Here is a 144,179-nt window from a genome sequence, read left to right as displayed (position 1 = left end):
TACTAAGTGATTTTAATAAACATTTCTTTTAAAATAATATGCCAGTATTTTACATCTCCACCAATTACTGTTGTCAATTGATCGAAATAATAAAAACCTGTGAACTTACATTCAAACTTATATAGCTAGCACATCAATATAAGGACATCAAATAAACCTTCATGGTCTAATCTGTGGCTATACAGTCTTCACTACGTTAACTCATATATGTAACTTGTGTTTCTAACTGTGTGACTAATGTAAAAAAGACAATTTAACCATTTAATACAATCAAACTTGGTCGATATTATACTGGCATATCATAGCTATAAATGACCACACGGTGGCAGTGTGGTACCATGCAAATGAGAAAGAGTGTGCTCCCTGGGAATCACTGTGATATAATTGCAATTATTTCCTCAAATAAGGTAGACAACATTGTGTATACATACAACTTACTACTAATTAAACAACTTCAACATATATATAGTTAACATATTTAGCATATACTTCAACCTACATAATAAACTCATTAAAGACATTTTGGGAAGTATAGGGTTGAAAGTAGTTTTAAAGAAAAATGTGGAGAGTGGGAAGATTTATGATTGTCCTGTTTCAGAGAGGGGGGTAGTGATGAAACTCTGGCAAGTGTCAACAGCAGTCTTTTGTTCTTTCGTATTGACACATTGGTGTGTATTCCCATTCTCACCCAATGGGGACTGTCCCTTTTCATTAATCAGAACAGTCTGGTACTCCAAATGAAGAAAGGAGGATGATTCCCTATATTCAGATGTGTGAAAAGTATGGGTGTGTGATTGTATAGTTCATTAGTATTCCTGAGTTCCTGAGTCCTTCTCCTCCTGATTCCTGAAAGATAAAGGTCATTAACTGTGGAATGTGTGAGAGAGTTTCAAACCTCGTTGCCAGGGTAGTATCCTGTCGTTAATCCCCAAGAGCTTTTGGGGAGACATCTCCTGCTAGCAGACTCCACTCTTTTGGAGCTGTGGATTGTATCAAATAGACACTTTTATGGCCGCTTGTTATAATAGGCCATTTGGTGTTGATTCAAGAAAGCAACAGAAAGGTTGTGGGCTTTCTCCAAATGTCTCCCTGGTATTGCTACAGATACATCTGCAAGACCATATACACATTTCTTTAGTTCCACAGAATACCTTCACTACCTGCCTCAGGATGGGGGGTGAAAGTAAATATCTCTAGACAGCTCCATGCCCTACAGAAATGCAGACTTTGGGCCCTATCTTAGGCCCCCTTTACACCTTGCATTAAAATGTGTCTTGTATCCAGATTGTATCTAGATATGATTTAACCTGATTACATTTACACCTGGTATTAATATGTGTCTCCAGTGTCCACATTGAGATCCAATTGAGATCCGATTGCTCTGTCCAGCTCAAACAACCGACTGTCACATCCTCCTCTCGTTTGCGCGGGTCCAAAAAAAAAAAAAAAAAGATGATACCCATCCGTGAAGCCGCGCTATTGTATGGACTTATGCTTGCTTTTGGAAGCGGGGGAAGAAGCAGTCTTCAACAACTGGAATGCCGAAGACGAAAGTTGCGCGCGATTATGTATTTCCGCCCACATAGTTGTTGTATGTGGATTGAAAACGCAATTGCATTTACACTTGTGTTCAATGTGGTCACAATGCGTCCCTGACCACCTCCTGAGGTGGTTTGGCCGATCGGATCACAATCCGTCCTCAATGCGTCTTGGGTGCATTTACACCTGTACTTTCATGTGGTCAAGCACTATCCGATTGCAATCCGATCACCCAAAACGAATTTTAATGCAAGGTGTAAAGGGGGCCTTACACCTGGCGCAAAGTGCAACGCAAGTGTCATTGCTAGTTTCCAACCGACGCAGTTGTCATTTTCATGCCCATTGCACGTGTTGTTTAAATAGCAAATGTATGTGTGCCCATCTTTGCGCCCATGGGCGTGTTGGTCTTAAAATGAGGTGTGGTCAGGTGCATTGTTGGCGCATTGCTATCTTGAGGCAGCGGAAAGCGATTGCGCCGTTGACCAACAAAAACCTGGTCTAAAGTCTGGCGCAGTATTTTCCTGCTATTTAAAGGGCGCATTATTCAGATAGTAAGATGCGTCTCTCTCTCTCTCTCTCTCTCTCTCTCGCTCTCTTTCTCTCACAACGTTACCATGCAAAATAGAAAAATAGGATCATCTAGCCTACTATGAAAATTTGCACTTTACTTCGTTCCTGACATGTATTTTGTTGCCAAAATTGCCATATGCTTTCACCATTACGCAATGCCAAATGCCAAAAACTACGTGTCCCTCTCACCATTACGCAGTGCCAAATGTGCAACGTGCATGTCCCGTTAACCATCATCACACATTGCCAATTGATAAATACGCAACCTACAACCAAGAAAAACAACACAGTAAATATGTAAAAAGCACAGCCCAACAAAAAGTCATGAAAATAAACTGCAAAGGCATCTTACCTTCACCCAATGCACACACACATCGCCATTGCGCACGAGCAGATCCGTTCCCTCAGCAGAAAACCGTTCGTTTCTCCAACTTGCCGAATCCGCCATTTAAATAGCAATGTGCCAAGGTGCAAGTGCACCTGGCTCTTAAAGGGAATGGGAGATGACATTCTGATTGGTTGAGTTCATGTTATGCCCAAAACACACCTATGATTAATTAAGGGACTTAGTACAACTCTTTTGCGCCTTGCGCCTTACTTTGTGCCCACATTGTGCGTTGTTTAACTAGCAATTTGGATTTGGACTCGCCCTTAATGCACTTGCGCCATGCGCTTTAGACCATGCGCCATGGATTGTTTAAATAGGGCCCTTTATGTAAAATGGAGATCCCACTGATTCTGACATCACTGGCTTAAAGCCACATGGTTACAAAGTATGTGCAGCCTACAGGGACAGCCAGGCTGTATTGCCTTCCTGCATTACTTGGTCATAACAGGCATTGTGCCATCATTGTACCAACATTCTAATTAGATTGTAATGTGCTGTAGCTGCAACAGGCTCTGGTTGGTGGAGCTGACACAGAGCCCTGGTCCATTATGAAGTCATAATCAGAAGAAACAGAGTGTCAAGCCAGAGTGTCGAACAGAGCGTCAGGAGCAGCCAGAGAGTGATTTCTCTGACTCTCCTCCCCTTTTGACTCTCCTCCCTCCCTTTCTGTGAGGGACAGCCGTCCATGTAGAAACCTCGAGTGACCTAATGAGTTTGTGTTGGCTTGGGGCGGCGGCAGCGGCGTGAATGAACAGCAGTGTGAGCTGGCAGACCATTTTATTGACGTGTTTTTTTTTTTTTTTTAATGATTTATTTATGGGTTTTTTCAGGTTTACAAATCAAACAGCATATCACAAACATTGACGTGTTTGAATGTGATTGGTGAGTCAGCTGGGACTGGACAGCTGATAGCCAATCAGCTGACATCTTATGCCAGTGCGATCACTAACGCTAGCGAACGCAAACATTAGCTAACAATTGTTAAAAGTTTTGCCTCTTCATTTGTCATCATTTTGCCATTTTCTTGCATATCTGCCTCTGACTCTGGGCTAACATGGGATAATATCTAACATTAACACTGTTTCACTTTATTAAGGTTATGTTTATGTACATTTATTTCTTAGACATGTGGGGCTCTTTGGCTAGCTGGCCAGTAACACTAAGGTTAGCTAATCTAGTCACCAAAGTCACCAAAGGGTGCCTGGCCCCCCAAAGAGACACGCACGCGTGTGAAAATGAGACCCTTCTTCACGCTGAATGGAATGGAGTGGAATGGAATACAACTTGTGCTACTTTCCAACAAAAGTTGAGGAAAAGGCATTGCACCACGTGTTGCTATTAACAGCATTGCAACACGTGTTGCTAATAACAGCATTGCAACACGTGTTGCTATTAACAGCATTGCACCATGTGTTGCTAATAACAGCATTGCAACACGTGTTGCTATTAACAGCACTGCACCACGTGTTGCTATTAACAGCATTGCAACACATGTGTTGCTATTAACACAACTCGTGTGTAAAAGTCACCAAAGGGTGCCTGGCCCCCCAAAAAGACACACACGTGTGAAAATGACACCCATCTTCACGCTGAATGGAATGGAGTAGAATGGAATACAACTCACCGTTAACTCTCTTGTCCTCCATCTCATTGTGTACAATTGTAAAAACATGTTGTTAGTGTTACTGGCCAGCTAGCCAAAGAGCGTTAATGTTAGATGTTAGCTACCTTTGTCCCATGTTAGGCCAGAGTTAGAGGCGGATATGCAAGAAGATGGCGAAATTATGACAGATGAAGAGGCAAAAACTTTTAACAATTGTTAGCTAATGTTAGCGTTCGCTAGTGTTAGCAATTGCACTAGCGTAAGACTTTTCTTCATGTCCGTGCTTCATTTAAGGGTCACATAAAAAACAATCGTTTTGGAGCAAGCAGGGGGATGTGTTACAGCTAACAAAAGCGGTCTAACGCTGCTTTATCACAATTTATACCATGGTCTGTGTCATGGTTCGGCCATGACCTGCCTGTGTATTTCTTTCTGTGTTCCCTGCCTCCCTTGTGTCTCCACCTCCTGGTTTGTCTGTCAGTGTGTAGTGTGGGTGTGGCTCCCTCTCTCCCCCAGCTCCTGCTCCCACACACCTGTACCTCATTTGTAATCACCCCATGTGTATATTAGTCTTGTTTCCCCAGTCAGTCTTGGTCGGTTCATTGTTCTGTATTGTGTTATGTTTGTGTCAGTTCGTGTAGAGCTCGTGTTTGCCTGTGTCACCTGCTATCTGTTCAATTAAACACCCAGTCCTGGGGTTTGATCACAACCTGCCTCGCTGTCCTGCGTTTGGGTCCTCACCACACCTACCCATGACAGAATGAACCGACCAAGACTGGACCCAGCGGACAGCACCCAGCTACCACACAGCCTGCCTTCACCTGGTGAGCCCTGCTTGTCTGTTTGACCTGCGCTCTCAACCCTACCCTCTCGTCCCGGCAGTGGAAGAAAGCTCCGGGGGGTTTCAGCCCCTTTCCCTGCCAGTTTGTCTGGATCCCCAGCACTCTCAAGCCTACCCTCTCGTGTCCCGGCAGTGGAAGAAAGCTCCGGGGGGTTTCAGCCCCTTTCCCTGCCAGTTTGTCTGTATCCCCAGCGCTCTCAAGCCTACCCTCTCGTCCCGGCAGTGGAAGAAAGCTCCGGGGGGTTTCAGCCCCTTTCCCTGCCTGCTTCTGTCTTCCCAGCGTTCTCAAACCTACCCCATAACAGTACGAACTAGCCAACATGGACCCAGCAGACAGGTCTCCTCCCTCTGCAACTGGCGTTGAGATGATCTCCCTGTTCACATATTTTGCCCGGCAAGCAGCCTTGTCAGCTAGCCAGCAGCCTAGCTACCAGCCCAAGCCTAGGCCGCAGCAGCAGCCTAGCTACCAGCCCAAGCCCCAGCAGCAGCCGAGCTACCAGCCCAAGCCTAGGCCGCAGCAGCAGCCTAGCTACCAGTCCAAGCTCCAGCAGCAGCCGAGCTACCAGCCCAAGTCCCAGTTTGCTAGCCTCCAGTCTGCTAGCTTTGGGCCTGCTAGCTACCAGCCAGCACTCCAGTCGGTTAGGCTCGGGGTTTTGAGCCTAAAACCTGCCTGTCCTGACCCGGGTTTCCCGGAACCCCTGGTTTCTACCAAGAATCATCTGGGGAGCCGCCCTGATGCCCAGCGGTCATCCTTTGAGGGGACTCGTCTTGCCTTTTTCACGGGGACCCGTGGAGGCACCAAGAGGCGGCGAGGTCCCCGTGGCTCCCAACACCACTGGCTCACTCAGCAGTCCTGCGCTACAGAGTCTCCGCTACCCAGCGCCACTACTGGGGTCCAGTCAGTCCCTGTTCCCGAGCCGCGGCAATCTCCTGTTCCTGTCCGGCCGCGGCAATCCCCTGTTCCTGTCGGGCCGCGGCAATCTCCAGTCCCTGTTCCTGTCGGGCCGCAGCAATCTCCAGTCCCTGTTCCTGTCGGGCCGCTGCAATCTCCAGTCCCTGTTCCTGTCGGGCCGCTGCAATCTCCAGTCCCTGTTCCTGTCGGGCCGCGGCAATCTCCAGTCCCTGTTCCTGTCGGGCCGCGGCAATCTCCAGTCCCTGTTCCTGTCGGGCCGCGGCAATCTCCAGTCCCTGTTCCTGTCGGGCCGCGGCAATCTCCAGTCCCTGTTCCTGTCGGGCCGTGGCAATCTCCAGTTCCTGTTCCTGTCGGGCCATGGCGGTCTCCTGTTCGTGCTGGGTCACAGCACTCTCAGCTTCCTGCGCCGCGGAAGCTCCCTGTCGCCGAGCTGCGGCAGTCACCTGTTCATGCGCCGCGGAAGCTCCCTGCCGTCGAGCTGCGGCAGTCACCCGTTCCTGCGCGGCGGAAGCTCCCCGTAGCCGAGCCGCGGTGGTCTCCTGTTCCTGCACTGCGGCAATCTCCCGTTCCTGTCGGGCCGCGGCAATCCCAGCTTCCTGCGCCATGGAAGCTTCCTGTCGCCGAGCTGCGACAGTCACCTGTTCCTGCACCTCGGCTGGTCCCTGTTCCTGCGCCACAAAAGCGCCCTGTCGCCGAGCTGCGGCAGTTACCTGTTCCTGCGCCGCGGAAGCTCCCTGTTCCCGCTGAGCCGCGGCAATCTCTTTTTCCTGTTGGGCCGCAGCAATCTCTTGTTCCTGTTGGGCCGCAGCAATCTCTTGTTCCTGTTGGGCCGCAGCAATCTCTTGTTCCTGTGCTGCAAAGGCCTCCTGTTCCTGTGCTATTAAAGCCTCCTGTTCCTGTGCTGCAAGAGCCTCCTGTTCCTGTGCTGCAAAGGCCTTCTGTTCCTGTGCTGCAAAGGCCTTCTGTTCCTGTGCTGCAAGAGCCTTCTGTTCCTGTGCTATTAAAGCCTTCTGTTCCTGGGCTGCAGCTGTCTCCTGTTCCCGTCTTGCAGCAATCCAGGGGCTCCCAGCTGACACAGCCTGCTCTGCAGCCAGATCCCCAGTCGTCGGCCGCACCTGTCGACGCCCTGCCATTCCCCATCGGCCGTCTCCGACAGCAGCCACCGGACTCCGGTCCTGCGCTCCAGCCTCCAGTGTCCGGTCCTGCGCTCCAGCCTCCAGTGTCCGGTCCTGCGCTCCAGCCTCCAGTGTCCAGTCCTGCGCTCCAGCCTCCAGTGTCCGGTCCTGCACTCCAGCCGTTGCCGGACTCCGGTCCTGCACTCCAGCCGTCTCCGGCCTCCGGTCCTGTACTCCAGTCTCCGGCTTCCGGGCCTGCTTTCCTGTCTCCGGCCTCCGGTCCCGCACTCCCGCTGCCGGACTCCAGTCCTGTACTCCTGACGCCAGAAGCTGATCTCACAGCCTGCCCCAACCCGCAGCCGAATCTTCTGGTGTCGGCTGCATTCCCTGACCTCCAGCTGCGTCGCCGACCTCCTGAGCGGTCCCGCCTTCGTCGCCGACCTCCTGAGCGGTCCCGCCTTCGTCGCCGGCCTCCTGAGCGGTCTTTTCCACATCGCCGTCCTCCAGAGCTGTTCCGCCACTCTGGTTGTCCTCCTGCCCGTCCTCCAGAGCTGTTCCGCCACTCTGGTCGTCCTCCAGAGCTGTTCCGCCACTCTGGTCGTCCTCCTGCCCGTCCTCCAGAGCTGCTGTGCCTACGTGTCCAGCCTCCAGGCCGTCCGCCTGAGGTTTCCTGCTCGGCCTCCATCCAGCCTCCAGGCCGTCCGCCTGAGGTTTCCTGCTTGGCCTCCGTCCAGCCTCCAGGCCGTCAGCCTGAGGTTTCCTGCTCGGCCTCCGTCCAGCCTCCAGGCCGTCCGCCTGACGTTTCCTGCTCCATCCTTCTGTTCCCAGGCCACTTGTCCCTGAATCCCTCCTCCGGACCCCCTCCACCCACCCTGCTCGGTGTTCCTGGCCAGCCTGGTGGGACGTCTGGTAGCCGTCCCTTAAGGGGGGGGTACTGTCATGGTTCGGCCATGACCTGCCTGTGTATTTCTTTCTGTGTTCCCTGCCTCCCTTGTGTCTCCACCTCCTGGTTTGTCTGTCAGTGTGTAGTGAGGGTGTGGCTCCCTCTCTCCCCCAGCTCCTGCTCCCACACACCTGTACCTCATTTGTAATCACCCCATGTGTATATTAGTCTTGTTTCCCCAGTCAGTCTTGGTCGGTTCATTGTTCTGTATTGTGTTATGTTTGTGTCAGTTCGTGTAGAGCTCGTGTTTGCCTGTGTCACCTGCTATCTGTTCAATTAAACACCCAGTCCTGGGGTTTGATCACAACCTGCCTCGCTGTCCTGCGTTTGGGTCCTCACCACACCTACCCGTGACAGTCTGGGTGAATACTCGTTTCTGATTGGCTGCAGGGTGTCCATTAATTCCTGATAATGTACACCTACTAAGTAGTTTCAGTGAAACTGTCTGTTCGCCGTTCTAAATTAATGCGCTGGCTACGTAGCATCAGCCTGTATCTAAAATAAGTAACCATAGCATAGTGCCTCATCCTCTGAACACCACAGGATGGCGACTCTAACACACAAGCTGCAAGAAGTACACTGCCCCTCTGAACTTACTGATACTTTGTATCACATACGGTAAGTGATCATCTCACATCCCATTCACTATTCAACTCGCTAACGTTACTTCAGGCTGCGGCCGACAGTACACATGGCCTATCTCATTTGTTCGTGAAAATCTTGATATTGATTTGGGGACAATGACATGGCTGGCTAGCTAGCTAGTCTTGTTGTTAAACATACTGTCAAATTATATTTACTGTTTGTCAACCGTACGCAATGTTATTGACTTTGAATGTTGCTAGCATAACGTTAGCTTTCTGGCTCATAGCTGAGCCAAAGGGTTCTATGAGCTGAGCGGACTAGAAATATCTCCCGTTGCCAAGTCGTAGCTAAGGTTCGTCCTATTTACTGGAGTAGTGAACAACGTTTCCATTGCATAAGAACCTTATGGGACGGTAATGATTGTTCCAGGTATTAGTCAAACCCTCAGGTGTTACCAGGGAAACTGAGTTATGGCTTGTGGAAAAACTTTAGATTTTGATTACAAAACGCATGAAAATATAAATTAATGGTCTTAATTTTTTTCTTTGGCAAGTGACCATGGTATAAGCGGGATAATGCCCTTCGAGGTGTCCATAATCAGGAATTAATGGACTCCGCGGAGTCCATTAATTCCTGATTAATTCCTCCCCGTCGTCCATTAATTCCTGATAACGGACACCTCGCCGGGCATTATCCCTTAGATATCATGCTGGTATAGATGAAAGTCAAGCGAATAGATGAACCACTGCATGTACGCTAACCGGCACAATAGCAACAACCTGACCTGTTTCTAATAACATGTTATTTCTTTTTTGGCAGATCTTGGAGAAATTACATATCAACTCAATTATGTTGAGGTATGTTTTTTGTTGAATACCTAGCTGAATAGCAGTACTGCTTCACACTCCATCACGTTTGGAATGAAACGCAGTGCAGCCGCCATATTGAGCTGGCACTCTGCAGAGCAAAGAACAGTGACCTGTACAGTCATTTCAAGGTGCAGGGGCTGATATTGGGGAAGGGGAGCACTTGCATTTTGAGTGTTATTTGAAACTGAGAACTCCATGGTTTTTAACTTTACTTTTATCTTCCTCCTTTCTTTTTCTTTCTCTACCTTTCTCTCCATCATAGGTTGGAACAAACATGATGGAGTACCTCCAACAGGCTGAGGTCTCAAGACCGTTATGTTATGGACTTTTTATGGGCTTGCTATAATGTTACTGTTGATATTTTGATTGATTGATTCCAGTTTAATAGTGGAATTATTGGCTCTGCTCTGGAATTGATAACTTGTAAAAATGTATATTTAAAAGTTTAAAATGTAGTGTTTAAATATAAATTAGCTATTGATTATTGCTATTGATTATTTTTCTAAACTTTTTCCAACATTGTGTTTAAAAATGTGGTTATTATTGCATTGTATGATTTGCATTACCAAATCTTGAATGTATTGTGAAGTAGGCCTGCACATCCAAGTAATTTAACTGTTTAACTAGACATGTGTAGTCTATTGAAATACAGATTTTACTGTAAGGAAACATTAAAATAATAAGCTATTTATGAGATAGAATGAACTCAGCATTCTAGTTAATATGAACCAACATTTGGATTGAATACTCAACCCATCTTGCTGTGTTAGATTAACCTAACATGTGTTCCAATCGTTACCCAGCCGTGTGATTGGAAACTAACCAAACTGGGTTGTTTTCAATTAAGCAGTTTGTGCACATATCAGCAATACTAAATAAACACCGGGAATCGAACCCCGGCCGCCGGTGTCGAAGGCGGAGGCTTACGCCCTTCCGGCACCCCCAACCGCAACACCCTCAGCGGCTGCCGTGCCACTTCAATGTGACACCGCTTCCTGTTTATAATGGCGTGTCCTTCACGGAAAAACCTGCTGGGAAAACCTCAATTTGACACTTTGTGTTCCACCAATACGTCATTTGCTGCTAACAAGTCGTCCTCCCTCCCTTTCCCTGACACTCCTCCCTTTCTCTGACTCCTCCCTCCCTTTCCCCGACTCCTCCCTCACTTTGTCTGACTCTCCTCCACTCTTCCTTTTGCCCGAAGCACTCGTTCAGTTGTGAGAAGCACTCGTTCAATCCACTCACTCACTTACTCAGTAACTCACTCACTCAGTCGCTCACTCACTTACTCGCTCAGTCACTCGCTCACTCACCCACCCCCCCACTCACTCACTCAGTCACTTGCTCACTCACCCACTCACTCACTCACTCACTCACTCACCCAGCCACTCAATCACTCAATCAGCCACTCACTCAATGGCTTTCCCTGTCGGCTCCAGCTACAGGGAGAGCCACTGAGTGCCCTATAAGGCCCGTATTGCCTTGCGTGGTTACAAAGTAATCTCTTCCTTCCCTTTCTCGAGAGAGGTGGACCGGCATCGTGATTCAAGCTCTATGTGCGGCTTTCTTCATGTGACTCCTGGCGAGACATCTGGAGCCCCAGCGAGAGGTGAGGCTCCACCGAGAGAGCGTTCCTCATCGCCGACAAACAGCCATCCGTGTAGAAACCCGGAGCGAGCTAACGAGTTTGCGTCGGCTCGGGTCGACAGCAGCGGCGCCGTGAATGAACAGCGGTGTGAGCTGGCAGAGCGCTTCATTGACTTGTTTGAATGTGATTGGTGATGAGAGTCAGCTGGGATTGCACAGCTGACTCTCCAATCAGCTGACAGCGTGCACAACATGAGCGTTCTGCCTGAACGCACGCCGCGCTCCATTTACGTTCCTCCGCCGCCGACTGAATGACTTCCCAAAGGCCGGTCAGTGGTTAAGTTTAGGCAAGTGAAACAAGTCAGTTAAGGTCAGGGGAAATGGTTTGGTCATGGTTAAATAAGAAAAACCTTCTTTAAAAAAATGACAACGCTACTGCTGTTATGGTTGAAATGTCCTTCGTAAACGCTGGGAATCGAACCCCGGCCGCCGCAGCTCTCTCTCTCTCTCTCTCTCTCTCTCTCTCTCTCTCTCTCTGAGTTACCAATAATTAGCATTTACTCATTACAAATGTGGCAAATGTATTTTACACACCAGGCTTCAGAAGTCCTACAACTATATCATGTCAGCAATCTTCTCACTGCAGCTTCTCAATCAAATACAACGGTAACTGTATAACCTAGAGCTAAATGCAGTCTAAATGAATGGAACATGGTACAGTTCTTTCATTATCTAAATCATCTTTTCAATCACCTCTTCAAATGCTTTTTGTAATTGTTTTCAATCTTGTCCCCATTAACGTCACTGTGTCCTGAGTCGGACACCCTCCACTGCTATTGTCCTAAGTCGGACACATCCGGATTGACGCACTCTGACGCATTTTCCGGTCTTTTCGCTGGGATTTGAAGACACCGATCGCCACCTAGTGTAAGTGGAGTGAATTTACACATATCTAAGAATCTATATGTCAAATTTCATATGAATACATGGACATTTAAATGTCCAATTACTTTAGGAAAGTGATTTTGATGAGAGAAAGCCGTAAGAATGCGCTTGGGCGACGATTTTTACTCCTACAAGTAGTGTCTGTTTTTTCACTGTAATGGCTAAACCCTGCACTCATATGAGTGAATTTGGTAGCTAGCTTTACACTGCTTTGTCTAACCAATGAAAATGTAGGACACTGAGTGACATAATCTGTAGTCGAGTTGGAGGGGGGCAGAAAAGCGGGCTGTCTAGAAAAAAAAGTTGTCGCCGCGGGAAAGATTTCAACAAAGAACAAAGAATCACGTCTCAAATGCAGTTATTTGTCTGATATCAACAACATGACAGTAGACATGAGAGATATTTTTAACATAGGATTTTAAAAAGTTGTTTTAGTTGTTCTAAAGTTTGTCTAGATCACGTATATTTTATGCACCATGATTTAAAATGAAAATAACTTGTGTGTGTGTGTGTGTGTGTGCGGGAGAGTGTGTGTCTGTGTGTATGTGTTGAAGCCAGCCAGCTCTTGTGATCAGAAAGGTTGATTATATAGATAAACCTTCAATGTAATGTTAATTAATAATAATAATACAAATAATTTATATATATATATATATATATATGTGAGTTGACCACATGTAAAACCAAAATTGAATAGATTTGACAGAGACTTTGTGCTTTTGTGTGGGTTAGGGTTAGGCAAAAGAAGACAGAGCAGAAAGAAAGAAAGGCAAGAGGACAGAGAAGAAAGAGAGAAAGAAAGAAAGGCAAGAGGACAGAGAAGAAAGAGAGAAAGAAAGAAAGGCAAGAGGACAGAGAAGAAAGAAAGAAAGAAAGAAAGGCAAGAGGACAGAAAAGAAAGAAAGAAAGAGAACAGGAGACAGAAAGAAACAAAGAAAGAAAGGCAAGAGGACAGAGAAGAAAGAAAGAAAGAAAGGCAAGAGGACAGAAAAGAAATAAATAAAGGCAAGACTTTGACTTTTGATGCTCTTTAATAAAAACATCTCACTTAAAACAACCCCTGACAACCAGCCACAGTATCATAAAACCCTGCGCATTCAACCAACACTCTCACTCCCCAAAAACCGACCCAACCACTCACTCACACACACACACACACACACACACACCTGCACACCCCCCCCACCCTACCCACAAGAAAAACCCCAGACTTACACTGACATCCTGCCATACCCTAATACACATGACACAGTGTGCCTCCCCACACCTTACAGCACAACAAACATGATGGAAAAAAACAAAAAAAAAATGCCTAGGCAACACACACTACATGAACAGCACACCATCCCAAACAGACCAAGCAGCCCCTGTAGGAACCTGTTACAGTCAGAACGATACAGACAGCCCCCCCTCCCCAACAGTACACACCGCCCCCTCCAGACACTCTGAAAACCAGGAGTGTCATTAACCAGAGAGTAATAAGCGTATTCTACCCTAAGGCGCGCAGAGACCATCCCCCTGAACACTAAGAGTGGGTCTATGGGCCCGCTCCCCTGCACCTTGTTTCTCCTGGTCAACCACATGGCCAGCTTGGCCTGGCCATGCCATAAACAGCCCCACAGAGAAAACCTCCCCCAACCTCCTACAGAGAACATCCAACACATTCAGAACAGGTACTACACGGTGACATTGTACAAACACATGCTGAACAGTCTCAGATGAACCACAAAAAGGACAGCCCCCCCCCACACTTGAGTCCACCTTCGCCAGAAAACTGTTTGTCGCGAGGGCCCCATGCAGGATCCTCCACTGTAGGTCCCCTGACCTCTTAGGAAGGGGGAGCTTATAAAGCACCCTCCACCTGAAGCCTGCCATACCCTGCTCACCTATCACCTCCTGCCACTGATGCTCCTTGACCTCCTGCAGAGCCCTGATGTTCCTGACCTTCACTATAGCGGCATAAAGGACCTTCCCCTTTAACTCCCCAAAGCTCCCCAGGCTCGGAGCAGCAAACGAGAGGAACTTCCCCTTCTCCTCCTCCCTGCCCCCCGTCTCAGCTGACACTGTTAGCGAGGGAAAACTGGAAGGCTCCTCTCCCCGAGGTTGGCTGAGCACCTCCAGTACCGGCTCAGGTAGAGACCCCAGGACCTCCGCTCCCAGTCTCTCCAGGAGTCTTACTGATGAAAGCCCAGTCTGTTGGGCCAGCTCCTCAGGGGTTTTCCAGCCCCCTCCTCCTGGCTGTCTCAGGTGGCCCAGAGTGGCGATGCCTCCCTTCATGATGCGGCCTCTTACCGTGTCGGAAAACACAGACTCCACTGGGATGAGAGGGTTGTGGAAGATCGGCTCCTCCCACACCCATGGCCCTGGTTCCACACCCCCCACACACGTAGACCGAAGCAGACGCCATGTTTTCAGCATAGCCGCATAAAAAGGAGGAATCCCTGCAATCCTCAGGCCCTTCAAATTCATCAGGAACAGCTGGCGGTCCAGCCCTAAACCACCAGCCCTCCTCAGCAGAGCCCGTGCCAGATCCCCCCAACTGCTATCCGCACCGTAGAGAAATCTCTGGGCAGCCTGGAGTCTGAATGCAGCCACCCTGCTCTCTAGGTCCATAAGCCCCTGTCCTCCTTCATGCACCGGCAGGTAGAGCACTTCAGCCTTCAGCCAGTGGTGCCCCGACCAAAGGAAGTCCACCAGCTTCCTTTGAATGTCCCTCAGGAGCCCACTGGGCGGGTTACAGACAGCCAGCCGGTGCCATAAAGAAGATGCAGCCAGATTATTAATTATAAGTGTCCTCCCCCTGTATGACACCTGAGACAGGAGCCACTTCCATTTAGCCAGCCTGGAGATGACCGACTGAGTCATTCCCTCCCAGTTCTTCTTTTTCCAGCCCTCCGAGCCCAGGTACACCCCAAGGACCTTAAGGCCTCCTCTACCCCACTGTAGCCCTCCTGGCAGCTGAGGAACTAACTCCTCTCTCCACGCTCCACATAAAACTGCCTCACTTTTCCCCCAGTTGACCCTAGCTGAGGCTGCTCCCTCAAAAGTGTGTAGGCTATCCTCCAAGGCCCGTACATCCTGCCTGTCATTCACCAGCACTGTGATGTCATCTGCATAGGCAGAAACACACACCGCTGAGCTGAGTCCCAGCTCCCCAAACCTCACTCCCTGCAATCTCCTGCGTACTAGGGCTAGGAGAGGCTCAATGGCCAACGTGTATAACTGGCCTGACAGTGGACAGCCCTGCCTAATGCCCCACCCATCTTGCACAGGTCTACTCAGCCCCCCACCTACCTTCACTAAGCATGAGGCCCCAGCATACAACAGCTTAATTCCAGCAATAAAAGACTCCCCACAACCAAAAGCAGCCAGTGTACTGAACAGGTACCGATGGTCCACCCTGTCAAAAGCTTTCTCTTGATCAAGGGCTAGTAGTCCAAAGTTTGTGTCTGAAAGCTCGGCCCAGTCCATTACATCACAGAGTAAAAACAAGTTGTCCCTTATTGAGCGCCCTGGAATGCAATACGTCTGATCCCTGTGCACAACTGCCTCAAGGTACGTCCTGAGTGTGTTGGCCAATGTCTTGGAATAGATTTTGAAATCCACACATAGCAGTGCAACAGGTCTCCAGTTCTTTAAATTACTCAGGTCACCTTTTTTCGGCAACAGAGTCAGAACAGCCCGGCGACAGCTGAGCGGCAGCTCACCTACCGCCAAGCATTCACAGAGCACATCATACCAGTCCTGCCCAAATAACCCCCAAAACTTTTTGTAGAAGTCCACTGGTAGGCCGTCAACCCCTGGGGCACGACCAGGGGCCATCTGGGAGACGGCCTTGCTCAGCTCATCAAAGGTAATGGGTAAATCCAGCTCAGTCCTTTGAGTGTGAGACAGTTTGGGGAGGTCCCCCAGTAAAACCTGAGTGCATACGGGGTCACATGCTTCTGCCGCATACAAGTTCTCATACAAATTTACAGCCCCCTCCCGCATTTCACCCACCACAGAAGTCACCCGCCCGTCAGCCAACCGCATAGAAAACATCCGTTTGTCCTCTCCCAGTCTCCTCTCCAGCCCAAAGAAGAAGGAACTGGGAGCATGGAGAACCTAGCCCTCACGAGTGCCCCTTTTGCTCGCTCTTGCAGAAACCCACCCAGATCCTTACGCAGCTCAGACAGATTTTGCTGCAGCCCTGGTCTGTTCTGACCTACCAGCTGCTCTTCTACTTCTCTGATGCTACGCTCCAACCCACCTAACACCCTTCTAGTCTCTGCTGTAGCGAAGGCGGTGTACTGCTGGCAAAAATGCCTAATATGCCCCTTGCCAGCATCCCACCACAAACTAAGGGAGTCAAACTCACCCTTCTTCTCTTTCCATCTAGCCCAAAAAAACTCAAAACTCGAGCAAAAGGAAGCATCGTGCAAAAGCTTCACATTAAACTTCCAGTATGGTGATTGTTGGGGGCCTGATGCAATGGAGAGGTGAGCCTGGACAAAATGATGATCTGAAAAACTCACTGCTGCTATGCTAGCTTTAACTAATCTATTGCCATGGTGACTGAGAATGTAAATGTGATCCAAACATGCTGCACTTACTCTCTCTCCCACCACCTTTATCCATGTGAACTGCCTGACATCTGGATGTTTCACTCTCCAGGCATCAACTAAATCGCAGCTGCCGACAATGTCTCTCAAGACTGCTGCAGCTCCTGGATGGGGCTCCTCTCCTCTCCTATCCATAGCGGGATCTATTGTGCAGTTCCAGTCACCCCCCATGACCAAAATCTCCTCCTGTCCTAATAGAGAGAGCTCCTGCCTTAGGGCGCCAAACAGCGTCCCTCTCTCCCTTCCTGTGTTATGAGCATAGATGTTCACAAAAACAAAAACCCTGTTGTTAATGGGGGCTCTCACAACCAGCAGCCTACCCTTGCAAACCTCCTTCTGTGAAATAATGCTAACCCCAAGGCCTGGTGAGAATAGAAATGCCACCCCTGCACTAACGTTTGTGCCATGGCTCAAAACCTGAGCTCCCTTCCACCAGACCCCCCAGTCAACCTCATTCATCACATCACTATGTGTCTCCTGAAGAAAGAGTATATTGACATTCTTTTGTTTTACATACTCAGCTAACAACCCCCTTTTCCCCTGGTCTCTGGCGCCATTTATATTAAGTGTGCCAATTCGTAAAACCTCCATGAGAAAAGGGAAGGAGAGAAACAGGAAAAGCAAAGACCCTGTAGACCCACAAAGCCCTCGTGACGTGCCCAGACAACTCAACATAAATCTATTTCACTGATGTTCTTTCTAACAACTGTAGCCCATTTACTGAGTCTGTATCTCCTCTTTGGTGTCACCCCTGTGATAGCAGGCTTCTGCACCCCCAACACCTTCCTCACAGATCTCAAAAACTTTTGTGAATCCGGGAAAAATTAATTAAGTAATTTCAACATTCTTCTTATTTTTGGTCTTAGACATAAAACTATCTAACTCCTCCATCGAATAGACCTCACTGTCACCCACCTGGCTAGCCGGGAGCTCCAGCTCTCCAGAACTATCAGACATGCCCATTTCCTCCCACTCGCCCTCAGACTCCTCCATTAGTGTGGCTCCCCCCCGCTGCACCGACCCAGCTCCAACCCCAGCCTGACTCCCCACCAAACCACCTGCGGAGCCCTCGGCCTGGCCCTGAGCCCTTACTGCCTCCCCCGCTCCCTGCTTCCTTTTCTTCCTTCTCCTCCTATCCCTCCCGCCTCAACCCAATCACAGCCCTTCTCTTCCTCCGTCCTCCCCTGACCTACCTGTGCACTGCCCTGGCTGTGCCCCTCCTCCGCTGACAGACCCCCGTCATCTCCAGCCCGGCCCGCGCCGCTAGGCCCCGAACCTCGGCTGCCTGTCGCCTCCACCGGCTCCCTCAGTTCACCTGATCGCGCCCTATCCTCCTCTGCCTCACCTGAGCCCGCCGCTACTCTCACTGCCTCCTCCTCACCTGCTCCAGTCTCCTCTCCCCGGTCTCCCACACTAGCTGCGGGCCCGGTTCCCTTCTCTCTGCGCGGGCAGGCAAACCGCTTATGCCCGATCTCCCCGCACTCAAAACACCGCAAACTGTCTGACGATGCATAAACAGCATAAGAGCTTTCCCCGTGTTTCACATGAAAATTCACGCTCAGCATCTGATCGGGGCTCTTGAGATACATAAACACTTGTCTTCTTAGCGACAATACATGTTTAACTTCCTGTCTTTTGCATCCCAAAGCAATAGGCCTAAAACCGCTAGCAAACTTCCCAAAACGGCACAATTCTCTCATCAGCACCTCGTTTTTGATAAACGGGGGAACATTCGAAACAACCACTAATAAAGGCAAGAGGACAGGAGAAAGAAAGAAAGAGGACAGGAGACAGAAAGAAACAAAGAAAGAAAGGCAAGAGGACAGAGAAGAAAGAAAGAAAGGCAAGAGGACAGAGAAGAAAGAGAGAAAGAAAGAAAGGCAAGAGGACAGAGAAGAAAGAAAGCCAAGAGGACAGGAGAAAGAAAGAAACAAAGAAAGAAAGGCAAGAGGACAGAGAAGAAAGAAAGAGAGAAAGAAAGAAAGGCAAGAGGACAGAGAAGAAAGAAAGAAAGGCAAGAGGACAGAAAAGAAAGAAAGCCAAGAGGACAGGAGAAAGAAAGAAACAAAGAAAGAAAGGCAAGAGGACAGAGAAGAAAGCCAAGAGGACAGGAGAAAGAAAGAAACAAAGAAAGAAAGACAAGAGGACAGAGAAGAAAGAAAGAGAGAAAGAAAGAAAGGCAAGAGGACAGAGAAGAAAGAAAGAAAGGCAAGAGGACAGAAAAGAAAGAAAGCCAAGAGGACAGGAGAAAGAAAGAAACAAAGAAAGAAAGGCAAGAGGACAGAGAAGAAAGAAAGGCAAGAGGACAGAAAAGAAAGAAAGAAAGGCAAGAGGACAGGAGAAAGAAAGAAAGAGGACAGAGAAGAAAGAAAGGCAAGAGGACAGAAAAGAAAGAAAGAAAGGCAAGAGGACAGGAGAAAGAAAGAAAGAAAGGCAAGAGGACAGGAGAAAGAAAGACAAGGAGCAAAAGGAAGGAGAAAAGAGTGAGGACCACAGAAAGAGAAAGTAAGTTAGATAAGGTGTGCGTGTGTGTGTGTGAGTGAGAGAGAGAGAGGGATTTTTTTTTACAGGAGCATCAAGATGTTAAAAGTAAAGGTGGATATAGAAATTTAAATGCTGCTTCAGTTTAAGGTAAATATACATGTCTATGAATGGTGATTTGGCAATTTATAGAATTTATAAAATTTTTCAACCTTATTCAAGGCATGCAATGTGCCTGTAGACGTTATTTTGAGTTTATTTCTGACATGGCATCTGAAAAATGTATATCAATTTACAGATGCCAAACATCCGGCAAATTAAGAAGAGGGAGAGGAAGACGAGGAAGTGGACCCCGGAGGCCATGGAACAGGCCAAGCAGGAGGTGGAAGCAGGCAGGCTCACTTGCAGGCAGGCAGCCAAGCGGTTTGGGGTCCCGAAGTCCAGCCTGAGCGACCGAGTCAGTGGAAGGGTGGCCTCTGGCTGTGTCCATGGTCAGAGGCCACTTCTCGCCCCTGAAGATGAGAATTCCCTGGTGGAGTACTGTTTGTATTCTGCCAGTCATGGGTTTCCACTGACGAAGCCTCAGATCCTGGCCCACGCTCTGGCCATTCATAACTACCGCCACCCAAACAACAGGAAGACTGCGGTTGGCCAGACGTGGTGGATCAACTTCCGTGAACGGCACCACCATCGCCTCACTGCCCGGACCCCAGACATAATTGACCGTGGGAGGGCATCCTGTGCCAAGAGGGGGCCCATAAATGAATATTTCAGGCTCCTCACTGCCACCCTGGAGGAGCACGGGTTGAGGGAGAAACCCCGTCAGATCTACAACTGCGACGAGACAGGGTTTCGGCTGGACTCAATGAGGAGAAAGGTCATCGTGCCCCGAGGGACCAAACACGCTTACAGACAGGCCCAGGGAACCAGGGACCACATCACCGTCCTGGCCTGTTTCAATGCGGCTGGGGAGGATGTCCCCCCTTTTGTCATCTACAAGGGGGGATATCCAGGGGGCCCCTATAACAAGGAAGGGGTCCCTGATGCCCTCTACGGGAAGTCGCAGGCAGGGTACATGGACAGTGAGCTGTTTAGGAAGTGGTTTGTCGGGCACTTCCTGAAGTTCGCCGCCCAGGAGCGCCCGCTGCTGCTGATCATGGACAGACACCAGTCCCACCTGGATCCAGAGCTGGTCCGGGCGGCACAGAGGGAGGGGGTCATTCTCCTGTGCCTGCCGCCACACATATCTCACATCCTGCAGCCGCTGGATGTGAGTTTCTTTGGACCCTTGAAGGCAGATTTCTCTGGTCTTACAGGAGATCTGTCGGCTGTGAGCCACTCTTTCTTGGTTTCCAAGAAAGAGTTTTCAAGGGTCCTTAGGGACTCATACCAGAGGCTGAAGGATTGGAGAGTGGTGGTGGCTGGGTTCAGGAGGTGTGGCCTCTACCCTCTGGACCCGACGGCCATTGACTGGTCTCGGGTCATGCCGTCCGGGCCGCGGCGTGGGACCTCCTCACCACCTCCGCCAACCCCATCGGCATCTTCCTGGGCCACGCCTGATGCTACCCACCCCATCCAACCTCCCCTATCCCCAGTTGCCCCACCCCCAAGCCCACCTGCCACAACAACCCCGGCCCAGACTCATCCTACCCCTGCCCCCCATCCCCTGAGCCCACCCCCTGTCCCCACTACCCAGAATCCACCTCCCCCTCCACCTGCCAATCCTTACCTCACCCATTCCCTGGTAGCATCAGGCCAGATAACAGCAGACCTGGCCCACCTCCTGGCCGAAATCAACTACGCCCACAACACCGGCAAGGTCAGGAGGAACACGACCAAGGCCAGGATCCTAACGGCTCAGGAGATGTCCGACACCATCGAGGAGGCGGAGGACCGCGCTGCAAGGCGGGAGGCCCAAGCTCTGGCCAGACGAGACCGAGAGCAGCAGCGGGCCGAAGACACCAGCCCGGCAGCCACTTCCTCTACCCTGCCTGGCGGCTCCCGCCCCAGCCGCAGAATGTCCCTCGGGGCTGCTCCAGCCACCAGCTCCGGCCTTCCCATCGCCGGTCCCTCAACCCCCTTGGCCCCCTCTTGTGCCTCCCACGGTCCCCGGCTGCCTGCACCCAGCGGCACACCATCCCAAACGAGCCTGCCTGTTCAGGAACAACACCATCCCCCATCTCCTGCTGGACAAGCGGACGGTAAATCATATCTATTTTACATTTGACTGTGCATTTAATTGAATTTAAATATCGAAATGTAAGAACTACTGTGATGCACAGACATTATTGGGAGTATGTATTTTCATGTTTTAATATAAAATATTATTATTCTTTTAGAGCCTTCAGCATCAGGATGTGGCCTCCGGGGGTCCCAAATGTCTTCCTCTCCCTCCCAAAGTAAATCCTTTATATAATCTGTAAAAACAAACAACATTTTAACATGTTGGTGACAGTAGCTTGTCTCTTATTTTTACAGCCTCCAACCAGGCTTTGGTGTCCTTGTCGTCCAGCTCCTCCTCGTCTGCTGGACCCACGACATCCACCGGTAGTGTACTTCATGTTGACTGTCTTTGCATGCCAACACATGATAATCAGGCAATTTTCTTACAATTTTTTTGTGTGTGAATAGGTCACACCGCTGGGAAAACAAGGCAGGAGCCGACTGTTTGGCGGTGTGGCCGGTGCAGGAAACCTGACCCTCCGCAGAATTCGGAGGGATTGGTGTCGTGGGTCCAGTGTGACAACTGTCACAAATGGTTCCATGCCATTTGTGTAGGCTGGGAGGAGGAGCTGGACGACGACGACGAGGACTTTTGGTGTTTTTGGTGTCTTGACGTTTGATTTTGTTTGTCTTATTTTTTTATTTATTTTTATTTGAATTTTTTGTCCTGTCTATTTTATGTTTATCAATAAATGTTTTATGTTTATCAATAAATTGCTTTAATCTTTTCCATCATTTGTTATAGTCATTTGTCTTTGATTCAGACATTACCATTTTAGTCATTAACACTTATGTTTATAGTCCTGCCATAAATACTCTTGTGTGTGTTACTGGCAATTGTTATACTGTATGTACATATGTATGAGTGTATAATTGCTCAATTTAATGCATCAGCTGGTATTTTGTAAGTGATCAAACTTAGAAGAGAGTTTAACAAAACATCCAGCTGGTGGCGGTAACGCAGCAAAATGGAAATTAAGGAGCCTTAACTGTATTATTTGGAGTTGTTGAAGCATGTTATCTTATTGTGAAGGACGGAAGTACGGTGCCGGATGTTTTTTCATGATTGATGTAGACTTGGTTGACTCAGGAACAACCTAAAGGCCCTGCAAAATCAGCAGCGCGTAGTGTTTACAGCGTGAAGAGAGGGGTGTCCGACTCAGGACAAGCCTAGCGCGCAGCTAAATGGCCGGCGATAGCGTCCTTTTTCCGACTCTGGTAAAGACAAATCTAAAGTAAATGATTAAAACGATATATGGTTAGAAAGGTAATAGGTTATACTTGACTTTTACACCATTAAACTAGTTGGAAACATTACATGATCGTTTATAACAGTAGTTAAAGCAAAATTTTAATAGAATGTTAGCAAAAAAGTCTCAGGACACACTTCCGTTATGTCTCATTTCATTCCACATTGTTGAGTATGGCGAAGTGGGTCTGGTACACTAACTACTTATACAGACTTTTAGATCAGCATCTTTGTGCCAACTTTCTTGAGAACTTTTTTGGTACACTTTAGGAAATTAAGATAATTAACTTTTATTGCTATTTTATTCTCATAGAAATGAATAGCAGAATGTTCAGTGAATTGTGACATCTTCAGTTGTTTCTAGCTGAATCTTTGAAATCCAAAGACTACACAGACTTCCACTGTGGGTTTTTTTCAACTTGTTAGCAACATTTCTTTGAAAGTTTATATTTATACGGGTGTATTTCACAAAAAAATAAGACTGCTGGAATCAATGCCTATTTGTGCACTCATTACTACATACAGTATTTCAACTGACCATGCCTTGCTAATACTATTTAGCTTGCAAGCATATTACTTTAAACAATTCTTTGAACAATTCCAGTGTAAAATGGTTTATATTCAGGCCCAGGGCAGCTTGGGAATCTTAGCTTTTTACGTTAACAGAGACCCCTCTCTTGGTGATATCTGATGGCAATGAGAACATAGTTGCCTACTACGCCCATGTGGCAGAAATATGCCTCCACAGTTTCTAGAGGGGATTTTCAAAATCAGAGGGTGTCACAGTGTCTTAGTGTTTAGCACTGGGTCCTCACAGCCGGAAGGTTGCGGGTTTGATTCCCGGTCCTTTCTGTGCGCAGTTTGCGTGTTCTCCTCCCACAGTAAGGTGGATTGGAGACTCTAAATTGCCCATAGGTATGAGTGGAAGTGTCTGTCTATCTGTGTTGGCCCTGTGATGGACTGGAGACCGTTAAAGGGATTAAGCGGGTAGAGAAAATGAATTAATGAATTTTCAGATACTGAAGACTGAACACTAGTAGGCTAGCTCATAACAGTGTCATATCAAGGAACTAATTTAAAATGCTCAAAATATGATACATTACCTTGTTCTTTAGACAGCCGTCTACTGACTGATGATATATAGCACTGTTTTAGGATTCAAGGCCACACAGAGAGAACTTGGTGTAGCCTCCGTACTCCTTACTAACCTAAAGGAAAGTCAGAGCCAAAATATTACAAAAGTCACACCTTCTCAAATGTATTGCATAACTCTAACATGTGGTGAATGGTTATACCAACAAATGAAATATCCAATATTAAAAGGTTGCCTTATTAGCAACCTTTAGACAAAACACAATGATGTAGTACACTAACATGACAGTAGAGTTTGCTGTTCCTCCACTTCTGTCTGGATTCAAGTCCACAAGACGTTGGTTAGTACATCTCGTTTGATATCAACCAGATTGTTCTCTAGTGCTGTAATAGAGTTCGCCATTTTGCCCAGACGATCATCTATTCCTTCCAGCTTCGATCCGAATTCAGAGCACTTTCAGCTCAGTTAGCACCTCTGCTATATTCTCCATGTTGTTAGCCTCGGTGTTCTCGACCGATAAGGTTGTCTTCGCACTTCTTGAGCTTGTCTTGCGTGCTTTGGTAACTGTTTGACTGACAAAGGTTTTGACATAGTCAGGTCCGAGTTGTGGGTCAGGTTTGTAGAAGTTTGGGGTAGTTTTATGTGCAAAGTTGTGAGGAGCCTTCACTCTATGCAGCCATCCTCGTTCGGGTCACGTGAGCCCCCCCCTTATTTGTGCTTTCTGATTTACTCTTGATGTTTCTATTCTATTGCATGTGAAAGTAGAAATTTGCTGAAATGCATTTCCTCTGTCAGAGAGACAAACTCCACAAACACACTGTATATGTTTATATACTATGTTTATTCTTGCTGGTTTCACTGTACAGAAGGTTCTCACATGTGTCTAATGGACAATCCAGCCACACATTAAGGAAAAACAGTCTTCATTTTCACTGTTATTATTACTCTTATTACTTACTTATATATATATAAACACTGTCTACTTTCTCTCTTTCTCTCTCACAGCGAGAAGGATGGCCGCATCATCCACTGCCTGCTGTGCGAGAAACCCCAGGACACGCTGTCTACAATGTACAATGAAGTTCAAAACTACACTTTCTTTCTTTTCCCTGCCCCTTCGCCATGTGTTAGTTTTTTTCATCCTTTTTCTTGTCTTCGGTGGGATATGAGTGCCGAGTGAGTCTCTCTTCATAGAAAGAGATGACCGCCTGCGGACATTTCACATTGGCCTCTTTCGCCGGCACCAGGTCAGCTTCATCAGACTTCTTCATCAAAAGCGCCGCCACTGTTTTCTTCTGTGCTGACTTCATTCTACATCCTGGAGACACTGTCCACCTGTGATGAAAGATAAAGTAGTATGAATTTATTGATGCAGTGAAAGAAAAGGAGAGGCCTGCAGGGTGTCTCTTAATGGGCCTGCATTCCGTCTATAGAGATGCTAATAAGCCACAACACCTTAGTCAAACTGATAAAAGGACTTTGTAACTTTACCTGCTGCTATGTTGGTCAGTCATCCAGCCACTCGAGGTCCAGTCCTTCTCCCCGGAAAGACTTCCGGTTCACTCCGGAGTCGAACCGGACCTCTTCGCTGATCGAAATGTCTTTGGAGGCCTGGGACAGGATGACATCCCTCGCTCCTTCCGGGAAGTTCATCTTGCAGTGGAGCGGCCTCACATTGCCGTTCTTCCGCGAATGGTTCATCCTTCTGCCGATCGTGTCTTCAGACGGGTGATGCTCGCATGGGAATGTCTGGGCGTTGATGCAGAGGTCGCGACCACCAGCCTTGAAAAACAAAAAGGGAGCCCATGTCATCCTGCATGGACTCCATCATCCTCCTGCTCTCTGCTGCTGTGAGCACCTTGCCATGATAATCACAAACGATGGAACCCTTGGCAAAGGCTTTGGTGGCAACAACTCCTGTGGTCAAAAGAAGGTGACATTAGTGTGCTTGTCCATTATAGGATTCTAATTATCTCAGTGTTTGACTGCTGGATTAATGCTCTCCTGCTCACAAGAGATTTTTACATACCTTGCCCTATGTGTGGATCACTCTCATCCTGCACCCTCTTGGCTGGTTTCCACTTTGCAACGATGTCCTCAGGACGGGGATGGTTGGCAGTCCACCCCTCATCCCTGATGACCTTTGCCACCTTCTGGACAGTTGGGGGGTGTCTTGAACATTGGGCTGTCAAAGAGAGAAAATTTTAATTAAAATTCTTGTCCAATTCTATGTTACTTTTGTTTATAGAAATCATTTAATTGAATCATTGCATAATAAAGTATTTGCACTTACACAAGAGGTATTCCTCCCGCTTGCCATACTGCACAGCCCTCCACCTGTCATAAAAGACTCTGTCAGGCGGAAACCCAGCGTCGGTCCGTTGCTTCTTAGTGGGTGGCTGGCCAGTCGCTGTCACCGGGAAGTGCTGGAGAAACACTGCAAAGTCCCTGCCGTCCTGTTCCGCGGTGTCTCTGCCTCTCTTCTGTGCCCGACCACTCCTATCATCCCCTGACTCGTCAGAAGAAGAGCTGCAAGATGGAGAAGATTTCATGGTTCAACACTGACAAACAGCTGGACTGACCTTGGAAGCAGCCGTGAGAGAGAGAGAATAGTTGAATGTTGTGTGTTTTTGGATGATGACACATACCGTCCCAAACTGTTGAACAGGTTGGCGGTGGCCACGATACCCTCCAGGGTCCTCATCCTGTAGTGGGCGTTGGCCACCGCTGTACAGTGGGCCATGTAGTGTGCCGCTGCAGTTTTCTGCTCCTCTGAAAAGTGTGCATTCGCCTCTGTCTCTGCAACTTTTCTGATCTCATGGCTGGTGATGTTTGGTAATTTGTAGCTGCAATGAAGAAGAAATCTCAGATTACAATCCCACTCGCAACCCTGAATTCTTTCTTATTATTTGAATAATATTATAGAAAGAGTACAAAACCAGTCTATCAATTTAATATATGCATGTTAGTACATGGGATTCTGCTAATACTTACAGTTCATGCAGACGCCTGAGGTCGTTGGTGGAGCTCGAAATTGGTCCGCCGGATTTGGACAAGAAAAATTTGCCCTCATCATCTACACTGTCCTGCATACATCCTTGGCGGATCCCATGGTAGTATGCATCCAGCATCTGTGGAGATAAGATGAGTTGAAGTTAATACTTGAGAAATTACTGATGGAGCCGTTGGTCAAAACAGTGAAGAAATGGACCAGCGAGGCAAAGCAGGAACTGATTCTGATGTTACAGTTATTCACGGTGAGTTTTTTCAGCCTGTAGGAGAACTTACTGCAGCCTCCTCCTCGGCGAGGGCAAATGTCGCAGTCTGCATGGTGGCCGTTTTATCATGGCTGACCCCCACACAGACTCGTCCGTCGACGGGCTTCTGGTTAACCCACTCTGACTCCTGGAAAACAATGAAGGACACAGTGGGAATTAATGGCATGAACAAATTAACCCGGTTCTATTTGAATCTGGGCATGCAATATTTTCTACTGACTACATGCAATACTTTGTACCAGCTGAGGAAACACTGTGGGGGAAAAGTACTTACTGTCAATCCCTCCACTGCTCTGGGTCTCTGGAAGTGTTTCAGGAGCAGGATGGCTTCACAGTAGTAGCGGAACAGCGTCTTTTCCTCTTCTTCTACATGCTGGCGCTGCAGGAGCTTCCCGTAGATGCCCAGCATGTCCCTCTTTGACTCACGGAGGACCCTCTGGCAGTCATGGAGAGTCTGCTGGCCATTAAGGAAGCGGTCGTACCTAGAATGATAAAAACAAAACACCAATGAGGAGGAGAGTTAGAGATTCTTCTGCATCACATAATCCTGGCAGCCTTCCAAGTACTATCCACATGAGAGAAGTCATTAAAGGAAAGAAAGAGTAGGGAGATTAACAACTCACCTTTTTTTGCATGTGGCTTTGCTGAGGGCCTTTGCCACTGGCTTCCTCAAGGTGTTGAGCAGCTCAATGTACGCCTGACACTTCCTGTGGAAGTCCGGGTCCGCTGCGGCCAAATTCAGATGCGTCTTGAGATACTGGACAAACCGGATCATGTTCTTCACATAGTTCACGATGGTGGATGGACCCATCTGCGCTCCCTTCAGTCTTTTCAGGAAGTCTTGGGTTTCTGTGCTCTTCAGGAGAAAGTCCATCTTCACCTCGTTCCCGCTCGGCTGGATGTACCTCAGCATCCTGGAGACGTTTTCTACCTGTGATGAAAGAGGAAGAGAAGAAGTGTGAATCGATGCAGAGGCCCACGGGGCTAAATCAGTTATGAACCACAATAATCAGGTAAAAAGACATGGGGGGTGTGTGCGTGTGTCAATGAACCTGTTGTCACACTATAGAGATGCTAATAAGTCTACAGGCTGCAAAGAGCAACACAGAGAGCAGAATACACTCTGCCCTGCTATAGTGTAAGCAGTGGTTAGATCTTACCTCCTGTTGGCAGTTTAGGACTTGCAGAGAGGTAGTCAGGTACTGCTTAAAACCCGTCAAAATTGCAGCTTCATGTGGGAACTTTTCATAAAGTCCCATCTGCTGCATTTTGACCCTCACTGATGTGTGGCCCTGGGCTGTGTCCCTGAGAAAATACAGAGAAAATTAGCTCAAAGGAACTTACAGATGTTCATAGCCAAAGATCATTGATTGAACTTGTGTGTGTTGAGAGAGGTGATGAACTTACTTTTGCCACATTGGGTCACTTGGACCAGCATCGTCACTGGAACCAGAGCCGGGGGTCTCTTCAGCGCTACTATCGTCCTCTTCTGTGCTGCCACTGGCTGGGACGGGGGCTTGCTCGGCGGCAGCTGAAGCGGTCGGTGGCTCGTCGCTGGGTTCAGTGTCTGCGTCCATGGGGGCATTGACGATGAAAAAGTTTCTTCTGCGAAGATCTTCCAGAAGAGCCAGTCTGGAAGGCTTGTGGGGGTACCTCCTACACATCTCGGTGTAGTCCCAGGTTCTGCCTTGGCGGGTCCAAGCCTTCACAGACTCTTTGGCTCTCTGTACCTCTGCCTGCCTCTCCACAGCTGTGTTGTTCTTCATGCAGACCCTGGCCAGGTGGGTAGACAGCGTGTCCTGGGGTTTCTTGCACAGCAGGCAGTGGATGATGCGGCGATTCTCGCTGTGAGAGAGAAAGAAGACAGTGTTTATATATATATATATATATATAAGTAAGTAATACGAGTAATAATAACAGTGAAAATGAAGACTGTTTCCTTAATGTGTGGCTGGATTGTCCATTAGACACATGTGAATCACCTTCTGTACAGTGAAACCAGCAAGAATAAACATAGTTCTATATACAGTGTGTTTGTGGAGTTTGTCTCTCTGACAGAGGAAATGCATTTCAGCAAATTTCTACTTTCACATGCAATAGAATAGAAACATCAAGAGTAAATCAGAAAGCACAAATAAGAAAAGATAGACTAGAAAAAACACATGTGTACTACTTCCTCCCTGCAGCCTGTCCTGCCATATTCCTCACTAAAATCTTCTTCACAAAATGAAGAAAGAAAAAAACAAAAACAGTCTTGGAAAAGATAGCAAAGAAAAAATAATTTCCCCAAAAACTTTAGATTTTGAAAGACAAAAACTTCAGAATCTTCTCCAGAATAAAGTTTCCTCCTGCAGAAGAAAAGTCTTCAGTTGTTTGATTAAAACCCTTTCAGAAAGGAAAAGAATCCTTTTCAAGTTTAAAACTTGTAAAGTCAATGAAACCACGCCTGACTTATTTTAAGAAATCTTATCAAGTGAATATCACTTACTGCACTGGCAGCCACATTTGCCTGTTTCAAGCAAAATACAATTCAACTAGTGAAAACAACTTGGTACTTACTTTGCAGCCTGTCCTGCCATTTTCCTCAGGAAAATCTTCTTCACAAAAAGAAGAGAACCAAAGGTTTTGAGAGCAAGAAAAGAAATAAAAAAAGAATAGAAATAGAAGAAAATCCTTTCGAAAAGCAAGAAACTTCAAAAAAGTTTTCCTCAGAAAAGTCTTCAGGTTTGATTAAATTCTCTTCCAAAATGGCAAAGAGGTGGTTTGTGTAATCAGATTTGAAAACACAATGAAAGAGTGGTATTTACCTGCACTATTTATCCTCCATGGAGCACTACACACCTTCATGATGTCATAGTCACACCGACCAATCAGCTTGATTGTGGTCTTTCAACGGCGGGAGGAGGGTGTGACTTAATTTGCTTCAGACACTCCCACTGTCATTTGTTGAGCTCACTCACTGAGACATAGAGACATAGACATAGAGCTGGATTCATTCCTTTAGACTGGTATGGTGACATTGTTGAAAAATGGGGTCATTTCTCCTCCATGGAACATATATGTGGTTCTTCCCCCATTCTCAACATGGACATGTTTCATGTATCCTCCTGGTTTTTATCCCTAAACTGGCTTCATGCCTACTATTTTAACTGAATTATCAATAAAAGGCAGAAACATGATAAATTAAACAACATTTTTAAGTGTGTGTTGTATTTGACTTGTGCATTTACAAGTGTAAAAATACAGAGACACTTAAGTTAAGACTGTGTTGCTATGTCACTAGACCACTGTACAAAGGTAAGAGGAGTGTAAACTATGTTTTATAATGTGTACATTTCAATCTTTGTATAATATAATATACTATAATATACAAGGATCTAGTAAATCTGTGTTTTATCTGAATTCAATTCTTTTTTTCTATATGCACCTCAATAAGCAGGTAAAAAGACACACAGAGCTGCAGTCTGTTTAGACTGATAAGCTCACATTGTTGAGAATTGGGGTCATTTCTCCTCCATGCAACATATATGTGCTTTCCTCCCAGATTCTTAACATTTGCTCTAAAAAAGAACTTCATCACATTTGAACTTTTCAAGTTTAAAACTTGTAAAGTCAGAGTGAAACCACTCCTCTGATTTTGTTTTTCACATGGAGGGTGTTCTAACATCTTTTCTGAAAACAAGGCAGGGTCAAGTGTGAATGGGGCTTCCCCCCACAATGTGGCCAACCTGTGAATGAGTGATAATGAATCTATTCAGAGGTGAATAACTCATAATTATGTTAAGCAGTAGATGGGGAGTGCTAAGTCTCCACTTGACTTCCAATATTGCTATCTTAATGAGGCTATCTAAAAACAACAATCTATTGTTGTCATTCCTGCTGAGCAAGTCATAGAGCTGGATTTATTTTTTTATCACTTATCCCTAAACTGGCTTCACGCCTACTATTTTAACTGAATTACCAGTAAAAGGCAGAAAAATGATACATTAAAGAACATTTTTATGTGTGACTTGTGCATTTACAAGTGTAAAAATACAGAGACACTTAAGTTAAGACTGTGTTGCTGTGTCACTAGACCACTGTACAAAGGTAAGAGGGGTGTAAACTATGTTTTATAATGTGTAGATTTCAGTCTTTGTGTGAAACTGAGTCAAAGTTTGTGCTGATTATGATCAGCTGTTCTGATTTTGGGTTGAGACTGATATGCTCACATTGTTGACAGTTGGGATAATTTCTCCTCCATGGAACATACGTATATGTGGTTCTTCCCCCATTCTCAACATGGACATGTTTCATGTATCCTCCTGCTTTTATCCCTAAACTGGCTTCATGCCTACTATTTTAACTGACTAATTAGCACAACCTGGCTGGTTAAAATTAACAATTTAGTGTGGTCAGTACTGGAGACGTATTTCAGATGGGTCAGAGGTCAAATCTGTGTTGTACTCTCAGCCTTGTAAAAACTTTAAATAGATTTTGAAGGAAAAAACAACTTCAGAATCTTCTCCAGAAGAAAGTTTCCTCCTACATAAGAAAAGTCTTCAGTTGTTTGGTTAAAATACTTTCAGAAAGGAAAAGAATCCAGAAAAGTATTCAGGGTAGATGAAAAAAAAAAAAATTGCTCTGTCCACCAAGTCTGGACTTGCCCTGAAAGGCACAATGTAGCTGGTAAAAAGAACCCAACTCAATCCCATATCTCACACTCTCCTCCCACATTCTCAACATGGACATGTTAACGTCATTCATTCATTTAAAGTACAACATAATTGCTTTATTTTAGTAAAGTTTTCTCGAAAAATGAATTTAATCCCATTTAAACATTTTAAATTGGAAACTTTTTCAAATGGAGGGGGTTGTGACATCTGGTGATGTAAAAACAGGGTGAAGTGTGAATGGGCATTCCTCTGCAATATTGCCAACCTGTGAATGAGTGCTAATGAATCTATTTAGGGGTTAATCACTCTGGCACACTTTAGGTTTCTGTTTAAGAATGTTGACAAACTGCTTCTGGTTGAATTTTGCACTGGGGAGGCTGACTGAGTGACACTGTGGGATTATGGTATATGATATAAAGCAATGAATAAAAAACAATGAACACATGGAATGGTAGATTTAATACATAATTCAACAAAAATCTAAAGCTGTTCAGCATGCTTTGGGAAAAATGGTTGACAAAAAGCATTCATGATTCCTTAATTTTTCCGGCAGAAAACTTTTATTTTTCACGAATCCGGCGACCGATTTGTGTGTTCCGCCATCTAGCGGCGGCGCCATTACTGCGGTGGCGAGTCGTAGTGACTCCGTGCCTGCTGCTGCCTGCAGACAGCGACAGCAGCATGGGTAGTTGGATTGACGACGTTAGGCAGTGGCCCCCAGTTACTGATGAAGGTATCTTATATGGATGGCGATCTTAACGTTATTCAAATTGTACATATTAGTTAGACATTGGTTACGACAATAGCCAGAAATAGAGAATGGAGAAATAGAGAAAAAATGGACCACTTAACCAGCCGCCACATTTCAAGTGATGAAGTACAGTGTAATATACTAACGTTACTGCTGCTGTACTAATGTTAACTGGCTAGCATAATCAGTCGAGTTGCATTTAATCATTACAGACCAGTTAAATTAGTAAAAAAAAATTAAAAATACAAATTTATGTTTTTTTATAGGTATTCAAGATTATTTCATTAATCGCCTGGCATGTGATGAGCAACAAAATGCCAACTACAGGTCACTCATAGAGGGTCAAAATTACCTGAGCTCTGGATGGGTTGGCCAAATATTGCACACTCTACCAGATGATGAACACATCATTCTAAAAGGACCTGTCCGATACTCACAGTCCATTAACAACTATCATAATGTTGAATTAACTCTGCAGCGGAAGGATGGCAAAGTTGTAGGTGTGAACTGTGACTGTATGGCCAACAGAGGGAAGTGCTGCAGTCATACAGCAGGACTACTTTACAAGGTGAAAGATGCTGTGACCCAAGGCTTCACAGGCATGGCTTGCACTGACAAAGTGTGTGCCTGGAACCAATCCACCTGGAAAAATGTGGTGCCAGACACAGTTGAGAACATTCAAGGGCCAGACCATGGACCTAGGAAAAGTATGAAAGTTACAGCTACAGCATTTGAGACAGATGCAGATGTCATTCAACACTTTTCATCCCCTGAGATGGCTGGCTTAGCTATGATACCTGGAACCATTTTACATCATGTGTTGACTGCACAGCCACAGAAGAATGCAAATATTAATGAACTACCCAAAGATCATGCACAATGTGCTGAACACAAATGTAAACTCTGCAATGTAGTTTTTGAAAGATATGTCAAATGTGGGAAAGATGAAAGAGAGAAAATAGAAACAAAAACAAAGGGCCAGAATTGTACATTTTGGCTAGACCAGAGAAAAATTAGAATAACCAGTAGCGAGGCATCTGAAGTGCCAAAAAAAGCAGACCCAAGAAACTGGGTGGAAAGAAAACTGAACTGCATGTTTGTTGGAAACACAGCTACTAGGTACGGTCAAACATCTGAGCCTTTGGCTAGAAAATGTTTTGAGGAGACCACAGGGCAAACAGTGGAGACTACAGGTCTCTTTGTGCACGAGAAAGAAAACTGGCTCGGTGCCAGCCTTGATGGAATCATTGACACAGATACCATCCTTGAGATTAAGTGTCCTACACTGAAGAAGTTTGAGGCACACGATGGCAGTCTGCTAAAAATGATTGAATCAAACAAATATGATGTAAAACATATAAATGGAAGACATGTTCTTAGGGAAACTGCATCAGGATTAGGCTACTATTACCAGGTCCAAGTAGCAATGCATTGTGCAAACAAAACAAATTGTAAATTCCTGGTATGGACCCCAAATGAACACATTATCGTGGATGTGCCATACAACCAAGAGTGGACAATGGAGAAAATCTGCCACCTGAAGAAGGTTTACTTTGAGCATCTGCTACCAGCAATAGCTACCAGAATAGCACATGGAGTAATGAAAGTTCATGGACTCAAGTAGTTCTCTTTTGACTTTAATGAGGGTCAACTTAAACATCTAAATTCACTCATAGAAGTGAAATGGTGAGCTCCCAAATTAGTTTCTGAAATGACAAATTAACTGTAAGCACAATAGCTAGTCATTTAACATTAATATGTAGCAGAATTATTGGTTTGACAACCTTAGTTCAACTGTACCTAGTTTTCTGAAACTCCTGAGTATTATTTTTAATACCCCAAGCCTATATGCATTTTATACAAACATTAACATCACTGCTTTTTCATTCTCAGAATAACCTTTCACTTTTTATGCCTCATGTTGAACAAAGCTGTAACAAAGTTGCTTAGTTGAACATCATTTGTTGGTGCTTCATTTTGCTTTTCCAAGAATGATCAAAGCTACAATGGAAAATGAATTATAACTATAAATGATTTTTGGAGTAATGTGCACATCTTTTCTTCTAAGGACTTACGGGGTACACAATCATAGTCACCACCAAAACATTAATAGTTTTCCTCAATGTCCTCTACAATGTCCCATAAATATTCATCTCCTTCTTGCTCATCTATGTCTTCATCTTCATCCATTTCAGATGCTTCTTCTTCCTCTGTTTCCTTCCGAATTAACTGAGGTTGCAAGTTACATAGCCCTGCACAAATACTTACAATGTCATCAACATTTTTGACCCTACCAGGGATTACATTACTCAAAATTTTAAAACCTTTCAACCTTCTAATTGCACGCTCAACATGGATTCTGACATTTGCCAAGCGATGCGTTTCTGTAACTTCATGCTCAGAGAGTTCTTTACAGCCACGTGTAAATGCTGGAAGAGCCAGAGTCACTCCTGGAGGCAATACATCTGTGATGGTGAATCCACGATCCGCTAAAATTTGATCACCAGGAATCAGGTGGTCAACAAGACCACTGTTCTTTGTGATAAAAGTATCACTGGCCCTTCCACCGAACAATTTTGATACAAACATCACATAACCATTGGGGGCTATACAATATAGGACTTTGTAGGTGTTATGATGTTTGTAGTTGCTGTATGTTTGTGATCGTTTCCTTAAGTTCTTTGGCCTTTGTACAAATATTTCAGTACAGTCTATGATGCATGTTGCTCGGGGATAATTTTCACTGAAACTCTGAGGCCTTATTCTTTTCAGGGTATCTCTAGGCAACCAAGCAATCACCTTTTCCCTCATAAACTTTGCAAGTATTGGTCTCCAGAGTGCGAAGATCTCACAGGCTGTGCTCCTGCTTATTCCAAACCGTTTACCTAAGTCTGTGAACATCAAACCAAGACGGAGCCTCATTAGAACAAGTAACAGTTGTTCGTGGACTGCCAACTTGATGATCCTTGGCTGTGGGAGAAAAGCCATGAGGGCGCACAAAAGTTGCCAGAAACTGTCAATACCTATGCCTGTGAAAAACTTTGAATCTTTGTCATCCAAGTCATAGGCTGACACTGATGGTGCAGGATCAGTTTGTGTTGCACTGTCTTTCGTTGACTTGTTAGAACAGTAGTTGTGGTCTGTAGTATCTGGCCACTGGATGCCAACATCACACTTCTCCAGAGGCATGATATTTTCCAAATTATCGACATTCACTTCTACGTCGGATTCCATAACTCCAGGTTCAGCACCTGTGTTGACTATTAAGGGCTCAAGACATCTTCTCTTGGGGGGGGCTCTACCAGATGACATTATCCCCTGAGGAAAGACAGAAAAACAGAGAGAAAAAAAAATGCACTTACATTTTTCAAACAGGATAATACAACATATTTAAACCAAAAACAATCATAAAACTGACAATTTGGAAAGCATTTTAATTAGAATCTCTTGCTAAATTTTAAATGTCATGGAGGCAATGAATAAAACCTATGGTAACTCCAGGAAAAATGGAATCAAACTTACATGATATTCATATCCCATATGCAATACTGGGTATGGGTGTTCTTTCGTTGGTTTACCATCCAGGAAGTGCATTCCACACACCTTGAGAGTGGTAAAGAATAATGAGTATGAGATAACTCAACAATCCTACCTAAAATATTGTCCATTACATTACTGCAGAGGTGGAAGAAGTACTCAGATCTTGTACTTAAGTAAAAGTAACAATACCACAGTGTAGAAATACATTCAAATTTTTATTCTGAAATGGCCCATTTCAGAATAATGTATATTATATTATTGGATTATAATTATTGATGCATTAATGTGTACATCACTTTAATGTTGCAGCTGGTAAAGGTGAAGCTGATTTTAATGACTTTATTTACTGCTGGGTAGTTTGTAAATTTCCCCCTGGGGATCAATAAAGTTTTATCTTAATCTATAATAATACATCATAATTTATTTGTTGATTACATTTTGTATTATTAATCTGAATATGCAAAGTAACTAGTAATTTAAGTTATCAAATAAAGGTAGTGGAGTAAAAAGTACAATATTTCCCTCTGAAATGTAGTGGAGTAGAAGTATAAAGTAGCATAAAATGGTAATACTCAAGTAAAGTACAAGTACCTCAAAATTGTACTGAAGTACAGTACTTGAGTAAATGTACTTAGTTACTTTCCACCACTGCATTACTGTAAATTGTGTTTCATGTCATAGAAATCAACCTAAAACCCACACTTGTCACCCAAATCTTCTTGATATCATCAGCTAATTGATGACAAACTTTGGCATAAAATGTAGATATTATTGACTGTCTGCCAAATAACAGTTCAGTTTTCCATGGTTAAAAAAAAATCACTCCTACTAAACATAGGGCTGCCGGTGTGACAGTTTAACTGGTGTTTGAATTATCTGGTGAGATCCGCCTGCGTGAGACAGATGTGTCGTGGGCGTGGCTTGTTAGGACCCATTGTCGACCAACCAGGAAATAAACAATCACATTACTACGTCTTTTAAACAGAATAGTCTGCGTTAACATTCACTTTGGTCATCATTACGAAAATCATGGTCTGGTCTCATGGATCACAAAAAGAAAACTCGTGCAGGATTCGACCGCTGGAGCTTTGATCGTTACAACCTGTCATGCATGTCACCAAGGCAAGAGGAGATGACGAGACGTGTGTCCATCTTGTTGCGACATCACTAAGAAACGCTGTACAACAATAAAACCTTAACGCTTCTAACAATGCTTGTGGTGTTCGTACTATCATTCCAGGTATTGGCAAACTAGCGTGTATTGTGGCTTACCGATTGACATACAGTGTAACCTAATGCAAGATAGCTTCAGAGCATAATTGTAGCTGTACTTGCATCATCCAAACCCACCAAAATCAAATAGTTCAACACAACAGGATAGGCAAAACGGCAGCTCTGGTTTAAAGAAAAATAAGTCAAAATGCAAGCTTTGTGTCTTGCTATAATAGCAACTGGGCGCACCCAACAATGTGGCAAGTTATAAGGAAGGACAACAATAATGATCAGTAAAATACATATTTTATTTAACATCCAGCGCATACATAGTCTCCCTCTGTGGAGGGACGTCCAACACAGGACATGTGATACCAGAGTTCGCATGAGGTGCACTTAATCTGAAAAGGAAAAGAAAAAAAGTAAACATTGGAGAATACCATAATATTCCTTAAACCTGTATGCCAATGTGTGTCAGATTCTGAGTCCAAATCCTAGCTGTGGGTCTTTGGAGTCAGCATGTTCTCCTATATTCAGTGAGTTTCCTGCAGGTGCTCCCGTGTCCTCCAAAAGTGTAAAAACATGCAGGTTAGGAGAGTGAAAATATACCTTAAAAGGAAATTTCTGGGTAAATGTGACATCACCCAGTGATATTGATGTAATCCATCCAAGGTTCTTCCCAGTCTTCCGGACCAAAGTTGGTCTGAAATCAAATTAGTATTCTCACCCAGTCATCAATGTCAGCCCCTGAGCTGTCCTCTCCACAGGCCCGACACAGCTGGGATAGGTCATCTGTACGGGCAAAATACAGGCATGCAACAAAGTCTGCAGACATTTTGATCATAGATATATTTTGTTTACCTTGTATAGTATACCTGAGTCTTTTAACAAAGATAGTGCCATGTCCAGCCTCAACCTGGCTACCCCCTCCTGGTGCACAGGGAACTGGACATCCCTCCCCAGCAGGATCTGTTCTGCAAGCTATGAGATCATGAGTCTGTGATAAGTATAATTATCATGTCACAGTGCCAGATTGACAATTGACAGATAATCAGTTAGTTACCTTGCACACAAACACACCACATGATGTTGTGTCCTGCTGCTGTGGATGGCTCATTCACTAGCAAGGACCACACCATCAACAAGATGCGTTTAAATGATTTATTGAAGGAAGATTGATGAGCATGGTTTCTGGTAGCTGAATGCGTTGTGGGGAGGCTTCGTAGGGAATCCGCCGCGGCACCCGGGCCACGACGGACCCCCAAGGGGGAGGAAGGAGAGGGAGAACAGGAAGAAAGAATAGGGCGGGGGGGAGGGGCGCAGAATACGAGAGCGAAAGGGGAAGAGAGGGTTAGGGTGGTATTTAAGGGATGCCGGAAGAGGCGCGGTTGAGGTGTGGTCCTGCTCCTGAAACTCGCTAGGTAAGCTTCAATTGTGGAGCACGCCCATTTCCCCACTGCTGGACACCGTTTGCGGACCAGTGCTCTGCACATAAGGAACACAGAATCACTGTTTGCCAAACCCCTCACCAATCCATGTTAGAGCCTTTTCAATTCAAGAGCAATTCATCAGGCACGTCAAAAGGACAAGTTCATCTTAACGTCAGTGTGCCCCGTGTTGTTCCCCAAATTGCACAAAAACATGCTTTTGTCTAATGCAAACATTAAAGCTGTTATTTCGCTCACCTTGTTACGTCCTTGCACTGATTTATCTGTGCAAGGACCCATTTGGGTGGCTCCAAATGGGTCCAGGAACAAGGCCCTCCTCTCCTTCAGATACATGATCTTAAAATATGAAATCAAACATTAAAGCCAATACTCCCCTTTACCCGACAGTCTCATGGTTGTCTGGATATGTTGAAATTACTTACAATCAGTGTCCAGTGTCCTTTGTGCCGCCACATCATATTTCATTAGGTCCAACTAAAAACAAAAAATAGAAATTAACACACACACACACACACACACACGAAGGGGAAAGGTTTGCAAAGGTTGAAATCCTACCCACCTTTCTTAGACCTTTGTCAGATCCCTGCCAGACTGATGTCATCAAGTATGAGTCCAAGACTAGCGCGCCCACTTTCTTCCCCACTGCCATCAAATAGGCATTCACAATCTATAAGTGCAAGAGTAACTTGTGATCCAGTTTTTCCCTAACAATCCTAAAAATAAGTAGTATTTTAGAAAAAGTGTACCTCACTCTCCAACTCCGTCCCTGGGGCCAAATCCATTATATTCTCTGAATATATTTTGTATGGCCCAATCCTTGACCACAGAGTGCTTCGTCTTCTCCCAGCCCATATGTTCCTGATCACTGTAAACATATCAATGTCAGTCATTTGTAAAATGCATCATTTGAGGTGTAATTTGTGTCAGTCTACTCACAGGTCTCTGCATCGTCACAGGGCTCTAGGGACTGGGAAGAGGTCGAAGGTGTTGGGTGTAGTGAGGTGCATGTTTCTGGAGTCTGTATGTGTTGTGTATGTGGTGCAACTGTTTGTGATGGACCAACCAGAGGAGAGGGATCCAACATCTTTCTCAATTTGGCAGGGATCCTCTCCTCTGGCGTGATGTAGTGTTTTAGGTGATCAATGTTCATCTGGATTGTCTTTTTCCCCTTCTGAGACACCAGGGCAGCACTCTTGCCATCAATAGATATGATCTTAAGGGGTCCCAGCATGTCAGCCTCCATCTTCTCCCCTTTTCTCTGCTCTTGTCTCATGTTCTTGCACAGAACAAGATCTCCCACCTGGAAATTGTCTTCTTGGCCCGTCTCCTCTTTCCTCTTGCAGACTTTCTCCTGACTTTTCCTGATGTTGTCCTTCACTTCCTCGAACACAGACTTTTGCTCCTTGAGGCCTTCGCAAACTTCCTCCTTGAGCAATAGCCTGGTGACTTTGTCTTCTGTAACCTGCCAAAAAAAATAAAGTGGGGACATTGATGGAATAACTGGAGGTTGATTGGTTGATCTGAAAGTCTTTCATGTTGAAAACATTACAGCATCTTACTTTGTAGTCCTTTGGTACCTCTGAGGGATACCTCGCCTCCCTCCCAAACATCAGAAAATAGGGGCTGTGTTTGGTGGTCAGCAAACATTGTCGACTGTAGGAATCCGTCCCACTTTTTGGGGTGCTCAGCCACCAGTTTGTTCAGGGACCTTAAATTGCAGAATTCAAGAACAGGCATGAGGAAGCAGGTTAGGATTTGGGTTCTAATGTATGACAGTGAAACCCATTTTGAGAATGCATCATTACTGATTTCCATTTATTCTAAGAGCTACAGAATAATTTCATAATGCAAACCTTTGTATTGTCCCGTTCATTTTCTCCACAAGCCCATTTATTTGGGGATGGTAGGGGGAGCACAGGCTCCTTTGTATCCCCAGCTTCTCACACAAGCCATAGTTGACCTTTAAATGTGTTGTTGGGCAAACAGGAAATTGGTTAGCACTGCCACAGTCACATATTGGGGATTCATAATGCATCATTATGTGATTGCTGAGTCAGCAATCACAGGTATACAATTCTCGCTCTTTATTGCTGTACCTTATTCCGGAATTCAGAGCCCTGGTCTGATAGCAGTCTTTTGGGTGCAAATAATCAACCATGACACATATGTACTGGTTGCCACCATCTGTTAGTGTGAGTTTACCCACCAGGTCCATCCCTACCAGTTCAAGTGGCTCTGTTACCTTGGAGAGAAAAAAATAAAATCACAAAAGGACATGATTACATCACTGTTGATGTGTTGAAAAGCTGACAGGATATGTCATTGTGTTCTTTACCTCAATTGGGTTATACGCCTTCTTTTCCTTAATATTGGCCCTCTTGGACTGGCACTGGGGACACTGAGCAATCTAAATGGACAAATATTTTGAAAGTACAAACAGTGCAAATTAATCCTGATACTGAATAGTACACCTTTTGAGCATATAGTATCAGCTAGTATTATCAGCAAATTAATTCACTACAGCTGCAGGAAAATGTGTTAGAACCACAGACAGAGTTCCTACATATACACCCTAATAATGAACACATGTGTATTCCAGCTCATTATTTTCAGGATATCAACTCACCCATTTGCGAACGTCATCCTCCATACCAGGCCAGTAATACCGGCTGAGGATTGCACTGTGGGTCTTCTCCACTCCACAGTGCCCCCCAAAGTGACTGGAATGAAACTCCTCAAAGATGGTACCTGCTTCTTCAGCACTGCAAACCACCTTGGCAAGGTGCTCAGCCTTGTTTTGCTTGCGCCTGCAGATGTAGTACAGGTCCCCATCTGGTGTTTGGATGTCAGAATTAGATTTATTTACCATGCCAGATTATCACAGTTTTCAACAGTCCATATGATATACAGTACACCCTTACCCTTTATCCTGAAGGTGCCAGCTCTCCTCTTGATAATGAACCTTTCCCTGCTGGTCGACCCCACAGGATACTGGTTCCGCACTTTTAAATCCAGCGCTTCCTTCACAGTTTTGGGATCCATACCACCCAACTGTCCCTTTTCTTACCTTACCTACCTCCACCTGTCTACCTCTATCTCCTGCTATAGGCTATCCTCTACCTACCTTCACCAGTTCACCACTCCACAAATACACACAAAACAGATGAATAAATACAACAAAGACACACAAGACACACTGCTACAGACAGCAGATACAAGAAATTATAAATCACAAAAACAATAAATTATAAATCACAGAACGAGAATGCACAATACCAACCTCACAAACAAATTCACACAAGCACACCTCAGTTACTCACCCACTCACAGGCCAATCACTCTATCACAATCAACACTCAATCACGCTATCACTCTCTCGCTATCGCTATTGCTATCGCTATCGCTATCTCTATCTCTATCTCTCACTATCTCTCACTGTCGCTGTCTCCTCACAAACCCACAACGCTGTGACAAATTGACCGACTTTATATAGGCCATTCCACACCCATATCATCGTTTTCTCCACCTGTACCCGATGAAATCTAATTACTGTCCTCACTGTCCTTGAATTTTGATATAATAAAAAAAAAATGGATTGATGGAATACAGCAGGCAGATTTTCAAATATGAAACAGGACCAAAGATGTTTATAAATTCAAATTTACTAGAACATGCTGTAATAATTTAGGATTGTCATTATTTATCTTAATTGATTGTCATATTGATTGATTGTTATTGGGATGTATCACTGGGTGACACACATACTCACGTCATTTATGTATGTCATAAAAGAAAACAAATGTTGTCATCACTACATAGGCTATAGCCTATAACATGGGTAAGGTGTAAGAAATGATATGATGACAATAAAGTATTAAGAAAAAAATACTGTCGTTACTGTCCCTACGTGACATTTTACTTTCATGTCTAATATCGGTCATTGAGTTTGCTTGATAGTACAGAAAATCGTTGTGATGACAGAGATACAGTACATAGATGTATACAAATACTGTATATGTTTCTGGCCTTTAACATGAAACATGATCGGTGGCAGATACAGATGTGGTATCACAAGTTAATCTGGGTGTACCACGCTTTGCCACCGTGTGGAGCTGTCTCCACACTGCGTTCCAGTTTAGTGTCAATTAATACATTGACACACTATATATGCTTTACCTGTAGGCTGAACATTTCATAAATCGACTTGACATCAGAGTAATAAAGATTCATGAGACAAATGTTAGGGCTGACAACAAGACCATTGGGTAAACTATTTATTGACATTTGCAGTGTTTGGAACAGGCACAGTCACCCACTCGACTGTGTTCGAGCGAGCCGAGTACGAGAAACATGTAACGTTATGTTTCACTTGTACGCTGTATTAAACAGTTCTCTAGTCCACTTGACATCTGATTAATCGCGACATATGATACTAACAACAAGAACGGTTTATTGACGTTTGCAGTGTTTTGAACAGGCATCGACACAGTCCACCACTTTGTCAGTCCTCTCCTCTAGCGTCCATGTCGCCATCACAACCACAGCCTCACGCACGCGGGTCTCACCAGATAATTCACATGTCCTGTGTTGGACATCCCTCCACAGAGGGAGACTATATATGCACTGCATGTTAGATAAAAAGTATTTATTTTACTGATCATTATTGTTGTCCTTCCTTATAACTTGTCACATTATTGGGTAAGCCCAGTTGCTATTATAGCAAGACACAAAGCTTGCATTTTGACTTATTTTTCTTTAAACCAGAGCTGCCGTTTTGCCTATTCTGTTGTGTTGAACTATTTGATTTTGGTGGGTTTGAATGATGCAAGTACAGCTACAATATGCTCTAAAGCTATCTTGCATTAGGCGACACTGTATGTCAATCGGTAAGCCACAATACACGCTAGTTTGCCAATACCTGGAATAATAGTACGAACACCACAAGCATTATTCTTAAGGGTTTTAGAAGCGTTAAGGTTTTATTGTTGTACAGCGTTTCTTAGTGATGTCGCAACAAGATGGACACACGTCTCGTCATCTCCTCTTGCCTTGGTGACATGCATGACAGGTTGTAACGATCAAAGCTCCAGCGGTCGAATCCTGCACGAGTTTTCTTTTTGTAATCCATGAGACCAGACCACGATTTTCGTAATGATGACCAAAGTGAATGTTAACGCAGACTATTCTGTTTAAAAGACGTAGTAATGTGATTGTATTTCCTGGTTGGTAGACAATGGGTCCTAACAAGCCACGCCCACGACATCTGTCTCACGCACGCGGATCTCACCAGATAATTCAAACACCAGTTAAACTGTCACACCGGACACCATTGTACGTGTTCTGTTTGTGATGCCGACCGAATGATGTTTACTTTGTGGTCATTAGGTTGCCCTAGTTAGAGCAACTAACGTTACATCTCACAATAACGCCACAGTTAGTTGATTGAGTTAATTTATTCTGTGCGACCACCGCAGCCCCTAGAGAGTGTCTTAGCCCACTAACGTTAGCTAGCTAAGCAGTGTTAACTTAGCTGACGTTTCACCATGTTAGGCTAGGCAGCTGCATGCTAGTCATTGTGAGATGAATAGAGATTGACTACTGTTAACCAAAACCTACCGTGCTGTTGTTACTGGGAACAAAGTCCTTTCTGTTAATATTCTTGATCCACCTCTGGCGAACATCTTGGTCCTCTACACGCCCAGGGAATCTATGTAAAGTGTATGGTCTCAGAGAGGGGCACTCTTCATGAAGTAAAGGCTTGTGTATTTCACATTCAGTTTTTTTCCAAAGTTGAAGTTTGCCACTACTGTTGGAGCAGCTGAGAACTGCACAGCTTCTTCCCGATTTCCTAGACATCGTTGTCAAAAGTAACGTTACATAGAAAGTAAAAGTAAAAGTAGAAAATTGTACACTTCTTAGGACAGATTGCATTCAAACGCACGCATATTGTAGGGAGACGCCACCGCAGTAATGGCGACTTGTTTACTTCCGGTACTTCCCCGGATTCGTGTATATGATATAAAGCAATGAATAAAAAACAATGAACACATGGAATGGTAGATTTAATACATAATTCAACAAAAATCTAAAGCTGTTCAGCATGCTTTGGAAAAATGGTTGACAAAAAGCATTCATGATTCCTTAATTTTTCCGGCAGAAAACTTTTATTTTTCCTCCTATATTTTTGGTTAGCCTGGTTCAATTCGAACATGTCATACAGCAATTTAAAGCTCAGATGATGTTCTTTCAATTCCAGCACAACCTGGCTGGTTAACAGAAGCTAACTCATTCATCTGCTCACATCACTGAGACTGGGAAAACATCCTCCTCCATCAAGCACATGTGTTGCATTTTACGGGGTTTCAACATATTCATGCTTCATCTATCCACCTATTTTTACTCCTAAACATGATCCAATCTTTTAATGTTGTACATCAAATTAAAGCTTACATTCTCTTCTTTCCACTGAGGCTTTTCATTCTACCACAACCTGGTTGGTAAAAATTAAGCCAGGTCGGCGATCGGGGATGGCGGAAGGGCGTGAGCGCCCGCCTTTGACGCCGGCGGCCGTGATTCAATTCCAGGTGTTTAGGAAGAACGTTTGGACCGTAACGGTGGTAGCGTTTTCATTTTTTTTAACAAAGTCTTTTCCCTTTTAACCGTGACCAAACCGTTCCCCCAATCTCGGAACCCTTGGACTATCGGTCTGACGACGATTAGACTCTGGGGACGACGGACAATATTTCGGGGGTTTCCGGTGGAGCCAGCGGACATCCGGGCCAAGACTTACAGGAAGGGAGGAGAGTCACAGAAAGGCAGGGAGGAGAGTGGAGAAAGGGAGGAGAGTCAGAGAAGGGGAAGGAGGAGAATGGAGAAAGGGAGGGAGGAGAGTCAGAGAAAGGGTGAGTGAGTGACTCCCTCACTCCCTCACTCACTCACTCACTCACTCACTCACTCACTCACTCACGCACTCACTCACTCACTCACTCACTCACTCACTCACTCACTCACGCACTCACTCACTCAACCACTCAACCACTCACTCACTCACTCAATCACTCAACCACTCCCTCCCTCACTCAGTGGGTGAGTGACCTCTAGTTGACGCTGCTAGTCCTATTTATAGCAGCAGCAAGGGAAGGATTGGTGACAGCACCGATGATGGCATAATGCCCTTTAATTTATTACCAAATAAGGCAATATGTGCCGTATAGGGCGGTGGAGCCTACTCAATGGGAAAGCCATTGAGTGAGCGGCTGATTGAGTGACTGAGTGAGTGAGCGAGTGAGCGACTGACTGAGTGACTGAGTGAGTGAGCGAGTGAGCGATTGACTGAGTGACTGAGTGAGTGAGCGAGTGAGCGAGTGAGTGAGCGAGTGAGCGATTGACTGACTGAGTGAGTGAGCGAGTGAGCGACTGACTGAGTGACTGAGCGAGTGAGCGAGTGAGTGACTGACTGAGTGTGTGAGTGACTGACTGAGTGACTGACTGAGTGAGTGAGTGAGTGACTGACTGAGTGACTGACTGAGTGAGTGACTGACTGACTGACTGAGTGAGTGACTGACAGACTGACTGAGTGAGTGAGTGAGTGGTGAGTGAGTGAGTGAGTGAGAGTGACTGACTGACTGACTGACTGACTGACTGACTGACTGACTGACTGACTGACTGACTGACTGACTGACTGACTGACTGACTGACTGACTGACTGTGTGAGTGAGTGAGTGAGCAGCCGCGTCACGGTGAAGCGGCGTGGTGGTCGGGGTTGGGGGAAGGGCGTGAGCCTCCGCCTTTGACGCCGGCGGCCGGGGTTCGATTCCCGGTGTTTAGGAAGGACGCTTGGACCGTAACGGCGGTAGCGTTTATATTTTTTTTAACAAAGTCTTTTCCCATTTAACCGTGACCAAACCGTTCCCCCGATCTCGGAAACCCGTGGACTATCGGTCTGACGACGATTAGACTCTGGGGACGACGGACAATATTTCGGGGGTTTCCGGTGGAGCCAGCGGACATCCGGGCCAAGACTTACCAACGAGGAAGGGGGAAGGGAGGAGAGTCACAGAAAGGCAGGGAGGAGAGTGGAGAAAGGGAGGAGAGTCAGAGAAGGGGAAGGAGGAGAATGGAGAAAGGGAGGGAGGAGAGTCAGAGAAAGGGTGAGTGAGTGACTCCCTCACTCACTCCCTCCCTCACTCACTCACTCACTCACTCACTCACGCACTCACTCACTCACTCACTCACTCACTCACTCACTCACTCACTCACGCACTCACTCACTCAACCACTCAACCACTCACTCACTCACTCAATCACTCAACCACTCCCTCCCTCACTCAGTGGGTGAGTGACCTCTAGTTGACGCTGCTAGTCCTATTTATAGCAGCAGCAAGGGAAGGATTGGTGACAGCACCGATGATGGCATAATGCCCTTTAATTTATTACCAAATAAGGCAATATGTGCCGTATAGGGCGGTGGAGCCTACTCAATGGGAAAGCCATTGAGTGAGCGGCTGATTGAGTGACTGAGTGAGTGAGCGAGTGAGCGACTGACTGAGTGACTGAGTGAGTGAGCGAGTGAGCGATTGACTGAGTGACTGAGTGAGTGAGCGAGTGAGCGAGTGAGTGAGCGAGTGAGCGATTGACTGACTGAGTGAGTGAGCGAGTGAGCGACTGACTGAGTGACTGAGCGAGTGAGCGAGTGAGTGACTGACTGACTGACTGACTGACTGAGTGTGTGAGTGACTGACTGAGTGACTGAGTGAGTGAGTGAGTGAGTGACTGACTGAGTGACTGACTGAGTGAGTGACTGACTGACTGACTGAGTGAGTGACTGACAGACTGACTGAGTGAGTGAGTGAGTGAGTGAGTGAGTGAGTGACTGACTGACTGACTGACTGACTGACTGACTGACTGACTGACTGACTGACTGACTGTGTGAGTGAGTGAGTGAGCAGCCGCGTCACGGTGAAGCGGCGTGGTGGTCGGGGTTGGGGGAAGGGCGTGAGCCTCCGCCTTTGACGCCGGCGGCCGGGGTTCGATTCCCGGTGTTTAGGAAGGACGCTTGGACCGTAACGGCGGTAGCGTTTATATTTTTTTTAACAAAGTCTTTTCCCATTTAACCGTGACCAAACCGTTCCCCGATCTCGGAAACCCGTGGACTATCGGTCTGACGACGATTAGACTCTGGGGACGACGGACAATATTTCGGGGGTTTCCGGTGGAGCCAGCGGACATCCGGGCCAAGACTTACCAACGAGGAAGGGAGGAGAGTCACAGAAAGGCAGGGAGGAGAGTGGAGAAAGGGAGGAGAGTCAGAGAAGGGGAAGGAGGAGAATGGAAAGGGAGGGAGGAGAGTCAGAGAAAGGGTGAGTGAGTGACTCCCTCACTCACTCCCTCACTCACTCACTCACTCACTCACTCACGCACTCACTCACTCACTCACTCACTCACTCACTCACTCACTCACTCACTCACTCACGCACTCACTCACCCACTGAGTGAGGGAGGGAGTGGTTGAGTGAGTGACTGAGTGAGTGAGCGAGTGAGCGATTGACTGAGTGACTGAGTGAGTGAGCGAGTGAGCGAGTGAGTGAGCGAGTGAGCGAGCGAGTGAGCGATTGACTGACTGAGTGAGTGAGTGAGCGAGTGAGCGAGTGAGTGAGCGAGTGAGCGATTGACTGACTGAGTGAGTGAGCGAGTGAGCGACTGACTGAGTGACTGAGCGAGTGAGCGAGTGAGTGACTGACTGAGTGACTGACTGACTGAGTGTGTGAGTGACTGACTGAGTGACTGACTGAGTGAGTGAGTGAGTGACTGACTGAGTGACTGACTGAGTGAGTGACTGACTGACTGACTGACTGAGTGACTGACAGACTGACTGACTGAGTGAGTGAGTGAGTGAGTGAGTGAGTGACTGACTGACTGACTGACTGACTGACTGTGTGAGTGAGTGAGTGAGCAGCCGCGTCACGGTGAAGCGGCGTGGTGGTCGGGGTTGGGGGAAGGGCGTGAGCCTCCGCCTTTGACGCCGGCGGCCGGGGTTCGATTCCCGGTGTTTAGGAAGGACGCTTGGACCGTAACGGCGGTAGCGTTTATATTTTTTTTAACAAAGTCTTTTCCCATTTAACCGTGACCAAACCGTTCCCCCGATCTCGGAAACCCGTGGACTATCGGTCTGACGACGATTAGACTCTGGGGACGACGGACAATATTTCGGGGGTTTCCGGTGGAGCCAGCGGACATCCGGGCCAAGACTTACCAACGAGGAAGGGAGGAGAGTCACAGAAAGGCAGGGAGGAGAGTGGAGAAAGGGAGGAGAGTCAGAGAAGGGGAAGGAGGAGAATGGAGAAAGGGAGGGAGGAGAGTCAGAGAAAGGGTGAGTGAGTGACTCCCTCACTCACTCACTCACTCACTCACTCACTCACTCACGCACTCACTCACTCACTCACTCACGCACTCACTCACTCAACCACTCAACCACTCACTCACTCACTCAATCACTCAACCACTCCCTCCCTCACTCAGTGGGTGAGTGACCTCTAGTTGACGCTGCTAGTCCTATTTATAGCAGCAGCAAGGGAAGGATTGGTGACAGCACGAGTGAGTGACTGAGTGAGTGAGCGAGTGAGTGACTGACTGAGTGACTGACTGAGTGACTGCCTGAATGACGCGTTGTCTGCTACACACGTTGTGTGCTAGACGTCTCAATGATGTGTCAACAAGATCAACGTTTGTCAGTGTTGGGGGACCGCTCGGACTCAGGAGAAGGCCCTCTGTTTACATACCTTACAGCCTACTGTTCGACTTCGAGCTTGGCACTATCCAACAATGCAATAAGCCAACTTTCAGTATAGAACAATAAGAATTGTTGCAATTAAAATAATTCCTCTATTTACTCTTCCAATTGTGGAAACTGGTGAATCCCCTTTATACTTTGTGACGGTTTGGTTAGATAACTGGGGTGCCAGTCAGGTTTTTCTCCTGACAGAAATGTCAGGTCAAATTTTGTCTTATCTATGCATAATGTACCCTACAACAATGCATAAGATTCCACTAAATCCATAGCAATGCACAAGGCAACAGTTGGAAAAAACACAAAACACACTCAAATTCAAAGAACTCCAATATATTGAAAAGCATATCAGTATGCATGAAGATGTAAGTGTGTGTGTTCGTGTCTGTAGGTGTAGTACACTCAGTCCAAACAAAGTTCAATCCAATTAGTTCAATCCAAAAACTCATATATCCATTCCAGGTTTTCCAATTAACTTTGTTCATAGAAAGGAAAAAGAAAGAAAACAAATCCTCAATAGTTAAATTCAGCTCAAGTTGTACAACTCAGTTCCAAAAAATCCCCCAAGCGCAATAAATCGATAGTTAAAAAACAAAACAAAACACAAAGTTCAGTAACTCAAGGTACCGGAGATTTCCCGTTTTTAGTCATCTGTCAGTCAGATTCAGATTCAGAAGACTGAAGGGGACAATTCACACAGTAGCAGTTATATGCTAATTGCCTCATCCCCCCTGGGCAGCTTTTTTCGGTGTACCCTGGTCCAGAGTGGTGAAGCCATGGAACTCTTCCTCATCGCTGTCCTCTTCAAATATGTTGAGGACTCGGCGACACTGTTCTCCCTCCACCCCCTCAGCAGTAGGGTACCATGGTTTTAATTGAGCCACATTGACAACACGAAGCCCTTCTCCTGTGTCTTCCATCACAATTTCATTGTGGGGCACAGGTGGGAGATGACAAGTGCCTGGATCAGGAGTTGTGCCGCTTCCCTCGTAAAGAATGGGCGAATTTTGCGGATGTTTTGCAATGTCATGTACTTGGCAAAATCTGTGTACTCTTCAAGTGGTTGTTTGAGAATAATAGCGCAGGTTTTTGCCTCTGGGAAAATCCCCCTCTTGCCATTCACCAACCCACGAATAAAACCCGACGCTGGCGCCTCAGAGATTCCAATTGGTGGGATGGCAGACGCCCCAGAGGCAAACACCGCAGTGTGACCTGGAGTTCCTCGCCACCCTCCTCTTCAGGGTCTGTGGTGGCCTCTCCTCCTTCAACACAACAAATAAATAACACATTAGACCAATGCAAGTTAAACATTGTTTATTATTCAACTTAAGTATTAAATTATAATTCACTCATTATGTATAAGAGGTGTCATTAATGACTTTGACAAAACATCAAAATTTCCATGTAAATTTGATACAGACAGAATTTTTGGATTTGATTTTTACCTAATACTGCTTGTCCTAAATCGGTTAGGGTTGTTTTCAAACTTCTGTTATTTGTGACCTCTTTGTAACTGCAGCCCCAATAGTTGTCTGTCTGTGTTTCAGTGTTTCTCATCAAATGTTTCTCATCAAAGACACGTGTGGATGGTGCTATATTGTTCAGAAAATAGTTTTCTACATGCTTGAAAAATGCTGCTCTGCCACTATTCAATGGACCCTGGAGCTCAGGTACAAACTGGATTTGTCAAAAGATTTCCTGGGGGTCCTTTGTGTCATAATCCCTTGGACTTTGTGCCCTTAGACAGAACTTTAGGCTGTAGACTACACCATGCGGACATATGATGACTGACCAGCCACCTGAAAAAGAGAAACTGAAAGTGTCCCTTACTAGAAACTGCCCATATTTTCAGAAATATTGTGCCATAGGAATATCCGCTCTTCATCTCCTCCCTCAGTCTCAAGATATGTCCTCCTTGTCCCTTAGAATTAACATTGCATGCTTTGCACAGCTTCCGCTCAATCCCTAAAAGATATGGATCTTTTAAGACTGTACCTAGCAGTGTTAAATTTGACAACAAATGAGTAGTACCTTGTGCTTCATCAACTTCTCATCTGGGATCGGATTGCGTATTTTCAAGTATGATGGAGTCATCAAGAAAGAGGTCTCAAGTGTGGCAACATTTTGAATTGATTGGCAGCTAGAGAACAGGCCAGCTAATGCCAGCAGCCAAGCTAAGCCTACATGACTTTCTCATGCTTACAACTGTCATACTAAAGAAACAGTGAATATGAAACTAATCAATTATGTTTAATTAAATCCACAATAGTAGTGCCAAAGGATTATTATTTATGTAACTTTGTTATACATTGCCCTGTGTTACTCTTACTACATTTCAATAACACTTAATACTTCATTTAAATCAAACCTAATGAATTATATTCTATGCATTGTCTTTTTTAAGCAACAGAAAACAAGAACTTGATGAAGCTCTTGTCAACTTCATAGTCAAAGATTCCCAGCCATTCCCCGTTGTGGATGATGTTGGATTTAGAGAGCTTGTGGCAAAGCTGGACCCCACATACTCTATTCCAACAAGGCAGGCTCTAAAGGCCATGGTGGATAAGAAGTACGTGGAGCAGAAGAAGAAGGCCGAGATGCAGGGGGGTTGAGGCTGTGAGCCTCACGGCAGATATGTGGACCTCATTAAATATGGACGCATATCTTGCTGTCGCATGCCATTTTATGGACGACAATGACAAACTGTCCACTGTTCTTTTAGGGGTGCGGCCATTTCCTAAAACCCACACAGCAGAGAACATAGCAGAGGTGAAGCAGTCACTGATTGAAGAGTGGGGCATTCAGGGCAAGGTGAGATGCCTTGTTACTGCAGCTGCTAATATGAAGCTATATGCATTGAAGAGAGACAACCAGTGGCGGCAGCTCTAGCCACTCTGAAGACAGACGTGTCTACTCTGACCTCAAAAGAATATGACAGCACAGCACGATGCCTTAAGGTGCTGTCTCCATTCCAGGTGGCCACTGTGGAGCTTTCACAGGAGAAGAGACTCTCAGGGTCCAAGGTCACCCCTCTCATCCGTATGCTGAGATACACAATAGACTAAATGATGCCACAAATCACCACCAACATGGCAACACAGCTTGGACAGAACCTTGTTAGAATCCTTACAGACAGATTATCGACAGAGACCAGCCATCCACATCTTCCCAGACACCAATCCAACCAGCACAGCCAGACCCTGCAGCACAAAGTGCACAAACTGCATCCTCCACATGTAATTTTTATATGCTATTAATAAATTATTCATTAACGCTATGTAACCCAAGATACGTGAAGATAAAAGAAGAATAACTACTGAGTATTCATTTCTGGCAAGGTTGTTATTCAATATTTTTCACGTTTTAACCAGTGGAAACTACTGGACAAAGATGCCAACGAGGCCAGAAAAGCGACCTGCCAGCTCGGATGTCACAGTGGAAGTGCAATGCTACCTGACTGATCCTCCTCTGCAAAGAGCAGAGGACCCACTGACCTACTGGTCCAACCATAAAAGTGTCTACCCCCCATTTATATCACCTTGCAAGTTTCTGTGTACCCCAGCCTCATCTGGGCCCTGTGAACGGGTTTTCTCAAAGGCTGGGGAAATTGTGAGCAAAAAAAGAAACCGTCTGAGTCCTCATACTGTAGAGAAAATACTGTTTCTCAATAAAAATCTGAGCATTATCCCACATTTACATGACCCTATACACAAGCACACAGAGACCAGCCATCCACATCTAGGTGTGCTTGGGTGACAGGTGTGCCTGTCACCCAAGCACACCTATGTACCCCAATTCCCAAGTACACTCAAAAAATAAATCATTGGGTTTACTTAATTTTATTTTGTCAACAGGTTCCACGAAATTGAATTAAGTTGACTATTCTAAAATAAATCTAAATAATCTACCTTATTTTACTCATGTAAAAGTAATAAAATGTATTTAAGTTACACCAACTTAATTAAATTGTTTTACTGCAATTTAAGGAATATATGTACAAGCTACATAATTTACTTTTGTCTTTCCAACATAATCTAAACATGTTAATCCAACAACAGCAATGTTGTTTAACTTATGTTAAATGTATTTCAACTAATTGGGCTAAGTTAATTGAAATATGTCAACAGGTTCCACACAAATTAATTCAGTTAACACAACACGTTTCTTTTATTTTCTTTATTCAGGGCAGTAATAAAGGCAGTGGTACAAGAAATGAACCATTTTTGCCACAAAAAACAAGGGAAACAGTAAGTTGTTACAGTCTCGCCATGTTTCTGAGTTGCATCACCCTGTCAATGATTTACAGACAGATTTGGCATTACTAGAAGTACTGCTGAAGTGATTATTTGATCGACCAAAAAATAATTGATTATAATTTTGATAATCGATTAATCAGTTTAGTCATTTATCATGTAAAAACACCAACCATGTCTTGGTAACAGAAGATTTACTTGCTTTCTCTGTCTCACATTATAAAATAAAATCTTTGGGGTTTGTTTTGGCTGCTGGACAGAATAAGTAAGCAATTTTCAGATAGCAGTTTGGCCTCTAGTAATTTGTGATGGCCATTTGTCATTATTTTTTGACATTTTATAGACTAAAAATAAATCGATAATGAAAATAGTTAGTTGTAACCCTAACTTTACTGCATTTCAGTAAAGCAGGTAAAACATCTTAAAGCAATATTCCACTTAGTTTTAATATGGTGGTTATTTAGGGCACTTGACCACAATGAAAAGCAGAATATAAAATATTCACCCAGATCGGATGCAGATGGACAAGTTTGTTGTGTTTGAATGAGCCACAAAAATTTCCTGAAAACTGAATTTTAACACGTTTGTGAACAGATTCAGCAACAGATCCTGCTTTTAAGACAATAAAGCAGTAATTGGTATCTCGTCATTTTCTATTCTATTCTTGGTTTACACTAAAATTATTTCAAAATAAGTAGATCTGGTCTACCAAACAGGAACTATCTGTCCTTAAGTATCCCTCCGCTATGTTCTCTTCTATTAATAAAAATGCTATTTGGTGAAATTACGTTCTAAAAAGTAAGCCCAAGCGTCAGTTGAAAATCACAGCAGCAGGATCTGTTGTTGAATCTGTTCACCAACGTGTTAAATGTCAGTTTTCATTCAAATGAATGGGAAGTAAAAATCTGAACGCTACAAACTTGTCCACCTGCATCCGATCTTGGTGATTAGTTTATATTCTGGTTTTCAAGAGCCGAATAACACCCATGTTCAAATGAAGTGGAATATTGCTGTAACTTTTCAAAACCTTCAGTCTGAAATGGGGACGCGATTTGAAACATTAGTCCCACAACAAACTGCCTGACTAATAACCTTTAATCTAATGATGTCCAGCAAGTGCTCCACACTTCTTCATGTTGTCTATGAAACAAGCTACCACATTTGGAGCCCAAAAGATATTACAGATCATACACACATACCCTTCCACTCAGAACAGTAATATTAGTGCATAACAATGTGTTTTTTTCTTTATCTTTGGTCTTTGTCTCTTTCTTACAGTTTTTCCCCCCAAAATGTCAGAAATCAGTTCAATAGATGTTGGCTCATTCAAACAGTTTGTTTTTGAGCAGTTGTACCTTTGTGGACAGTCAGCTGACATCCAGTTCAACAAAGATCCTCTGAAACACCTCAAAAGGTGGCCTTCAGTATGTCCGGGTAACTGAAATTCAGTACATAGATGACTCCCATTGAAAGGACACACGCAGAGGCAACTGACCCCGCATGGTGAAACAACCTCGATGACTATTCCAACGTGTTGTGGCATCGCCTCCCTCAATTTTGATCACGTAGATGCCGACATCCAATTGGTCAAGCTCCATTTGAACTGTGACGCCATCAGAATCCTATACACGGAACAAAAACAACAAAACAAAAAAACAACAACAACAACAACATTACCAGAGATGACAGATCACAGAATATCAAAGATCACAATAAATTCAGTGGAATAGAAGGAGGTCCAATGCCCTCAAGTGGATTTGATTATTAAAAAAAGCATCTTGTCTTGGCCAGCCTGATCTGCCGAGGGCAAATGCGTTATCCTATCCATTTCTATTATTATCCTATCTATTTAATGGCTATGACCGGTAACGAGTAGCCTATTGAAAACCTGTTTAGCCACTGTGAAGTTAAAGGTGTTTTTCTCAACATGGGCTACAGGAGACTTGACTCTTTGATCCACAGTAGATGTGGTGTTCAGAGTCACTTGGTGACTACCACTAGCTCTCATATAAACAAAGCGCAATAATGTCATGAAAGCGTCGTAAAAGAGCATAATTGATTCTGCCGGCTCCTCTCTCTTTTGCTGCAATTCATGAACCCAAATCCTTCGGCTATGTCGTTATTTACTTTCAAGAGAGCGTAAAATAAAAGCAGGTTGGTAATTTAAGTAATCGTGTTCCATATTCTCTCTGAATATTCGGCAACAATATTGTTGTAGTGTGAATGCTCAAGCAACAGAGTATCAGTATAATTTGTAGTTATCTTTTTTTCGCTCTATAGGTGTGAATGGGCCTCAACAGTGCAAACAACGCAATATCACATAGAGAACACAGGAGAGTTTGGAGCAAATTGTGGAATGTTAAGTTTGAGCCTCTGTATGAGAAACACTGCATCTCACAGTCAAAGACGCCCTCTAGTCTGACCACATGTAGATTGCTGCCTGACAAAGTTGATGTGACAAATCAGTCACCATCACATATTTTGTTGCATTTCTGTCTGTATCGGGCAAAAGAATGCAATAAAAATTTCTATTAAAAATTGGTTTCCTTATGAATCGTGAGAGAGAATCATGATCTTATTTCCAAGAAATAAAATCAAGCTTCTCATTTTATCCAGAATCGTACAGCCCTACTTCACACCTTGCAGGAGGTAGGTTGAAGTTTTACGTGGTGTTCAGACAGGAAGAGGGAGGGAGGAAGGGAGCGGTCATTTCCGGCTGCGCCCGCAGTAATTGGTCCTCATTGACCTCACATAATTGTATGGTGGAGTCAATTCAAACTATATTTGTTGATATAAACTGCAATGAATTAACATAAACTATATTAGAAAAATATATTTTAAGTCAACAAATGCATTTATGTTAAATAATCTGATTATAAAACGTTTATACAAAGTGGACAGACCCTATCTTTCATTTTTTTGAGTGTACATACTTTGTCAAAATACTTATACATAATCTCTATTTGTACCAGACCCATGTCAAAATGAATCAATCAGTTAGTCAGTCAATCTTTATTTGTAGAGCACATTTCATAAACGGAATAGCAGCATAAAATCCTTCATAACAAAAATAGAAACATACATATAGAATCAGACCTGAAAAAGCCTGAACAAAACCTGAACAAAAGTGAAAGTGTTGAGGAAAGAAAGAAATGTCTTTTACTTCCACATGTTGTGTACATGATGATGATTTTGATAATAGTTTTCTTCATGTTTGAAAGGTGTGTTTTTATGTTAAATCTGCTACTCTGTAGTCTATAATTTGTATAGTGTGTATTAGGCAAGTGATACAGTTGTATGATGATGAAGATGGTTTGTAAAATAAGGTAATACCTCCTTTGATGTGTAACATACATCACAGAAATGCTCATTTACCTAATACTGTCCAGTTTTCCAGCCCTTTGGCACTGATCACGTTCACTCACCTAGAAAAATCAGGCAAATACATGTTTTCTTGGTTAACCTAACGAAATTGTTGAGAGTGTTTATCAGCTGCTGCAGCCCATCTGTGACACTGACCACGTGGTTATGCATTCTGAAATGCTGTTCTGCATAACTGTTGTATGAAGAGGAGCCTGTTGCTTCTAGTTCAATTCTATTACACCTACTACAAAAAATTATTTTATATTGTCGAAAAAAGCACACGCAAAAGATCATATCTCTTAAATTTGTTCTTAAAAGAGGTACGTACAAGAAATCGATGTTGGATTCATTTCAAGCCCCATAACTTGATCTTAAGCATGTATGTTGTATACTGAATGCCACCTGTTCCATATGAGGCCAGTTGTTGTGTTGTGTGCAAAAAGAGTCACTAGCCATTCATCCATCTCTGCAAATAGATCCATGCTCTCTGATCTCATGATCTCTGAAAGATCACGCTCTCCCCGATCTTAATCTTAAATTTAGCAACAAACAAATCCAAAGATAACCATTTCTTAAATACTTACAGCTTTTTAAAAGAGATGTTAATGTCAGGCCTCGGCCTAATATTTGTTTTCATAAATGACTTGGTTTTTATTGAAATGGAAAAGAAAGAAACAAAGAATGAATGAATGAATGAATGAATGACATAACTATTCTTGTCTCTATCTTGTAGTCTATGTTTTATACTTGTGATAAAACAATAACCTAATGAATTGAGCGAAATGTTGCCGAATATACGCAGGTGCGGAGTTTGAGGGAGAAATGTTTCTTGTTTTATAGTGGTATAACCACATAAAATGCAGAAGTTACAACAATATAATTTTGTCACATATGAGTGCGAACGATAATGTTAACGCATGAATCGCAAAGGTTATTATTCTAAACACTGTATGCTATCGTGTATATGGCCAATATGGGGGCTAAAATAGGTTTATCTTTTATTCCAGTATTTCCTCGACACGTGAAAAGTGTAATTTCCTGTATATTTATCCTTTTTGATAAAGTCTATCTTGACATCAAGACGTCAAATTAAGATCATCTCTTCAGTCCTGGTATATGTACATGTAATTAAGTATAAAATGTGTTAAAGGGAAAATCCACCCCAAAACACTTAAACGCTGTTAAAGTGTCTTGGGTTGTGTAGCTTCCTGGCCATGATGTAACCCCAAAATCCGTGATTCTCTGTTATCTGTTGTGCTTTTTTTCCTCTCCATTCACTGCCATTGTATAGAAGAAGAGGAAAAAACTAGTCATGCTGCTTAGTTGTGGTTAAGTGAATCACTTTCTTTATGTTGATTAAAACCTTTCAGTTAGAACAAGTTTAACGAAATCCGTCAGAAATCTGGTCAGAGGAAACTCATACCAATGGAATTTAAGTAAAAAAGAAAAGAAAAGAATAAGTTTACTCAAGCTAAGAGTGTCAATGCTCTTAGTCTGAGTGCTGTTTGGGGCAACGCATTTAAAAATCTACGCACCTTCTTAAAATCTTTGTAACCAAAATTAGCGCAGTCCATGGCACTCTGAGGTCTAACCTGTGGGGGCTTTGGAAAATGTAATGAAAATGTATAAAACACATTTTAATCACTATAATTGCACACATTGCTTTGGGTCCGGTGAAGAGGCGCCACTCTTGCTCACACTATAAATGTAGTCATTTAATTTACACTTTTTAATTTTGTTTTTGTTTGCAGCTTGACTAACACCGGTGCAAGCACTGTCCACACACTGCTTTGGGAACATCTCCAGATTGAGTAGACTTTTGTCCAAAATTAGCAAAACACAGTTGGATAATTTCTTTTTGAGTATGTAGCCTATTCAGAGATAGCCATACCAAATAGGCATTTTGCATACCCACTTTATTTGGCAATATCTGATAACACTAACCTAGTAGTGGGCAATGCAGTAAATGCATGTCTGCATGTTTTATTGTGAGTGCAACATGTGCTGAGGAGAGATGTCTGACATACTGATACTACAGTATAGCAAAACCCTGCTGCTCAGGAACATTGTCTAGAACAGTGATTCTCAACCTTTTTCATATCAAGGACCGCTTATTTAGTCCACATTAGGGCCATGGACCCCCAATTGATGAGATTTTGTCTCTCAAACCCATATATGATAATATTTTTATTGTTAGATATGAATTCCATGGCTAGAGAGAAAACAGTGCAACTATGATCAAAATAGTAATTCTTCTGCATTCTCTAATTGTGTTAACTTCTTGTAAACAAAATAATGCTTAAGTTTGACAGTTGATCAATTTGCTGGGGACCCCCTGGAACACCCTCAAGGACCCCTGGTGGTCCCCGGACCCCAGGTTGAGAACCACTGGTCTAGAACATCAGTAGGGCTTCTGGAGTACAAGACTGGTCACTTTATCAGAGCTCTTCGGCTGTACTGGGAAGCCTCTGGGTGTGAATGAGTATAACCCTCCCTCCCTAAGCAAATACTTATTTAGTCAACTTGCCTGGTTAAATAAGGGCATGTATGCATCTACGTATCAAGTAGTACGTTTGTTCATTAGAGGAACATGACACATTACAGTGATACCTTACCATTCATTTAGCTGCGGTGACCCTCCACAGCTAGAAAACTGTTAACACAATGACATTTCATCATCTAGCCTTATTGCTCAGCTCACTCCCAAAATACCAATTTCAGTTGCATTATCCATATATAGACGGATGACAAATTAAAGGAGAAATCTGAATAAATTAGTGGAGAAACATAAAGGATGCAGACACTTCCATACAGGTGTACTATATGATACCATTAAGCAATTAACATCCCATCATGCTCTGTGGCATGTGTAAAAATGCTGAGCAGGCCCAGTTGAGCTCGATTTTGGATCAAGATGGCAAGAGGGAAAGATCTAAGTCAGTGGTTCTCAACGTGGGGTCCGGGGACCACAAGAGGTCCTTGAGGGGGTTCCAGGGGGTCCCCAGAAAAATGCTGAATTGCTAAACTTCAGCACTATTTAATTTACATGAAGTGAACACAATTAGAGAAGGTAGAAGAATGACTGTTTTGGTCATAGTTTCACTGTTATCTCTCTACCTACAATACAGATAGTCATGGAATTCTGGACAAAATCATATCTAACAATAAAAATATTCTCAGATTTGGGTCTGAGAGACAAAATCTCATCAAATGGGGGTCCGTAGGGGTCAAGCATTCGGGACAGGCCTGAATGCTTGACCCCTACAGTGAGGGGGTCTGGTGGCTCTGCTATGCTGCGGGGGGGGTGGGGGGGGCATTTTCCTGGCATGATTTGGCTCCACTTGTCCCCTTAGAGGGAAGGGTCACTGCAAAATCAATACAAAGTTATTCTGATCACCCTCTATCCTATGATGAAACATTTCTATCCTGATGGGAGCGGTCTCTTCCAGGATGACAATGCCCCAGTCCACAGGGCACAAGGTGTCACTGAATGGTTTGATGAGTACGTCACCAGATCTCAACCCAATTGAACACCTATGGGAGATTGTGGACCGACCACCATCATCTAAACACCAAAATGAGGGAATATCTTTTGGACGAATGGTGTTCCATCCCTCCGGCAGAGTTCCAGAGACTTGTAGATTCTATGCCAAGGCACATTGACGCTTACTAAGACGCTTTATGTTGGTTTTTCCTTTCATTTGTCACCTGTCTGTATCATGATATAAATAATCAAATAAGAACTCTTTTTTAAAGCAGCAACAATTTACTATTTACTATTCCCTGACATTATTTCCCTGGACTTCAATAGCTTTTCAAACACACCGACATCCGGAGAAAATTCATTTTAATTTGTTGTTCTTTCAAGTCATATCGCATCACAACAGAAACCAACAACAACCATCTGTATCTGATACAAGTGTGCATGAATGTGCGTACCAAAGACCAGGGTAACAGCAATGCAAAGGAAGTTAGGATACTACAGTGAATGTCAGTTCTGGTGCGGGGCGTTAATCTATGCAAATTGATAATGGAGGCACACATACATTTGTTCTTAGGCCCTCCTGTGGCCCTTTGTCATAGCACCTCCTCTCTTCCCGCTTCTCTCTCCACCGCTCTCTGATGGAAGCCCCTGCCGTGACCGTGACCGCGGCGGGGCCCGCCTCCTCTGCCGCACGGGTTATTGGCCCCGCCCCTGCTCCTCGAAGCCCGCCCTTCCCAGTGGTGGCGCCCGGCCCCCGGGGCGTCCCATTGGTCCGTTCCTCGGAGGTGCCTCGGATGTTGGGCGGATCCGTGAGGGCCCCGTCTCCTTCCTCGATGGCCGCGGCCGCTCGCCGTTTCTCCGGCGTCCTTTGGGCATTCGGTTTTCAGGGCGTCCGAGTTCGACTGGCATATCGGCTCCTTGTCCGTGGGGACCGGAGGCTCTTGTTGGCCGAGGTCCGTGGAGCCTTCCCTGTCTGTCTTAGACTGACTTAGCTCTCCTAGCTTCTGTTGGCTGTGGTTACCCTTAGGTTTGGCTTTTATTGGTCCTTCGGAGGAATGGCCATGGGTGCTGTCGGAGGACAGAGAAAGTTTGTCTAGGTGTTCGATTGGGGGGGCAGGTCTCCCGTGCTGTGGCCTCCCCCTCCCTCCTCTCCTCGGGCCCCTCATCTGGCCCTGTCGCCTCTGACCCGGACCACCTCTGCAGAGCGACGGCCCAGTGTGAAACTGGTCCGCCCTGACAGCAGTTTCATCAGAGGACACAGTAGAGGAGGAGGGTACTGATTGGCTGGGAGAGACGTCTACATCCAGGTTACCGTTTTCAGTATCAGATGGAGCCTGCGGAATTGCACATGTATCACTGTAAACATTTTCATATCAACATATTAACATGTTGAGTAAATTATGTTATACAACATTAATGTAGACTACGTTCACACTGCAGCTTAAAGTGTCACAAAAATCTCATCCTGAAGCATTTGACCTGCATGTGACTTAAATTTCTATGCTAAAATTAGAATTTGCCAGCGCTGCCATGACAACTGTTGTCTTTGTCTTCTGTTATTGTCACTCTGCCCACGGGTATCTTTTGGACATCTCTGTCAGTTCATATCGGTATCCGACACGGACCGCACCCTAGAATAGATATGAAGAGCCTGCGGTGTGAACGTAGCCATAGTCATCAATTCATCCGTACCTCATTAATATGGATGAGGAAACGATTTGATTCCACCTCGGGGTCGATGATCCCGCCTTTAGCCCTCTGTCTTTCCAAAAGTTTCTGGAGTTCGCACCACTTCTGTCGAAAATCTGCCCCGATCGCCGCCCCTTCCAGCTGAGCGAAAACCACAAGGCCCGTTAACGTTTTATCACGTGTATCATTATTAATCGAAGCATGTGTGTCATTATAGCTTTTGCAGCACTGCATTAAAGTTGGTAATCAGAGCAGAAACTTAATTTGAGCCATAAAAACTGAATAATTAGCATTGAATCTGATGCACTGAAAAGACAATGAGGCATCAATACAACTAGCAAAGTGAAAAGTGTTGGTGTCACCTTGGGAAAGTGGGGTGCAGGGGAGCAGAGGAGCTGATCAACATCATACGTCAGTGGCTCTCTACACACCGGACAGACGACAGTCAGCTCCTATGAGACGAGGCAACAAGGACAGTCACACAAGTGAGCATTTGAACAGCTTAGGGAGAAAAAAAAAAAACACTTGAAGGTTTCTTTACTATTAGCCCCAAATTCATTTCTGGTGTGGGTATGGTCACCGATAGGAAATCTTAAGAGTGAAATCCAAAAGTGTCTCCTAAACAGCAGTGACTTGACTTGAGCTAACCCACCTCCATCCCTCCCACACACTAAGAAGACATTTAGATCTAAGGAGTACACAGTTTACTGATGTCATGTTGCATCATTTTTGAAGTCTTCAAAATGCAATGTTACGTCTTGCTGCCATTTGGGGCAACCGACATGTGAAGTTGCCTGGTACTGCTTTAAAAGAATAACACCAGTCTTTTAGTTTTTTCCTATTGGCATTAATAACCATGAAAAGTCTAAACCCACTTATGTATTTGCCACAGTCAAAAGCTACTACTGTCTGTTCTACTGTAATAATGGTGATAGGAAAAAACTACATTACTACATACATACAAATTACACAACAACCCGAAAACAACACGACTCAGTCTTACTAGCTATGTATTCAGTCCTCAAATGCAACATTTGACACAGCTACATCCCTTGTGTTACACTGTGCTGCAGCAGCATGTTCATAGAGCATGGTGACACTGATATTTGACCTGCTGGTCTGCCCTCTCTCTGGTCTTGTCCTCCTCTAGCTCCTTCTCCCTCTGGCGGAGCTCCCTCTCGGAGTGGCTGATGTAGCGGCCCAGGCAGTGGGAGTGGAAGTAGTGGTAGCAGCTTGTCTTAGTGAATGTCTCTCCCTCCTGAGCACAGACATGGAGGAGGAAGAAGGAAGAAATGTAGTTTTAATTTAGAGAAACACTAGCACTAACAATACCACTGGTGTGAGATAGAGGCTACCAATAGTCTCAATCATGGTCTCATTTGTTTATGGTAATTATACCAAGGTATCTAAATTAATTTGACAATGATATATTGATGTTTAAAAATGACATGTAGCACCTTTACATCAACTGTAGTCTGAAGCGTGACTTTAACAGATAATTCTTCATTTCCAGCCTGGGCCATATTTTCAAATTGACTATTATAAAGTAACAAAGTATCAAATGGACTATTATAATTGAAAAATTGTCAATCTCAGCCATTTACAGACATGTTTAACTGCAGTGGGGTTATTGCTAGCTATGTTTATGTAAATCCTTCAACTTAAATGTTTTATCCCACCTGATGTCCTCCATTTTGGATAAAGAACTATCCAGTGGTAAAACACATGACAAAGGTTGAGAGTTTGGACTGTATGAACAAAGTTTACTCATGTTAACAATACCAACTGCATACCTTAAACCCATAAAGGCAAATGACACAGTTTCCATGGGGAATATTGCTTTCCGTCAGGATCTCCTTGGCTTTCTGAGGGAGGAAAAGGAGTGGATGTATTCAATCGATACATAATCGTGTATCAAAATAATATATATATTCTTAAATGATATAAACTAATCCTAATAAAAACAGTCTAGTGACCTCGATGAGCTGATACAACACCGGTGAACCCAGACAGGATTCTGCCTCTGCCTGCAGACACTTCTGGACACTAAGAGAGAGACAGAGCATGGTGATGAGTAAGCTGATATTTTGAATATGGGAGTTTAAAATCGATGTTAAAAGGGCACAAAGAGCTTAGCAGACAGGGAAAACAGCGATACTAAGAGTGAGACAGATACATGGAAGAACAGCTATGCAAACCAAGCCAAATGGGCCCATACATTCAATTGCATTACCTACTAAGCTTGTCATCAGAGAGCCCCCGAGGGTTATGAATGGAGATGGATGGAGAAGTGGAGGGGTACTGAGAAAAACAGGGGAAAGAGACATTACTTATTGTTCAGTAGCACTGCTTGACCAAAAACAGCAAAATATCATCTTGAAAATGGGCGGATGGCTTTTTAAACACGGGAAACACTGAAAGATTAAGGTAAAAGTTATGTATCAGAGAATAAAGAATATCAGGATAATAAGGACTGTATATGTCTCATTGCAGCTTAGTATTATGTTGTAAAATCCTAACCATTTAGAATCATCCTAGCTAGTGCTCAGGGACATACTACAACCAGCCAGGAAGCAGGATAAGACGATGATAAGCCTACCTGCTGATCAAGGATCAAAGTCAGGGTGAGTCGGACAAACTGGGAGACAGAGTCCTCAGCGGTGGAGGGGTAAAGGACCAGGCTCACTTCCCAGCCCCTAGAAGACACAAGAACGCATCAGTAGCTATAACAACAGTGTTTAAAAACAGTGACACAACACTGAAGCCAAGGGAGGCTGTTCCAAGTCATACGATTCAATGCGGAAGTGTCATCAGATGGCATAGATACAGTGCAGAGTGATGTGACACACCACCAATGTCTCATCTCATCTAGCCCCAATAAATGCCATTCTCTCATCATGGATTTTACCAGACTCCATTCAAAAATCTGTGCATTTAATGATTCCTTGCTTATCTGCAAAATAGCACACTTTATAGAACACGACTTACGACTTTAAACGAATCGAAAGGATTCACTCTTCAATTCGGCATACATCCAATACACCAAGTAAAGTTCATGTAAGTATAATGTCGACGTTTACAACTGGTTCACCTGTTATTCCCACAATCTTCTTCCACCGAAATGGACCGCTGAGGGCGGTAGCGAGCAGTGAACCAATTCCAAAAGTTTGAATTTTTAATGAAATGATTGCTGTTTGGTGAATCATTTGTATGCCGAATTGTCCAGCGACTCATAGTGATTCATAGAAGTCTTAAGTCATATTCTACTAGGTACGTTAAATATCCGATAAGCAAGGCCACATTAAACTGGCCTTGAATGACTGGCGTTTGTCGTGCGTTCTCTCCATTAAAGACACAACGGGGCTACATCTGGATGTGAACACAATACTGCCTGCTGTGCGACATTTGTACACTTATGTCACCAAGGCATGCAGTATGAAACACAATGACCGTTTATGAGTGCAGTCTGCATATCAACAATAGGTCAAAGCCCACTGCTCATCAAATTGTGCAGAAATTGTAGTGTAAATTAGCAGAAAATCTCACCCGTCATCTCTCCTGGTGACAAGCAGCTCATCCAGGTAGATGGACTGGAGCACTTCGATTTCAGACAGCACGCTGCAGAGGGGAAAACGGGGTTAAAAACCCATTTAACTTGTATAACTGCCCTACAAAAGACGCTTTGTTGTTTTATAGTTCGCCGACACAACGTAATGTCAGTTAATGATGCTTGAGCTAACGTTACCGTTAGCCTAGCTGACGTGTTGTGTTCCTATATAGGCCAGCGACATTTCATATTTTGCTCAAAACATAGTTACCGTCATTGTATTGCTTAGTTGTGGAACAAACGCACGGGGTGTGTCATGAGCTTGTTTATTTAATTAGGTTTGAAGAGAGAATTCCGACATGCTGTCAACAAACTTACTCGCACTCCGCAGCCATGATGTTTTTCCTGAGCCGCTAGTTGTCACTGCTGTTGTAAACGATCTATGACTTGACTTCCGGGCCAGTGGGTTTCTTTCCGGTACTAGTACTTTCTTCCTACCCTAAAAGGCATCGTGCAAAAATATAACATTTCAATTTACATAATATCACAATTAGTTTCCACTTCCACAACGTTTAAATAATAAAGACATATCCCAAAATAACCGGCGAAAGGAGGGGGATTTTTTTTTCAAAGTAAAAGTCCCATGCCAAACCCATATTGCCAAGTTAACGCAACAATTAATAATAATATTAGCTTAATTCTACATCTGGGTTTAGTGTAGTTTGAATGGATTCGTTGTAGTTTTTCCCGTTTGTCTCCGTGCTTGGACATAACATCATTATACAGTGTATGTCATAATAACCTTTTTTAAAGAACAAAATCTAAAGAATCCACTAGATGGCAGTAAATGCACCATTTTGGACGAAAACCACCAAAGAAGAGCGAAGAGGAAGAAGCAGTGAACCCCGCGATAACACAAGAGGGACCTAAGTGTTTCAAATTATAACTCTAAAGACAGAAGGAAATGTTCAAATGAGACGGAAAAAACATTTTAGACATTAATATCATCCTTAAATGACAATGTCTACGTTTACATAGACGTGTGCAGAATTACACGGCAAAACAACCCTGTGCAAATGTTTTAGCAGCAGTAATTTCCCCCAGTACCTGAAGAAGAAAGTCCAATGGAAGAAAATATGATGGAATCGGACTCTGCCGAATTGTCGATGTCAACACCACAACAAGGGATTCCCAATGCCTGGGAAATGGTTACTGCAGCTTTGGTGAGTATGCTATCTAGCAGCAGGCCTCGTCTAGCTAAATGATACACACTATCCCACATGGAGCGCACTGTTCACCAAACTATATTCAAATATCTGTCAGTTTAATGTTTCCTTGCGTATTGGCGAAGGTTCAAACTTGGTGGGACATGACTTAAGCACTTGCACGAATTAATAGTGTCTTCTATTAAAATCGGCACATAGATACTCCACCAAGCAGCACTTTATTCTGATAAAATGTCCACTTTTACAACTGTCACACTGCTCGCCAACGCTCTCCGCAGTGTAAAGTTGTTTCGGCGAAAGGAGATTGTGGGAATACCAGGAAAACTAATTATAAAAGTTTTATCGAAACAAGTGCTGTTTGGTGTATTGGATGTATACCGAATTGAAAAGCACCTCGTAACGACTCGGAAAACGCATTAAGTCACGTTCTACCAGGTGTAAACATATGTCGATAAACAAGGCAACCCTAAACTGCAAGATTTTTGAACGGAGTTTGGCGTGACTTTCTCAAAATGAGAGAACGTCACATACGACCGCGGCTATCTTAGACCCCTGAATGGCGTTTTATTGAGCTAACTCCAGTCTGCTCCTGTTAAGCTGGTGCCGTTTATGTCGGAGTATAGTCAGTTAACTCTGTTTTGGTTCATATTTAGGTGTCTCCTGGATCCTCGGTGTCCGAGGAGAGTCTCTCGGAGTCGCTGGCCCTGCTGAGTTCTCACGGACTGGGCAAGTTTCTGGGAGGCTGGCTGCTGGAGACTCTGCAGATGCGGCTGACCTCCTCTGTGGTCCCCGAGTTCTGGTCTGGACTCAAACAGCCAGAGAACGAACTGGAGGAGCGAGACAGGGCCTGGGTGCTGCTCACTGCCTTCCAGACACTGCTGGATAGACTGGAACCCTTCTTAGGCAAGTAGTAAGATAAGATGATAATCATATCACCATACAGACTTGTGGTTCAATACACAAGGTCGTTTCTGTTTTGACCATTGCACTATTTCTTCACAGTACTTGACTTGGTCCCATGAGAAATTTTACCATGGTAGCTGTTCCACAACAGTTTACTTGATGCATTACAAGCAGGTTATAAGCCCATTAGAAGCATAGATAAACATTTCTTACAATTAGGGATGGGACGATATATTGAAATTCAATATATATCGCAATACAAAAAAGTGACAGTAGGTATAGTGGGGCAGAAAAGTTAATCGCGTTATTAGCTCCATTTTATTCTGCTGTAGTAATAACAAATGAGACGACTTGCCCATCACAATTTCCCAAACTCTCCATCCAAATTATATTAATTGAACTTTGTAATGGCATTGTTTTTGTTTACATTCTAGCAAGCCAATGCCATTGCTAGAAAGCTTTGTGGCTCAGAAATAACCATAATTCTCCACCGTCATACTTTGTTATAATATAATCATCAGATAACTATCAGAAAATTACTTTCAGCCTATGCAAAAATGGAGATATGAGACATGATAATGGCAGGTGTAAAGGGGGCAAATGTTTCACAACTCTACCCCCCTGTTCCTCTTTCTAGGGGGCCTGGAGAGGCTGGGAACGTGGCAGGACGAGGGCCGCGGCGGGCTCTGCGGCCCCGGGGCCGGGGGCCTCCACGAACGGGCCTTCACCATCATTAGGGCCCTCCTCCTGTTCTCTCCCTCCACCGTTCTGCAGGAGAGAGTGCTGGAGTTTTACAGCAGGACCTTCTCCGTCCATATGAACCACGAGGGCGAGGCCGGGGAGGCGGAGGACGCGGCCGAGGGGGGCGTCTGTCCCGGTTGTGGGGTCTCCACACAGCAGTGCTGGTGTCAGGAGGCCCTGGAGCAACTGCAAGAACTCAGCCACATACTGTGAGTGAATAAAGAAAGATGGACGATAGGGTTGGGCGATAGATGAAAAACGTATCGGTGGCCAGTTCCAGACACACTCTTTGATTTGATTTTTAACTTTCAGCTTCTCAAATATGTAAGACTTCATGTCACTTGCCTTTTGTCGGGAAGCTCTTTAAAATTTGTGCAAAATTTAAAAGACTGGAAACAGAGGAGTGTGTCCGCAATTGACCAAAGGTGTCTGGAAATGGCCACCAGTAGGTTACTTCAGGAACTGGAGATTGTCTGAATCCATCATCAATGCCCTTGCAGGTTTCAATTATGTGGATATTTGGTCATTTAAAATCTAGCTCAATGGACCGCAATCTGATATATGTTGTGTAGGTTTGTGGGTTGTATAGTAGCACTGTTTCCATCCAACTTTCAAGCGAATTTTACGCATAATTTTGAAATAAATCCATCAGCTGGGTTGAAGTGAATAGATAATCTTTGTGAATATCAAAACACATCCACCAAAAAAATGGAAAGAATCTTTCAGGAATTGATTACTATTGATTATTATCAGGTAAGTTGTTATTGTTCTGTATCAGCTAATGTTGGCAATACTCATGTTTTCATCTGAAGATAAAAAAAAAAAAAAATGCACTTTAATATTTTAAAGTGACAACTAATTGTCATGCAACCACTATGGAGACTTATACATGTTAGAAACAACTCATATGACATTTTTGGTGGTCATGATGGACAGATATTTTACAGACTTTATTTTTTTTGCCATTTGCAAAAAAAATGTCTACTTCCATGCATCATAATTTGCAAAGAAAAAAAAACTTGGAACGAAACCCAGCTTATGAGTGCATACCTTTGCATACATTCATTCATTTATTTACAAACTAACAATTCGAGCTGCAAAATAAGACACCGTGATATGTGGTATGTACTTGATATGTGGATGATTTTGTGTGGTTCCAGGTCCAGGCTGCGGCTGCTGGAGTGGGTCAGCTCCGAGGCCGTCACCTCCATCCTCCACAAGCTCATAGAGCAGCGCATGGAGCAGCACTGCAGGGGGGAGTACGAACGCTCCTTCCTGCTGGACTTCCAGGAGGTAAACATCTATCCATCCATCTATGCCGATGATCAACAAATGTATGTTACACAACTGGACTCTTGTCTGGATAAGCCTGTCATTAGGGTTCAACCAGTATGGGTTTCTGAAGGCTCATACCGATCATTTTAAGCTAGTTGTCAGGAAAAATTATAAAATTGGCTTATTAATTTTGGGATGTACTAAGTCAGAGGTTCGCAAACTGTGGTCCGGGGACCACCAGGGGTCTTGGAGCCGGTTCCAGTGGATTTCACTCCTGAGAAGTTATAATTCAGTACTAAATCATGACTAACAACAAAAATCAGACGGGGTTCCTTGGGATCCAATCTTTTCAAATGCTGGTGTGTGATCTGATATTGGCGATCCTTGGGGTGAGAACATTTGGGAAACCCTGTACTAGCTAAATCGAAATAAATACCCTAGTGTGGTTCTTAAAAAGTTCATTTAATACTGTTTTTTTTGTCACATGTCATACGTCCTTAAAACGTTCTTTACAGCACCATATAGGTTTTATGTAGAACCATCTGAGCATGGTGCTATAGAGAACTGTTCTAAAAGGGCTCTGCTATGTTACAAACCTATCAGTGCACCTATGGTTTTGGCTGATATTGGCCTTCACAGATAAAGTAATTAAGATTAAGTAAATAATGGGACACTAAAACTCTTCATTGAAACCCAGGGTAATACTACTGCTACTTCTACTGCCACTACTACTACTACTACTACTACTACTACTAGTACTACTACTGCACCTAGTACTGGATCTATTATTACTGCTAATTTGTGTTGAATCCAATGAAATTGTCTCCTTAGAATCAATTCAGGTTATGCGCTTCCTATAGACAGCCAGTATAGTATTGATCAGTTCTACATTAAGGCTGATATCTGAGTTTTAATAAAGTTAAATCAAGTTTTTTGAATCTGAAAAACAATATTTTTGGATAAGAGTTTCTTGCTCCTCTGTCTTGTCTTGCCTGACCAGTGGCTGGAGCTGGTGTTGGGCTGGCTAAACAGAGTGTTTGCCAGTGAGGCAAACGGAGGCTGTCCAGTCCCAGTTCCCAGCGCTGCCGGCAGCAGCCAGGCCGGGCAGCCAGCCAACGCCATCCTGCAGCAGTGGAGATGCCACATGCACCAGTTCTTCTGCAGGATCTACGTTAACATGAGGATCGAGGAGCTCTTCAGCATCATCAGAGGTGTGTGAGAAAGATCTATTTATTAATGGCTATGTTTACATGCCACAATAACCTAGCTATTGGTCATACTCAGGTTAAAGTTACAATGAAAGGAAAATGTACCTTTTCCCCATGTTAGCTAATTCTCTGTATCATAATGTTGACCAATTTAACAATAAATGCCAAAAAATATTTTTTTATACATCTCAACCAGGTTTCTCATAATCAGAGTATGAGCTTACTGAGTTTTTTAACCCAGTTATGTTTACATGGATCTACCAAAACCAGGTTACTTGAGTAACGGGATTAAGAACAGAAATGTCCGTGCATGTAAACAACATAGCCACTGATCTGTTCTTGTGCTTCTTCTTGTTCTTCTCATCTCTTTCAGATTTCCCAGAGTCGAAAGCTGCCATTGAGGATCTGAAGTTTTGTCTTGAAAGAACAAACCAGAGACAGCAGCTTCTCACCTCGCTGAAATCCGCTTTTGAGAGCCGTCTGTTGCACCCTGGTTAGTTGGCCTATGGAACAATATTTTGTGTCCATATGAACCGCACTGTATGTATAGGAAGTTAGGAAGTAGATGACTAGTGACTCTATTGGGTGAAGAAGCTCTGGTGTAGTTGAAAAGCCTCTCTGTGGTTTTGGCAGGAGAGATTCTCCAGGAAAAATTTGGACATACAATGTTTAACTTTTATGTTCTTGATTATGTCCCTCCCCCATGGTACATCATGGTACTGCAGGACATGAAATTGTAATGTTTGAAGGTATTTATGCAGTGATAAAGATAGTAGGAAATTAATTCTGATGTTGTACCATCCAACTTCAGGCGTTCACACGTCTGACATCCTCACGGTTTACATCTCGGCCATTAAGGCCCTCAGAGAGCTGGATCCATCCATGGTCATCCTGCAAGTTGCCTGCCAACCGATCCGCAAGTACCTCAGGTGTGTTTTCTGACCATATGTCCTTTTTTTTTTTTACATAATTTATATCGTAGGATAAAGTTATATTTTAGTCATAGTTAGTCATATGAAGTTTTACCTTCGCTAGTTGCCATCTCTCTGCTCTAGTTAACATTTGTTAGATGATGATGGTTATTATTATCATTATTAGGATTAGACCGATATATGGGGCCGATATTGGCCTTTTATTGAAAAATCAGACATCAGCCAGTCAGTGTCGTCCACCTCTAATTTTATCTATTCATTTAACTCTTCAATAAAGTTTTTGATAAATTCATTCTTCGTGTAAACGCAGTAATGTATCCCAAACTTTCTCCTCCCATTGAATAGGTATTGTGGGTCACCCTGCCTTAAAGAGCTGCTAACCCTATAAGAATTTCTTAAAAGAACTGAAAGAAGAAATGAAGAGAAGAAAGTGTTTTAAAGCAGTTTAAAATTCTTTAAATACAGTCAGAAGTTTGTAAACTGTAATCAGGTCAGACTAAGGTGAGACGGATAGGTGAGACCAAAGTTAGCCACATTTTGATCAGATACTACACAAGTAAGCATGCATTAAATTCTAGTGGAAACACTGAATACTTGTAATTTTGGGGAATTGGTTGGCATGATCCAATCCAAAAATAGTGGTATCTATATCGGCCTTCAAAAGCCAATATTGGTCCATTCTAACTATTATTATTAGAGCTGCAACGATTAATCGATTAATCGATTAGTTGTCAACTATTAAATTAATCGCCAACTATTTTGATAATCGATTAATCGGTTTGAGTAATTTTTTAAGAAAAATAAGTAAAAAGTCTCTGATTCCAGCTTCTTAAATGTGAATATTTTCTGGTTTCTTTCCTCCTCTATGACAGTAAACTGAATATCTTTGGGTTGTGGACAAAACAAGACATTTGAGGACGTCATCTTGGGCTTTGGGAAACACTGATCCACATTTTTCACCATTTTCTGACATTTTATAGACCAAACAACTAATCGATTAATCGAGAAAATAATCGACAGATTAATCGACAATGAAAATAATCGTTAGTTGCAGCCCTAATTATTATTATTAGTGTTCCTATCACACAGTTGAGCTTTGGTAAAGCTGCTGTAACATGTTGCGTTTAGGACCCGGGAGGACACGGTGAGGCAGATCGTAGCCGGTCTCACCGGAGACGCCGAGGGCTGCAGCGACCTGGCCAGCGAGCTGTCCAGAGCCGACCCGGTGACACTGGAGATGCAGGACAGTGACGAGGAGGGCAGCGACCCAGAGGAGTGGACGCCAGACCCCACCGACGCCGTCACAGGTCAGTAACGGTCCCGCTGATGTTGCATCTTGAATTCAGATTCTGAAATAAGTTGTTTTCTTATCGCATTGGTCTTCAAGCACCAAAGTTAAGACGGTCCACTCCTCTATAGCCGTACACTATGAAGCTACATCACTATGTGGTAAAAATAATTTTCTACAAATCAAATATCTTTTAGTTAAGTGGAGTCTAATGCGTTCCTTCTTGATGTTTTCTGTCAGACAAGACAGGCTCTAAACGTCGTTCGTCAGACATCATCAGCCTGCTGGTCAGCATCTATGGCAGCAAGGAGATCTTCATAGACGAGTACAGGACGGTCCTGGCTGACAGACTGCTGCACCAGCTCAACTACAACACTGCCAGGTACAACACCAAATGAATTTGACTTAGGATTCAGTTTTTGTCCTGAACCTGTTCCCTATATCGGTTTCAGTACCTTTTACTGTTTGAAAATGGCTCTTTAAAAAAAATTAAAAAAAAGCTATTATCATGATGTAGATTTATTGCATGGTAATACTGTGTAGCTGAAAATCAAAGTAATATGTTACTCAAAGTTTGGTGGTACATTCATACTGTAAATCTGGTTGAATCCCTTGTCTGTGGTAGAGAAATGTGGCAACTCAAAAATCAAAATCTTGCCCTACAAATCCTTGCATTAATTTACTCTTACTGTAATCATGTTTACTTGTGTGTGCATTATGGATGCTCTCAGTCCATATTTCTGGGTGGAGGTAGTTCACTGGTATCAATTTTAAAGTTGCTAATCTGCAAGAACACACAGTTTCCTAAACTGTTTTAAGATATTTTTTTTTATGTAGTTTTGAGTTATGAGTTTTTTGGGTTAAGGATAATATGATCCATCAACATCATGAATTGCATTCCCTGAAATAATGTACTAGCATTATTATTTACCTTGAGAGCTAAACAATGTCTTGCATGTTTTGTGGAGTAACAGTAGAGTTCCACTTTAAGAGAACAGTGTTTTGTCTTGTTTGTGTGTGTCTGTGTTTTTAGGGAGATTCGTAATGTGGAGCTGCTGAAGCTAAGGTTCGGGGAGTCTCATATGCATTACTGTGAGGTCATGCTGAAGGTAAACACATTTTCATATAATGTTTTTAGGCTCTTCACCTCAAAACAATCCAGCATATTACCTAGGGCTGGGCGATAATTCAATATTATCGTTTATCGTCTTTCAGTAGAATCATATCGTGATGATATGAAGATATTTTAATATCGTGACACACATTTCTGCTGTCTAATTTTACTTAAAAACTCTCATAAAATGAGGTATGGTAGGAATATTATTTGAATATTTCTGTTTTGTTTGACATCACACCTAACATTACCATTCGGTTCAATGAGATGAACATTAACTTGATTATTTAACGTGATTTTGCATACATGAACCATATCGTGATATATATTGATATCGAGAAAAATCCTTATGATTATCGTGATATTGATTTCAACCATATCGTCCAGCCCTAATATTACCATATAGTGATACATTCATTGATCTTATAACTAGGGTTAGACCAATATATGGTTTTTGCTGTTATATGGAGCCACTATTTGCCTTTTTTTTTTTTTTACATTTTCTTCTTCTCCTTCTTTTCCTCCCCTTCCTTCTCCTGGGTTTCAGTGGAGAGTTTTAGTGTCCTATTATGTTCGAAATGTTTCTTTGTTACTGTTCTTTGGCATCAAAACGGTCAAATCATGACACTCAGTATCAATCAAAGATGCTGAAAATGTCACAAAATGTCAGCTATTGGCAGTTTCAGTCCCAAAATATCTGTGTTGGCCTTCAAAAGCCATATCAGTCAAATCTTACCAAGACCATACTGTTGATAAAACAGTTTAATCCCATCCAGTCTTTTGACATACCACTGTGTTTCAAATATATTCTTCCTCCCTTCATTTCTCTACCTGTCGTCGCCCCCTCTGCAGGACATGGCGGACTCCCGGAGGATCAACAGCAACATCCGCGAGGAGGAGTCGAGGCTGGGGGAGGAGGAGCAGCCCCCCCTGGCTCTGTCCGCCATGATCCTCTCCTCCGAGTTCTGGCCCCAGCTGAAGGAGGAGAAGATGGAGCTCCCTCCGCTGGTCTGCCAGGCCATGGAGGCCTACACACACCGCTACGAGAAACTCAAGGTGAAGTTTACCCACAGGCTCCTAACACCTAGTTCTTCTTTGTTCTGTTATGAGGAATATTTCAACTATTTTTTTTCACCCAGAGAAAGTGATCTGAAAGTGATTCCTGCAGTTACACACATTTTCACTTGGAGCTGCCCAGTACAAGTACAGTCTTCTACTGGTGGCTGCTGCTTTTTTCATTAAGACAGAAGGGATGGAGAAATTGGAGAAAGAGCAACTTTGCGAATGGGCTGGGATGGGCTTTGTTGACACAACTTTGCTGTGGGCAACACAATCTGAGGCAAAGAGGCATTTCTTCAAGTTTAAAATGTTCAACTTAAGAGTGAAACTAACCTCACATAGTACAGTGAAAGCTAATCAGATTCAAGCAGGACCGTGAATTTCTTTAGAAAATGGACAACATCCTCATTGTAGCAGCATGTGGTTTCCCTTCCCTTCCCTCTTTATGAAAGTTTATAAAAGCTAGATTATCCAAATAGGACATCGGTGGTGGTGCTGCCAAGCCTGGAGCAAAAGGATTAAAATGCAGCATGATGGAATAAAAAATATAATTCTGAAGCAGAGTCAACCAAACCACTAATCAGAATGACTTGACTATAGAAAGATGTCAACCAAAACCACTGATCATAATGACTGGACTATAGAAAGATGTTAACCAAAACCACTAATCATAACGGGACTATAGAAAGATGTCAACCAAAACCACTGATCATAATGACTAGACTATAGAAAGATGTTAACCAAAACCACTAATCATAACGGGACTATAGAAAGATGTCAACCAAAACCACTAATCATAATGACTGGACTATAGAAAGATGTCAACCAAAACCACTAATCATAATGACTGGACTATAGAAAGATGTTAACCAAAACCACTAATCATAACGGGACTATAGAAAGATGTTAACCAAAACCACTAATCATAACGGGACTATAGCAAGATGTTAACCAAAACCACTAATCATAATGACTAGACTATAGAAAGATGTTAACCAAAACCACTAATCATAATGACTAGACTATAGAAAGATGTTAACCAAAACCACTAATCATAACGGGACTATAGAAAGATGTTAACCAAAACCACTAATCATAACGGGACTATAGAAAGATCTTAACCAAAACCTCTAATCATAATGACTGGACTATAGAAAGATGTTAACCAAAACCACTGATCATAATGACTGGACTATAGAAAGCCTAAGTAACAGAGGTCGTCTCTCCTGTGTCCCCAGGCCATGAGGACCCTGAGCTGGAAGCCTCACCTGGGTTCTGTCACCCTGGACGTGGTGCTGGAGGACCGGGTGCTCAGCAACCTCACCGTCTCCCCCATCCACGCCGCCATCATCCTGCACTTCCAGGACAAAAGTATGTCTTTTTTTTTTAAATTTTAAACACATTTGCATCACGTAAGGAACGTAACGTAAGGCAGAAAAGATAAGAACTTTCTCACCACCCCCGTTTTTTTTTACGTTCCGCCAGGTTCGTGGACGCTGGAGGAGCTGAGCGTGAAGCTGGGGGTCCCCAAGGAGACGGTGCACCGGAAGCTGGCCCTGTGGCAGCAGCAAGGGGTGCTGAGGGAGGAGGCGGGCGGGCGCTACTCCGTCCTGGAGACCGGCTCCTCCAAAGAGAGGCTGGAGAGGGGCGTGATGCTGATCGACAGCGACGAGGAGGGAGACTCCAACACCACCACCCAGTCAGAGCAGAGGGAGGAGAAGCTGCAGGTGCGGACCGCATACACAGTAACACAGATAACAAATAGGGGGGGGGTCTGTCTTCTAAACGCTGTGTCATCGTTTTTTCTCTGCAGCTGTTCTGGGCCTACATCCAGGCCATGCTGACCAACCTGGAGAGCATGACGCTGGACCGGATCCACTCCATGCTCAGGATGTTCGTCGCCACGGGGCCCGTCGTCACGGAGATGGACGTCAACGAGCTGGAGGCCTTTCTGCAGAGGAAGGTCAGGGAGCACCAGCTGATGGTCTCCTCAGGGGTCTACAGGCTCCCCAAGTCCAACTGATCACCGAGGAATGGGAGAACGAGAGACGGCAAAGGAAGACAAGTAGCGGAAGTATGGGATGCGTTCACATCCCACGGGGAAGATGGGAAATGCGAGTGCCCCACTTGAAAGTACTGTTCCCCCTCAGCTTTCAGGTGGTAATTACAAGTAAAGAATACCGTTCATGTCAGCTTGCAGGACATTACTACTATTCCAGTTTGGCTGATGGACTCCCATTTCTCTGACTTCCTTAATTCTGACATGGAAATACCTGTAGCCAAGACTTGGGAATGATACATTCATTTCAAATAAAACCAACAGAATTTCCATCACGTAAATCATTTTGAAATCATTTTGTGATCACAGCTCATAAGACACCACAGCAGGACACAACTACTTCCTGGATTTTTGGTTTGTGGGTGACATCGCAATGTTTGGTTTTGCTGTAAAACATGAACTGCAATGTATCACTCACCAAGTTAATGTGTGTATCGGTCTTCAGAATAAAGGCGGTTCCACCGGATTAGTTTCAGTGCAGAACATTTTGCTGCATCTGGAAATGAGGCTGAAGCTGTGTGATATGGGGTTGTGAAAATTAACTAGGGATTCCACACTGAAGTGAGGGGGGGGGGGGACCTGTTTCCCTTCCACTGGGAACCACATTCAGTTAAATGTATCGGTGTCGACCACTGATGTATTATAAAGTGCTTTGATGTTTTGTCTGAATTGTTTCAACCAATATTTTTTTGGATTGAAGCTGCCGGTAGCCAATATGCTAATATTCAGTATCTGTACATTTGACTATATTCACGGTAAAAAATAAGTATTTAGTGTCCATTGAAACTCAAGATAATTAAAATTGTAATAGTAAAACATATTCATGCATACATGTGCAAATCCAATCAAAATGTCCCATTAGAATCAGTTCAGGTTAAAGGACAACCAGTGAAGTATTGATTAATAAATATGTAATTTGACTGGCCAATTTGGGATTTCTAATAAAAGGCCAACATTGGCAAACCTCAACAAATCAGTCTAGCCCTAGTTTGATTTCTAACAAATTGTTTACAAACTGCTGACTGTATAGAAATTAATAATTGTGAAATTCTTTTAAGACAAGTAATCCAATTTTACTTTGCTCTCTTCATGCATCCTCTAGGAATTTTAAAGGGAAATACCACTTAATTAAAACTTTGATATATTACTCCTACACCTTAAGACAGATTTGCATTTAGTTATGATTCATCACCGTCTCCCATAGCCAGAAACATAAGAGTTTTTCTTTGAACTTTCATATGTGACGTCTGAGTAGTCAGGATGATTTTCTGAGGAATACAATCAGTTGGACATGACACGAGATTAGAAGTTATATGCGATACAGACACCAGACGTTCTGGATTTATTGCTTTGTTTATTTGAAGTTGGACACATTTGTTTGCTACGCAACAGACATTTACATTAAAAAAACAAAAAAACAGACAACACTCACTAATCACTGTTTGGGCTGTTATTGTGTCAATTAAGCCTAGTCTTGGATTACTGACCATGTTTAAAATGAAACAAGGCATACAGAAGCTTGTAGTCAGGAGAGTGACCCTTCAAGTCTGTTAGTGTCTTTTCTAGGTTAGGGTTAAGTTAACAGTTTTGACACTTGGACACCAATTCCCTTCGAATGATAAAACAATACTTGTACTGTAAAAAAAACAAAACGTTAAAAAAAAAAAAAAAAAATCGGCACATAAGTGGTTTACTGTCCTTTCTCTCAGTGCAAAGTTAACTCGCGTAACCTCCAGGCATTCTACATGCAGTCAGTGCCGACAGACTGTGAACCACTTTGAATCCCATGGCCTTGGCGATTACATTCATGACCAAAAGCGAGTCCTGGCCTCTAGGGACTTTTGGTGTCGTAACTTGGCTTCGCGAATTGTGAACCGTATTATTTTGGAACATTCGTCTGAAATTTAAAACTAAATCACCTAAGGCACAGTTTTTTTTTCCCCCCATCTTGTTTCCCGATGTTTTTATGTAAGCGAAAGTGGGTTTGGCGTCCTGCGTCGTCTCAGCAGCACTTCTTCCCTCTCTTCCTGCGGTCCCGGTCCCGCTGGGCGTTGATGTGGACGGTGTCCTTCTCCCGCTCGCGTTCTCTCTCGGCTCGGTTCTGGCTCTGCTTCTTGGCCCGCAGGACCATGTGGGTGAAGGCCATGAACATCTGAGTGGAGGAGAAAAAAAAACGACAACACCTGAAAACCTCATTGTACATAAGAAAACGGAACTGAAATTACCACCCACCAGGCACCAAATGCCAGTAAAATCTTTGACGACAAGGGTCACCGCAACACTGGCTGCTAACTTTTTCAACATGTGAATGCCTGTTATATAGTCCAACGGTTCTCAACCTGGGGTCCGGGGACCACCAGGGGTCCTTGAGGGGGTTCCAGAGGGTCCCCAGCAAATTGATGAGTTGTTAAACTTCACCATTATTTCATTTACAAGAAGTTAACACAATTAGAGAATGTAGAAGAATGACTGTTTTGATCATAGTTTCACTGTTATCTCTCTACCAATACAGATAGTCGTGGAATTCTGGACAAAATCTTATCTAACAATAAAAAATATTCTCAGATTTGGGCCCGAGAGGCAAAAACTGATGTGGACTAAATTACGGGTCCTTGATATGAAAAAGGTTGAGAATCACTGATATAGTCTATGCCTGTTCCCAAACTTTGTCCCTAATGACCACTGTTTTTGGCCGGTAAAAATTGTTTGCAGGTACATTTTTTTTTAGTTTACCAGCCTTGGCAGGTGAGGCAAAAAGCACAAGAATGTATTAAGTTGAACTGTATGAATGAAAAGTATGAAAATATATGAATTATGGCATATCTGTAGAGTGCAAAATAACAAGAGTAGAACATACCGAGACAAAGAAATGACTGAAAAATATACACAATATTGTCACCACTATGCGTTTGTATGCCTGGATATGAATATATACAAGAATTGTCGAATTAAATATATAAAACTATCAAGATATATGCATCATATACCAAAAATATGTGAATCTATAGCTTGCTACAGGCTAAATGGAAAATATATACAGGCAATGCCAACTTCCAAAAGTTGTATTTAATCATTAAAGAGGTGGTGACATCACCTGGCACCAAAGATCAGCCAATAGCAGATGGCAAATTTCAGTAGCATGCTTTTTACCATTAGATGTCAGGCTTTTCACAGATTTGGGGTTCAGTTATTCTTTAAGATGTTTTTAATACATACATCTACATTAATTTATGAATTTATACAATGTTCCATGGCTAGCGTAAAAAGCGACTGATGCATTTTTTTTTTTGGTACCTCTTCCACATTGATGTTCTCTTTGGCGCTGGTCTCGAACACCCGAACCCCCACCGACTCCCCAAAACGGAACGCATCCTGGGTGTCCACCTGCTTCCTGGCTGGGTCATCGTTCTTGTTTCCCACTGAGGGATGCAGGGAAAAAAAGACTTCCTTATTTCTGCCCTTTCAAGACAGGTTATTGCAGACACATATTCCCATACCCTAACCCAATTACAACACCCGCCAAACTTTCAACGTTTCTACTCCAAAGACTACTAAAATATGAACCAAAAAAATCCTCCAGTCTTTTTCATCCCAATAGGCAAATGCTTAGAATTGATCCTTATATCACAGCGTTAATCATCCAGATAAGAACTAATGTGGCCAATCCCCTCCTGCTACAAAACAATTATAGGGGAGATGCTGTAATAACTAACCAGTCAATTCATTTAAAAGATTGGATGTATCTTTCCAAAACATCAGTTCAATGAGACTCACCTAGGATCTTGCAGACGTTGTCACAGTTCTGGGAGATTTCATTCAACCACCTCTTAACATTTACAAAGGACTCTGGATTCGTCACGTCGTAAACAATGATGACACCGTGGGTGTTTCTGTAGTACCTGGGGAAAATGAAGGTACCAACAGCTTTATGTTTAGTCGTCTAGACTTAGCATTATTTTTCAGCTCAGAAAGGTTTCAAAGGGTTAAATAGTCTGGTGAAAATTGTCTGGTTTCTTCATGAGTTGACCCTGGCCCTGACATTCTAGCTGGCCTTGCTGTTAAAAGAAGCAGAACTGAATGTAAAACTCAGCTGATAGTCATCTTCTCCACCTAATGCACTGAATGTGTGAAGCAAGCTGTAAAATATAGCCTATTTCACTTCATGCCTATTAAAAGGAGCAACTTTTAATAGTTTCCTGACACTCCACAACTGGAGACTATTTAAGAAATTCCTTCTCTTCCACTGTCTGGAACACATCTCTAAGACCAAATTTCATGCACAACCCATTTTTTTACTTTACCGTATTTCCTCTAATAGTAGCCAGTAGTCAATTAAAAGCCAAGTCTCCGATAATGGCCAGGGCCGTGGTCGACACGAACAAATAAAGGCCGGCCCCAAATACAGGCCGGGGAAAAAAAACAAAGGAAAAAACAACGGTGGATACCGGTAAACTCCTGGTGCCTGTTATATAATGTAACTGTAGTTTGTAGTAACGTACAAGTGCCACAAGATGGCGGTATGCCACAAGATGGCTCGGCCGGTGGAAGTCTCTGGAGCGTGTCGTTGTTGATTACCATAATTATCGGTAATGCATTGCGGTATCAAAAAAACGGCTACCTAACGAACCCCAACAGAAGCAGATCAGAAAACAAGGAGGCTTCGTACTAAAATATGAGCAAATATACTTATCAAACAGAGGGAATTAGAAATAAAGGCCTGTCTCTAATATAAGCCTGCTTCCAATAAAGGCCTGGTACCCTCCCCTCTGCAGTTGAGGTAAATAAAGGCCCGGGCCAATATTAGAGGAAATACAGTATGTACCATTGAATAAAGAAAAACAAGACTACTTGCTCCTTTTTAACAACTAGAAAATGTGATCTTTTGATGTCAACTGTGCATATAAGTCCTGTACATAAGACACCGGGGATTCATTTGGGGATCATTACGTGGATGTGATGGTGCGGAATCTCTCCTGGCCCGCCGTGTCCCAGATCTGCAGTTTGACCCGCTCCCCGTCGATGTCCACCGTGCGGATCTTGAAGTCGACACCGATGGTAGTGATGTAGCTGCCTGCAGAAGACCAGGGGACAATTAGAAAAAGGGCAAGGTGTCCTGCAGAGAGTGCATACACCCATTCACTTCACATCCCATGACATCTCGTAGCTACAGCTTGGAAGTGTTAAACTCGTTGGAATGGCCGCATCCAAAATCAGTTTGCATTTGTGAATTCAACAAACATAAAACGAACTGCAGCCGATATCGCTTGCTTTTTGTAAGTCGAGTTGATTGTATTGGCGTGAATACAGCTGATCATTTTGATTATATAATCTGATATCAGAGCCGACAAAAACATCCCCACATCCTACTTGTAAGTACCACTAAAAGGCTGAGGTGACCGGCTTTTCGAAGGTGGCAGCTCATATTTACAGGAAATCTGACCTGACGTGAACGCTGCATCAGCTTTCAGGTGGTAAACACTACAAGAAAATACTGTCCACCTCAGCTTTCACATGTAAATACTACTAGAATATACTGTTCACCTCGGCTTTCACATGTAAATACTACTGGAATATACTGTTCACCTCGGCTTTCACATGTAAATACTACTAGAATATACTGTTCACCTCGGCTTTCACATGTAAATACTACTAGAATATACTGTTCACCTCGGGCTTTCACATGTAAATACTACTGGAAAACACTGTTCACCTCGGCTTTCACAGGTAAATACTACTGGAAAACACTGTTTACCTCGGCTTTCACATGTAAATACTACTGGAAAATACTGTTTACCTCAGCTTTCACATGTAAATACTACTAGAGAATACTGTTCACCTCAGCTTTCACATGTAAATACTACTAGAGAATACTGTTCACCTCAGCTTTCACATGTAAATACTACTAGAGAATACTGTTCACCTCAGCTTTCACATGTAAATACTACTAGAAAATACTGTTCACCTCAGCTTTCAGATGGTAAATACATCCCCAACAAGGCAATAAATATTCAAAATTTCAAATAAAACCATTTGTGATAACTCTTAAAAAAGCAATGGCAGGACACAACTACTTTTTGGATTTTTGGTTTGTGGTAGACATTTCAACGTTTGTTTTGCTGTAAAACATGAACTCAAATGCATCATCGCTAATTGCAAATGTGTTCAGTGTGAAAGCGCTAATCAGGATCAACCAAAGTCTACAGAAAACTACAAACATGGCGTCTTCTGTCGGGTTTGAACACATGAACACTTCCAAGTTGTTACTTCGAACCATCAAGTCGTTCCAACGGTTATTCCCATATGACCTGCACACATCTTTGCGTTTTTGTGTATTTATTCTTCCATAATGTTAATATCTATGGAGGACCACAAGTGTCACGGAAATAGTAATAAAGCATTTTAAATTCCATTATTTATTTAAGACTTCACTAATGTATTTTTAAATGATGTACTAATTGACTGTTTTATAGCTGTTATTGTAAATCCCTTTTTAATTTGAACTATTTATTGATGGATTCATATTTCATTTGTAAATTATTTTTATAATTCCTCTTTTTATTGCCCATTAAAATATCAAATAATGAATTACTTGTAATTTAGTCTATTTATTCATAGATAAATACATTAATTTGTAAACACATTTATTAATGCCTATTTTTATTGTACAATTAGTTATTAATTAATGAAATGCTTTATTACTATTTCCGTGACACTTGTGGTCCTCCATAAATAGCTAGTGATGCACACTTGAAAGGCTGATGGAAAAATCACTTCCAACATGTTTATCCTCTTCAGTAAAGCCAAAGAGAAAACCTCCGAAAATGCAAAGATCCTATTTGTGATGAGAAGCAACAGGGTTTATGGGAAATGTAGTCTTAATTTAGAGAAACACTAGCACTAACAATACCACTGGTGTGAGATTGAGGTTACCAATTGTCTCCACCATGGTCTGATTTGTTGACGGTAACACTATTTCTAGTAGTAAACCTCAAGTAGAATACCAAGTACTGATGTGATTTCTTACTTTTACTGAACAATACAATACCTTAAATCATTAGTTTGGGACAAAAATGATTGAGACAAATATCTTCTCCATTAGTCATCTAACATCATTCTATGTGTGGAAAAAGCAGAGATTTAATTTGCTTTGATTTGTACATGTAGCTCTCAGTATAGAATTCCATTCTAGCCTGGTATAGATGCACACCTAACTTTACCATTACCTGCCAGGTGGCCTACACAGAGCTGTATGAACTCACCAGAGAAGGAGTTATCTGCAAAGCGGAGTAGAAGGCTGCTTTTCCCTACATCTGAGACGGGGGAGATCAGAATGACAAGATTAACTCGCTGTAAGGAAACAAATGTAGCCAATCAGGAACGGGCAAACCAGTTATGTTTAAAAGCTGACATTCAAGCAAAGCCCAGCCCATCCTGCATGACAGCCTCCTTCCAGCAGTGTAGTAACTTGTACCTGCCGACTGCTTGAATAATAAAAGGTAGGATCAGCACAGTAAAACAAAGCAGGAGGTAATGGCAAAGACAAAAAAAAAACTACTAGAAATAAATTAGCAAAAAAGAAAAAAGCTGACATCCTGAAAAAAAAAAAAAACCTGACTGATCACATCCCTGAATAATCTGCTGAATCCTGCTTTGGGTGAACTGGTAGCAACTTGTCAGAACGAAACTTAACAAAACAAAATGAAGAAGTGGCATGCAAAAGGCTTTGACTGCAGCGTAATCTTAAAATGTGGGGAAAAGGGGAAGTCAGAATGTACTAACTGGAGTCTCCGATGATGAGCAGCTTAAAGAGATGATTGTAGTCCTTTCCCGCCATTTTGCTACAGCTGCTGTGGAAAGTCTCTACTTATTTTCCCAATAAACCCAGTTCCACGGGGAGGCGATGATCCGAGCGTTCCCAGTACAATACTTGCTTTTATTTTTTCCCCCCTCGAAAACGCTACCAGTTCAGAGTAGCGCAAGATTTTGTCCAAAAAACACAGGCATTGCCAAACGGATACAATGACATTTCCAGTTGATTTTTCCCAGTTTTCATTCAGATTCGGTCTAATCCCTCGAGTTCCAGATCCACATGTTCACATCTCTTCTCTTCGGGTTTCAAAGTGCAAGCGTGGCCGGTAGAATATGGAGCGTTTCCGGTGCACTTGGCATTTATGATTCATGCTTAACGGCGAAGGCCATGCGGTCCCACCTTAGTTCCAGTTCCGCCCAATAACACTCCAGTAGGGGATTCCCAGCTCATGACATCCAAATGTTACGACTCATTGATTGTATTCACAGTTCTGTTGCCATAAGTACAGTGTGTGCACTCGCTCGCCTTCTCCTTTGGCTGCAGTCAGTTTCCCGCATTGGATGGCAGTGGACTTTTTCCCTGTTACTTAGCAGTGATGAACCTCTTCACACAGGTATATGCACTCAAGCACTGAAAATTGCAAGTAAGACAGGAGCATAAGGAGGATAGGAGGACTGGCGTTTTGTGGTTGTTGCTGTGACAGTCACATTAAAATGGATGGATGGACCCGATACAGGCTGATAAACTCAACTCCTTGTTTGCTCACTCATTATTTGTTCCAACTCCAGTCACTTCCGCAAGAAGTGAGATCCCAGAGACGGCAAAGTAAGGCGTTCTCTTTTACGCTGCGGTTAGGTAGCGGTCACATCCGATGAGGTGTCTCAAGTCGATCCCTCGATTTCACTTCCTCTCCTCTGACAGCTGGGCAAGAAGACAACTGTTCCCTGTTTCATTATACGAAGAGGTTCCCTTGTTTCTCGCTGCCTTAGCCCGGGTTTAAACGGCACTGAGCAAAGAAAGGGAAGAACACTGGGTTAGAACAAATTATGTCAGTCAGGCAACTCACCACTGTGATTGTTGTGTAGTAATTCTTGAGTCCTAACTGCCTTATTGCAGTGTGCCCCTCCCTCCCTCAGTGCTGCTCAAACAACAGCTGAGTCACTAAATATAACTTCCCCATCCTGCTTTATTCTGTATACACCCTAACCCCCCTCCACCCCCCTCATCATTACATGGGTCTAAATGAACACCCACCATCTTCGCTCAGGCACCAGTAATGCGCAGGTAACAGAAATATGGAAGCTGACAGATAAATCAGCCAGAGCAGAGTCTGAATAAAGAGACAATCTTAACAGTAACTTTGCCTTAACGTGACCTGATGTGACGTTCAGAGAAGGTATAACGTAGCTAGCTAAGCTCACTCTCTCAGTCAGATTTTCTAGTTGTCGTCGCCTGTCCCTGACTGAATTAGACTGAGAAGCAGGACAAAAAAGTGATGGTAACTAACAGTACAAAAATTTTCCATGAAAACAGGAAAGACCTATGCCTTTAGCAAGAGACTGCTAAACGAGCTAATCTAGCCTCGATACATTCTCTCTTGCATAGAGAATAAGCAACACCAAACTCCGTTCAAAAATCCGGCAAGTTAATGTGACTTTGTTTATCAGCAAAGATACATACCCCATACGATATGACTCGAGACCTTTCCTAAATCGATAGTGATCACTCTTCGATTCGGCGTCCATAGAATCCACCAAGCTGTGCTTGTTTCAATCAAAAAATATCAACTTTTACTTTTGGTTTACTGCTCGCTACCGCCCTCAGCGTTGTAACGATATTTACAACTCGGTGACTAACAGGCCACCCAATAGGCTACTAAAAGTTGTTTGTTCTTTCCATTATTTAGATGAGCGCTGCTTAGTGGGTTATATGGATGCCGAACTGAAGAGTGGTGCCTACCGATCCAGAAAATTCTTCAGTCATCTTTTATGAGGTTACTTACGTGCACTTGCCGATGTGAGCAGCATTAAAAAGCGCCAGTTTCTGCATTATGTTTGGCCTAACAATCTCTGAGAACCCCACATACCGGGGGCTAGAGGTAACCAGGAAAATATCAACATATGCATACGATACCTGTAAGGTTACATCTGTTTCAACAGCACCTTGTCATTAAATGTCGTCTATGGTTTAACCGCTGCATCGAGACTAACCTTTGCTAGCTTGGCTTAGTCTAGTAGTAGTTTAACGTACAGTGTCTAAAGTATTGTTACCCGCTAAACTAGCTTAAGTTGTTTAAGTAACTAGGCTTCTGTCCTTTGGATGGACATCTCATTGTAGCAACAGCTAACTAGCACTGACTTAGCCCGATGCGTCCCTGGCGTATGGAGAGAACGTCACGCCAAACTCCATTAAAAAAATCGGACAATTTAATGTTGAAATGTATTATCTGCAGAGATGTATAGTATGACTTAAAATGCCTTTTGCGAATCGTTAGGAGCAAATCTTCAATTCGGCATACACCCAGTACTAACGTTACTTATGTTAATACAATTTAACGTTACATACATCTGGTACACCTATTATTCACACAATTTTATCCACCAAAATATGCCTCGGATGGCGGTAACGTAATGAACCGTGTGAACCAGTTATCAAAACAGATTTTACTGAATTGTAGCTAGTCCTGGGTACTTGGTGGATCATCTAACTAGAAGCCAAATATACCAAAAGACCCTAACGACTCGTAAAGGTTTGCCAAGTCATGTTAGACACGGTATGTACCTTTGCGGATAAGCAAAGCAACATTAAACTTCCAGATTTTTTTAAATCCAGTTAGGCGTGACGGTGATCGGGACTAGCCCTGACCCTGGCCTGCCATTGATATGCTCTATACACTACGACGTCTGGTGTTAGCAAGCGAAACTTCTCACTCCAGCGAAACTTTGAACCAGTCAGTGCATGGTACTTGCCTTGGTCATACGGTGCTCAGTCGGTGGGTCGTGTCGTTTTACAGATACGTGGTGGTTGTTTTGTCCCGGGAAAGTCCGAAAGTTGAACTCTCGGGTCGGAATTCCTTAGCCCAACGTCTCCGACCACACCTGACTGGCTGAGCAACGCTGCTGCTGATGACTAACTCACATCATCTGATGCTGCGTTCAAGTCATACGGGGACAACCGTGACACAACTTCAGTCAAAAGCAACGAATAATCCATAGCGTTTTTCATAAACACACTTGCACTTTGAGTTCACGTTTTACGGCAAAATAAACATGACAATATCAACCACAAACCAAACATCAGGGGAGTAGTTGTGTCCTGCCATGACTTTTCACGAGTTGGTATTACAAAATGAATTATGTGATGAATATCGTTAATTTTGTTGGTTTTAACTGAAATGGGTACGTCATTTCCTGCCCCAAAGTAGTTCCCAAGTAGTATTTTCCACCTGAGGTAAATATTTCCTCGTAATGTTTACTACCTGAAAGCAGATGTGATGCATTTTCAAGTAGGAAGCTAGTATCTACCATCTTTCTCATGTAACTTGAATGCAGCATCAGTCACGTCCAGACCACGCCCTCTCGTTTTCTTCCTTGTTGCTCAACATCAACAAAAGGGCTGTGATAAGCATATTAAACATATCTAACATGTATGGTAATTATTTAACAAACGTTTCATTTATAAATTAAAATCAGTCAGACAGAATGGAGAGCCAAATGTTTTGTCTAGTTAAAAACTATCTTTAGATAAAAATGACAATTAGGTAACTTGAATGGATAAACTCAAATTTCTATGGACATGAAACACATATGAAAAAAAATATTTTATTGCCATAAAACTACATGATACTGAATCCTGGAATGCTTGAGTTCTAACATCTGCAAAACAACTGACAACTTAGAAAACTGCATTCAGGGCTCCATCTATAAGACTACAAACAGTACATGTTCATCATTCACCTGTTTCATCATATTCAAACAGCTTTAAAACATCATTCACTCAGTGTGTGTGTGGTGTGTGTGTGGTGTGTGTGTGTGTGTGTGTGTGTGTGTGTCAGTGTTCAGAAGCTTAGAGAAAATGCTCTGTAGGACAGGTTGGTGAATACATCTATATGGTTACTGCTGCCTCCAACTGTCAGCACCTGCAAAAGAAAAATGACCATACTTATTTTCATTTAATTGCATTTACACTCGGTCTTGGTGTATACTGACGTGTTAGCATGGAGCCTATCAGTCAACATGGTGTATGCTAAAGTGTTAGCATGGAGCCTATCAGTCAACATGGTGTATGCTAAACTGTTAGCATCGAGCATACTATCACTCAACATAGTGTATATGCTAAAGCGTTAGCATGGAGCCTACAGTCACTCAACATAGTGTATGCTAAAGCGTTAGCATGGAGCCTACTGTCACTCAACATAGTGTATGCTAAAGCGTTAGCATGGAGCCTACTATCACTCAACATAGTGTATGCTAAAGCGTTAGCATGGAGTAGGGCTGGGCAATATATCGATATTATATCGATATCGTGATATGAGACTAGATATCGTCTTAGATTTTGGATGTCGTAATATCGTGATATGGCATAAGTGTCTTTTCCTGCTTTTAAAGGCTGCATTACAGTAAAGTGATGTCATTTTCTGAACTTACCAGACTGTTCTAGCTGTTCTATTATTTGCCTTTACCCACTTACTCATTATATCCACATTACTGATGATTATTTATCAAAAATCTCATTGTGTAAATATTTTGTGAAAGCACCAATAGTCATCCCTACAATATTGTCACAATATCGATATCGAGGTATTTGGTCAAAAATATTGGGATATTTGATTTTGTCCATATCGCCCAACCCTAGCATGGAGCCTACTATCATTCAAAATAGTGTGCTAAAGCGTTAGCATGGAGCCTACTATCAGTCAACATAGTGTATGCTAAAGCGTTAGCATGGAGCCTACTATCAGTCAACATAGTGTATGCTAAAGCGTTAGCATGGAGCCTACTATCAGTCAACATAGTGTATGCTAAAGTATTTGCATGGAGCACCAGAGCCAATGATCTACCAGGGACACATCGTTGACCGACAAACTACCAAAAACTTGGTATATTCCTTTCATGGTCAAACCTGGCCCTGGGTTGTGGTATGTGGTGTGTTTGCTGCCTCACCCGGTGTTCAGTGCTGTTGGTGTTGAGCGCCAGCGTGTTGAGCGACTGTGGCGTACAGGGGATCTGGGCTTTCACCTCTCCGCCCAGAAGACAGTGGGACACGCACTGGCCTTCGCCCACCGTCAGGATCTACAGCATCGGGTGGAGAAAGACCAGAGGGAAACATCTGACAAGTGTTCTTCCTTCTTGGTTTGGTAATGTCTTTCAGTCTGGTTTATTCTGCTATATTCCTGTAAAGTGACTCATTTGTAAAATTCCCTGATATTCCATGACTTCCTGAGAGAGTTTATCATATATCTCAGGCAAAGGAGGGGAAAGGCACCGGTGCACTCTCTCTCACACACACACACACACTTGATGATCTCACCATGTCTTGGTAGAAGGTTGCTTGTCTCTGGCAGCCTTGCAAAGGGAAGATGGAGGTGGGGGACAAGGAGCGAAGATGCCAGAGAGACAACGACGGGCCTCCTCCACACAGCTGGGGAAAACAGGAAGAGACCGACCAACGCTCCCGTTTATGAACAAACACTTCTTTTTTTTTTTTTTTTACCAATTCTTATTTACACACATTTCAAAGAGGAGGGTGTAGGAAAACGAGGCGTTCACTGACAAGGACTTGAAAGAAAGGAAAGGACGCCTGGTCTTGGAACAGAAAAGAAGAAGTGAAACAAGGAAGGTGGGGAGGTGAATTACAACATGCCGCATAGATAAGAAAAAAATCAGACATTCCCACAGTGCAGTCAGCCATGTTGGCCGCTCTGCACAAATGAGACTTTTCAAAGACGGTGGATCTCGACAAGTCAGGACAACGCTCACAGATTGTCCCGTAGGAAGGTGTGGTGCGTCGATGGAAAGAGAGACTAGTAGTAATGCTGCATTCATGTCCCATGGGAAAGAGTAGCGTCTTTCCCATGGGACATGAATGCAGCGTTACTACGAGGTTCCAACTAGAAAATACTGTTCACCTCAGCTTTCAGATGTAAACACTACTAGAAAATACTGTTCACCTCGGCTTTCACATGTAAATACTACTAGAAAATACTGTTCACCTCAGCTTTCAGATATAAATACTACTAGAAAATACTGTTCACCTCAGCTTTCAGATATAAATACTACTAGAAAATAACTTCACCTCAGCTTTCAGATGTAAATACTACTAGAGAATACTGTTCACCTCAGCTTTCACATGTAAATACTACTAGAAAATACTGTTCACCTCAGTTTTCACATGCGAATACTACTAGAAAATACTGTTCACCTCAGCTTTCACATGTAAATACTACTAAAAGATCATCTTAAAAAGCACACAACTACTTGCTGGGTTTTTGGTTGACATTGTAATGCTTGTGAACTCAAATGTATCTATGCTAAGTGTGAAGAAGCTGATCAGGACCAACTTAAGTCTACAGAGAACTTCAACCGTGGCTTCTTGACGGCTTTAAGCAAGTTAAAATGCGAGAACACTTCCAAGTCGTATAGCTTTTAACCACCGAGTCTTTGTGACGGTTTTTCCCACAGGACTTGAAAGCAGCGTACGCGACGCCGGCTTCTTACCATCCAGTCAGAGTCGGTGGTGAGGCAGCTGATCCATTTCCCGTACTGAGGGCGGGTGCAGCTCTTTGTCCCCGACAGGAGGGGGGGGGGGAGAGAAGGTTGAGAATGGTTCAGATTCTTTTGTTATACACATATATACAGGGATGGGACGATATGCTCATCTCATGATACGATATGCGACATGGGGTTCAGGATTCAATACAACCACGATACGATGTAATAAATAAAAGTTCAAAGTCTGACTGTGCAGAATTCTGTTTATTTCTGAGCCACAAGTCTTTCTAGCGATGGCATTGTCTCGCTAGAATGTAAACAACAATTTCAAAATGTCATTACAAAGTGACAATAATATAATTTGGATGGAGAGCTTGTGAAATTGTGATGGGCAAGCCGTCTCATTTGTGATTACTGCAGTAGAATAAAATGGAGCTAATATCACAATTCATTTTTCGATATACTGTCCCATCCGTAATCAAATCTATTATGATTGCATCATACGTCTTACCTCATATTTGTAGACCTCGATGCAGTGAACAGACTGGCCCGTCCTACAGTCTAGAGGGATGGGAGGGAAAAAATGAAAATAACAGAAGTTTTGACTCTGTTTTTATTGCACTTTGGCATTGACTGACAGGAGCAGCCCACGTGGGACGTCACTCACCCCAGATCCTCACGGCCCCGTCCTCCCCGCCGGACAGGACCTCCGCCTCTCGCTCTCTCACGCTCAGACAGTGGACGTAGTCTGTGTGTCCGTGCAGGACCGACTGGAGAGAGACGAGAGAGAGAGAGAGAGAGAGAGAGAGGGTTAAACGCAGTGACAACAGGAGAGGACTATCAAAACTTCAGCTGTGAAATCCAAAGCGTTCTTTCCAAACAGTAGGATTTTATTGGCAGGGCTCCCACTGTGGCCACGAGGTAAAATTCCATGACCGAATCAGAGCGCTTCCGTGACCTAAAACTCCCCCTTCCTCGTTTCCTAATGTTGCTTCTCAGTCTGGTTTCTACTCCAATTTGGCTGAAAACCATCTAATGCAACGAAGGTGTGAAACAAGTTAGAAAACGTCTGTAAAATCCCCAGAGAATTTATCAAATACTCTGACTAGACCTCGCCAAATTCAATGGCATTCCAGGAATTCCATGACCAGTGGGAAACCCTGCATGGAACGCCTCACAGACCTTGAAGGTGCCATGCTCCAGATCCATGATGTGGATGTTGTTGTCTCCTCCGCCAACTATTAGGCTGTTATCCTGAGACAAAAGAGAGAGTGGAAAGAAAAAAGGAACAGGGAGAGAGAGAGAGAGAGAGAGATCAATTAGAATATGAACAAATCAACACTATTAAATCCCAATTTAGATCTTTTCAACTGATTGGCCAGACTGTACTCACTCTGGAGTTGATAACCATGGCATTAATCTCTGGGATCTCCAGGCTGGATCTGAGGAGGGAAGGACAACAAAGAGTCTTTTCTGTGGTCTGCATACCCTAAAAGCCCACACATTTGTGCTTAGGCACACGCACACACACAAACCATCAAACTGCCGCTACGAAGGCATGATACAAACAGACTCCATTAAAGACATACAGTGAGCAAGCACGACACTACACACAGAGACACACGGTGTGCTGTTTCTCACTTGTAATTGGGTCTTCGTGTCCATACAGCTTTGGTATTCTGGAGAAAAATGTGGAGAAAAAAAAAATCAAACAAATGTCAACATAAAGCTCTTCTTTAAATGGCCTAATGCCAAACCCGGAGGGATGATTTTAAGGGAAAGTCACTGCTACAACATACAGCAGAGCAAAACACACACAGCAAGGGTTTCTTGAACCAAGGACCAAACCTAACAATCTATCCAAATGTTCAAGGTCAAAGTGTTTGGAGGAAGCCCCACTGAAACCCTCTCTTAAAAGTAATACACCAAGTTTTTGGAACACTGTCCCATTATCCATTCAGTGATGAGAACATAGACACTAAAATCATCCATGTGTCCCTGGTAGATCCTTGGCTCCAGTGTTCCATGCTAACACTTTATCATACACTATGTTGACTGATAGTAGGCTCCATGCTAACACTTTATCATACACTATGTTGACTGATAGCAGGCTCCATGCTAACACTTTAAGATACACTATGTTGACTGATAGCAGGGTCCATGCTAACACTTTAGCATACACTATGTTGAGTATTAGTAGGCTCCATGCTAACACTTTAGCATACACTATGTTGAGTGATAGTAGGGTTCATGCTAACACTTTAAGCATACACTATGTTGACTGATAGCAGGCTCCATGCTAACACTTTAGCATACACTATGTCGAGTGATAGCAGGCTCCATGCTAACACTTTAAGCATACACTATGTCGACTGATAGCAGGGTCCATGCTAACACTTTAGCATACACTATGTCAAGTGATAGTAGGCTCCATGCTAACACTTTAAGCATACACTATGATAGTAGGCCACTAGCATTATCTAAAAAAAAAAAGAACTTGCAGGACCCAAAGCTAAATTATAAGTAATCTTAAATGGCATATAGCTAACTCTGACAGTTTTGTATAGGAGATGGGAGAAATTTACATGAAATATGATACAGAAATATTGTGCTGTTTTGAACTAGCAGGGACTACTTTTCCTGTTTCCATAGGAAGTGAACATCGTGGTTCCTCTGGAGGTGTCACTAAAACATGTATGATGGGTGGTGCCCACATCACAACCCCTTCATATTTAATAGTACGCAGAGGAAAAAGGCCCAATCCAGAATTATATTCTTAGCAGGGTGGAAAAGCTTCTGAAAGCCACTGACAACACCTAGTAAATTCTAATCTAACATTAGCTTTCGGACCGTTCCCCACTCCTCAATACCTTTTTGATGAGCTCTGTCCAGGTCCAGGCGCTGACCTCCCCGTTACCGGCGCTGAAGAGGTGAGAGTCGGTGGAGAGGAGAGAAAAGACCGGCCCTTCATGTGCTGAGAGAGAAACAAGTTGGACGAGAAGAAATGACACAGAATAACACAAAAAAAAATCAACTCCATTATGCAGAAGACAACAGCATTTCCCCTCCGATGTACCAGTGTTAGCGGCGATTTGGTTTTGAGTCTATGTCCATCCCCGTTATCCCTGTTCTAGTTGTCGTTTCAGGGCTAAATACTTTACATTTAGATAAACTTCTTAAAGTGGTAATTTTAGACATTGGTCCTTACTGTGTTCTTTGGAAATTGGGCTAAAGAGTATGTTCTGTGACTTGACATTGGTCTCTAGCAGTGGTGGCCATTTTCCTGCTGTGGTAACCCCAAATTCCAAACCAATGAGTTTGGGGTCACACACTTAGGATAAAACATGTATTTTTACCCACTGAGATATGAACTGAGAGGCTCTAAAAAAACAACTAACTCAATCAGTCAACTATGGTTAGCAGATTTGGTTTCCCAATGCATGCTTGTAGCAAAATGATCTGTGATCCATGGGACCAGGTCTAGGTTTCTACACAGTTGCTGGTAACACTTTACAATAAGGGTCACTAAGTTAAAGGTTAGTTAATGCTTAATAAGCATTAACTAACCCTTAACTTAGTGTACCCTACCCAGTTGGTAAACCAAAAATGGCACAAGGCACATTTAGAGTAAGACCCTGTGTATTGATAAATGTAGTTGTTGCAACGAAATAATCGATTATTCTGTTAGTTCCGTTATCATCGAGTGATAAACTTAGTTTTTCTTGTTGTCTCATCTGTTTGTGTTTACTATTGTGGAGCACAGGAATAGCTTTTACTTCTTTCTGGACAAACAGTTTGATAGGACAAAGTCTGAAAAACACATCAACCTCCGTATCTGAAAGTCACCAATTCAATAGCTGGTCACTCTGGCACATTTCTAGTGCAAAGACGCTTTGGGAAAGTCAGGCTTAACATGGTGAATTTGGACACTTTGCCTGACCAAAGAACAAATCAAACAAGGCATCTATTTTTCAGACAAAAGCTTGACTATCAAATAGATTGAAGATAATAACTCACCGGTGAATGTTAGGATGGGTTTTTGGCTTAGTGCAGTTGCCTCTGGGCTGAGAGCGGAAGAGAGGCTGGAACGAGTCGACATTAGAACACAATAAATATATTTACAAGTCATCATACGACAATATAGGTAAAACACTGACAAAATAAGTCGACAAATTGCTTAATTTTTGTCTCAGGTGTCAGTTATTTGAGAACCCACTCCTCCGCTGACCTGAACAGAGCGATCTCGCCGTAGTTGTTGCCGGCGGCCAGGAAGCGGCCGCAGGGAGAGAAACTCTGGGAGAAGACGGACATGTGGAGAAGCTGGAAGGCAAAAATAACAGGACATCATTATGCTTTCAAAATGTTAACCATTAGACAGGAAATGTAACTTATGCCATTACATTTACTAGTACACAGGACCAGTTGTAACTGGTGTTACTACTATTGAAAGTTATTGGTTACTGTCGCAATTCCCAACCCCTGCCCTCCCCTAGCTGCCCTACATTGTTTCTTTCCAGCTTCAATTCTATCCTGACTGCACAAGGCAATTAAGGAATTATTTTCTGTTTGTTTACTCTCAATTGCTGATGTAGTGCAGTGGTCCTCAACGTGGGGTCCGGAGACCACCAGGGGTCCTTGAGGGGGTTTCAGGGGGTCCCCAGCAAATGGATGAATTGTTAAACTTCACCATTATTTCATTTACAAGAACACAATTAGAGAATGTAGAAGAATGACTGTTCTGATCATAGTTTCTCTGTTATCTCTCTACCTACAATACATATAGTCATGGAATTCTGGACAAAATCATATCTAACAATAAAAATATTCTCAGATTTGGGTCCGAGAGAACGATCTAATCAAACGTGGGTCTGTGGCCCTAATGTGGACTGAATTAGGGTCCTTGAAATGAAAAAGGTTGAGAATCACTGATGTAGTGCATTTCAAAACTTGAATATGTCACCAAGCGTATCGACCTTGGGAAACCAAGTCCATCAACCTTAAGAAACCAATTGTCTCGAACTTGCAAAACCAAGTATATCAAACTTAGGAAACAAAGTGTATCAACCTTGAGAAACCAAGTGTATTGACTTTGGGAAACCAAGTATATACTGTATACACCTTGGGGAACCAAGCATATCGACCTTGGGAAGGACTTGGCATCCTGAAGGAGTACGTCTAAGCTCCAATAAAGAATGTAATTGTCTTCATATTCCTGTTCTTTCCACCTTCTCCACTTCCTTTGGATATCTCATACACTCAGTCTTGTCTGTCTGTCACTCAGTCACACCACAATAACAACGGCAGAGAAGCTTGAGAAATTAGTTGTCATACAACCACAGCTTTGTTGGTAACACCGACCTCTCTTTAACCCTTGAAACTTTCTCGTAAGCCTACAGCTTCCGTTCTAGCAGACACGACAAACTCCATTAAAAAATCCTGCAGTTTAATATTTTCTTGCTTGTTGGCAAAGTTATCTGGTAGGACATGACTTAAGACCTTTTATGAATCATTAGCGTCCACCAAATACACCAAGAAAAACAGATTTCTGTTAAAGTTCAACTTTTAGAATTGGTTCACCTGGCATTCCCACAATACTCTACAATACTCTACTACTACAACCAAAACACACCGGCGGTTGCGCGCTGCGTGAACCAATTATAAAAACTGAGATTTATTGAAATAACGTGCTGCTTGGTACGTCATTTATATGCCGAATTTACCAAGAGACCCTATCAATTTGCAAAATGTCTCAAGTCATGTTATACCAGCTGCCTACTTTTGCCAACAAGCTAGGTAAAATCAAGCTAGCAGATTTTTGAACGGAGGTTGGTTTATCGTGGTCTCCATCCTGGAGACTACAAATTGTGCACAAAGCAGAAAGATATAACGTAAGGTTAACCAAGAGTTTAGGCCTACGGTATTAACGTTATAACAACATAAATGTATAGGGTGCTACTAACTTACTTTTTGGTAAGAACACAGCCAACAGCAAAGCCTAGATATTAGGCCAAAATGACAATGTTTTTTTTTTTAAATTCATGCCAGAAAACTGTCTAATAAACATTACCTCAATGGGACCCATGTTGCGGAAACCAATGCAATCCAATTTCCTATAAAACTGCAATTAAAGTTACAGTAAGAAAATGTAAGCATAAAGGTGCGAGGGAAAGATTCAATTGAGGCGAGGAAATATGACGTGTTAGTAAACACCAAGGATTCTGGGATTTGGAGTACGTGGTTTTTTCCTCTAATTTTTATGTCGGTTGGCAAACAACATATTGGTGCATTACCGCCACCAAGTGGGCAGGAGTACGTATCGGTAATGTAAATCTAAGTAACCAAAACCACACAAAATAAATACATGAATACATAAAGTAAATAAAAGAAGACTAGCTCCAAGCTTTGGAATGCGTTTTTGTTATTTTGTTGTAGTAAAAGTATGCTTTTTGCAATGAACAGTGCTTGTACAGTAATACAAACATATGTCCTAAAGTTGCTAAAACATAGATAAGAGTAACATTATCATATTGACAATGTTGGGTGTGGTGGAAAGTAACTAAGTACATTTACTCAAGTACTGTACTTAAGTACAATTTTGAGATACTTTACTTGAGTATTTCCATTTTATGCTACTTTGTACTTACACTCCACTACATTTTAGAGGGAAATATTGTATTTTTTACTCCTTATGTACTTTTACTTAAGTAAGATTTTGAATGCAGAACTTTTACTTGTAATGGAGTATCTTTACATTGTTGTATTGCTACTTTTACTTAAGTAAAATATCTCAGTACTTCTTCCACCACTGCTAAATGACACATGAATGAGCTCAGCTGCTGTAACTGGATTCAGGTCTATTCAAAAGCTTTACATTTAAACATCCCAAATCAATGAATGTAAACAGTTTGCTTTGTTGTAAATTCTGTTATCCAATGAGACCTTGAATTTTGTCCGTGAAATTGTATGCACTGTATATTTGTGCAGATGTGAATAAAAGTAGCATGCAATCTGTCTTCTACACCATTTCATGTAGTTCACTCATCTTTTTGGCCCATGTTGTCACATTATTAATCCAACAGATGGCAGGACTCCACATCAGCAACACAGGCATTTGAAATCAAATTCCACACAAGTAAAATGTACAACTGCTTTTTTTATTATCATTAATCATTTTTCAACAAAGAAATAAACCACGTGTTGCAGTTCCTAATCACATTAAATGGAAATCGCATATCCGTTCAGTGATATTAACCAAAATACAGACGGCTCATATCTACATTTAGACCGCAACAGACAGTACAAGTACAGAGGACAGAGGAAAGCCAAGAGAACATTCTTTGATTGGGTTAACTTTTACTTTACATTACTGTGTGTGAGTGTGTGTGTGTGTGTGGGGGGGGGGGGGGTGCTAATGTCGCCCTTGCTGATGGCCTCGCTAACCCCATACCGGTTTCTTCATCAGCTCGTAAAAAGAAAAAAAAAATATACAAGCCGACCCCTTTTCCGCTCGTCGCTGGTTTTTTTTTTTTTACAAAATCTGCTGATTTATCGGTGGTGTTCCCTTGGCGGTCGCGGATCTCGCGTTCTGATCCGACCGTCGGCTATGAAGGTCCATTTAGTACAATTCCAGTTCAGACCGGCCACAGGCGGATGGGGGGGGGGCGCCGCTCATTTCCTTCGCCTGCTGCTTGGCGAGCGGCTTGGGGACTGCCTGCTGCCACTCCTGAGAGGAGAGGAGAGGAGGAGGAAAAGAAACCATCAGCACGCGCTCAGACATCATCAATCGATCAATCTGTGATGCGATTGTGTAAAGGTCAAGATTTTACAGTTTGCCACTCCCTAGTTGAGGATAGCACCGACTAGGGCTGAACAATGAATCGAAATTTTATCGAAATCGCAATATGGCCTACTGTAATTTTCAAATCGCAGGAGGCGCAATATTTTTTTTTATTTTTTTTTTACCAAATTTTTATAAATTTTCAACAAAAAACTGCAGACGTACAATCAGTTAAAAAGGTAAACAAAACATAGCAGAAATATGATGTGCAAAAGAGGTTGACTTTTATACAGCTTAGGAAAAAAAACGAAAAATAACATTAAAAATAGTAATAGACAAATTAAAATAAATAAATTTTACAATTCTAATAATATTGGCAAAATAAAAATGTATACATAAAGATGCACATGTGCAAAAACATACATAAACTACATACTCACATACACACACCAACACACATACCATCGCCACCCAGGTATATGAGGCGCAATATTTGTTAAAGGTGAAATGTGTCAAAATAGCATTTTAAAGTAAATATTGTGGTGCTGCAGAGATGTCCTGGCCTACACATCATATTCTACAGACTTAAGAAAACATCTTTGTTTGGTACAGATCCTCCAAAAATCACACCATAATCATTTGAATACGTTTTTCAATGAGAATGAGAATGATGATGTAAAAATGATCATTCCCTCTCATATCGCAATTACAATATCAGTCAAAATAATCGCAATTAGATATTTTTTTCAAAATCGTTCAGCCCTAGTACCGACATCTCTCCTATTGGCTACCGACCTGCGGGTGGGCGGGGAATGTGCAGGTCTTCTGTGTCTCGGAGGGGAGTAGCTGAGCGAGCGGGAGTCTCTCAGCGAATCGGCCGGCACCCTCTGGGGTCTGGGCGGGCTGTGAGGCGAAGGAACAGGTGTCAGTCAAAGTCTCACTACTACTACCACAGTGTGACTCTTTAGCCTGGTACAGTGTAGTAAACAATGCAAGCGATGGGAGTTTGGAAAATAAAGGAAAATGGAAGCAACGGACAAATGTGGAGGTTCCTCCCCGACTACAGCTACAGAAAAACTGTAAGGAAATGATATTTTCTTTACAAATTTTATTCTTTTAACTGTTCAATAATGTTGTAAGTGTAATTAATTCTTCATTTATAGGCAGTTATGTATCCCAGAGTTACAGCCTAAAAAGCCATGCAAAACTCATATTCAGCTGTCAGATACTGGCAATGCTTGTGTCAAAAGCCCCAATATAGTTCCAATTAAATTACAAATAACCGCCTCGCGGTTGTATGCCTCCGCCAATAAACTTTGTTTTATCATTGCAAGGACAGTCTTTATTTACTGAACATATATAATTAATGTGATTATGAGGTCAAACTGAGGATTTTGGTGTCTGCAAAAGTAAGTGTCAGCACTTCCACCGTTTTTGTAGAATGACCCGAGATCGTTTTCTCAGCTACAGTGGTGAGCAAAACATTATGATGTCACAGTGAAGTTGACCTTTGAACTTTTGGATATAAAATGTCATCACGTCATCATTTTATCCTATTAGACATTTGTGTGAAATTTTGTCATAATTAGCGTATGAATTCTTGAGTTATGGGCAAAAACGTCTTTTGTGAGGTCACAGTGACCTTGACCTTTGACCACCAAAATCTAATAAGTTCATCCTAATGAGGAGCATTCATTAGCCTAAAGTAAGCTTAAGATAAGAATCTGATTTCAAAACACAATTCAAACAATTTTTTTTTTAAACTAATTTTGTGTTGTATTAAAATCTCATATGTACGTCACTTTGGATAAAAGCATCTGCCAAATGGGAAATTGTAAATTGTAATTTAATCATGTTTATTTACCCTTACATGTTAAACAGAAATAACAGATGGAAAACATGAAGTGTGAGTGTTATCTATTTAGTTATTAAGGTGAAATTAAGGTTAATCAGTCACTACCACTATGACACAATCTCACTGTATTCAAGACTGGTGAGCCAACTGACAGGTTTTCACAATTATAGAGACACCAGACTTCTGAGAAGAAATGTCATTCCTTGAGAGCAGTATGTAGTTCTCAATCTTTTTCTTCTTACCTCTTTTTCTTTGTTTCCTTTTCACTCTCAGAAGAGGACGAGGAAGAGGAGCTTTGAGCTTTTTCCGTCTTTCTGTTGAGAGAAACAAGGGAGGGGAGTGAGATCAAATCACCGAATGAGTGATTTTTCCAAAATGTCTTTTTCACGGCATATATTCATAGCCAGCCAGCCACACACACACACACACACACACACACACAGGGCTGCCAAAATTACACAAGCAAAGAATCAATTAAAAACATAAGCCAAGCAATTTGGAAGGATATCTATGATACTTAACCATAGCTATGGCTGTGACACTGTACCTACAGGCTATAGAATTGGAGCTCCAGTGCCAAAAGTGACAAATTTGAATGTAAATGGCCTTACTTCCTGTCATTTTCTGGCTATCTCCAGCATTTGAAATTAAACATTTCAATGTGGAAGATGACAGAGCATCTTCACAGTAAGTGTAAAATCAGTGTTGGCAATGACCATCATAGTGTGAGATAACTTTTGAAGCAATATGTTTATTATGACAGGTCAAGAAATCACCCCTGAATGTTTCCGTTTTTAGATTATTCAATCGTTAAAATGATCATTTGTTGCAGCCCTAGTCCAGCGGTTCTCAACGTGGGGTCCGGGGACCACCAGGGGTCCTTGAGGGGGTTCCAGGGGGGTCCCCAGCAAATTGATGAATTGTTAAACTTCAGCATTATTTAATTTACAATAATTTAACACAATTAGAGAATGTAGAAGAATGACTGTTTTGATCATAGTGTCTCTGTTATCTCTCTACCTACAATACAGATAGTCATGGAATTCTAGACAGAATCATATCTAGCGATAAAAATATGATCAATATCATCAAATGGGGGTCCGTGGCTCTAATGTGGACTAAATTAGGGGTCCTTGATATGAAAAAGGTTGAGAATCACTGCCCTAGTCTATTCTGCATGTCATGTAGCTCAAGACTCCCCCGTCCCCTCCTTACCCTTTTCCCTGCTCCGCCTCGGAGTCGGAGCTGTCCGAAGAGGACGACGAAGACGAGGAGGAAGAGGACGACGAGGAGGAGGAGGAAGAGGAGGAGCTGGAGCTGCTGCTCCTCTTGCCCTTCTTGTTTTCCTTGGCCTCCTTCCCGTTCACCGCGTTCTCGCTCCGGACCGTCTGGTCTGACGGGCGAGGGGCTGCCGGCGGGGACTGGTTCCTCGGAGGACCTCTTGCCTCCCTGGGTTCCCTGGGTTCCCTGGTTTCCCTGGTTTCCCTGGGTTCCCTGGTTTCCCTGGGTTCCCTGGTTTCTCTGGGTTCCCTAGTTTCCCTGGGTTCCCTGGTTTCTCTGGGTTCCCTAGTTTCCCTGGGTTCCCTGGTTTCTCTGGGTTCCCTAGTTTCCCTGGGTTCCCTGGTCTCTCTGGTCTCTGGCTGGCGGCCGGCCGACGACCTTCCGGGAGGCGGATCGGAGCGTCTGGCCTCTGCGTGGCGGCCTCTGCTCTCTGGAGCCGCCGGGACGTGGGAGGAGGAGGAGGAGGAGGTCTCTCTGGCGGGGACCGGCGACGGAGAGGAGCGACCCTTCCTCCCCCTGTCCGCCTCTTTGCCCTCCGGCTCCGCTCTCCGCTCCCTCTCCGCCGGCGGTTTCGCGTCTCTCCTCTCCCGGGCCGGCGATGGCGAGGGCGAGGGCGAGGAGGAGGAGGAGGAGCCGGAGGAGGAGGAGGGGGGGGGGGACCGGCGGGGCGGCGGAGCGTCTTTGAGCTGCTGACGCTCCTTTTCCCTTGCCCTCTCCCTCTCCCGCTCTTTCTCCGCCTCCCTCTGTCTGTTCCTCTCTCGCTCCCTTTCCCGCTCTCGTTCCCGTTCCCGTTCCCGTTCTCGAGAGAGGGAGCGGCTGCTCCTCCGTCGCCGCTGTGGCGAGGGAGAGCGACGGGACCTTACAGAGGAAAAGATAAAGACGGGATGAAAAGACCCACCTGGGAAAGTATTGTAGCACAGCTTTAACTGTATATAGACATAAGACATTTTAAAGGAATAGTTCACCCAAAAATGAAAATTCTGTCATCATCTACTCGCCCTCATACCAAATGAAACACAGGTGAAATTTGTTAGTCCATATAACACACAGGGAGGCTGCCAGCACAACTTGGTAGCAGCCTTCTCCAAAACAACTGAAGTCAATGGGGACCTGTTCTTTAGAGTTCCAAAACAAAAACAGCCAAACAATCACACTGTGAATAGAAAGACCTATACACCATTATTTGTTGCAAATCAATCAGCTGTAGTTAAGATTTGTACTAAATGATGGTGTAAATATACTGTAGGTCTTTTTGGAACTCTGAAGAACTGGTCCCCACTGACTTCAGTTGTTTTGGAGAAGGCTGCTATGGAGTTGTGCTGCAGCCTCCCTGTGTGTTATATGGACAAACTTCACCTGTGTTTCAACTGGCATGAGGGGGAGGAGATGATGACAGAATTTTCATTTTTGGGTGAACTATTCCTTTAAGACTGTTTCAGGACCTGGCGGTTCTCATCTCACCTGTTGGGTGGGCTGCGCCTCCTCGGACTTCTGGACCTGGACCTGCTCCTCCTGGCCGGCCGATCCCGCTCCCTGTCCCTCCCTCCTCTATCTCTCTCTCTATCCCTCTCCCTCTCCCTTTCCCTTTCCCTCTCCCTCTCCCTCTCCCTCTCCCTCTCCCTCTCCCTGTCCCGCTGCCGCTCCCTCTCCCGCTCCGACCAAGCCGAGGGAGGGGACGCCCGCCTGGACCGGGGCGGGGGGTCCTGGTACTGCCGCGGCGGCGTGCGGCGGGTCGCCGGCGGGGGCGGGGAGGAGGAGGTGTTAACGGCGGAGAGGGAGAGTTTCGGGGACGGGGAGCGCGACCTGCGGGCCGGGGGCGGGCTGGGCCTCCTCTCCCTCTCCCTCTCCCTCTCCCTCTCCCGCCCCCTGTCCCGCTCGGCGTCGGCGGGCGGGGACGGGGGCGGACTGGGGCTGTCCATCTGCGTGGGACTGTACCGCTCCTGCCCTCTGGCTCGGGGGGCGTAGTCCTCCGTCGGACCTCTTTGGGCGGGTCTCTCCCTCTCTGACGCCGTACACCTCTCTCCTCCTCCTCCTCCTCCTCCTCCTCCTCCCTTCAGGGCCTGCCTCTGCCCGTCGCTCTCGGAGGCGGAGCTCTCCCTCGCGCCGTTGGCCAGGTACCGGTGAACGGCGGCTCCGATGGCGGGCGGCGCTCTTTTCACCGGGCCGGCCTTCTCCTGCCCCGCCTTCTTCTCGTCTTCGGAGGACGAGGAGGACGAGGACGAGCCCGAGGAGGACGAAGAGGAGGAGGAGGAGGAGTCGGAGTCGCTGTCGCTGTCACTGCTGCTGCTGCTGCTGCTACTGCTGCTGCTCTCCTTTCCTTTCTTGGCCTGTTTCTCCTTCTCCTCTCTCTTCTCCTTCCTCTGGGGGCTTCTCTCCTTCTCTTGCCTCTCGTTCGTCTCCGGTCGCTCGGCCCTCCCTTTCTCCGCGGGTCTCTCTCTCTCTCTCCTTTCCGCCTGCTCGCTGTTCCTGGGCCCGCTCTGCCGGCCCGGCCTCGGCTCGCCCCTCCTCCCGCCGCCCTCTCTCTCCTGCTCCTTCTTCTTCTCCTTGCTCAGCTCCCTCTCCCTCTCCTTGGCCCTCTCCTCCTGATCCCGCTCTCTCTCTCTCCTCCGCTCGTCCTCCCGCTCCCGCTCCCGCTCCCTCTCCCGCTCCCGCTGGCGCCCGTTGGTGAGCGGCGAGCGCTCCCGTCCCGTCCCGGCCTCGCCCCTGCCCTCCGCCCTCGGGTGCTGGTCTCGCTCCGTCCTGCGCTCCCTCTCTCCGCTCCTCTCGCTCCTCCTCTCCGGGGCCGGCGAGGGCGAGGAGGAGGAGTCGTGCCTCGGCTTTTTGTCCTGTTTCTTCCGGTCCTTTTCCCGGTCCGCCTCTCTGCTCCGGGCCCTCCTGGTCTCCTGTTTAGGAGGAGGAGGAGGAGGCGGCGGCGGAGGAGGAGAAGGAGACGGGGAGGAGGAGGAGTCATGTCTGATCCTTTGTGGGACTCTCTCCTTTCCTTTGGCTTTCTCCCTCTCCTCCCTGCTTCTCGAACGCCTCCCTCTCTCCCTCTCGTCTCTGCTTGGTGAACACCTCCCTTTCTCCCTCTCCGTCTCTCTGCTCCTTGAACGCCTCCCTTTCTCCTCTCTGCTCCTCGAGTGCCCCCCTTTCTCCCTCTCCGTCTCTCGGCTTCTCGAGCGCCGCCCTTTCTCCCTCTCCGTCTCTCGGCTTCTCGAGCGCCGCCCTTTCTCCCTCTCCTTCGGTCTGCTCCGTGAGCGCCTCCCTTTCTCGCCCTCCCCGCTCCGTGAATGCCGGCCCTTCTCCGGCTGCGGCTGTGGCGTGGGAGAGGGGGACGAGGAGTCGTGTCTCCTCCTGGAGGTCTTGTCCCTCTCGCTCTCCCTCGTCTGCTCTCGCTCCCTCTCCTGGTTGGCCCGCTGCTGATGTTCAGGGGAGCTGTGGGGCCTCGGAGACTTCTGGAAGACCGAGGAAGAGCGGGTCAAGGAAAGACATTGTGGAAAACGAGGGGGAAAATATGATGCAGAAGGTTATGTAAAATGTATCTCTTCTTTTGCTAAGCAGCACCTAAAGGGGCCAGGACCCCACTTAGGCTGGAGACACACTACACGACTTTGAGGCTGATTATAGCCGTCTGATTTTCAAGGAGTCCGTAAAGTCCAGTTTCATGTCTTCTGTATCCATATTTGTCTTCTCTCTACAGTCTGCAGAGCAACTAAGACAATGGTTCTCAACCTTTTTCACATCAAGGACCCCTAATTTAGTCCACATTGGGGCCACAGACCCCCCATTTGATGAGATTTTGTCTCTCGGATCCAAATCTTGAGCTTATTTGTATTGTTAGATATGATTTTGTCCAGAATTCCATGACTATCTGTATTGTAGGTAGAGAGATAACGGTGAAACTATGATCAAAACAGTCATTCTTCTGCATTCTCTAATTATGTTCACTTAAATAAGGATGATGTTTAACAATTCATCAATTTGCTGGGGACCCCCTGGAACCCCCTCAAGGACCCCCTGGTGGTCCCCGGACCCCACGTTGAGAACCACTGCACTGGTTTTTTTTCAGTCGGTCGTGTAGTGTAGTCTCAACAAAATAGTCCTCACCCCTCTGCCTCCCTGCCGGTGTGGGCTGTGCTCCTCGTAGCCCCGCCTCCTCCTGTCCGGGGGGGACCTGGCCTTCCTGCCCTCGTCGGCTCTCCTCGCCGGTTGGTCCGGTTGTCGCGATCTCGGCGGGGCGGGAGACGGGCTGTTGATATCGGGGGGGGAGGGGGAGACACACACACAATGAGAGATGAGAGTTGTCTGTTGCAGGACGTGCTGCTTTAACGCAGAATTTGGGCAGAATTCTAAGACTTGTACTAGGGCTGAACGATTTTGAAAAAATATCTAATTGCGATTATTTTGACTGATATTGCAATTGCGATATGATTTGCGATATTAGAGGGAATGATCATTTTTACATCATTATTCTCATTCTCATTGAAAAACGGATTCAAATGATTACGGTGTGATTTTTGCGGGGATCTGTACCAAACAAAGATGTTTTCTTAAGTCTGTAGAATATGATGTGTAGGCCTGGACATCTCTGCAGCACCACAATATTTACTTTAAAATGCTATTTTGACACATTTCACCTTTAACAAATATTGCGCCTCCTGCGATTTGAAAATTGCAGTAGGCCATATTGCGATTTCAATAAATTTTCGATTAATTGTTCAGCCCTAACTTGTAGATAAAAAGACCTCCCCGTTTGTAGAATAATGGGCGTCGACCAGGTTTAGACCAACATATCAGTTGGCCATGAACCTTCAATACCCTGCAATTGTTCACGGTTCATAGAATATTTCCTTCATGGAGTATTACTCAGGTAGATTACTTCTAATACAAGGGAAAGAAATGATGATCCAAATAATAATCTGTGCAATGTTCTTGACATTCCTGATAAATACCCAGATGTTACAGGCAATTATAATTTTTTACTATAGTCAGAGTTCCTACACATTTTCAATTTAAAAATTCCGTACTTTTTCCAGACCTTGATTTGTTTTGAAGATTTTGTCTGGTGTTCAATATGATTTACACAGATAGACATCTTGCCCCTGCTAACTAGGTCATATCACTGTATAGATGAAGACTGTTCTTCACAGCGACAAATATCACAATATGTGAGATGATTGGCAGGGTTCCTACACGGGTTCCGTTTTAAAATTCCATATTTTTCCCAGACCCTATGTTCTTGACCGGATTTGATTTTGGTGGGTATTTGATATAATGCATGCTGACAGCGGCTGGGTAATAAGAGCGTCCCTCTATCTGAACATTATTCTTCACATCAACAAAAACTGTGGACTCAAAGTGGCTCTGCAACAACATAAAAGCTAGAATTATGTGTGTATCGGACCTGGACCGCAACATTTTCCATACTTTTCCAGACATTTTTTCAAATTCCCAAACTATTCAAGACCTGGAAATGATCAAATTCATTTTTAATACTTTTCCAGACTTTCCAGACCTGCGTAGGAACCCTGTATAATGAAATCACAAATGTCAAGAACGCCTGGCTGTTGCTGCTGTAAATTATGGATGAAAGTTAGTAGTCAGGACTGGTGGGATTATGGAGCCTATAATGACGCCTCACCATCATATGCTATCCATGCTATGAGAGTCCACTTTTTAAAAGGATAATTCTGATTATATTCAACTTATTTTCCTAGTTTTTGCCAGTGTGATGATTGTGAAGAAGAGAACAGAATCACAAGAAGGCTTGAACCAGCCTGAATGCAGTTTGTGTGTTTTGTATTCAGCTTGTGCTCATCAGGGGTCTGAAAAAATACCTGTCTGTTATTATCATATCACATCAAATTCTTAATACAAAAAAAAAAAAACATTCTTCTTACCTGTGAGCGGAGCTGGAGGAGACGCTCCTGTTTCTCCGGGCCTTGGCTTTTGGAGGACTCGTGGGTTCGCTCCCCTTCCGCTTCCTCTTGGACCCCTTGTGCTTCTCATCTGAAGAACTTTGGGGGGGGGGGGGGACAAAAAAAAAGAAAGCATTGATACGCTAGAAAGCTCCACCGGTGCTTCAGGCAGGACAGAGACGATGGACACAGTCGGAAACTTAGAACACCTACCTGTCTTTCTCCTCCTCCTCGTCTTCGGAAGCCTCCCTGAAAGACAGAAAATTTCCGGTCAGCCCAACCTGACAATGTACGGACATGAGATCAGCAAACATGGCAACATGAGAGTCCAGTGGTGGAATACCGTTTCTTTTTCTTCTTCTTGGATTTCTTTTTCTCTCGGTGCGGAGAGGGCGAGGGACTCTCTGAGCTGATGACACAAGGAACAAACAATGTCCATCAACTGATTTTAAACCACAGTTACATCAGTCCTGCTCCACATTACTGATACCTAGGGTTGCAAAATTCCGGGAATTAACGGGAATTTATGGGAATAAACGGGAATAAACCAGGAATTTACTAAATTGAAGGTATGCTCTTAATAGGGAACTTAAATATAGTTGGGGAAAATATATTTTAGCATAATCCTGACTAAAACAACCAGATATCATGCAAGTACAGTTGAATATCTATGCTATTCCTCAATCACATGCACACATAGCACACTGCTTACTGCAGGGCTACAGAGGCCACGCCCCCTACATGCAACTCAACATTCATGTTTTTGTTCTTCAATGAAAGAATTGATTGTTCAATAAAATATTTAACACTTGATAAAGTTCTACTTACTTACAAATAAATCAGTTTTAATTGTATTATTTTGGATGGATGTCTGCTTATAACAAAACAAATATTTATGCTGGGATATGATACCTTTCCATTAAATTACCCTCAATTCCCAGTTAATTCCCATAAATTCCCATTAATTCCCATAAATTCCCATGGAAAGTTTCCAATTTGGAATATTTCCAAAATTCCCCAGCTTAACTTCCCATGGAAATGTACCGGAAACTTTCCGGAAATTTACCGGAAATTTTCCACCCCTTTGCAACCCTACTGATACCAGGGAAGTCTACACCTACTCTTGTATTTGTAATCATCTGTTCTGCTCTTTCCTCACCTGTCTCTGTTCTTGTTTTTCTTCTTCTTTTTCCGGCTCTGTTTCTTGGGGCGGGAATCTGAATCCTCAGACTCTTCCACCAACCTGAGAGAGCAAAAGGAAACGAACCGTGGAGATGGGAACAAAAACAGTGCGGGTGATAAGGCCTGCGTTTCATATCGTTGCTCATGCATTGCATCGATCGAGCAAAACCGGGGAAAGCGTGACAGGATTCAGAAACCTTTTGATTGGCAGATAAAATATGAAATCATTATTACAGCCTTTTAAAGCTGTACAATATTGCACGTTGGCGTCTGAATTTGGAGGACTTCACTGCCCAGAAATCCTGTAAGATGATGTCAGTAAACTAAATATCTTCTTCTTAGTGTGTGGTGGGATTGAGATTAGGGCTGGGTGATAATTCAATATTATCGTTTATCGTCTTTCAGTGGAATCATATCGTGATGATATGAAGATATATTAATATCGTGACACACATTTCTGCTGTCTGAATTGATGATGACAAGCAAATTTTACTTAAAAACTCTCATAAAATGAGGTATGGTAGGAATATTATATGAAAATTTCAGTTTTGTTTGACATCACACCTAACATCACCGTTCGGTTCAACGAGATGAACATTAATTTGATTATTTAACGTGATTTTGCATTCATTAACCATATCGTGATATATATTGATATCGAGAAAAATCCTTATGATTATCATGATATTGATTTCAACCATATCGCCCAGCCCTAATGGAGATAGTAGAAGAGGTTCAGGCATCACTGGCTTGCTGCTATTTATTTGGTGCATTTTTGGCATAGCTGAAAATTGGAGAGAATAGATATCATGCCGTTTAGTGTCTAAATTCATACTATAGCATGACATTACACTGGTGTCCATTTTGATACCCACTACACTGCGTCCGTCTCTTTTCCCACTCACGTGTATTTCTGCTGCTGCTGCCGCTCCCGCTCCAGGCGCTCCTGCTCCCTCTTCTCCTTCTCCCTCTCCTTGCGGTCGGGGTGGAAGGAGGAGCCGTCCACGTAGTCGGTGGCGATGCCGAAGGCGGCGCGCAGCCGGTCGTTCTTCTGCTGGTTGGCCGCGGCCAGAGCGTGGGTCTCCGTCACCCTGAAAGCAGGTTCCCGTCACTACACACACACACTTTCAAATTTTCTAGCTTTTATTGCCTCGAGGCCTGAAATCAATAGCCGTTTAAGCGCTTACGCAACCGAGGTGTTCTCCATTTTCAATACAGCGGCTACGTTAATATACGCAGAGAATTCTCGATTCTCAACCTTTTTCATATCAAGGACCCCCATTTGATGAGATTTTGTTTCTCGGACCCAAATCTGTGAATATCGTCATTGTTAGATATGATTTTGTCCAGAATTCCATGACTATCTGTATTGTAGGTGCCGCGATAACAGAGAAACTATGATCAAAACAGTCATTCTTCTACATTCTCTAATTGTGTTCTTCTGTGTGTACTTCTTGTAATTGAAATAATGATGAAGTTTAACAATATATCAATTTGCTGGGGACCCCCTGGAACCCCCTCAAGGACCCTTGGTGGCCCCCGGACCCCACGTTGAGAACCACTGCCCTACGTAACCCGGTTGGTCACACGTAAATCCGAGTCGTCTTTACTATTGTGATGTAAAACACTGCCACTAAGGCAATGACTCTCAACCTTTTTCATATCAAGGACCCCTAATTTAGTCCACATTGGGGCCACAGACCCCCATTTGATGAGATTTTGACTCTCGGATCCAAATCTGAGAATATTTTTATTGTTAGATATGATTTTGTCCAGATTTCCATGACTGTCTGTATTGTAGGTAGAGAGATAACAGAGAAACTATGATCAGAACAGTCATTCTTCTGCATTCTCTAATTGTGTTAACTTAAATAATGATGAAGTTTAACAATATATCAATTTGCTGTGGCATGGAAACATCTGACTGCTTTCAATGTGGGTTTTCACTGTCTGTCAAACTAACACAGCATTATGGGTACATCTTTTTTGGGTACGTATTTGCAATACGCTACTATTGGGAGGGGGAATATTCTGTTAACTGGTTTATTCATGGTAACAGGGAGACTCAATCACAGGGAATCAAAGGTTCAAGGAAACTGATTAACCTGAATTAGACCTTAACCAGAGTATGAACAATAGCTGGGTTACTCCAGGCGTGAAACAGCCCCAGATTCTATGACTCTGCCTACCGTTTCCTGCAAAATAGAAAGCATCGGGCCCTATGGCAAGACAATTTTTAATCAATCATAACAAAATTTCTTTGAGAAATGAGGCCCTGAGAGTTGCATTCTGTGACAGCAGGATGCGTGTGTGTGTGTGTGTGTGTGTGTGTGTGTGTGGTTGGTTGCTCTTACGCCGGTCTCTCGGTGGTGGCTGGCGGCGGCTCCTGCTTCTCCTGCAGCATCATGCGGAAACTGTTCACCTTCTCCTCGATCTCCTCGGCGGAATACCTGGCCGTCCGAACAGAGAGGAGGATGTGACATCAGAAACTAAAAAAAAATGGGTCTGGGCTGTTAAGTGTCCTATTGGGTGATGGAGGACAGCCTTCACTCTTTGGATGGGACCTTGTCACCCTGCCTGTAGGACTGCAACTAACGATTATTTTCATTGTCGATTAATCTGTTGATTATTTTCTCGATTAATCGATTAGTTGTTTGGTCTATAAAATGTCAGAAAATGGTGAAAAATGTGGATCAGTGTTTCCCAAAGCCCAAGATGACGTCCTCAAATGTCTTGTTTTGTCCACAACCCAAAGATATTCAGTTTACTGTCATAGAGGAGGAAAGAAACCAGAAAATATTCACATTTAAGAAGCTGGAATGAGAGAATTTTGACTTATTTTTCTTTAAAAAATTACTCAAACCGATTAATCGATTATCAAAATAGTTGCCGATTAATTTAATAGTTGACAACTAATCGATTAATCGATTAATCGTTGCAGCTCTACCTGCCTGCAATGTAAACACTCCTAACTCCTGTTGCTTTACAGCTTGGCCCAATCACACTTGACACACTTTCATGAACGCCACGCGGAAAGTGAAACGCCTCCTAACCCAGACCCGACAGACGGAGCGGCCTCCCTCTTACCCTTGCTCCTCCATCATGTCCTGCAGCTCGGCGCACTTGACCTCCAGCTGCCTCTTGCGCTGGTGCTCCAGGATGTCGGCGTTGGGCTGCCGGTTGAGCTGGCTCTCCAGCCGCTCGCGGTCCTTCTCGTCGCGCTCGCCGCCGCGCTCGTCCCGCGGCCGCTTGGCCCGCAGGCTCGACAGGTTGCGCTGCACATAGCCGTTGGTGCCGCTGCCCCGCGGAGTGGTCAGGCCGATGCCATTGTACATGGCTCTGCCGGGGAGAGAGAGAGAGAGAGAGAGGAGAGGAGAGGCGGTTAAGTGGCTGGACGGACACAAGAGAGCAGCTCATTGTAAATCTAATTGCCCGCTGTGTGGCGGCTGGTCGAGAAACACTAAGCGTCTTGCACTCATGTAGCCACTTACTCTAAGTGTCCAGTCTGTATTGACCAAATTGTCATACATAGTGGTGCTGAAGTCTGGTTGGATAGGCAGAGTAACACACTGTGGACTAATATCGATTTGGAATTAAGATCATAAATAAAAAAATCATAAAACATGCATCCACTCCTATCCGGCCTCCAGCTTCATGATGATGTAAAGTCATGAATTCGCCGATGGCTGTGACAACCACACATGGTTACAACAATGAAAACAACCTATCTAGAAGAGTGGTTCTCAAAGTGGGGACCGGGGACCCCCAGGGGTCCTTGAGGGGGGTTCCAGGGGGTCCCCAGCAAAAAGGGGAATCATTTATTTTCACTCTAATTCCATCCATAAGTAAGACAATGACAGAATGTATGACTATTTTGGTCATGGGTTTCATACACTTTCTGTAATAAAACATCTAAAAGCAAAAATCTTATCAGATGGGGGTCCGTGGTCTAATTTGTGTCAGTTTAGGGGTCCTTGACGTGAAAAGGTTTGAGAACCACTGATCTAGAAAGCAACCAAGCCAACTGAGCTGGTAAGCTAATATGAGCTGGCTGTGTGCCCCATCACCATTCTCTCTTGTGTGGAGACATGCTGCCTTCAAGTGCTCTTCATAAGCTCCCACTTTTGAGATCGGAGTCGTAAATAAATAAAAAAATAACAAAATAAGAAGCAGAAAACAGGCTCCATAACAGAAGTTGTTTTTTTGCGGACTGATGTTTTACTTTAGGAATGAAGAGGTGAAAATCCACAACTAAAAGTGAAACAAAGAGTGAAAATAGAACCATACTCCAATACTAGGTATTTACACGAGATTCCAAACAATAACATATTGTTACCCTAAGTTATTTATATGCTCTCTGTCCCCTTAACATCTCAGTAACCTGGGTCTTATAGAAAATTCAGACTTTTCCCAGTTTTATTTACCACTTTGTTGGATTGTTCAAGTGCGCTAAACCCGCAATTATGGTATTGACAACAGTACTTGAAGACAGGGAAGGAGCCAAACTCCATTCAAACATCTGTCAGTTTAATACGGCCTTGCTTATAAGAAAAATACATACCTGGTAGAACATAACTTAAAAGACAATACCAGGGTCATTCATAGTTATAGCCCATTCACTGCTGTGTATGCCTAGTTTACATTTCCCCCAGTCATTTTGCAATGAATTCCATATGTAATTAGATTTGATATCTACTTGTATTTTGGTGTTGTTAAAATGCAAACTTTATGGTGTTGAATTTACCTTGAAATTAACTGCTGTACCACCTAACAAAGACAGCCTAAATAAAAACATGGATGTGACTTTTAAGTTTGTAAGGTGAGGCATGGTTTAGGGATTATTTCCTGGCAGAGACTTGTGTCTTCCTGTGGGTGTCAGGTGATTGACAGGAAGCAGAGCAGAAACTTTGACAAAACCACAGGAGTGCTTCATGTGTACTTTGATGGATTATCTCTCTCTGTAGTCGTTTTCATACTGTACGAGAATGAATGGCAACAACTGGCTGCTTCTGAAGGGAAGAACGAGCCCTAATATGTCCAACTACGCTGACTGTGTGCAGAAAATAGCAGTAAAGGAAAGGAGAGGGAACCTAGACCACTGGCACAAACTGAAAAAACACCCCCATAGGCCTATAAGCACGTATATTAGGCTATACTTTAAGACCTTTTACAAATGATTTGGAGCCATGCTACAATTCGGCATACATCCAATACACCGAGCAACATTTCTTTCAACAATATCACAACTTTTGCAGTTGTCTTTCCTGTTATTCCCACACTCTTCTTCCGCCAAAACACATCACGGAGGGCGGTAGCGATAAGTGTGAATGAATTCTATAAGTTTGGTGTTGAATTTAAGTGTCCATTGATGGGTTGTATGCAGGCCACATTTACAACTAACGACTCGTAAAACCTCTTAAATCATCCTGTGATGTATGCACATCCGTCGATAAGCAAGGCATAATTTTATTGACAGATTTTTGTATGGAGTTTGGCCTAGGTTTCTCTATACAAAAGACAACGGAACGCATCGCTGCTAATGTTAGGCCTATTAAACATTCGCTAGGCGTGTGTGTCTCACATTAGGCCTTCTGAAATATATAATTCATATTCATATCTTGCAATCTAACAAAAGACAAGTCAGTTTGTCGCGCATTAACACGTGCGCCACAGCACAGGCCCGCTGCTTAATCTGTATGGAACATATAATCAATAGCAGCTACAGGCTGAGATACACCAGCGAAAACACAAATTAGAGTGACTATTTTAGGCTAACAGGGCAACAGATCATGGTTGTAGTTTAACGCTGCGTGGATTGATGAATTTATGAAAGGCCTAACTTCACTTGTGATTAGCCAACAATGTCTATCTCTGCTAGCTAACCTTTTAGCGAGAGCTATGCTAACGTATTTGTTACGTACCTGTGCTTTCTCCGGGAGCGGAGAGAACGACGTCGGAGGAAGTTGACGGCGGCAAATGCTTAGTGTTGAATCGCGAAAACTAATCAAGAAATAACTGATTTTCTTGTACGATGAAAATAAAAAAAAATAGCTAGTTAGCTACCTAGCTAGCTGGACTCGTCTCTTTCAACCAAAGCACGAACAGAGCTGGAAACCACGTGACGTCACAACCGCAAGACACTGGCCCAAACTATGATGCGTTCATGTCCAATGGGAAAGACGTTAAATACAGGATAACTAGAATTCCGTGCGCTTTAGTTTCAAACTAGTAAATGGCTACTGCTAGAAAATACCGTTCACCTCATCTTCACATGGTAATGCCGCGTTCAGTTTCAAACTAGTAAATGGCTACCACTAGAAAATACCGTTCACCTCATCTTCAGATGGCAATGCCGCGTTCATGCCAACTGGGAAAAACCGCCAACATCAGCCCCCTAGTGGTAATTACAAGTAGGACATGTGAGGCTTTTTTGTAGACTGATATCTCCCACTTTGTGTCACAAATTGTGGAAGTGTGTCAACCACACAGGCAGCAAACTGCACTGCTGATGTCAGCAGTCCAAGATAATAAATAACAGAATTATCAGTTATATGCACAATACACTCAACTCTAACGTTACTTATGAAAAACAAGTAATGTCTGCATCAGTTTGTTTCTGGTTGTGGTTTCTGGTTGATTTTAAATTGCCAAATAAAACATATTTTGGATTTGGGCTTTCCAACTACAATGCTTTCAAGTTGTTGTATCGCTTCCTCCGATATGACAGGAATAATGTCATATTCTATATTGTAATTACCTATTGGGGGCTGAGGTGGATGATTTTTCATGATGGATCACGATTTCTCTGACTTTCTGAATACTGACGTCACAAACAAAAGAAGCGCAGATCCTGTACAGGCCCACGGCGCGGAATGTTAAGTTTCACTTTTGTTTTCAAACTCTGTTGGATTGAGTTAAATGTTGCTGGTCGTCTTGTGACATCAGGCGCATCAGAGGTCGATTTAGATCAATTTATATACACTGATCAACTTGACTTCGTGCCTCTGTATGGGAAACACTGCATCTCACAGTCAAAGATGCCCTCTAGAGCAGTGATTCTCAACCTTTTTCATATCAAGGACCCCTAATTTAGTCCACATTAGAGCCAGGACCCCCACTGGGACAGTCCACCATTGAGATTTTGTCTGTCGGACCCAAATCTGAAAATATTTTTATTGTTAGATTTGATTTTGTCCGGAATTCCATGACTATCTGTATTGTAGGTAGAGAGATAACAGTGAAACTATGATCAAACAGTCATTCTTCTACATTCTCTAATTGTGTTAACTTCTTGTAAATGAAGTTTAACGATTCATCAATTTGCTGGGGACCCCCTCAAGGACCCCTGGTGGTCCCACGGACCCCACATTGAGAACCACTGCTCTAGAGGCCATCTGATGAAGCGCATCATCTCAAGAAGCGATGTGTCTGACTGACTGCCTGGCCTGAATTTAGCAATTTTTGAAAGTATATAGGATTTATTTCAAATAAAACCAAGACAATTAATGATTTTTAATGATGATCATACAAGTAATTTTGTGATCACAGCTCTTATAATGCCATGGCAGGAACTATTATGTCGGATTTTTTGTTTGTGGTTAATATTTGTTTTGCTGTAAAACATGCAAAGTAAAAAGTTGTAGCCACACTCCCATAGCTCCGATGCAGAATTCTTTATTGTTTAAAAACCAACGTTGAGACAGAAACCTGTCCGTCAGCGCTGTTGGGGTTTCTCCGGGAAGAGGCGGCCGAGGAGAAGAAAAGGCATAGATGTGTTTCAGAACTTGTTTTCAGAAAAATCTTCACATTAAAGTCTGTCTTGGTGACTTTGAACTGTGTAGCCTAGGCCATGGGTCGGCAATTATGTTTGTTATTGTTTTTCCCAAGCTGTATGGCATGCCAAACTTAAACATTTTACCTTAAAAAGCAAAATGTAGCACACATATCAGATAGCCTAAGTGCTAGCCTACTGCTATAGCTGTCACACAGCTTTTATGTCCAATTTGCTTTCCAAGTAGGTATATCTCATGATTTCCATTCATTAATAGTGATTGTTCATGAGACAGAGGGTTTTTCGTTCTTAGCCTATTTAATGTTATGAATTTTGGTTGGTTCAACTTTGACTGCTACTACAACTATTATGGCGTAAGTAGCCAACTACTTACAGTCCCAATTTTAAATTTTGCTTATCTTGGCTATTTATCATCCTGACTTATCCTTATATTTTTCAGGATGTAATAAAGTAGTAGTACTCTGATATGATGGAGACAGTAGTAGCTGTCAGTTTGGGCTGACCTCACCACCCGCCGCATGCGGAGGAGTACATCTACGCACCATGATGCTGCTACTGGAGCAGGTGAGTGCTCAGATGACACCCACTGACTATATCTATGTGGGGGAATTTACCTGAAGAAAAGCAAATATTATGTTCTTTGCAATGTGTTGTTTTCTTAGGTGGACCACCCCCCGATTTACGCACAAATTAATTGGGAGGTGCCCCTGCTCCAGATTTATTTTGATCAGCAGCAGGACCTCAGAGCTGACTACTGTCTGTCCTGCTCCTCTCTGAACGCCCTCTTGCAACTCCTCAGCAGGGGAAAGGCAAGAGGCTGGGCTCAGCACCTGGAGGTCCTTATCACACTGTACTGGTTGGCTCACGCTCTTTCGTACAGTGTGGTGAGCAGGGCCTTCCAGGTGCCAAAGACCACTGTCCACAGAGTGGTCCACCAGGTTTGTGGGTCGCTGGTGGCCATTCGTGGGCAGCACATCCACTACCCTGCTGAGGAGGACGTTCCTGCTGTGGATCGGGGCTTTACGGAGCTATCCGGGAGCCCCGTCTTCAACAACTGTGTAGGAACGACCATGGACAGGACTACATCAACAGCAAGCTCTTTGCATCAGTGCAGATGCAGGCACTATGGCAAGTTCATCAACGTGTTCGTGGGGTACCCTAACCCTAACCCATGACACTAGGGTCCTGAAGAACTCCAGCCTCTACACCGCTGCAAGGTATCCTCCACCCGGGTACTTCATCATCGGCGATGGTGGCTATCTCTGCATCACCCTCCTCATACCATACCAGGAGCCACGGCAGGGAAGGGTGCAGGAGCGCTACAACCACCACCATGCCAGGGCTCCTTCAGTAATAGAGCGAGCCTTTGGAATGATGAAGACCCGCTGGAGGTGCCTGTTCTTCAAGGCCCTGGAGGTGCACCACGGATGTTGTTCCGGATGTGGTCACGGTCTGTGCTGTCCTCCACAACATCTGCATCACAGCTGGGGATGTCGTGGACCCAGAGGACAACAGGCCAGATGCAGTGGAGGTTCCACCACCCCAGCCCAGTCAGGAACGAGCAAGGGGGACAGGGAGTGCGGGACAGACTAGCGGCACAGCTATCTGCCCCTGTGAGAAAGCCTGAGGAACTCCAGGACCATGATTATTTGTGATTTTATTGTCCCCCACCAAAGGAGGGACTATGGATCGGTCTCCATCCGTTAGTTTGTTCGTTAGCTTGTTAGTCACACTGTAACGTTGACTTTGTGCCACTAGGGGGCGGCATTGACAATGAATGGGGACTCAGTGGTAAAGCAGCTCATACAGTTAAAGTTATCATACAATGTGGGGGACAATGAATGGGGACTCAGTGGTAAAGCAATACAGTTAAAGTTATCATAGGTAACATAATAGTCTACACACGCTACACACTTGGAGACATCAGACTGGGTTGATGTGTTGAAGTGAGAGTCAATGGAGAATTTTTGGGCAAACCTCTAACCACAAGACACTGTAGTTATTGTCCAGTTGTTGGACTGTTGTTCTGTTATTGCATCATCACTGCACTACCACTGTGCCGTCAGTGTTGACTACTTATATCATATTACCACTTACCTACTGTGCAATACCATATATCACTTATCATTTAGCATTTATATTATTCATAACACTCACGCTCCTGGTGTTGTATGTTATATTGTACATTGTATTATAAATTGTATTGTAGTGTACATTGTGTAATGTACGGATTGTATTTATTGCGTATTGTAGTTCTTATATTTTGTACTGTATTGAGTAAAAACAGGACAATTACAGTTACTACATTTCAAGATATAACTTGTAAGCCTAATTCTGAGGAGAGTAGGCAACAGAAATATATGGTCAATCTGTCCTTTCATTGTCCCATACCAAAATGCTTATACAATTTCACTCATATTTCAAGTTCTAACTACTCAGCACCAAACCAAACACTTTCAAATTAAACACCGATTTAACTAAAACAGAAGGATAGCACAGTAACAAACAAATAGCTCACCAAGTGCTGCTAGATCCCCAAAAAAAGTGCTCTACTGAACCAAGCTGAGATGAAAACAGAAGATTCTACACTGCAGACAAAATGTGTACTGTTTGTCTGTGTATGTATACTGCTATATTGTGCATTTAGTGCATCATAATAAAGGGATATATTTGAAAAGGCAATATAATCTATATCAATACAGATGAAATCAGTTAGGGATTGCCATTGCCATTATATTACTTTAATTTGGTAACTTTCAACAATAAATATTTAGTTAATATGCTAGCCTCTTGATGCTATTCATCATCTGCAATGGAAATGCTGCTGGTACTTGCACTACTGAAAAGGTCAGTAATTGTTGCACATTTTGATGCCTCAGCTTCATGGGCCTTTATTTTTTTATCCCTCTATTTCTCTGCCCCACCTTTTCGTTTTTTGTAAGGATTGCTTTCCATTTTGTTACGTTTTTCTCCAAAACACTGCTGTCTGATCGGCTCATCTGATGCTCTGTTCACAAGGGGTGGGGGCATCGCTCACTTACTGCTCTCTCTCTCTCTCTCTCTCTCTCTCTCACTTGCTCACTCACTTCAACAGCAGCAGCAGCAGTTTCTTTTTTTTTTTTTTTTGCCACTACTGGAAGTACTACTACTTCAATAGTAGCAGTAGTAGTAGCAGCAGCAGCAGCAGCCTTGTCAGTAGGTGAAGCTGTGCCTCTCACGTGCTTTATCTGGTAAGTTGTGAAGCTGAAGACCTCCAGCGGGGCATTTTTTTAAAAATTATTATTATTTTTTTGTTCATTTTTAAATTTAACAAACACATACACACCTCTCAACATAAACAAAAACAGAAAAAACATACAAAACAGAAAAATCCCACCCCAAACCAGCAACAGACGCTGCAATATGTAAAAGTTAAATTGAAAGGAAAAACAAGTAAAAAAAATAAAAAATAATAATAAATATACATAAATTGTACAGGAATACAACAGCGGGGCATTTTATACTCCAAACTTGTCCAGCCAATGACGTTGACAAAAAGTGCTCCATTTTATTTTGGGTATTTTTACATTGTACAAGATAACATATTGGGTCAATGGTACTATTGCATAGGTTGTGTAACTTGCCAGCATTTCTTTCTTTTTTTTTCTTTTTTTTTCAATTTCTGAAATTGGGTGAAACTGTAATAATATATGTGCAACTATGTACTCGTATTAGCAGTGATACTGTACCATGATACTGCTATACCATGATAGTACAGTGGCATCATTTTTTTGTATATTTTTTCACAGTATTACCATGGTACTTTTTTTGTAGGCTGTTCCAAGAAAAACACAGGGAAGAGCCAGAAAGGTCAACTGCTATCCTCACAGACACTCCAGTCAAACGTGCCTTGGAGGAGGAGAAGGCAAACGGCAAGGCACAGGTAACAGAATGTTGAGAAGAGAGCACCTATTCAGCACATGAATAGGTGCTCGCCACACAGAATGAAGATGACACAAAATGCCTAGTCTGTGGAGAGGATTTCAGTTCATCCAGGCCAGGGGAGGTGTGGGATGCAGTGTTTATTCTGTGAAGAGTGGGCACACAAAGCCTACACAGGAGAGAGAGCCCTTACATTTGCCACAATTGTGATGCAGATAAAACATTTTTTTAAAAATGTAATGGTTCTCATATTCATCAAAATTTGCATGGATAGAAGAAAGCTGCTGTTGTTCACTCATTTGTATTTCTCATTTTTCAAAATGAAATACTTTGATCCACTTGTTTTTTTACTCAAAAAGGCCTACTTGCAGTTCCCCTTGTCCTGTTTTATCAGACTCCGACTCCAACATCAATCCCAATGTCACTTTAAAAAGACTATGCCCTACGCCAGTGGTTCTCAACCTTTTTCATATCAAGGACCCCTAATTTAGTCCACATTAGGGCCACGGACCCCTATTTGATGAGATTTTCTCTCTTGGACCCAAATCTGAGCATATTTTTTATTGTTAAATATGATTTTGTCCAGAATTTCATGACTATCTGTATTGTAGGTAGAGAGATAACAGTGAAACTATGATCAAAATAGTCATTCTTCTACATTCTATAATTGTTCTTATAAATGAAATAATGAAGTTTGACAATTCATCAATTTGCTGGGGACCCCTGGAATGCCCTCAAGGACCCCTGGTGGTCCCCGGACCCCACGTTGAGAACCACTGCCCTACGCGATGGTCATCGCATTATGAAGCAGTGACCGCTTTGAGATACTGCTACACCGACGTGCTGAAGGCATTGACAAACATCTCACTGACAAGCAAAATGAAAGATGAGGTGGACGAGGCTATTTCATTGAAACGTGCAATCGCAAAATTCAGCTTCATCTGCCTTGTTGTCCTCCAAAACAAGATTTTGGAGCGCACAAACATCGTGTCCAAACTTCTCCAAGCTGAAGACGCAGACCTGGCCACAGCTGTTAGGCTACTGGACAGCACCATCGCAGACCCGCAAGCCTTTCCGAGACCGGTTCGAGGATGCCAAACAGACCGCGCAGGCCCTCTCAGAGAAATGGGGGGTAAGCAAAACCTTCGAGGATCTTCGGCGGAGGAAGGTGAAAGGGCATTTTGATGAACTTTGTCAAGATGAACGTTTAGCAGACGCGTGACTGTGTTCAATGCCTGTCTTTACATAGTGATCTCCCAGCTGACACAGAGATTCACAGGTTTGAGGACAACAGTGGACACATTCAAACTTCTACAGCCTGAAACACTGTGCACTGCAACAGATGATGAACTTTTTGAGCAAGCAAACAAGTGATGTCATATTTATAAAGATGACATAACCTTGGCATTTTCGACGCAACTCCTGTCATTCCGTGGGTGCTTACCTGAGGAGCTCAATGGGACAGACCCGTTTATCTGGACTTGCCACGCTATCAATCGAGAATGCCCGTACCTGCCAGCTGGATCTAAAGGGTTTAATAGACGATTTCGGACAGCGAAAAGCCCGGAGAGTGTGCCTATGATGTAAGTAGAACTTATTCATTATTTATTTGACTAATAACCAACCTACACACTTGTGTTTTGTGTTTATAAGGCCTATGCGCAGACATGAATATTGTTGTTGATGCGGGTGCGCTGTCACCGATTATGTTATGTGACTCGTTACGCTACTGGTCCTATGTTCCCAAGGTCCTATGTTCCCAGGGTCCTATGTTACCAGGGTCCTATGTTCCCCAGCTCTATATAGCACATAATGGGAACTTGGAAAAGATGTTCCCCAGCTCTGTATTCGCTTAATATGGTTAGTTAGGGTTAGGGTTTAGGGTTAGGGTTAGGGTTAAACATAGGACCCTGGGAACATAGATACGCTCCCCTCTGTATCAGCCTTCTCCAAAGGCCGTGGGTACCGGTTCTTTAAAGTTACAACAAGAGTAAAAAATAAAAAAAATCACTCCATACAGCTTGTGCAGTGGAAAAGACCTGTATTTACACCACTATTTAGCACTTCTCTTCAACATGATCTCCCACAAATATGTGGAATGAACACAAATTCTGAAATGCCGATTTACGTTCTGTGGACACGTGTTATGGAAAATAATGTTTCTCCACCACAAACTGAATTATGTTTCCCCACAATGAATTGAACTACGTTACTCCAACAAATTTAAATACGTTCCTCCACCACAAATTGAATTACGATCCAAAGGCTGGCTAACTGTTAACTTTAGGCGAGTAAAACGACTTTGGTTAAGTTTAGAGTTAAGGTTATGGTTTATGGGATGGTTCGTTATTTTGAACCCTGGGCCCAAATAACATGTTTTCCATCATGATCCCCATTAGTAGAAACCATAACTGTACTAGCCGCCTGCTCCGCATACATGTGATTTCTACATTTCAAATTATCTATTTTGTGCGATAGACACATTTCGAAATTTGCTGGGAATGATACGCTCCCTCTGTAATTTATGGGAGTATTAAAGTAATAGTCAACATGTACGGCATCAGGAGAGAAACCTGGTGACGGTGGCCACAGAGTCTTACAGACTTCTCTCTGTTGAACCATCCAGGAAGAGCACTCACTTGAACCATTTGTTAAATATTGGTGCTAGGGAGAGAAGCTACAAGGGCTGTGACATTGATCAAAAATTACAAATCGAATATTTAAATATAAAATGCATATAAAAAATATATAATTAACAATATTTTATTGTTATTATTTTTTAATCAATCAATCATTAGCAGTTCATTTAATAAGATTTATTAACAAAACAAACAGAAACAGTGCATTTAGCTTACTGCCGTGGCCACACCCTTTTCCATCAGAAAAGGGACAGAATTTTACTGACGGATAGATTTTTGTCCGTTGGGCTGTTTTGGAACGTCAACGTGTTTGCCGCTATTTAAAAAAAAAAAAAAAAACTGGGAACGGTTTGTATTTCTCATCCAGCCTGTCCATCAGAATAGACTGAAATCTACCGGATACAGACGCGGACAACTAATTGAAAATGAATTGAAATGAACGGAGACGGACAGACACAACGGATCAGTGTGGTCACGCTACTTCAATGGCAAAATTCTCTGGTGTGCTAATAATTTTTTCATCGGGTGCTCCTGCAGCTGCGGGACAAGTGTTAGTAGCCATTTTTCAACTTATTTAAGTTTTGTTTCCTGTTTAGAACTATCCTGGCTATTTTGATCACGTGAAACTGACTGATCAAAATAGACAATACAATTGGATAGCCAATATCGAACATTCCCTTTGATGTCTGAATATGCCAATCAATGAATGCATTTGATAATTTACCGATTATCGAATGTCAGTGTCACAGCTCTAGAAGCTACAACAGCCAGGTAACAGACCAAAAATCGAAAGGTAATGTTAGGTCCAAGTGAAGCACTTTCAGGAGACAGGGTTCCCACGCGTCCTGGAAAACCTGGAAAACAGTTGACCAATTTTCCAGTCATGGAAAACACATGGAAAATCCCCAAAACGGATAACATTGCCATTTGAAAGGGCTAAGCTATGTTCAGGATCATATTAACGTTCAAATGGTAGTTTATGGACTAGAGTATTTTGAATAGGCTCCTCTCGGTTATGTTGTGGAACGCACCCCGAAGTCACGTCACATGGTAGCACGTGCAGGTTGGATGACATTACAACTTAAATGGCCGAAACTCCGAATAATGTAAGTTACATTATCCTTCAAATGTAAATAGTAGTCACTGCTGGCTGGTAACTGTGGTAGTTTTTATTAGGTTTATAGATTAACGTTGCTTTCTTCCCAACTTGTTTAAAACAGTTGAATAATGTTAAATTGGTTAGCATGTTTGGTTCGGTCACTAAAGTTGACGTGCTTGCTAGCTTGTTTTGCCTGCAAAGCTCTAAGGTTTGTGATTCAACTCTGGCTAGGAGCAATGGTTTCAAATGTGTGTTGGGCATTATTAGCCGGATAACCGGCTAAATACTGGCTAACGGTACTTTTTAGCTGCGACCAGCAGCTCTATAGCTCGCTCTGTCGGTCGGTCGGTCGGTCAGTCGACAAAAATGTCCCCAGGCGTGTATGCATGCCCGTACGTGGTCGCAGCTATTGCGAATTTGCGCTTGTTTACTTTGCTAGCATTGTCTCTTCAAACGCAATGCTGCATTGTTTAGGTAAAATGAACCAGAACATGACATGAAATGTTTGACTTTTGTAGCGGTAGCTCACAGTGGGTGTGATTAGCCTCGTTAAAGACTCCACTTAATATTACTAGTGAAGGGGCTAAGTATGGTGTGATAAACTGATAAGAGTCAGTGGCAGTTAATAATCCTAGAAAACTCGACTCTAACTTTGAATCGTACATTTAGGTATGTAAAGTTCAGTCTAGATTTGTCAGTAGGCAAAATTGTAGGCTACTATTTGTGTTCAGGCTGTTATTGGTGTTCAGGCAGCAATGGTTAATATAATTCATAAGAAAAAAAGGATTCAGGTTATAAATTAATAATAATAATACATTTTATTTACATAGCTCTTGCCAAGCATAGAGCACAAAGGGTTTTCCAAAAGAAACAGAAAAAATAAAATAAAATACAATGATGGAATACTATAAAAAATAAAAAATATAATAACAATATTAAAACGGAGCATTAAAACAAGGCAAGAAATTAAAAAACAACAGTAATTTCTAAGCATGTAAGAGATGATGTCATAGATACGTAATAGCCATAGACTGCACGTCTTTTAAATCAGACTTCCACAGAGAGGAACATATTAGTGTATGGCGCAATCCCTGTCTGTCATACCAGCTAGATCATCACTGGAAATGTTCTGGAAAATGATCTCTAGAAAAGAGTGGGATCCCTGCTGGAGCTCCTCGATGGTTTCAGCCTGCTCCTCGACGGTGTTCTTGAGCTCCGCGATCTGTTTGGTGCTGTGCTGTTTGTGGAATTTCAGCTTCTCCTGTAGGATCTGAAACCTCTGCTCTCTCATCCTGTCTCTGTCTGTCAGCCTGGCAAGAGATAAAGTCACAGTATTAGTCATTAGCCACACAAACCAGAGCAACAGCAATTCTGTCACCTGTGAATACTCTGAGCAGAAAAACAGTATGTTTTCTTCAAATGATTGGCATTTTTCACTTAACAGTAAGCAAAGTAGACAGCAGAATTTGCTGTCGATAAAATGGCCGAACCAAAGCTAGCAATCTATTAATCTAATCTATTATTAGGTTATGTAGAATACGTAGGCAGTTATTTCTTGTTAAAATCTGCTTTGTGTGTCTTGTGCTATTCCTGATGTTTGTCTTATATCATTCTGTTCTATGGTTGATTGTTGATCAGTTAGATCTAGTTAAGCTCATTCTCTGTAAAGTCCTTTAAGACATTCTTGTGATAAGGGGCTATAGAAATAAACAAACTTGTACTTACTAGGGCTGGGCAATATATTGATATTATATCTATATCGTGATATGAGACTAGATATCGTCTTAGATATTGTCTCTATTTTGGATAGCGTAATATCGTGATATGGCATAAGTGTCTTTTCCTGGTTTTAAAGGCTGCATTACAGTAAAGTGATGTCATTTTCTGAACTTACCAGACTGTTCTAGCTGTTCTATTATTTGCCTTTACCCACTTAGTCATTATATCCACATTACTGATGATTATTTATCAAAAATCTCATTGTGTAAATATTTTGTGAAAGCACCAATAGTCATCCCTGCAATATTGTCGCAATATCGATATCAAGGTATTTGGTCAAAAATATTGTGATATTTGATTTGGTCCATATCGCCCAGCCCTACTTACAACTGAACATTTAGCCCACTTCGTAGAAAATACCGAGATATATATCGTGTATCGCCATTCAGCCTAAAAATACCGAGATATGATTTTTGGTCCATATCGCCCAGCCCTAGTACTTACCAATGGTTCTCAACAGGAGCAGGTAGAGCAGGGAGTGGTTGGAGTTGAGCGCCACTCAGCACCCGCACCTGGCACCAGGTGGCACCCATGTATGAACGCCGCTGCTATGTCAACGTGGCTGTTCTGCATGGCTACATCTACGCCATGGGAGGCTCCAACGGAGATGTTGACCACAAGACTGCCGAGTGTTACAATCCAAAGACCAACCAGTTGACTGTGCTCCAACGCCAGTGCCACAATGCTCTACGGCAAGGTGGGTGGAGCTAGAAATAACTCAATAAACAGCTAGATTGGGAGAGAGAGGGGGACGAAATGCCAGCATCGAAAGACATTTCATCTATGAAGGTTAAAAAGCCTCATTCTCAAGTCAAAAAAGCAAATGACAAAGCAGTTTTATTATTCCAGTATTGGGGATATATTAGCTGTTCACTAGACATTTCTATCGGATCTCTGCTCTAATTAGTTGCTTACTCCTCTGTATTGTGACTTTATTGTTTGTGTCAGTTACAGGCCACCGTAAGATGAGCCAGAGGCCTACAGTCGATGTTGTTGTAATTGCTCCTGGTCGCCAGCAGAGGTCTATAAAAGATCCCAGATTACTTAACGCCCCTTTAACTCTCCCTAGGTGTACATCTGCGGAGGTTTCAGCTGCCTGGCGACAGCTGAGCGCTACAACCCAGAGACCAACCAGTGGACGCTGATCGCAGACATGAGAAGGGTTTGGTTACCGGTGGTTTGCTCCATCAGTCAGTGTCGTTCACCACTGATATGATGGAGGTCAAAAAAGGCAGTAATTTTCCCCAGAGTTTCTCTACCATTGAACAGGTGTGGTGGGTCACCTTGCCTTAAAGATCTGCTGAACACTGACAGAATATCATTAGTCTGGGTTTACAGTGGAGAGTTTTAATGCACATAACACAATGGTTCTCAACCTGGGTAGATAATTTTGGCAGGTCGCAAGATGATTTTTTCTTGCGAAATACCGAGTACTACAGTTTTCAGCCTCTCTGATAATCAAATGAAATGACCTGAAAGGGAAAATCATTCTCTGGCTGGTCTTTAATGGGGGTTGCAAGTAGGCGGAGGAGGGTCAAGAGTGCAAAACCCCACCTCAGAAGCCATGCCGGAGATGAAAGCCTTCCTCGCGGAGCAGCTTGCACCTTGCCAGACTGATCAACTGCAATGGTGGAAGAGTCGGGCTGTGGTATACAAAAGCCTCTTTGGAGTTATGAAGTCCAGATTCTGCATTGTAGCTACATCTGGCAGGTCAGATGATCACTGACAGAAGGAACAGTCTAAGTCCAACTAAAGTGAGAGAGCTTGTGTTTCTACATGCAAATCTGTCTTAGGAGTGCTGTGCTGAGACAATTGCACAGTAGTTTGTTTTGCACTGCTTTTTGTGCACTTTAATGTATAATATTATTTCTTTTTTTTCTTTGTTTCTAATAAGCTAGTCTACTTGTGACAGCTGGATTTAGTGTGACATGGCCCAGTCCTTACTGCACTATAGTAAGCCATTTTGACTTTGCACCTATGGTCTTGAGCAATATACTTTTTATTGATATTTGCCTTTTATTTTTATTACTTAAAGTGTTGTCTTTGATCCCGTGCGAGGACAGACTAATTTGTAGCATTTCCTATGACTGTTTTATAGGTCTACATTCGTCTTTTGTTAACTTTGCTCTCGTGAAGCACAATAAAAGCGTCTAAAGGTCTTTTTTGGTCACAGGAGGCGGCAAATAAATCAGTATTTTGCTTATTTTGGTGAGTTGTGTAATGCCCTTTTAAATGTAGATTTTTTTATTTTGTAAGCACAGGTTTTGATTGATTTGGATGCTAAGGAACAAAATAAAGCGTGTCAGTGTGGAAGTTACGCAAGACTGGTTGTGTGATTATATGCCCAGGATGATGAGTGGTGGAATGTACACCAATGGTCTGTTATGCAGACAGTTTTCATTAATAAGGAGGATTTAGTTGATAGCCACCCACCATCTGTTGTTAGTTAGCAGTTTACAGTACGCATACTCATACTGTGATAAAGCCGAAGTTGCCTCTTTGCATTGCTGAATATTAATTAAGTTATTTAAGGTTTCGATGAAGTTATGGTGCTTTCCATGATGGTTTTGGATAAAATGAAGCACGGTGTTTTAGTTTGAGTTTTTTATTAGGACCTCTTTTAGCCAATGGCTACTCTTCCAAGAGTCCTGAACATTAAAACATATCAGTAAATCATCATCATTATTACATACACATTTCAATACATATCAATATAACATCTAAACCATAACAACATTAATACATATCAATACATAACAACATTAACACATACCAATACACTCAATTTATTGTACACAAATTAGTCCCAATAACCGTCTAAAGAGTCTTAATATGCTTTTTGAAGTCTCTTCTAGGTAAACTTCTGATAGAAGCAGGTAACCTGTTCCATGAAATTATTACTCGATGGGAGAATTTGCACTTACCACTTAAACATCTAAAATTTGGAGTGACATAGTCAGATGTCAGTGCAGTTCTAGTATTAATCGAATGTCTATCCCTCACCAAGTGGAACCTGGAATTTATTGATTTTGGCCTCTTCTTTGTTTGGATATTGTAAAAAAGATTAAGTGCAGACCTATCAATTGTATCCCTAACTGATGACCAGCCGAGGGCATTATGACGCTCAACAACTGGCGTATCATACGAGCATTTAAGTATGATTCTAGCTGCCTTATTTTGTGCTATCTGCAGCCTCTTAAGTTCACCCTTTCTAGCACTTCCCCAAACCTCTGCACAGTAAGACATTTGACTCCCTATTAGTGCCTGAGCTACTTGTTTTAAAATATTCAGTGGAAGATATTTTGACACTCTACGTAACATACATGCAGTTCCAGTTATTTTCTTGCATAAATAAGAAACATGAGATCCAAGACAAACATTCATCCAGATGCATTCCCAGTAGTTTGTTCTCCTTCACCTGCTCTATCATTACTCCATCTGCACTGATTTGTAAAGAGGATTCAAGTGGCCTATTCCTCCTAGAGCCAACTAGCATCACTTTGGTTTTCCTCATGTTTAGCACCAGTTTGTTCAACCTGACCCACTCTATGAGGCTTTCGAAATCCAGCTTCAATGCTTCCTCTATTTCACTGTTGGTGTTTCCTGTAGCATACACTGTTACGTCATCTGCAAATATGGTAGCTTCAAATTTAGCTAGTACATGAGATATATCATTGATGTATAGTGTGTACAACAAAGGACCCAAACAGCTGCCCTGAGGCACTCCACATTGAAGCAAGAAAGGTGGAGAAAATTTGGAGAGATAAGGTCGTTCCTTTCCACATAGTCCCATATCTGATTACTCACTATGCTTTCTAAAACTTTACCAAGAGCTGGCAGAACACTGATAGGTCGACTGTTGTCAGTGGTAATTGTTTTTTTGTTGTCTTTGGGTATTGGACACAACTTGTGTGTTCTGTGAGTATTATAATAGTATCAAATGTTTAGAGGGTTAAGCATCAAAATCTAAATTCTGGTATCATGACAACACTACATAGTAGGAGGGCTGCTGTGTATTAAAGGCATAGTTCACCCAAAAATTAAAATTCTGTCATATTCACCCTCATGCCAGTTGAAACACAGGTGAAGTTTGTCAGTCCACATAACACACAACACACTTGCCAGCACAATAGCCTTCTCCAAAACAACTGAAGTCTGTGTGGACCAGTTATTTAGAGTTCCAAAAAGAACAAAAAATGACCACAAAATGACTCCATACAGCCCGTGCAGCATAATCCAAGTCTTCTGAAGCCAAATGATTGCACAGTGAGTGGGCCTCTCTCAGGTCCTCAGGCAGGGCGTTCCATCTAAGTCAAAAGTCAAGTCAAATTTATTTATACAGCACATTTCATACACAGGGCAACACAATGTGCTTTACATAAAAAGGCAATACAGTATGCATATGCAATATGCATCAACAAGTGTGCAGTTACACAAGAATCAGTGCAGAATATGCCAATGTCAAAATATACAAAATACACACACACAGACTCACACACACACACACACACACACACACACACACACACACACACACACACACACACACACACACATACACATTAAGAACTTAGCCATAGATTGTTGTGAAAAGAAAGGTTTTTAACCTGGTTTTAAAGGTGTTCAGTGTGGAGGCCTCTCTCAGGTCCTCAGGCAGGGCGTTCCATCTACTTGGGGCATAAATACAAAAGGCAGCATCCCCTGCTTTGGAGTTAGTACGAGGGACGGTTAAAAGACCGCTGCCTGTGGACCTGAGAGTTCTTGCTGGTTTGTATCTAATTAGCATGTCTGTTATATACTGAGGTGCAAGGCCATTTAGAGCTTTGTAAACAAGTAGTAGAATTTTAAAATCGATTCTAGTTTTGACAGGGAGCCAATGCAGGGATCTAAGAACCGGTGTAATGTGTTCAGACTTTTTAGTTCCGGTGAGAACGCGTGCAGCTGCATTTTGAATTAACTGTAGTCGCCGCACAGCTGATTTTGGGAGTCTGATTTTGATAGAAAGCCCCTCAGTTTTGAAATGTTTTTTAGATGGTAAAAGGCTATAGATTGCCCCTATAATGAAAAGTAATTCAAACTAATCGAAGAGAAAAATGAATGAAAAATAAAAAATAAAAAAGAAACATTGGTGGGGAAAGAGGAAAGGGGAAGAAACAAAAGGGAAAGGGAAGGAGGGACAGGGAGTTTGAGAGTCCGGGGAGTGCCCTTCGCTCCCCGCTTCGCCTGTCTCCTGCAGCTGGGGCCTCTGGCTGTTCTGCTTGGGGCTTGGTGGGGGGGCCTCTCGCCCCCCTCTCCGATTCCCCGATCTGGCACCGCCCCCTCTCTCCTCTTTTTATTACTATGATGGTGACTATTATTAGTGATTATTATTATTACTATTATTATTATTATTATTATCATACTGTTTGTGGTCCCTTATTTCATGCTTTATATCAAACTGTGATTTGTTATTGTATTACTATACTATATTATATTCATATATCATATCATCATATTATCATACTATCCTATGCAGTGTTATAGCACACTCCTATTACGTTTGTTTTGTTGAACTGTATTATATTATACAATGATTTCATATTTTTACTACTACATCATAACACTAACGTCATACCCATCTATCTTTCCTCCAAACACCCCCACGCACACCTACACGCACGCACGCACTCACATAGACTCACTCTCACTGTCACACACTCACTCGCACACACACACACACACACACCTACTCTCTTCTCAAACTCAAAAACTGATGTAAACTGCTATCTGTTTTGTTTTGTAGGTTTTTTTTTGTCTGTTTGCTTTGTTTTGCACTTTATTTGTCCTGTTCCATCTAGTTTGTAGTTGTGTAATTTCACTAATTTCACTAATAAAGCTTAAAAAGCCGTCTATGATTACACCCAGATTTCTAGCTTCACTTTTGCTCTCCAGAGACAGAGAACTGAGATGAGCTGCAATTTTCTGTCTCTGAGCCTTTGCACCAAAGATGAGTATTTCTGTTTTGTCTTTGTTCAGTTGTAAAAAATTCTGTGACATCCATAGATTAATATCATCAATACACTGAGTTAGGGAATGTATGGGATCTAGGTCCTCGTGGGATAGGGATATGTACAGTTGTGAATCATCTGCATAATTATGGTAGTTTATTTTGTGTTTCTGTATGACATGTGTGAGTGGGAGCATATACAGATTTAACAGTAGTGGTCCAAGAATCGAACCTTGGGGTACTCCACACATAATACTCACTCTTTCCGAGGCAAAGTCACCAATGGACATAAAGAACTGCCTGTCCTGTAGGTAGGATCTGAACCAGTTTAGAACCGGGCCGGATAGGCCGACCCATTTTTCTAACCTCTGTAGTAAAATGTCATGGTCAACAGTGTCGAAAGCGGCACTGAGATCCAGAAGCACAAGAACAGATAGTTTATTGGAGTCTGTGTTTATATGCAGATCATTCACAACTTTGATAAGTGCTGTTTCTGTGCTGTGGTGGGATCGAAAACCAGATTGATAAGTGTCTAGAAGGCTGTTTGATGTTAGATAGTTATTAAGCTGAGAATAAACTGTTTTTTCAAGTATTTTGCTGAGGAAAGGTAAGTTGGAGATGGGCCTATAGTTAGCAATAACTGTTGCATCAAGGTTACTCTTCTTCAGAAGTGGTTTAATGACAGCTGTTTTAAGCGCTGCAGGAAATATACCTGACTGAAGAGAGCAGTTAAGCATTTCCAATACCTCAGGTGCTAAGCAGTCAGTTTTAAAAAATGTGGTAGGGAGAGGATCCAAGCAGGTGGAGGACCTGAGCTGCCCAACAAAATTGTCTAGTTGTTGTAGGTCTAGAGGGTCAAAATGAGACATGGCACAAGTAATATTCCTGGAGAACTGGAGGGTAGGTTCATTTATAGAACTTGAGGCACTAATGTTCTGTCTGATGGCAATAATTTTGTTATTGAAGAATGTGGCGAATTGCTCGCATTTTTTAGTGGACAGCATCTCTGATGGGGTTGGACATGGTGGATTAATAAGTCGATCAACAGTAGAGAAGAGCACTTTACTATTGTTGATATTTTCATTAATGATTTTATAGAAGAAGGATTCTCTGGCCTGTTTAATTTCTTTGTTGTAGTAACTCAGTCTATCCTTGTAGATTTCATAGTGAACCTGAAGTTTTGTCTTTCTCCACTGTCGTTCTGCCTGGCGACACTTTCTCTTAAACTGCCTAACAACCACTCCATTTCTCCAGGGGGCTTTTTGTTTTTTTATGTTTTTAGTTTTAACAGGTGCAATGCTGTCAATGATATTTCGTACTTTTGAGTTGAAGTTGTTCACAGGATCCTCAGTTGGTGATGCCATGAACAATGGTAACTAATTTACAGTTTTCTTAAAGGTTTCAATTGTGTTATTATCAATGGTACGTTTTTTGATTGTTCGAGTACTCTTCTGTTGTACAGGAAAAGCAGACACATCAAAAAATATGCAACAGTGATCTGAGATAGCAACATTCATGACACAGGGTACAGAAATATTAAGTCCTTTTGATATGACCAAGTCCAGAGTATGCCCCTTATTGTGGGTGGGGCCAGAAACATGCTGAGTGAGGTCAAATGCCTCCAGTAGGCTAATCAAGTTTCTGGCATCAGGGTCTGTTTGATTGTCAACGTGAATATTAAAATCACCATTATTTAGTGCAAATCTTCACTACAGTCGTTGCTTTCGAAAAAACGGTCATGCATGCATGCACCCAGACCTCACACATTCATGTGAATCTCCTCCACTTACATGTTTACACTGCACTGCATGGTCTGCGTCACACAAACTGAAATAGCTCTCCTACAATTTTGCCTACTGACAAATCTAGACTGAACTTTACATATCTAAATGTACGATTCAAAGTTAGAGTCGAGTTTGCTAGGATTAACTGCCACTGACTCTTATCAGTTTATCACACCATACTTAGCCCCTTCACTAGTAATGTTAAGTGGAGTCTTTAACGAGGCTAATCAAACCCACTGTGAGCTACCGCTACAAAAGTGAAACATTTCATGTCATGTTATGGTTCATTTTACCTTAACAATGCAGCATTGCGTTTGAAGAGACAATGCTAGCAAAGTAAACAAGCGCAAATTCGCAATAGCTGCGACCGCGTACGCACATGCATACAGCGTGGGGACATTTTTGTGGACCGACAGAGCGAGCTACAGAGCTGCTGGTCGCAGCTAAAAAGTACCGTTAGCCAGTATTTAGCCGGTTATCCGGCTAATAATGCCCAACACACATTTGAAACCATTGCTCCTAGCCAGAGTTGAATCACAAACCTTAAAGCTTTGCAGGCAAAACAAGCTAGCAAGCACGTCAACTTTAGCAACCGAACCAAACATGCTAACCAATTTAACATTATTCAACTGTTTTAAACAAGTTGGGGAAGAAAGAAACGTTAATCTATAAACCTAATAAAAACTACCACAGTTACCAGCCAGCAGTGACTACTATTTACATTTGAAGGATAATATAACTTACATTATTCAGAGTTTCGGCCATTTAAGTTGTAATGTCATCCAACCCGCACGTGCTACCATGTGACATGACTTCGGGGTGCGTTCCACAACATAACCGAGAGGAGCCTATTCAAAATACTCTAGTCCATAAACTACCATTTGAACGTTAATATGGTCCTGAACATAACTTAGCCCTTTCAGATGGCAATGTTGAGCTCTGATCGATAGCCTAGTAGTTCATTCTCAGCTAAAGGAAAATAGGAGAATGTTGAAATAATTTTCCAGGACAACACAAGATTTTCCAGGACATTTTACTTTTTCTCTCATTTTCCAAGTGTTTTCCATGACTGGAAAATCGGTCAACTGTTTTCCAGGACGCGTGGGAACCCTGTAGTAAATTGTAAGTTTATAATTTGAATAATAGAAGCCTGTGTAACATAATGGCAAATTGTAAATCAAGTGTGATTAACAATAAATAAGGAAACTTTTAAAATCATTTCATTTCAAATGACCTCTCTGAGCTCATTTCCACTGTCACCCCTTCAAAAGTATGTCACAGGCCTATTTGACCATTTCCCACTCATCTGCAGTTAACGTTGGCAGAGACACAATGCAATGTGGTTATATGCAATCAAGCTCATTCAAGGTAGGTTGTACTCCGTCAAGGATGCTCCTTGTCCCCTCTCCAGTTTGTGATATTCGTGGACAGGATATCAAGGTGCAGCCGAGGTCTGGAGAGTGTCCAGTTCGGTAACATTAGGGTGGCATCTCTGCTGTTTGCGAATGATGTTGTGATCGTCGGTGTGCGCTGGAGAGGTTTGTAGCTGAGTGTGATGCGGTCAGCGGATTAGGATCATTTTATGGTTTTCTCAGAGAAAAACGTGGCCTGTCCCATCCAGGTGAGAGGTGTGAAGATTGACTGTGTATGACAGTGGCAAGATGAGGAAGCAGGTGGAGAGCAGGCCTGGTTGCCGATGGCTGAGCAATGGCGCGTTGCTTGCTGCCGAGGCTCAGGAGGGCTGGATGGAGAAGCAGCCGGGGCGGGCGCGGCCATCTGATCCTGGGCAAGGGCAGCAAAATAAGGCTGAAAAGGCTGCAGTGTAGGCAGGCTTCCAGCACCTGGAATCTGCTCATTTGTGATGTTACCTGGCAAAAATTGTAAAAAAAAATAAAATAAAATAAAAATTGGTAATGGCATTTATTTGATAAATGGTTTTTATTTCTTGGTTTTTAAAGTTTCATTTATTTCTTTGAGAGTGTCATTAATCTGTGAAAAAGTGGAAGAGATATGCTGAAGAGTCTCTAATATCTTCTCTTGATTTTGTAGGACCGACTCCGAGATGATCTCTACTCAGGTGGATCGTCTTGATGGTCCAGGCGCACTCTGGGAGGTGGATGGCGCACCGGAGCCAGATGCATCTGAATAATAAAATAAAGACCGTTAATACATATGTTTTTTGTTTCATTTATTCATATACCATGTTTTACGCTACATGCCCAATGATGGGCATGTAGTGATGGGCCTCTCCAATGATGGCTCCGATGTGCTCATCCATGTCTGTTGTTTTGACTGTTTCCTGGCCCCCTCCTCTGGCTGTCATAGACGTACTATGTCGTTTTTTGGTGTCCATTTTCAGATCAAACCATTTTTTTTAAATTTCACTAAGAGTTCTTTCTTCTGCACATACAGCATTCATTGCACTGATGATCTCTTGCCATGCTTTGCGCTTTTCTGGACCGGTGACCCCACTGCTCACACTTGAAAATAAGATTTTTTTTTTTTTCTTTTTGCTGCCCTTAGGTGGCATTTTCATTTCCTTTTTTTTCATTCTTTTCTTCTTTTGTCTGAGTTTAACGTTACCTGTCAATTGCTGTGGCTTGTTGGTTTGGTGGTTTGCACACAGCACCTAGGTCTGCTGCCCTTATATAGGTTTATTGCGGCGTTTCCTTATGCTAATTGCAAATTGCCTGGCACGCGCATCCAATTTAAGATCAAATGCAATTCATATAAACATACGCAGGTGGGTAAGAACAGACTTGGCTGTCAGCGCACGTTTCATGAATCCCACATAGGATTTTCTTATTTTCCTCTTACTGCTTTGTGCAAGAACAAATACAAGCGAAAAATAAGAAAACATTCATGCATGAGGCCCAATGACTGACTGACAGGTCAAGGCTTAAAATACAGTATGTTTCTTTGCAATCTAACCCAAAGCTACATGGGCAAGCAACTCTACGACTTCTGTTCATAAAGAATTCTTGCTGACAGAAATGATGATGTTTCAATTCAACTAACACAACTCTTCACAAAAACTTGGCTCATAATGTTGAGTAATGTGGGTTGCCCCTGGATACACCCAAACCAATACTAATCTTACTTCAGCTGCCAGCTGGCCACTGATGTAAAGCTCGATGGGAATCCTCTCTGCGTCGCCAGCGCAGTTTGTGGGTGGACTGTGGAGAGGTGAGGAGTGGGCACACAGTGGCAATCACTGCCTGACACTGAGGGACGGAGTAGGGGCACGTCAAGTACTGGTGGAGATAGGTAAGAGAAATGGAGAGAGCAGAGGAGAATGAGAAGTTGAAGTGAAGTAGAAAATGTTGGAGAGGCAGGTAAGGGGAATGAAGTAATAGCGAAATGAGAGGATTTATATGATAGGCGGCTAGTGGACGAGAAAAGAAGAGGAAGAGGATTGCATATTGTGAATTGGTGGAGCGTATCTATTTTCCCAAGGTCCTATGTTCCCCAGTTCAATATTCCCCAGTTCAACACACATTAACCCTCCTTGTGTTCGGGTCAAATTTGACCTGTTTCAAGTTAAAATATTTCATAAATATTATCCAGTTTTTTTTATTGGAACAAGGCTTCAAATCAGCTATATACACACAACAAAACCATTGGTTATCATTTTATTTGATTTTGAAGGTCTCTAACCCTAACCCTAAGCTGGCTTTACTAGGTGTTGTACTCACATGGCCGGCTTCGCGAGGTTTTGAAAAGTAACATCTTGCGAGGTCGGCTTTGTAAGAGATCTCACATGGCCGGCCTCACGAGACCAGAACTAACAGAACCTTAGCAATCCAGCTTTAGGAGAAAATCATTTAATTTAAAATTTAATTTTAACAAACCTCAGATTGTTGAGAATGTCAGTATAATAAAAAATTAAAATAAACTAAATCCATATTTACTAGTGTATAAAGCCAGCTTTACAAGATCCAGGTGAGATGATATGCAAATTACCACACCACACCGTCACGTCACCTGGGGGGGGGGGGGGCGTAGTATAAAGGTACCCAGAAGACTTTGCCAAAAAACAACAACACTAGCAGGAAGCCGGCGACACGTGGGCCTTGGACACTTCAAGCTAACGGTAGATGCATGGTTACACCGTTTTTGGTGAATTGTACATTGTTTTTGTACTATTTTAGCAATGTTTTAGTTATATTATCGCTTGCGTTAATGCATTTTTCAACTTATAATCATAACCTTAAACATCTTCTTGTAAATCCAATCCCGCCGGCCATCTTGTATATCCGTCTTCATGAGGTTTTGATAGTTAACATCTTCTATATCCGGCTCTACGAGGCCAACAGATATATTCAAAGTATGCCTATGTTTCTTCATGCTTAATACGATCCCGCCGAGGCCATCTTGCATATCCGTCTTCACGAGGTTTCGATAGATAACATCTCGCGAGGTCAGATTTTTAAGATCTCATGGGGCCGGCTTTACGAGGTTTTGACAGATAACATCTCGCGAGGCTGGATTTATGAGGTTAATGTAAGTTTCCTTCAAAATCTAGATGCGTAGTATCGTTTTTGCTCGTCTCTCTCTCTCTCTCTCTCTCTCATTACAGAAAGGCGGGTATTGCCTCCCCAATGAGAGGACGCCTTCTGCATGTAGAAGTGTAAGTGTAAGGCCAGAAAACCTCCTGTATTCCTATTTAAATCAGGGTTTTTTTCAATACACATTGTCGTACCCTTACGTCATTTTCTTTTTACCGTATTTTCAGAAACGCCGGATGATGGTTTATACCGAGGAATTCAAGGAGGAAGTAAGAAGAGCGCATGCCCATTTGTTCCACGACAGGATCACCGTCGGCATGGTAAATATTGTTGGTATTTCCTATGTAAGACACTAACCTTTTCTAAAATGCTCCAGCTTTTCACTAATCATTCATTAATTATGTGTATTGTGTTTGACCTTTAGATGAATGAAGTTCTCAGATGGGACGAGGGACTACTGCGTAAGTGCAAGGAACAGAGCTTGACCGTACACAACTTCCGCTCCTTGGTCCACAAGCTCCAGAAGGAGGCACAGCAGAAAAACTGACTATGTTAAAAAAAAAAGAGTTCAAAAAGCGTTGAGAACCAGGTTTCGAGCCCTGTCAGATTGCTTCGAAGCAAGAAGAAAGACAATTTTTGTTTCTATTTGTTTTTATTGAAGTTTTATATTTTTATTTGTATTATTATTTTTATTTAAGTTTTATATTTATATTTTTTATAGTTCTATTTTGATAAAAACACTTACGTTTTTATTTATTTACTTATTTAATTTTTCTTTCCATTGTAAATTTTTGTCCTTTTTAACCTGATTATCAGTCTAATTCATTATTTTTAAGTGATATTTTATTATTAGAATTATATACTGCCATTTGTTTGATTTGGGGGAGGGTTCAGTTGTTATGTACAATGTGTTAAATGTATAAAATCAATAAATGTTTTAAAAAAAACACTTAAATTGAGTTAAGTTTGTGTTTTCTTATTTAAATTGACTTCTGTCATGACGCGTCTCAATAACTGCTAGTTTTCTCCTTAAATGACGAGGACTGATCTGAATGTTATCTCTAACAGAAAGACACAATGCAATTTCTGCTTGTGTTAGACCTTGATTGAAGTACAGTCTGATGCGTTGATCAATAATGGATACTCCTTGATCTGACATTTTCAGCTTAAATCAGTTGTTACAGTTGTCAAGACGCCATCTATGCATGCTGGCATGGCACTCCTGATCTCTGATAAACATTATGAGTAATAACAGGAAACAACATTTTGTTTTCTCGTGATAACGGGTTGATTATCTCGTTATCTCGAGATAACAAAGCTCGTTTTCACAAGATAACGTCATAAGATAACTGCCTTCTCAATTTTTGGGTTAGGCTGCCACTTCTGCAACAAACCTGTCATATGGAGGAGAGTGGCTCCCGGAAAGCTGTCCACTTGAATGGATAAATTCAGAGATCTAGGCCGAGCTGGAATCACCCATTATGACAGCACTTTGAGATTCCATTGCTTTCCATTGGGTTCAGAGCAGGTGCTGGGGTTCAACCCACTGGGAGAAAACAACCTCACTTTAGAAGGGGGATTATCAGATTGAGAGATAAGCTCAGATAACTTTGTTTTCAAGGCACCTCCCATCATCACTGCACCCACCCCCTCTTTATTACTAAAATCTTGTGTGTGTGTTTCCCCCGGTATGAGCAGCTCCACAGTCTGGTCCACTGCAGTGTTGGAATCTGAAGCAGAAACCAGATGGTCGTTTATGACATTATCCTCGTCTTCCCCATTATCATCCCTCTTTGGTTCTGATTGATTAAGCACCCTCCGCTGAAGAAGAAGGCCAAATTAAACTGGAATAGCCGCCATAAACAATGATGAGCCATCAATGTTCTTAATGTCTACATCCTGTATCTGATCAAAGAAAGGAGGAGGAGGCCAGGTGAGCTCACTTAGCTGGTTCCTTTTTAGATTTTTGTACAGTGTTTTTAAGCTTTTCTATAGATGAATTTGTTAGCTTTTTGCCGTATCTGCTTTTAGCCCAATTTTAAAGCTCAGTTAAAAGCTTCAATTGGGAAGTCTCCTAATACCGGACACTTAGCACAGTAAAAGTCCCACAAGTCCCCTTTTTTATTGGGTCCCCACATAACATTTTAAGAGTTTTTATAACACTTAACTTATGTTGACTTTCATGGCGAATATTGGCACAATATTTGTTGGTAGTAACACAGTAAGTTAACATTATGGCTTGAAAAGTTAATACAAATGTGTGCTGTCCCTAACCAGATACACAGATGTGTTGATATAACTTTAAAACAGCCATTTTAAGAGTGAGGTGTTGTTTCAGTGTTGGTGCGGTGACGCCATTGACGCTCACATTCACGTCGGACAAAGTGCCTCTGTAAATGTGTGTATCCTTTCAAAAAGTCAAAATATTTGCAAAAAGTAACTAAATATTCTATGAGACCTTAAGAACATTTCTGTCATTTTGCTGGTGGGTGATCATGTTTTAAAATCGGTACTTTGCGGACATATGCCTCTCCCCATTCTGTAGCGTCCTGCCAGAAATCCCTCCCCCCCGCACTTTTCTGAACGTTCATAGGTGCACATTGGAAACTCGCGTTGATTTCTCCTAAACGACGAGTCGAAAGAGGCGGAAACAAGGATGACACACACACATATATATTGCCCATGACCTATATTTATAGAATTTGCGGGAAAAGGTCAAGTTTCGGGAATACCGTGATGTCTGGAATACAGTGAGTCTACGTTATTGCCTCAAACCGGTAGGGCCATGGTGGAAGTTAGTCCCCGGCTTGGAATATTCTTTTGTTAGTGATTAATTCCACAGGCACACACCATCAACTGAATCAGTATTCAGACAAATTTCAGCTGCTCAGCTAAAGTTTTCCTGTTATCACTAAACCTTTAAAAATCACAATAATGATCAAATCAAGATGAAAACGAAAAAAAAACTTTCAAAGAAAAAAGGAGAATGAAATTAGCTGGAAACACCATCTAATATCCCACTGCACTCTCAATGTAAACTACATGCATGTGAGATGTGAATCAAACCTTTAGGCTTCCTCCTGTTGAGTTGAGAGTTGTCTTTGCAGGTGACTTTTTTTTTTTTATCAAAAATACAATATATACAATAATAAACATATATACACACAAACATATAATAAACCACACAAATGCATAGAAACCAAAATAACTTCAAGCAAAAGCATCAAAGACAAACCAAAGAGAAACCAAACTATTGTATGCCTGAAAGCAAATAAACGGAGAAACCAACCCACTGTATACTTGAAATTAAATGAAAGAAACAAGACCAAAATCAACCCCCAAAATTTGCATAATATGCAAATTAGACTAAAAACATCCAGACAAAAATAGACCAGAAAAAAACTAAGACGAAACTAATTAAATAATAATATATAAATCCCCAAAACTTTAAAAGTGCTCAACAAAAATAAACAATAATAAACCCAATCCAACCCACTGAACCAAATCCCACAATACACGTTGAAGTTGTTATGGGAAGTTATTGTTATGGGAAGTTATCGTCTTCGCTCCCAGGACTTATTCCTACTAACTGTCCCTAAAGTCCGTACTGAACTGGGAAAAAGGGCGTTTAGGTATGCTGCTCCCTCTGCTTAGAATCAGTTGCAAAATTACCTGAAACTTCTGGAGCTGGTCTCACTGGATGCATTTAAAGTGTTTCTAAATGGCTGTAGATGTTTTGAATGATGATGAATGTTTTTTGATATCTTATGATTCTGTAATTTGTTCTTTGTTTTCGTTTTAAATTGTTATGTTTGTTTTATGTCTGCAACCGTATAACTGTGCTGCTGCCTGTCTTGGCCAGGACACTCCTGAAAAAGAGATTTTTAATCTCAATGAGACTCCACTCCTGGTTAAATAAAAAATAAAAGTTAGTAATCCTTTACATTGTAAATGTCCTCCTTTTTTCGTTATGGCTCTGGTGAGGTTTGGAAAATAACTAAGGCTGATTTTTGTATGGTTCAGTGCACTGGCCTGGGGGTGTGCAGAACGTTGCTGCCTCCTCATCCGTTGGTGTCAAGATGCTGTTTTGCTTATATCATCACATTATTTGTGATGTTATCTACCTATCTAACTATGTGTAATATTGGATCTTCCTGAACAGCAAATCAAACTATTTGAGGCCAAGGCCTCCATAAGTGCTCAGGAGAGTATGGGCTCCTATCCCATCAAAAGTGTTAATAACATGCAAGAGATAAATAACACACACAAGGAATAAAATCCATAATATACATTCCATGCTTCCGAAACATGCATCAGAAACACAAGAGCCTTCTAAAAGGCAAGGTAAGTAGTGTTGCTGTTCTGAAGTCCAAATATTATTATAATGTAGAAATATAAATACACAGTTGTATATAACTAATGTTTGATTTATTTATTTCAGTCAGGTAGTGTCCACAAAATAAGAAGGCAAAAGTCTAGACAATGCTTCCAAGTTGTCCAGGCACAATTTTATGCATTTTACTTTAAGGATATCCAGCTTGACCATGTGACCTTTTGGATGGAAAAATAGGGAAAAGAAACCAAATTGGCCTTCCAGTCAGGTAATTTGTAATTTAGATATTTGTAAGGTAAGTGTCTACTGATGAACATGTTGATAATTCTCAGCTTGTTCTGTTGTTCCTGTGGGAGCTGTTGGAAGAAGTTAATGCAGGGAACATACACATCAGTGTTGGGGAAGGTGGACCTGGCCCTTCTAAATAGTGCCCATAGCTGTTTGATGAAGGTCCTCTCAGGGTCCTGGTC

At 43.1% G+C, this 144,179-nt stretch overlaps 6 protein-coding genes across 7 annotated transcripts; 1 reads left to right on the top strand and 5 right to left on the bottom strand.

Moving 5' to 3' along the window:
* Window positions 1-5,826: 5,826 nt before the first annotated feature.
* LOC139659097 (uncharacterized abhydrolase domain-containing protein DDB_G0269086-like) lies at window positions 5,827-6,987 on the bottom strand. Its single transcript, XM_071537319.1, has 2 exons — window positions 6,112-6,987; window positions 5,827-6,069 (listed from the first exon to the last, which is right to left on the bottom strand). The coding sequence occupies exons 1-2, from the start codon at window positions 6,985-6,987 to the stop codon at window positions 5,827-5,829; spliced, it is 1,119 nt and encodes a 372-aa protein (XP_071393420.1).
* Window positions 6,988-60,667: 53,680 nt separating this feature from the next.
* On the bottom strand, window positions 60,668-65,996 carry rnf25 (ring finger protein 25). The gene is made up of 10 exons (XM_071537326.1): window positions 65,930-65,996; window positions 65,551-65,622; window positions 64,604-64,700; window positions 64,238-64,305; window positions 63,981-64,050; window positions 63,798-63,869; window positions 63,116-63,262; window positions 62,367-62,456; window positions 62,008-62,145; window positions 60,668-61,649 (listed from the first exon to the last, which is right to left on the bottom strand). The coding sequence occupies exons 1-10, from the start codon at window positions 65,944-65,946 to the stop codon at window positions 60,909-60,911; spliced, it is 1,512 nt and encodes a 503-aa protein (XP_071393427.1). The 5' UTR covers window positions 65,947-65,996; the 3' UTR covers window positions 60,668-60,908.
* Window positions 65,997-66,440: 444 nt separating this feature from the next.
* On the top strand, window positions 66,441-78,566 carry anapc2 (anaphase promoting complex subunit 2). The gene is made up of 14 exons (XM_071537322.1): window positions 66,441-66,774; window positions 67,431-67,680; window positions 68,318-68,630; window positions 69,582-69,714; window positions 70,697-70,907; window positions 71,278-71,397; window positions 71,716-71,833; window positions 72,965-73,143; window positions 73,365-73,506; window positions 74,158-74,233; window positions 75,091-75,294; window positions 76,536-76,668; window positions 76,783-77,024; window positions 77,111-78,566. Exons 1-14 carry the CDS (start codon window positions 66,676-66,678, stop codon window positions 77,318-77,320), a joined length of 2,430 nt encoding a protein of 809 aa, XP_071393423.1. The 5' UTR covers window positions 66,441-66,675; the 3' UTR covers window positions 77,321-78,566.
* Window positions 78,567-78,706: 140 nt separating this feature from the next.
* Window positions 78,707-88,388, bottom strand: LOC139659101 (ras-related protein Rab-35). Of its 2 annotated transcripts, none has more exons than XM_071537323.1 (7): window positions 88,136-88,388; window positions 85,136-86,172; window positions 84,616-84,666; window positions 82,304-82,427; window positions 81,131-81,255; window positions 80,651-80,775; window positions 78,707-79,508 (listed from the first exon to the last, which is right to left on the bottom strand). In XM_071537323.1, the coding sequence occupies exons 2-7, from the start codon at window positions 85,188-85,190 to the stop codon at window positions 79,359-79,361; spliced, it is 630 nt and encodes a 209-aa protein (XP_071393424.1). In that variant the 5' UTR covers window positions 85,191-86,172; window positions 88,136-88,388; the 3' UTR covers window positions 78,707-79,358. The 2 variants fall into 2 exon arrangements, with proteins under 2 accessions (XP_071393424.1, XP_071393425.1); XM_071537324.1 differs by lacking the exon at window positions 88,136-88,388 and adding an exon at window positions 86,847-86,907.
* Window positions 88,389-88,971: 583 nt separating this feature from the next.
* thoc6 (THO complex 6) lies at window positions 88,972-98,058 on the bottom strand. Its single transcript, XM_071537325.1, has 13 exons — window positions 97,944-98,058; window positions 96,105-96,196; window positions 95,894-95,958; window positions 94,747-94,850; window positions 93,518-93,555; window positions 93,270-93,318; window positions 93,059-93,130; window positions 92,544-92,646; window positions 92,388-92,437; window positions 91,883-91,945; window positions 90,696-90,806; window positions 90,329-90,457; window positions 88,972-89,304 (listed from the first exon to the last, which is right to left on the bottom strand). Exons 1-13 carry the CDS (start codon window positions 97,956-97,958, stop codon window positions 89,224-89,226), a joined length of 972 nt encoding a protein of 323 aa, XP_071393426.1. The 5' UTR covers window positions 97,959-98,058; the 3' UTR covers window positions 88,972-89,223.
* A 951-nt stretch (window positions 98,059-99,009) lies between these two features.
* Window positions 99,010-115,959, bottom strand: srrm2 (serine/arginine repetitive matrix 2). Its single transcript, XM_071537327.1, has 14 exons — window positions 115,790-115,959; window positions 112,956-113,207; window positions 112,223-112,318; window positions 110,774-110,959; window positions 109,846-109,929; window positions 109,030-109,095; window positions 108,900-108,935; window positions 108,669-108,785; window positions 106,876-107,017; window positions 104,251-106,223; window positions 102,724-103,647; window positions 101,751-101,822; window positions 100,449-100,556; window positions 99,010-99,599 (listed from the first exon to the last, which is right to left on the bottom strand). Exons 2-14 carry the CDS (start codon window positions 113,201-113,203, stop codon window positions 99,545-99,547), a joined length of 4,107 nt encoding a protein of 1,368 aa, XP_071393428.1. The 5' UTR covers window positions 113,204-113,207; window positions 115,790-115,959; the 3' UTR covers window positions 99,010-99,544.
* Between the last annotated feature and the right edge of the window lie 28,220 nt (window positions 115,960-144,179).

Source organism: Centroberyx affinis, unplaced genomic scaffold (genome assembly GCF_046629955.1).
Source record: "Centroberyx affinis isolate AG114_WGS23_722 - 3 ecotype Tasmania unplaced genomic scaffold, CSIRO-AGI_Caff_v1 ptg003017l_1, whole genome shotgun sequence".
Lineage (NCBI taxonomy): Eukaryota > Metazoa > Chordata > Actinopteri > Beryciformes > Berycidae > Centroberyx > Centroberyx affinis.
The sequence above is the reverse complement of the archived record's forward strand: the minus strand, read 5'-3'. Positions and strand labels throughout refer to the sequence as shown.

Coding starts and splice junctions, on each gene's coding strand:
- LOC139659097 (XM_071537319.1), bottom strand. CDS start 6,987: ATGGCAGGGCGTCGACAGGTGCGGCCGACGACTGGGGATCTGGCTGCA. Junction 6,070..6,111: donor AGGGACTGGAGATTGCCGCG/GCCCGACAGGAA, acceptor GCGGCCCGACAG/GAACAGGGACTGGAGATTGC.
- rnf25 (XM_071537326.1), bottom strand. Junction 63,263..63,797: donor TTTGCCTTTATGGGTTTAAG/GTATGCAGTTGG, acceptor GTCTGTGCTCAG/GAGGGAGAGACATTCACTAA. Junction 61,650..62,007: donor TCCTCATCCATATTAATGAG/GTACGGATGAAT, acceptor GCAATTCCGCAG/GCTCCATCTGATACTGAAAA.
- anapc2 (XM_071537322.1), top strand. CDS start 66,676: ATGGAAGAAAATATGATGGAATCGGACTCTGCCGAATTGTCGATGTCA. Junction 68,631..69,581: donor CAAGAACTCAGCCACATACT/GTGAGTGAATAA, acceptor GTGTGGTTCCAG/GTCCAGGCTGCGGCTGCTGG. Junction 74,234..75,090: donor ACTGTGAGGTCATGCTGAAG/GTAAACACATTT, acceptor CCCCCTCTGCAG/GACATGGCGGACTCCCGGAG.
- LOC139659101 (XM_071537323.1), bottom strand. CDS start 85,190: ATGGCGGGAAAGGACTACAATCATCTCTTTAAGCTGCTCATCATCGGA. Junction 84,667..85,135: donor GCTCATCATCGGAGACTCCA/GTTAGTACATTC, acceptor CCCCCGTCTCAG/ATGTAGGGAAAAGCAGCCTT. Junction 80,776..81,130: donor CAACGTCTGCAAGATCCTAG/GTGAGTCTCATT, acceptor TGCATCCCTCAG/TGGGAAACAAGAACGATGAC.
- thoc6 (XM_071537325.1), bottom strand. Junction 92,438..92,543: donor CGGGGCCGTGAGGATCTGGG/GTGAGTGACGTC, acceptor CCATCCCTCTAG/ACTGTAGGACGGGCCAGTCT. Junction 90,458..90,695: donor CAACCTTCTACCAAGACATG/GTGAGATCATCA, acceptor CCGATGCTGTAG/ATCCTGACGGTGGGCGAAGG.
- srrm2 (XM_071537327.1), bottom strand. CDS start 113,203: ATGTACAATGGCATCGGCCTGACCACTCCGCGGGGCAGCGGCACCAAC. Junction 109,096..109,845: donor AAAAACAAGAACAGAGACAG/GTGAGGAAAGAG, acceptor TTGTGTCATCAG/CTCAGAGAGTCCCTCGCCCT. Junction 103,648..104,250: donor AGGCGCAGCCCACCCAACAG/GTGAGATGAGAA, acceptor TTCCTCTGTAAG/GTCCCGTCGCTCTCCCTCGC.